We start from the raw sequence: 144,179 nt of genomic DNA, 5'->3' as shown, positions 1-144,179 counted from the left end.
CCAAATGTGATGTCGCGTTCAAGTGGGAAACGCCGCAGGCCAAGGCATTTCAAGAACTCAAACGACGCATGCAGTCGCCGCCGGTACTTGCACACTTCGACGAGGACGCCGATACCCAAATCCACACTGACGCCAGTAGCCTAGGCCTCGGTGCCGTCCTAGTCCAGAGGAAAAACGGAGTCGAACAGGTGATAGCTTATGCTAGCCGGTCGCTGTCAAAAGCGGAAAGCAATTATTCTACGACTGAAAAGGAATGCCTCGCCATCATTTGGGCTACAGCTAAATTCCGCCCTTACCTCTATGGCAGGCCATTCAAAGTCGTCAGCGACCACCACGCGTTGTGTTGGCTAGCTAACTTAAAGGACCCTTCCGGACGGCTGGCGTGGTGGAGCCTCAGACTACAAGAATATGACGTCACGGTAGTATACAAGTCCGGAAGAAAACACTCCGACGCCGACTGCTTATCACGCGCCCCAATCGATCCGCCGCCGCAAGACGACAAGGACAACGACGCCTTCCTTGGGATAATAAGCGCGGAAGACTTCACTAAACAGCAACGAACAGACCCGGAGCTAAAAGGCGTCGTCGAATATTTGCAAGGGAACACCGACGTTGTCCCTAGGGCATTTAAGCGCGGGTTGTCTTCGTTCACGCTACAGAACAACCTGCTCGTGAAGAAGAACTTCTCACCAGTCCGCGCCAGGTACCTTCTTGTTGTGCCATCAGCGCTGCTTCCAGAAATACTGCACGCCCTACACGACGATCCAACCGCTGGGCACCTCGGGTTCTCCCGGACGCTGTCGCGAATACAGGAAAGGTATTACTGGCCGCGTCTGACCGCCGACGTCGCCCGTTACGTCAAGACATGCCGAGACTGTCAACGACGCAAGACACCACCGACAAGGCCAGCAGGATTACTACAGCCGATCGAACCTCCTCGTCGACCATTCCAGCAGATTGGGATGGATTTGTTGGGGCCGTTTCCGATGTCAACATCCGGGAATAAGTGGATCGTCGTGGCGACGGACTATCTCACCCGCTTTGCTGAAACCAAAGCTCTACCGAAAGGCAGCGCAGCCGAAGTGGCGAAATTTTTCGTAGAGAACATCCTGCTGCGACATGGTGCCCCAGATGTCCTCATCACCGACAGAGGAACGGCTTTTACAGCAGAGCTCACCCAAGCCATTCTGCAGTACAGCCAGACAAGCCACAGGAGGACAACTGCCTACCATCCGCAGACGAATGGTCTCACGGAGCGCCTGAACAAGACCCTCGCCGACATGCTAGCAATGTACGTCGACGTCGAGCACAAGACGTGGGACGCGGTCCTGCCGTATGTAACCTTCGCTTACAACACGGCGGTGCAAGAAACAACACAGATCACGCCGTTTAAGCTGGTTTACGGCAGGAACCCGACGACGACGCTCGACGCCATGCTGCCGCACGTCACGGACGAAGAGAATCTTGACGTCGCGACCTTTCTCCAGCGCGCCGAAGAAGCTCGACAACTCGCCCGCCTACGGATCAAGAACCAGCAGCGTACCGACAGCCGACATTACAACCTCCGACGACGCTTCGTCGAGTACCAGCCCGGTGACCGTGTTTGGGTTTGGACCCCTATACGCCGACGAGGACTGAGCGAGAAGCTTTTGCGTCACTATTTCGGACCGTACAAGATCATCCGACGTGTTGGGGCACTGGACTATGAGGTCGTGCCAGACGGCATTTCGCTATCACAGCGGCGCCGCTCACGACCTGAAATAGTCCACGTTGTGCGACTCAAGCCGTACTACCAGCGATAATGAACTTTGGGACTTCGCGTAACTGACCTTTGGACTTACTTTCTTTTCGTTGTTTTGTTACTTGTGTTTAATAAGTGTCCTTTTGTGTTTTGCTCTCTTATATTTGTAGCATCGGGATAATGCTTTTTTAAGAGGGGGGTATTGACACGTGTACTTATCTTTATCGGGCGACCACGTTTCGCCACCTAACAAATGTAATCGCACAGCGCGGGACCTGCCTGCATGTATCCGAAGTTTCTGGAAAGTTATCGATACTTCTACCCGGCTATCTGTTGTCGCCAAACGTTGTGTTATCTGATTTCATCGTGTGAAGCGAATGGTGTAGAACTTTGTGGAAGGTACGCGGGTCCGAACGATTAGTCTGGAACATTCGACGACTGCTGTATAAAAGCCGACGCGCTTGACTCGCTGATCAGATTTCCGACGATCGCCGACCTTGTTCGCCGCTATCGTTGTGCTATAAGTGTAGCCTGTTCTTGTGGGCACAGGTTCGCCCAATAAAAGTTAGTTTTTGCCTTTCACAGTATCGCTACTGTGTTCTTAGCGTCACCACCACGTGACAATATGATTGACATTGAGTTAACGTCTTCAGCAAGAGCACTGTGAGTGCCTCGATGAGGAGCTCTTTCCAGAGATGATCGCAGTAGCCTAGTCTTACTAATACAGAACATTGCACATCACTGAATAGACGCACACAGTGCCCTCCAACAGTTGCATCACTCACAGCACTGAAGAGTGGCCGAAGGGGTGCCACTGACGTCACAGTGTGCATCTATGGAGACGAAGGTGCATGACACTTTTTGGACAACATTGCAAAGCGAGTTTGCGCCTTCAGGAGTCTCCAGCGTGGTTCTTGATGCGCAAGCAGGCTGAATAGGTGGCATCAGTGGAGCCCTCATGGCCATGTTTCATATTGCCTTGCAGGCCGAGGAGGAGATTGCAGGCCACGTGACGACTTGGCTGTCTTATAGGCCGAGAGGTTGCTCACTGTGTGGCCAGCAGTGACCCATGTTTCATCAAGATAGGGTCTTGCGCCCTTCTTCCCTGTACCGAATAATCTCGTGAAGATATTTGGGCTCCCATCGCAACGAGTCTTCGCACTCTATGGTCAAGGAGTTCAACGTTTCTTGGTCTTGAAGTCGATGTCCAAGAGGAAGCGGCGGATTGTCCATGGCTCAAGGTCCGGCAAATGTTCTGTGCTCGCGAATGCTAATTCTGCAGCGACCTTCTGCACTGTTGGGGTCTCGTTGCGGCGGAAAAAGCCGTGACCTCAGTTTCTTAGTGCGATCAGTGTGAAGCTGTCATAAGTATGTAGGCGTCTCTCACAGCCTTCATTTCTAGGCCGCTTCCCTGGATGCGTCCGTAGTTCTCCGTCCATGTTTTTGGCAGTGCGCCTGACATAAAAATTTTGCCTAAGCAAACACCGGTTAGTTCGCTCACCCTCTCGCCGATCTGCGTGATCGCAACATTCGGTTGCTCTTGTCGTAGCCTCATATACACATTCAGCAAGATTTGCTGAATGCCACTGGAGCGGGCGTTCCCACGGCTGTTTATTCTGAACATGCTGTCGGGGTAGCGTGGCACCCCTGAGGCGCACCTGATGACGGCGCAGTGGGTGAAGGCAAGCTCGATGAAGCAGGAACGGAAGATGCGTAATCGTGCTCAGCCAGAAACGCTTCCGCAGGAGAGACGTCCATGTTTGAAACCGCAGTATATATAAGCCCCGATTCGTATTGTGCAGACAATTATTTTTTTAATAACGCAGTAAACGATAATAAGAATATATGCAATCTTGTACAAAACTGTGATGAATTGTGACTTTTGCTTCTTGCAAAGATTTGTGGCGCACGCCAAGTTTTCACTTTGCAAGCATTTTATTTCAGTTCAATAAATAATTAGGCTTTCACCATTCTACTATAATGGACAAGTAAAAACGTATAAAATGATGCGCTTATAACTTTATTTTTGTGGTTACCACTTTACTTAGGTACGTAATAAATAAAGTTTGAAGTACGAATTATTTGCAGCCTCGCGGAGCAACAGTGACTGGCGGTTATGAGGGCATGGGCGGGGATTCACTACAGACTTAATTTGTGTCCGACTATAGATAGCACAAGGCCTGTTCACTCCGATCCATGACGCCATGTTACCTGGTCCGACTGTCATAGAATCTATTGGGGATGCTCCCCAGTAAGCCGTGGTGATTTTGACGTCACCGCTTTCGTCACGCCATCCTTGGCAATGAAAATTTCGGGCCAGGTAGCATGACGTCATGGATTGGAGTGAACAGGCCTCGTGCTATCTATAGCCGGATACAACTTAAATCTGAGTGTATCATTAACCAGGTGGTGTTGGCAGAACTCTCGTTCATTTCCTTTTGTTTATGAGCATCATCATCATACTTAAACTTATTGCTACATTTCATTGGTAAATTTTCATCTGTATCATGACGTCACGATAATGTCGATGACTCCGGGTCCGGCATTTCGAGCTCGACCTTAGTATAGAATTGTTGTATCCCCTAAGTGCTTCCCGTCCTTCATGCTCAGATGTGTATACTCTTGAACGTGCGACAAACTTGTGTTAAGAGTTTACAAAAAAAAATATGCGTCAGTGCTCATTTACGAAGGACGTGAGAGAATAGGAGGGTTAAAAGAAAAGAAACGCAGAGTCTAAATAAGAAATAGGCGGAAGAGGTTAGACAGGTAAGAAGGTGACGGCCGCGTACGGCAAAGCCTGTATGAGATTTCGCGAGGCACGGTGGGTTCGAAGTCAGTGTCACTGGTATGTGCCTTCAGGATGGCGGAGTTGTGCCTTGCCTTCAGGAAAGGTGTGGCGCTTTTGAGTCGAGGATGAGCATAGCCGAAATAACTTTTGCTATGTCCAATGTCATTTTTCGTTCCGTTTTGATCACAGCGCATGTACTCGCCGAAGCACAAAACGAGCCTTTCTGAAAGAACTCGTTGCGTTGGCCGAGGACAACGCGGTGGCCGTCGTTGCAGCATCTGCCAACGTGGACACAATTCGATTCGGACGGGTCCACGGCTTCCATCGGGTGCCCCGTCTTTCCTGACATTTACTACTCTGTGTTCCTTCAACAGCCACGTTATGGTCAGAACACAATGTCCTCGTTCAGTAAGAGGGTGGCTTCAGAGAGCAGAATCTAATACCCGTCGCCGCACAAAGAGTTCCGGCTGCTGAAACCGAACGCTAACTACTCGCAAATCCCTCTCGAAACACCCGACGGATACCAAAGGAAGTGAGTGGTAACAACAGTGACTGCCACTCCCACGCAGGAACTCCCGGGGGGCATTCGAGAGGGCGCTTTTGTTCGCTCTTCGTCCATCCGCGAAAAAAAAGCCGCCTCATGTCAGCGGGACAAGACCTCCGGAAAGTATGATGGACGCCGTTCTCTCGGCTCGGCCAGCTTCCTGCTCTGCACTGCGCGGCTTCGGGAAAGAGGACACTGTCGGTGGCGACAGTTGTCTCTTCTTCCACCTCTGGCTGCGCGAGTCGCAGAATGGCGATCGGAGCTGCGACGTCCTCGCTAGGAGGCAACCAGCTATTTTCGGGAGAAAAAGCCCACCGCGCCCCCTCTACGTAGTCTACAACGCCACGTTTCCCCTCCCTCCCAACATACGCACACTCGCTCACTACGCCCTCCCCCCCCCCCCCCCCCGTTCCCCCCGTCTCGAGTATACGTCGCGACGGGAAACGGGAGTTGCACGCTTGGTCAAAAGACAGCAAATGCGAGCACTGTCTCTCCCCTCGGTTTTCGCCAGGAGTCCACGCACGTTCTCGCTCGCGACCCATGCCTGGCGCTCGCGGGGGACCCGGCGGGCGGCACACGGCGACTGTTTGTTGTTGCACGGTTCCGTCGCTGCTGCTGGCTGGGGGTGCTACTGGAAGCAGACGGACCGGCCCCTCTCTGAAAGGAGGACGAACCTGACGACGCAGGGCGACAGCGGAGATCGGGGACGAGCTGACTGCGCGTCGTCCTTCGCAGTGGACGCTGGCTGCACCTCCCGGACCCCGGTTCGCGTAACCGGAGACGCGTCTTTTTCCGCCCGCGGCCCGAGCATCTGTGCTCCGCGTGGGTAGTAGCCACGGTGGGAGAGCGTTGATGGCCGCCTCGTTCAGCCGAGACGGATGGACGATTTGCGCCTCGCCGCTCCCGCCGCGCCACCGTGTCGAAGGGAAGACGGCGGCGGGCTTCGCTGGAGGAAGAGGGATCCGTGGACGTTGCGTGCTCGAGCTCATTATTATTATTATTATTATTATTATTATTATTATTATTATTATTATTATTATTATTATTTTGAGTGCCAGCACCCTGGATAATTTAGTTGAAGCTTTGCTAGTCGAAGCTTTGTATGTGGCAGCATTTTACTGCGACAGGAGCTAAGAGCTGGAAAAAGTGGGGTGTGATTTCTCCGTCGGTCTGTCCGCTTTACTGAGTTGCACTGGAGACGACCATTCTCGTCGTCAATGTTACCGTGCCGTCGTCAGGACATCTCGCAATCCTCAGCTTCATCATACGCATAACGCGTAGAAAAAATCTATTAAAAAAGGATTTTTCTTAAAGCATTTGTATATACTGCAACCCTAATCGAAGGGTTATATCGCAGTAGTGGGGTATATAAACAAACATTGTGGAATATCCATTCAACATAAAGACGATGCTGTCAATGACAAAAACATCACACCGCCAGGCAACATTCTTCAACATTCGATTGCGCGAGGCAAAAGGCAATATATGTTTAAATCTTTCGGTTCTGGCAAAAATCGGCGCAGTGTTGAGAGGGTCAAAATACCTAGGCGAAGAAGCTTTGGCAAACTTGATGTACTGTTAGGATGAGTAGCGTTAAGTAGTAACCAGAGTGTAAATAAATTTACGGCATTTAACCTCACGGCGTGCATGGAGATTCACGAGATTCAATGAAGACCGAGGAAAAGCGACAGAAGTAGCGATCGTAACGCTGGCATATGAAACGGGTGGGTTTCCTTTGAGCAGACTCTCGCTTCAAGATGTCTGACTTTAAGTAAGCATGCCAAATTACCGAGTCATGTTCAGGAAAAGGACGTACGTACTAGGTAGGCAAACTGGTGGCTTTATGAGCTGAACGAAGCGTACTTTGTAAGTAACCGAAACGAAAGAGAGCATCAGCGCAGGATCAGTCACTATGTTAGGGCCATGACATATCGTGAGTGAATAGAACACCCAGGTGCTTATCATAATCAGACACTTTTTTACCAGCCTTTATATGCAATCGTGAGCCCCACAATACACACCTGTTTTAGTTCAGCATCAGTATTTTGGCCGTAAGTACTCCTCGTGTAAACAACAACAGCAAAAAAAAAAAAAAATCTTCAGCCAATGCCTACCTCCCGAACTCTTCGCAAATTCAAATTTTGTTCTTCAATAACTGCAGAAATTTCATTCGAATTCGAGCAATGCGCCCCACGCAGACTGCGCTGCCGAACGATTAAAGCGTTTACCATTGTACGTACCGGTGCAACTCTTTTTTTATTGTTATTAACTGCGGCGAGGAAGCTGTTGGTACACTAGATACCACGACACTTCCAGCGTTTTAGTTGTTTTCCTTCGTTTCTGTATAGTTTCACTTGCAACATATAGCCGCCCTTCTGTGCGACCAGGTGCACGAGCACGTGCTCTTGAAGAGCGCGATGCTGGCAGCACAGAAAGACACAGTGTTCTCTCGATAGCGCCACTCTGGTCTGCGCGAATATTTATGCCGTCGACGAGACCGCTTCTCACGCAGAACGACTCGCGTGCGCGTTGAATTCCGCGGCTTGTGTCTCCAGCGGTCTCTGGACGTCTGGCGTGTGTGTGTGAGCCACCCGTTGCCCTTGGTTTGTTTATTTATAATTATTTTATTTATTTACTTACTTTTTGTAAAACGAGGAATACAAACAGTGAGCAAGAACGCGCACAGAAAGAGTCACGCGATCACTCGTTTTCTTTCTTTTTTTTTTCCTCCTCGCCGCTCGACTAAAGGAGCAGAAAGCTTCGCGAAAGAAAGAGAGAAGGGAGGCCTGCTCGAAGACATCACCTTTGGTCTTGGAATTTATGGGGACAGCTTTACGAGCTTCCGATAACGACGGGGGCTTCGCGGAAACTACACCACCGCTGCACCCCCCGTCTGGTGGTGAACAGGGGGCTAGCTCCGATAAACGCAAAAGAAAGAAAAAGAGAGAAATGAGAGATCGAAAACTGGGCGAGGGTGTGAGGATGTCTTCGAGAAGTTTCTTTTCTTTAAGTCCGAACTGGGAGGGTGTGTAGGTAGGTATGCGAGATAGGGAGAGAGAGTGCGTGGCCGTAGAGAACTGACGGGCAAGAAGCCTCAGAGATGGCGATCAGCGCGCAATGTTGCTAGCTGTAAACAGTGCGAGCGTTTGACCCCGGGGTGCCCCTATATAGACGGCATAGTGTGTTGTGCTGGGAGACCATTCGGCCCAAGCGACGACCCACGGCGGATTCGATATAGCGCGTGCGTATGCAGACTGGGAGAGAGGCGCATGCGGACCCTTTTCCGCCGCCAAGGCAGTCACATTTGGGCCGATGCGCTTACACGCAGAGACGCAAGGCGGAGCTGCGATCGTATCGTCCGCCGGTACCGATCGCCATGTAATGCGCCACCCTCTCGCTCGCTCGTGCGCGTGCTCTGAGCTTCGCGGGATCGCGACTCGATATCGGTTCGGCGATCGTCGCTAAATTGAGGCTTATCGCCGACCTGCTCGTAGCGTCGGGCGCGCTCGCGCGATGATCGCTCGACTTTATGGTCGACAGAGAGCGAGCAGCGTTAATTTGCCGCAATGCGCTTGCGCTCCGCCATCTTTACGACTCTTGATCGCGTCTCCGGCGGCAGCCGTCTGTCCGTCCGTCGAAGGTTTGGCGCCTTGATTTGTGCATTTTTATGCGCCCAGAGGAAACTTCTTGGGCGCCCGCGCGCGGTGCTCGGCTTAAGAGGCTCTCCGGCTGAAAGTTTGCATTGCCGATTGCGAGTTTCGATCGGGGCGCGGGGAAGGACCGATCTGCGGCGTCCGTTACTCCGGAGTGCCTTATCGGCCCGCAATAAACGACGGAGTTATTACAGCCCCGCGGACAGGTGCTGTAATCCACCCGTGGGAGCTGCACGGGAAGACATCTTAATGGTCGAGGATTTTGAGAACTCAATACCGTTGTGTGCGATTCGGAGCTTGTACCTTGTGGACCAGATCTCCTAATGCGCTGCCAGCCAGAATTTCGTGTAGGCATTAATAGGGTTACGTGGCGATAGCCGTTTTATTACATTTGTTATCTGTGGCAAAGACTTACTTGGGTTAGGGCATAGGCACGAAGAATTTGGCGCTGCATATGGCTAATGGCGCTACGGGGATGGCAGGCTTATTCCATCGCTGAAGTCACATCTCGCATACTGCGTGGTTATCGCTTCGTGAACTATACATAATAGGAGTAGATAGAACTATGGATAAAATACCGGGATATACGAGAATCTATAGTCCGTAATGGAAGCCGGATAGTCAAGTCCGGAGTTTCTGAAGGCAACTGATCACGTTACACTTAATGGTAAGTGAGAAAACGCGTCTAGAAAAGTGGGGAGCGGAATGCCGCGAAGCAAGCCTGCGTGCCGAATCTGTGGAGGCCTTTATGTCGCAAGACCCGCGTGTTCAGGCCTTTATCGGTCGAAAGCGAGCAGGCCTGTGCGAATGCCGCAATGCGCTGTCAATGCTTTGACCTTGTATAAAAGCAAAGACCAACGAGCTCATAATGCAGTCATCAGCAAAAAAGCATTCCTGGCTGTTTTACATAGCTGCGATGACGCGCGCGAGTCCAGCTTCGTTCGATAGTCGCCGCTTTGTAAAAGGCGGCAACGACGGTGGAGCATCGCATGGCTTTTTAACGTCCCTACAAAAGCAGAAGAGCGAAGTAGCCTATAGAGGAAGTCAATCACAGAAAACTGCGCACGCTGAAATATACGAAATGGAAATTTTGACAGATCGCTAAAAAAGGCATCCACGACACCGAGAGAGAGATTCTTGTTTGGGAAGTAGGAACATGGGGTAAAGTGCAGCGCAGTAACTGTGAGCTAGCCCAGTGACATCGACGATGCCGAGGACGTATACGGAATGGCGGTGACGAGGAAGGTGACGGCATGAGGTTTCTGACGCCGCGGTCCCGGATTTGTCGGCGTAAAAAAAAAACGCGCTGTGTGGGCACGGTCCACCCCTTTGTCAGCGCCACTTTTGTTACGGTATACAAGGAATGACGCCGTGTCCCACACGCGCATGTCACCGATTAGGGCTCGCTATCGGTTAAGAATGTCAGGGCAATTATCGGGAATCATTTAATGATTAATTCATCAAAAGCCGCACGGTGTAATTACAGTTGATCGTCCTCACCACATATTGAGATCGTAATTAAGAGAGAGAGAGAGAGAGAGAGAGAGAGAGGGAAACGGCCTTTTTCTCCTTCGGAAAGAGGAAAAGAAATGTTGCATCCCAGACACAATGGACGATGGTGTCAATCGTCGTCGCTGTCCGACACATAAAATGGTGGCAAACTTCCGGCGCCTGCGGTGCGGCAGTGTACGGCCTTCGGGATCTGAACGTGCTGTTCGGACACCGCCTATTGCCCTCTTTGCTTTGCACTCGACTCTAACGCGCACGTCACATCTTTGTCAGCTACTGAAAAAAAAAATGGAGTGTGCGTTAGAATCGATTACATCGAGTATTAAGCATACAAGGCTCATCGCACGCAATGCTGGTCCCTACTTGCGGAGGCAAATGAACTCGTTCACGCGTTCTCTGGCAGTTATGCATTTTATTCGCTCATCAACGCGCCAGCCAGCAGCGCTCACAAGGTGATAGCATGGCGTTCTGTTTTCCCTCCGCTCAAGGAAAGCGTAGCGCCATGGCTTGTACCGCTCACGATGTCGCCGCCTCGGTCCAGAGACGACAGATTGAAGCTGCCGTCGTTTGCCTTCGAGCGAGCGTAGCAGGGTGCCGACGTTTGCTCCATTTTGTTCAGCTGACCTCAACCGATTAATTGCGATTATAGCAACAACCGCACAATTGGAAGGCTGATCGGTCAATTACCAAGTCTTTGTTATCGATGCTCAAATGCGCATATGCGGGTTGTGTGCTCGCGCTGTGCGATCATTACGCTTTTTTTTCTCATTCTGATTTCTGTTATTAGTGCGAAAGAATTGCGTGTCCCGCGATCGCGCCAGAAAAGCCAGCGTTGTCCGCAACGAGTGGTACCAAAAATCAGTGTGACGTCGTCAGCGCCTTGTATGACGTGAGCAGTAATACAGACGATAGTAAGGGGTATAACGGCGTGATTAGTAGTAATTATGGGTTATTCATGTTAATTAAAACGAATCAAAGGTGAATTAGAGTGAAGTAAAGTGAATTAAGGTGAAGTTGAGTGAATGAAGGAGAATTAAAGTGAAGTAAAGTAGAATAAATTGGATGCAGCTTGGTACAAATTAGAGCAGGGTGGATTCAGGTGTATGGAGGTTGGTACAAAGTAGAGCAAGGCGGATTAAGGTGTGTTCAGGTGGGTCAATGTTGCTACAAATTAGGGCAAGGTGGATTACGGTAGAGTTGTGAAGGACATGTGACAATGTATGTCACATATCATGGACGTAACTAATCAATCAGAGAAGTCATTATGCTCTGGCATTCGAATCACGTCAGGATACGTAAGCGATTGTCTTGTTTTATTTTTTCTTCAGATACTTATGGCGCAAGCCACTTTTTACAACTTGTCACGTGCAAAGAGGTGCTCGAACTTCTTTATGCAATTTTTCTTCCTCTTTATTATCGGTATTGTTTTTCTTTTGTTTTTCGAAGCGCCTACCATTGTGATGTTAATCTCCTCCAAGAATGACGCAATCCACTGTGAGGAATAGGCCAAGAATCAAGCGTTAAATTCTTCATTTTAAGGTACCGAAACTCAGCCGTGAGTTGAGAGCAGCCGCAGTGGAAGGCTCCCAGTTAATCTTGCCGACCTGTGCACCCGTTGTACGGTGCAAGAGCATGTCTTTTTTTTTTTTTTTCATGCGCAATACCGCGGAAATGCAGCGGACGCTGCAGGCAATCGAACCCGAGTCCTTCGTGCTCGGCAGCACAAAGCCATAGCCACAGAGTCACCTCGGTGGCTAACCGATTGGTATAGGGAAAAAAATTACCGACGATTACGTTACATCCTAATGCGAAATTTGAGCGCAGCAAATAAGCTGTTTCACCTTTTGTCAACGCAAACGTTCACAACTGGACCCTTAATGCCATATTGGCCTCCGCCGTGCTTCAGTCGTCGCACTTGCATGAATGGGATTCGCGGAGATACGAGTCTTACACTCACCGCATTAAGTTGTGGAAGGTGCGCTGGCCTCGAGGGATATTTGTAACCGTTTGTTGTCGAAAAATGAGGAATGTCACCTTTCCGCACAGATTGCATGCATGAAGAACACAGTCTGAATTGACACAAGTCCGAGTTGGGAAACGCACACCGGAGATTCTCACGGCACGTATCCGGAAGCGGTTTCACGTCATTTTGGAACCAGAGCCGATCACACACTGAACACAAACTTCCAAACGGATTGTCTGTAAACTGTCGCCGGAAAGCATTTGTTGCACCCTGACTGTTTGCGAGCCTTTGTTTGCGTTTGGCCTCGGCCTCGGCCGCGCGAACGGTAGAGTCTTCTCTGCGACGGCGATGAGCTTCTGCTTCAGCCTCGCTTACTGCTGGTTGCTCTCGACGGCGGCGATGAGCCTCCGCTTCGGCGGTGCGAACGGCAGGGTCTTCTCGGCGGCGGCGATGAGCTTCTGCTTCAGCCTCGCTTACTGCTGGTTGCTCTCGACGGCGGCGATGAGCCTCCGCTTCGGCGGCGCGAACTGCAGGGTCTTCTCGGCGGCGGCGATGAGCTTCTGCTTCAGCCTCGCTTACTGCTGGTTGCTCTCGACGGCGGCGATGAGCCTCCGCTTCGGCGGCGCGAACGGCAGGGTCTTCTCGGCGGCGGCGATGAGCTTCTGCTTCAGCCTCGCTTACTGCTGGTTGCTCTCGACGGCGGCGATGAGCCTCCGCTTCGGCGGCGCGAACGGCAGGGTCTTCTCGGCGGCGGCGATGAGCTTCTGCTTCAGCCTCGCTTACTGCTGGTTGCTCTCGACGGCGGCGATGAGCCTCCGCTTCGGCGGCGCGAACTGCAGGGTCTTCTCGGCGGCGGCGATGAGCTTCTGCTTCAGCCTCGCTTACTGCTGGTTGCTCTCGACGGCGGCGATGAGCCTCCGCTTCGGCGGCGCGAACGGCAGGGTCTTCTCGGCGGCGGCGCTTAGCCTCTGCTTCGGCGACGCGTACTCCTGGATCATCTCGACGGCGGCGACGGTAAGCTTCTGCTTCGGCGGCACGCACCTCTGGATTCTGACGGCGACGGCGCTGGGCCTCTGCTCTGGCAGCTCGTTTAGCAGCAGCATCAGCAGCAGCAGACGGAGGACTTCCATCGGTCGTCTCGCTCATGGCTCAGAAAGAACTGGCAGATAATTTCGCAGTGGCGAACGGCAGCGGCAATTTCGGCTCGGGCGGTGCACATATACAGATCCGCCGCCACCGATCTGGCTCTCTGATTGCCACCGCACAGGGCGAACGGCAGCGGCAATTTCGGCTCGGGCGGTGCACATATACAGATCCGCCGCCACAGATCTGGCTCTCTGATTGCCACCGCACAGGGGTTGCATTGGAGGAGGAGCGAAGAAAGGAATTAAGTTCGAGCCGGCGCTTTGACAACCGGAGACTCGCAGGAAGAGGGGGGAGGGGGGCGGCGTGTACACCCAGCGGCAAACGATGGGGGCAGAAGCGCGCGCAGCAAGCGGACAACACGATAAAGGGAGGAGGGAAGAGATAGCAGCGACTGACTGATGCCGCTGACGCCGATAGTGAGTCAACCCCAGCTGCGGAGTTGGTTTCAGGGACAACGCCGCCGATGCCGACACAAACAATATGATACCCTCGCTTCCGCAGCGCTAAGAACCAGGTCTAGCCGTGGGAAGGTGGTCACGTATTCGTCGACGTGCCGGGGCCTACGCGAAATAACCGGCGCGTCGGCAACTGAAGAGCACCCTATCCGCCACACAAGAACAGGGGGGGGGGCGACGGCGACGGTGTTCTATGCAGTCACGTTATCTTGACTCTCTAGCGGCGTCAGCGGCATCCAGCGGTATCAGTCGGTCGCTGCTAGCGCTGGGGGGATGAAAGGGGGGCGGAGCTGGTTACGAGGCCGACGACAACGCCGACGACGACGCGAAACCCAGGAACGGACGCCAAAGAGCTGCGCTCTAAAAAGAAAAGACGACTAAAAATGTAAACCAAAACTGATCGTATGTGAAATAACAATATGCGTAACGTAGTAGTCAATATTCGAAAGTAAGGAAAGAAAATTTAATTAAAAGAAATCAGGGAAATCATAGAGGGAATGCAAAGTGGATCTCACTAATTTCCAAACGCGGGGTTCACTGTGTGTTATTAGAATCAGAATTTTACAATATTACGAAGGCGATGAAATCAGAGCAACTAATACGGAGAAACATTAACAAGTTTAAGTTATTCTTTTTTTTTTTTTTCATAGGTAATCCCTAGACGTCTCGGCAAACGTTCGTGGCCGAGAAGTCCGAGAAGCCGCACGACTACGTGAAGCCGCATCTCCACAAGTTGTTTTCTTTGAGTGGAAAACCGCCAGCAGGAAAGAAAAGGCACAGCAGGTTGCATTTGATACGCGTGTCACCTGCTGTACACACATGTCCAGGCAAAACGACATATCTGGGAACACTTGCTCAGGCCCTCAGGCCTCCGCAGTGACCGGTGTTAAGAACGGCCAGCTGCAGTGCAAGTTTTGCCAACCAGTTGCGACTGTGGAAGCAACATTTCGGGGGCATCGCCGCCAACCTCTAGTCACGGCGTGGCGAAGTCGACTTTGTGTCGATATCAATACGCGCATCCTCCACTCTCCGTCGGTTCAGCTAGGAGCCGTTGTGACGGAATGAGTTCGGCGGGCCAACTATTGTTACCAAACTCCCCAACGCGGACCTGATCTGCTGCGGGTGCGCGAGTTGCCGCGGGAACGCCGTTTTGCGCGCCTTCCCACGCCCCGACCAAGACGCAAGACAACGCGCTACCCGGAACGGCTCCGAGTTCTATGAAATTCGTGTGGTGTCGGTTTCGGACCGTAAACACGTGTGTGTGTGTGTGCATGTGTGTGTGTAAACTGTCCTGCGGAGAGGCGAATAGTTTGCGATGACTAAACGAACGTTCGCATCACCTTGTATCGCGGGAGGACCGAGTGTATAAAAACTGCCGTTGTGCGGATGCTCGACACACTTCTCTTAAGCAGTCATGTTGGACTGAGACTCTCTCTCATGCAGTCATGTTAGACTGGTGTACTTTCTCAAACAGTCATGTTAGACTGATATAAATACTGTAAATAAACCCATATTCCTCGTTCTCGATGAGAAGCAGTGCTTCCCTTCATCAACGTCCTCAGCGTGGATAAGTTGGACGACGGCATGGGCCAGCTACCTTCGAATTCATGCCGGACTCCAATCTTGACAACGGATCACGAGCGATGGGATTGAGCCCCCAATCCTGACACCGGCATGCTGACTTCATCACGTGGTTTCGAGATGATGTTCATTACAGAACCTTACTTTTCTAGTTCTTCTTTCTTTTTTATTTTTTTTAAGTATGCCTTATATAGAGAGAGCTTGCCTTGAGAAAAAGAGAAATGTCTAATTGCATAGTACATCACCTACTTCTTTCCGCATCGCTTAGACGCGTGCCATTACCCACTCGCCCGGTTTTTTTCGGGAATTTATTTGTAGCAGCGATGCGGGCTTGTTAACCCGTACGCCATCTGGCGGTAACTTGCGATAACGGCGGCGGCGGCGGCGTTGATAATGAGCTTACGCGTGAAACACGTACAGGTACCTGTTTTCAATCTCCTGCACGGTCGTTGCTCGCGCTCCGTCTCTGAAGCGTGGACTCCTTTATTTGCTCCTTGGAGCATCCCTGCAATAAGCGCGGCAAGAAATTGGGCTTGTCTTTTTATTTTTGGTTGCTCGTTCGCGTCTTGTTACGGCTCTGAGCACTTCCGACGAACCACTGAAAAAAAGGAGCGGCCCGCATTTCGGCAACTTTCAATTAGCAACGTCGAGAGGTGGTAGACCCTTTCATTAACGCGCGGATTTACGGCCCTTATTCGTAACTTTCTAGCCGCATTATAGCGCGGCTTTAATCGTGAACAAAATTACGCCGTAGCGCAGCAAAGACGTTTCGACTAAGAGCCTAAATGCGCATGTTAATAAAAGGGCGCATAAAGGCCACTGAAAGTTGCTGATATTCGGGCGGCATTATTAAATATATATATATATATATATATATATATATATATATATATATATAGTTACGCTCGTGAAATGCGGTGAAGTTCGACTGATATATCCCAAGGGGCAGTCAAAAATCGCCTGGACACGACCGTACAAAGAAACAGTCTACGAAGTCAGATTTCAGCGTTTGGTCAGTGCTATTAGCCGGCGAATTTTCGGATGATACTTCCTCTCCTGGGCGTTTCGAAGTACTTGTGAAATACTTGCGAAATTTTCGAAACTGGCACGGGGTCATCATCCTTGCACGCGCGCCGCTTTCGACACTACGGATCCTCCTCCCCCCCCCCCCCCTGTTATATCGGTTCCCACCGATGGAAACGCCCTCCCCCCCCCCTTCGCCCCCCACAAGCTTTCCTTCGCCGGGAGCTCGCGCGGGGCACCCAATATTTTTACTCGGAATTCGAACTAAACAAACGCAAGCTTGCGACACGCTCTAAGTGCCCGACTATGAAAGGAGCCTTATATAGCACCTCGAAACGACGACCAAAAAAAAAAAATGTCGGGGTGCCAAACGGCGAGGAATCGTTAAATGGAGCTTGTGAAAAATAAAACTAAAATAAAACCGATTAAAAAGAAAAAGGCGCCTGAGCCAATCACCGCGGACACGACAATCTTTGGCTGGTCGTAAACGAAACGCAGAACCGCTGGAATGGCGCAGATTGGGGAAGGCCTGCCGCCGGGGCCTCTACGAAACGGTGAGTAAAAACCGCCGTGATTCTCTTCTGGCAAGAATGAAACGACAGAGACCCAAGGTGTGCACGGGCAAGAAAGAAAGAAAGAAAGAAAGAAAGAAAGAAAGCAGAGCAACGACAAGCCACTCAAGTTGAGGCGTGGAAGTCCGGTCGCAGGCACGAAAAGGAAGCGCAGGGAATAGGCGAGCAAATCGGAAGATTTACGCGCGCCCTCCAAGCGGTGTTTCATCCACGTCGCTCCCCTCTCCCGCCTCCGTCACCTCCTCGTCGTCTCTCCCCCTCGCCTTTCCTCGCATCGAGAGTGTATGAGGCAATTGCTGCTGCCCTAGCTGCGGTGACTGGAGTAATGACCAGTCCGTCTTGCTCCGTGGTAATGACTTTCGATACGGGAATTTCGGCAACAGCCTGCAGCTCGCCTCGGACTCAACCGTGCGCGTGTTGTCAAACGGCCAGGTTTTTTATAAATATACAGCTGGCCGCGGGCGAAGCGAGTGTCGCCGAGAACCACGCGAGAGATGGCGCTGCTGCTGCTGCTGTTGTGAGGCGGGAGGCGTGCCCACGTCTGTCCCTAGAAGCGGAGCGTCCCCAAGAGTGGCAATGAAGAGGGCTTCCTCTTTTTGTTCTTTCATTCCTTTAACTGTTGTTCAAGGTGGTTAATGGACAATTTACCGCACGGAATTGGCGCGTTAATTAACAGCCTACGTTGCTGCGGCGCGCGCTTACAGCCATTGACACCTCGCATTTTTTAGTTGCCACGCGCGCCCCATCTGCCGATTGCAAGCGATAAAGTATCGGTAGTTGCGATCGAAGGGTCTTCCTAATGGGGGAGCGTCTCATTAATTTATGCAACAGAAAATTGCTCATTTAACGTGATTCGGTAACTACTACCCGGCTGCCTCTTGATGGCCCGGCACGATCGAGTGGGAGCACGATTAGAAACGTATTTCATTATGGCTGCCGCGAACGAAGAAACACGAGGAACGGCAACGACAACACCTAAAAGTAATATTTTCGGGCACGTGAGTCGCAGTAAGCCAGCAGCGACGACGATAGAATTATTCTGATACGCGACATCGAAGAAGGAAATCCAATCCAATCAGATCCAACAAAACCACGCACTGTGAGAATCGATGCGATTGGCGAAGCATTTTGCACGTGTAGCTGGTTATCCAGCAGTGTTGGGGTTTCTGCAAAGCGTTGCCATACAGACGAACTTGCTCGTGCAAAGGCGAGCAATTGTGCCTGTGACGCGAGCGTAGATGTCACGACAAGCAGCAAGACGACGTCAACAGTGGCAGCAATAATACGATGACGGCAACGGCATGGATTCGTTATCACATAACAGAAATGTTATGATGTTGTGCCGCCTAAGCCACAACATTAATATCAGTCAATTGTTATATTTATGCACTGGCACCGTTCCAAAGCAGTTGAATATCATGTACCATTAAAATGCACGTACGCTTTACAAATAGGCGTGTTTCGGTCCGCTACGCCCATGTTTTTTCACTCTTACTATTTGTATGGCTATTGTACAGCTACACGGCAGTGCCCTAAACGTTTTTTTTTAAAGGGCCCCTGAAACGGTTTGGACAAGTTTTGCAGAAGCGTATGGTGCAGCTTAAGTAGAACATTCGCACCACAATTTAAGTGAAGCGTTACGTATTAATGGAGCTACAAGCGATTACAAGTTACCCTCCTCCCTAGCCATGCTTTTCCTCCTCAACTCGTTCGCCGAGCGATCGGGGCTAAGCTCCGCCTTCACTGGTTCTGCGTCATGATGCGACGTTACATCATCCACTTCCGATTGTTTTGGAGACCGCCCCCGCCCGCGCGAAACCTCTCCGCTAGCCGCTTGGCCGTCGACCCCAAGCGAGAGCTGTCGAAGCAGCGTGCGTTGCGAGCATTCTGTCGCAGCGCCGAACGTGTCTGGTATTCCGGTAACCACACACTAGCTGGACGTTTCGACGGAACGGTGGAGGCATAAACCCAAGCTGATGAAGGAACTTCAGCGTAGACGTACGTGGGCTGCCTGATCGGTCTCTACGGTCCAGAGCTTAACCAGCCAAATAAAGAGCTAATATTGCTCTAACCAAGTGTAAAACGTTTTAAACATTTACAAAAACAACGTGTTAACGATTACCCTCCTGCGGAAAATTTACACCAGTAGCAAAGAATACATTTTGTTACTGCTACTGTGTCTGGTTGAGCTCTATGCCACCAGGTGACTGCACCATGCAGACCCTTCACATTTGCGCTTCTGTTCATCCCATGAAACGACACGCAAGGGGACACGGCCAGGCCCTGTCCGCTTGCGCTTGCGTTTGCCCTAATACCGGACTCGCGAAACGCTATTGCGTTAGTAATCTTCCGGTGTAAAGTGACGGCCGCAATCGCGCAAATCCTGGCGCCGATCGGATAGCGGCAGTCCGATGCGCTGCAGCCAGTCCGCTCGTCTACTGGCTTGTAGACGGACACGATGTCGCAGCTTGACATATTGCCAATCGCTACGTTTGCAGTCCACAACGCAACAAAGTCGAATCATAGCGCTCGCGAAAAGACAGACCGACACTGACGGCGGAGCTCTCGTCAAAGACGGAGCACGTTGTAACACAAGCACACGACACTTGCTGTGTGCCGGAAGTGCTTAAGTGTACTGAAAAATTGTTCTTGTGTATTCTCTTTATGTTACTTTCCTTTTATAAAAACAAATTAACTAGCATTCCAACTATTAAAAACATCATTCGTTTACCATGAAGTTGGAAAAATTATCGATCACGCGCCCTGGTCAGCCAATCGAATAGCTCGCCCCACTGACGTCATATGGGTGATTTCCGTCATATGGGTAGGGGCGGCTTAACATTCCGCCGAGCAGTGTACTGCGATCGGCAGCGATGTGCATTTTTAAAACCTTATAATAAATTGCACGCTTTACGCGGAGCACTTAGATGTGTCAATTAATGATCAGAAGGACCTATTCTAACGACTCAGTACGTTCGTAGAAAATCGTCAAAATTGTTTCAGGGTCCCTTTAACTAAAGAGCCAGCCTATAATTTCGATCTTTCAACCACTTCTTGGCACCTTAATACAGTCTGACAGGCAGCGCGTTTCAATTTGTCTGCCGGTATATTTTTTTCACGGGGCGTTCCCGGAGAAGCGACGGTGTGCGATAAGGCCTCGAAGACGAGTGTGCGAGGCCCGGCGGCCATGACAGGAGGCCCTCCCGCGGCGGCAACCGACATCGGACTCGCGTTTGCCGCGGCGCGAAACGGTGATGCCATTCCGGCCGCCGCACTTTATGGGGCTGCGTGGGAGAAGCGGAACGCATCCGTTCGGAATGGCTTCTGTGCCTCTTTGGACGGACTCGAGCAGCGGAACGCGCCCGACCACTGTTTTTTCAACGGCAGGCACGCCTTTCCGGGGGCGCGTTTCGCCGCTAGGCGAGCCATGCGCTGTATGCAGCGCTCGGCAGTTTTAGTTGAAAGTGGGATTTTTATCTTCTTGTGTTTCTTGCCTGTTTACACTGTGCGCAGACGGCCGACAGAAAGCGATATGGCCATTTAACGACGACCTTTGCAGGGGGCTGCAATTCTCCTCCTTCGCGTGCCTTTCGGGTCTCTGTCTGTTTTCTTTTCTTTTCTCATCTGCCTTGCTAATACGGTTCCAGTAGTGTCACTTCTTATATATCTATCTTGCATTGATGGGTATTACTTTCCTTCGCGTGTTTTCTTCTTTTTTTAAAATGTTGTGCAAGTATTGCTACCCTTACTGACTGATGGGATAAAAAGGGTAGCAAGATGATGACTTAACGACACCTTCCAGAAGACTGCAAATTTTGCAATTCTTACCTTATTTTTTATTCTATTTTGTTGATATAGTTCGAATACTCCGCCTCCTAATCTCAACCTGTATTCGTATGTTCCTTCCCTTCCCGTATTCTTCAACATGTGTAATCTCTACTGATTGATGAAATAAAACGGCCCAAAGCCACGCAGTAAGAGCTTGTAGCTGCTTCCTGAACATGCACCCGAAATTCGAGGCACAAGCGCACTTTCATTCCGCCCACATCCACACGCAGTCGAACCCGCTACCTCGTAGAATCGGCAGCGGAACGCCGCACCACTCGGCCACAGCACGAAATTAGAGAGTTTTAGAATAGGGGCCCGAAACGTTTTGGGGCCCCAAAGAAATAGCGTCGAAGCCACTGCGCATGCGCGAGACGCAAACTGCGTTTTGGTGTTGCGTTGGGAACGCTATTTCACCGATTTAGCGGGAGCCCCAAATAGCGGCCCCAAAAGCTTTGCGTCAGCAAACATGGCGGCACCTATCGAAGCGACGGCTCTAACCTAGCACTAAACTGGGTTCGATTCGTGGTAACGCGTGAAGTTCGCAAGCTAGGAAAAGTGACTGCGGTTATCGCTTTCTCTCAACTAGCGTGTGTTATGAAGATTGATTCATTAGACGCCGCTGATTCCGAATTCGATTGTGGAATTTATGGCTCGTAGGCCTAACACGGTTAAGCTGGCTGGTGAAGGCACGTAAAGTTGCTTTGCTCAAAACTAAGCCCAACTAATTGTTCGCTGCTTACAGAACCTCTATATTGTAATTAAACGCGTATACACGCAAGTCAAAATTACTATTCCTATCTTAAAATGGTATATGTTGTTTAATTATTTCTAATAGCTTTTCTTTGACGCCGTAGTGGCGTGGTCCAGTGCAAGACGCTATCCGCAAACGTAAAACACTCATACGTACCCCAACGCTAACACTCCCAAAGCTCTTTGGGACCCCAAACTATTGGGCCCCCTATTCTAAAACTCTATATTATTTACATTCGTTGCATACAGGGAGCCCATTCTGGTGCAGTGAATAGCCACATCGGCGCGCATCTATTGCGAAACGACGCTATCGCCGAAGGCGCTAATGAGCGGGCGTATTTGTTTACGACTGCTCTGACGTCGTATGAAGGCCCACTACAACAGAGTTACAGCTCACCTTCCGAGAAGCAACCCAGGGAACCGAAACGACTCGGAAATCCGGTGAACCAACGGCCCTTGTCGACCTCCTTCTACGATAGTCGCAATAAATCTCACAGCCACAGTGGAGCGCTCTTCGCTACGATTTATTATAATGCCACACCGACAAGCACATGCGAGATCGACAGTTCGACAATTTTATCCCCCTAAGAGCGGACCCGTGTTCTCTCGTCCAACCGCGGCCCAGCAATATGGCACGCACGCGCACACACACAAAAACAGGCACCTTAGGCCTCGTTCAAAGCTTCCTTTGTTCACGCTCGATCGGCGCCTGCTGCTTCGTCGCCCGGCTGAGGTGAGCGTCGGACTAACACCGGTGGGAGCCTGACGTGCGTCTCAGGAAGCGAACGCAGCGAGCAAGTACAGTGAAAGAAGTGTCGGGAAAAAGAAAGACCGAGAAGAAGGCTGGCAGCAACGCCGCGTGTAGGCGGGTTCACGAGGGCGCCCTGCCGAAACCGCTGGCCCACGGGCCGGCGGCACAAGCACGGCTTCGGTCCGAGCAGCTCGGAGGAGCGAAAGCTGCCGCCGCCGGCGGAAGGGCCAGCCGGCCATCTCCGAGCTGTCACCTCGCGGTGTACGTGTTATTTTTCGACGGCTGCTCGATAGCAGTTATCCCCTCGTCTCCCTAATGACAGGCCAGCCGTAATTATGGGGGGCCCTCGTTTCCTCTGAGCACCCTCCCCCTCTTCCGCCGAGATGCAGACTGCGTGGTGGTGCTTCCTTCCTTCTCGTTCGGCACCGCGATTGAGGGGCGCCGTGCGCCACCCCCTCCTCCATCTCCTTCTCCCCCCATACGCCCCGGAGATCCATCCCCCTTCTGGGTAATTCTATTGAGCCTTATTTATATCGCCCAGCTCTCTCCGGCGCTCCAGCGACAGCAGCAGTACGCAGGGGCCCCCCTTTAATTTCATCTTTTTTTCACCTGGCGTCTTTGCTTGTGCCGGCTTCCTGCTGAAGCATCGACGGCGCGGCGTTGGCAGCGCTTCATTTCCGAGCAGAGACACGTGTCGGTACTGTACGCGCTGGTGCGAGCCTCAAGTAGCGCACCTACATACAAAAAAAAAAGAAAGCTCGTGCGGTGACGTAAAGTATACGCAGGCACGATATCACGAACGAGCAGACTGGGGCGAACGCATTGTTTATATGCAGTTTCTTCTCTTTCTCTCTCTCTCTCTCTCTCTCTCTCTCTCTCTCTCCCGTTGCTTCTTGTCACGGTTGGCGATCGGGTGTCGTTGGCATTTTCTGCCTTGAATACTGTATCACCTACTTTTGTTTTTTGTATCCTGTTTAAAGCTGTAGTACGATATGTTCGCATGCCTGTACCCGCGACTGCTCGAGCCTCTGTTTAGTTTTGCGCCCTCTCTGTATGCCGGCGCCTAGTCACGCAAGAACGAACGAGCGGGTGTGTGTGTGTGTGTTTTTTTTTTTTTTGCCTATAGAGAGGAGATGTCTCACTCGCAGTCTGAGTTCCCTAGGAATGCTGCAAACGAAGCGACCGAGTGGACCACAGCGCCTGTTTCGACGCCACAAAACCTGTATTCGCATCTTACATTCGCGCTCCACGTTTATCAGACGTCGGAACTGTTGCCCCAGATGCCAGATCTACCTCGGATAATGTAGTTACGGCGGTTCAATGGTAATCGAACCAGAATTAACTGCAAGCTGTCGGCACTCCGCCTGAATAGGTAATTTGTTGTTTAGTATTTTGCCTAGTGTACCACGCACGCACACGGACACAAAAGCACACGTGTATACGCACGCGCAAGGCTTTGTCAGCGATTGTAGCAAATCTTGTAGCGGAGGTAACATGCCGTCGTCATGTGCCATCTGCATATATATATATACTTGTAGCACGGCAAACAAGACGTAACCACCATCCTTGCTGTGCGCAATCCACGTGACACAATCATCAGAGCTTGACAATCAATACTATAGAAAAAAAGGGGACATACAGCAACCGTTGTTAGATACGGGACCTTTTTCTGAGCCCCCTTCTAGTTCCCCAGACCACATCGAATCGCACCACAGCTAACTGAGAAGCGCAGAAGCACGGATGCCACATTCCAGAGGCGCGCACGGGCCAACAAGTTGAGGGCCCCCACTTCGTACGCCGCCGGTTGGGCTATTCAATGCTTGACTCTGCTAAAAAGCGAAGGGATAGCCCGGCATTGTTGCAAGTAAATTGGGTCCCGAAGCAAGACGGCTGTAATGCACCGTGACAACAAGACGGCTGTGATGTACCGGGAAGGCCTGGCAGCGTCTCACCGGCCGCTTTTGAAGAGAGCATTGCACCACAGCAAGGCAAGACCGTGGGAGCCGCCGGGTGTGACAGCACCGCACGGGTGCCTACCATTGGCCGAACGTGGCGTCATCTGAGCGGGCTCTCCCATTGGCCGAATATGACGCGCCTTCCAGAGATCGAAGGGCTTAAAAGACGCAGACCGAGGGCATTCAAGAGCATTCCAGAGCAGTCCCTGATTCACCTCTCTCGAACTTCTTGCCGCGGGCCGCAGCGCCCGAGTTGCTGCCGGCCCGTAATGACTGTACGACTGTTACTTGACGTCTGACTGTAAATAATGTAAAATAAAATCTCCCAAGTTTTTCATCTCGAAGTCCTCCTCGACTCCTTCAACTGGCGCCAGTGCTGGGATGTCCTCCAACTCCTACACCGTCAGCTTTCAAACGGCACGCGAGCTTGATTTTTGTGACCGAATACCGAATGCTCTTCATAACACGTTCGGCTCGTTATAGCTCTGCTTCGTACGCACTAACAACGCGCAACTATACGAATGGCAAAAAAAGAAAAAAAAAAACATCCGCTATGTGCAAACCGAAATGACAACTTGAAACGAAGACATTTCGACACTAACGCGGCAGCCTCGTTCCCACACAGACGAAATAGCTCCTTTTAGTCAGAGTCGTACGCATTGCCTATGTCTCATTCCTACCAGACGGACTTCCGTCATACCTTGAACTTGGACGGAAAGCACATTCTGCCGGCACGCTTCCCGCAGCTGCTGCTGCCGCTTCATCCTTGAGCTGCTTCTCTTACATTGTACAATGTCCACAGATTCTTCTTCGAGCCGAGGAGAGAGTCGTTCGCGGCGCCGCTGTTTTGCCATGCATGACTGAACGCAGCCTGACGATACATTGCCCGGGAAGCAGTCACGCCGACAGCGACGAGGGCGTTGCTGCGCCCATGCTCTTCGAGCAGGTCCGAGAGTCAGGTTCGCCTCACCGGTGACGTGGAAACAAAGGCAAGGGGAACGAGCCACTGTAAATCCCTCGGCAAAAAAAAAAAAAAAAAAAAAAAGCTTTTTCACGGGGATTCGAGCAACCCTGCCGCAGCTCCGAGAGCTCTGCCGGCGGGCGCCCTTGCAGGCTCGCACAAAGGGCCCGTTCGCCCAGGTCGCGCGCGTAGCCAACGCCCAAGGAGCGTCTCTTTCTTGCTTTCTTTCGTTGGCGTTCGCGGCGCTACTCGGGCTCCCTACAGTGTTTGTTCCCGGCTTCTTCGGGCGCGCTCGTTTAGACAAAGAGAATGCCTCGGGCGGAAAGAGACGCGTAGCTCAGTAAAAGGTGCTCCTGGCTCGACCAGAAAATAGAAAGGGAGACAAAAAAAAAAAAAAGGAACGAAGGAAGAAAGCTCGCTGCCGTCAAGTGATCATCAATCCCGGCGCGCACGACTGCTGTCCCGCGCGCGATGGCCCCAGCGTAATGTCGAAACGACACCTCCGCCAGCGCCGCCGCGAGCACAAGAGCCGCCTTTTCTTCGTGAGGCAAGGTCGGCATACCGACTCAAGGCCGCCGCCACTATGTCCGCACTAGTCAACAGCTCCTCCGGCAGCAGCGGTTCTCTTCATAGCCTCCCCTTTATTTTATTTTTTCGACGCAACTACCATCGCGTCGTCCCCACCGAAGCCATGCTTCACCATCGCCTGAGGTCTTCGGAGGGCATCGACCCAAACCTGCGCTCCGGAGGGCGAGCTACCGCCGGAAAAGGTGTCGCGGCGGCGAGCCGCGGTCAAAGAACGTCATTGCGGAGGAAGACGTGGGGCTGATAGGCCGGCTCATTGACGGATAGCGAGCGTGGAAGTCTGGGGATGAATGGAGAGGCTACATAGCCAGAAGGAGCCGCGGCTCGTAGATGAACGACGCTTTCGCCGTTTACGAGTCGGTCACACCTTTGTCGGCGGAGCGTGTGTACGAGCCGTCGCCGGAGAAACCTGCTCGCCGCACAGGCTGGTTGGTGTACACGGTGGCAACGCCGCGTGCAATGCCTCTGCACCGGAGCAGATGCGGGCGGCGCGGCACCGCCGACCCCCGAAAAGTGTCGTCGTAGCAAAGAAAGGAGCCCGCCTTTCACTGTTGCGGTCGTTGCCTAAACGCGCTCGTCTTCTCTTCCCCAGTGCCGAGCTCGTTGCCGCTTGACGAGCTTGTTTGTCTACAGCTTGCCTCCGAGCTCCTGCGCTTTCTGGTTGCTGTTGTTATCTATACACATACGGGCGCAGGCGTTGCATGTGGTCCCGCGAAAAGCAAACAACGAGGTTTCGCTTTTTCCCTCGTATAGCAGCATGCGGCTGCAGTTAGGCGAAGTGGCTTCACTGCGTCGTGTATGACAAATGGCCGTCTCTAACTGGAATCGGCTTTTGCGACCTTGAGGCGTGTGCTTCGCGTGTGTACCGGGTGAGATACGGCGCCTAGCTTCGCCGCTTCTTATATACCCGCCGTGTAAGGTGGCTCTGCTGATATACGGCGTTGCACTGCTGGGCGCGATGTCGCGAGTTCGAATCCCGGCAGTGCAGCCGCATTACGATGGGGGCGCGGGACGCATAAACACCCTCTGCAATGCTTCGGGTGCTCATTAAAGAGGTCCACGAGGTCAACGTTTATTCCGAAGCCGTCCGCTGCGCCGTCCTTCATAACCCAATGTACCGTTTCGAGAACGGTAAGCTTCATAATTTATCTCTATTTGAGTTTTCACTGTCGGCGGTTGTAAGGGAGTCCTAAAGGCTTGCTGGCGCACATTTTTCGAAGTGACACATTACCGCACGCTTCTCGCGCGTAATAAGATGACGGCTGCCAAGCATGGAGGTTTGTAAACGTCTATAAGAATTTGATAGTAAAGTCCTCTCATCATGGCAGAGCGGGCATCGTTGACGCTATAGCGTGGCCCGGAGCAATAATTCGATGCCGTCGTGTAGCAAGCCAAATTTCGCTCTCAATTTAAGCGTGTTCGCCATTTGTTCAGTGTTGTTTAGAATGCAGCCATAAAAGTACCCTGAATTAGAACATATACGAAGCACAAGCCGGCAGAGAAGGCGTTGAGGTCGGCAGTGCAACTTTTACCGCTCTTGCCACCGCTTGCGTGCGTGCGACGACCACACGGCTGAAATGCAGCGCGCGCTTTTCTCGTCACGTCGGAAGCCGCGACGCGATTGGTCGTCACCTGTTCTTATACGCGTCGCTCAGGCGTAAGAACCTCTTCGTGAATACATGCCTGGGTTCCTCGTCCTATATGTAAGATCACGGCCCAAGAAATTGGCTCGTGCCGGCAGGCTCTCTTTTTTTTTTTTTTCTGGCCGTCCCGTCCTCACGGAGAGAGTGCAAGTTCAGTGGCGGGGGCTTGCTGATAATAAATACTACACCCAGTAAACGCTAAGTGAGGGCGACAACTACTGAGAGTGACGATCCACGGAGTGATACGGGGAAGCGCCTCCGTGTGTCTCTGTCTTTTAGCGCCTACACCTAATTAAGGCAGTACTAACACGCAGCGTTCCCATTCCTCATTCCAGAACAGCAAGCCGTCACCTGGCTCGCAGGCTCTTTTTAGCACAGGAAAAAAAAAGAACGAATATAAGGCTCACCAGGTTACACGAACTGAACCCCTTCGCTCCAGCTCCGACAACCGCCCGCGCTTCATCGACGTGAGGCATTTACCGGCTTGTGGTTGGAAGTGGCCTTAACGAAGGCTTACGCGACACCGATTGGAAGGACCGACGGTGCTGCGTTCGACGCCTGTGGCAGCGAAGAGAACATCGAGCAATTATTTTGCCACTGTCGTCGATTTCAATCACAAAGACGAACGCTATCGCGTTGCGACGACTGGACGATCGGCCGTCCTCCGTACCGGCACTACTCGAGCACCGGGACCCCGTAACGCTCACCGGCCCACAGGCTATTGAAGGCACTTCTGCAGGTGTTCCTTGAGGCCGACTGACCTGTGTAAATGCCTTTGACTTTGAGCGAGTGTCACAGCGAAGTGGGCCGATTCCGGACACATTGTATGTCGTATACACTTAAGTCCAAGCGATGTAAATCTCAGACTGACCGATACAGACTGTAAATAAAGGTGTCTTGAGGAATACGGTGCGTTGCAACAGTGCTGCGAATGCTAGTCCCATTAATGCAGAGATTCGTCGTTAAATGGGCTCTGCATTATGTTTTCCTTTTCTTTTGTGAGCAATGTCAATACACCTAGCGTTACTGCTGCACGATTTCAGCATATGTTGCAATCAGTCATGCTGCCACAATACTGTCGGGTGACTTCAGGTCCGCCATTTTGACACGAATTTCGTTATCAAAATTTTTAAAATTTATTTAAGAGGATCCAACGCATTTGCGGGAGCTGGTGATAAGCGGAGCTTTCTTTGCTGTTTATTGAAATCTCTTGTCCATCTTCGCTCCTATGTAGCTCAATGCGCTTCGCTCAGAACACGCTTTGGTATACCATTTTGTTCACTTAACTTCTTTCTGAACTCTTGGCTGCTTCTGTTGCCAAATTGTTCTGCGTAGTTGACTTCATCGCTTTGTGCCTTTATAGATTTGCTTGTCTCATCGGGCATTTACTCAGTGGCACATATTGTTGGCCAATCTTGCAGGACGGGTATACAGCCATTCTGCAGGATCGGCCAAGAATGTTCATCTACGCAGTGGCACATGCCCGTGTTGCACATCTATCCAGTGATCCAAGTTGTCTATTCCTGCACATATATACCCTGCTGCACATACCCAGCGACGCAAGTTGCTGCATAATCAGCAAGGCAGCAGCAGCGCCTGCAGCAGCCAGCGTGGAATGGGCCAAGAAAGCTTCGCCTCGACATGCGCGTCACCGTGTCCCCAACCTCAGAGCTTGTTGCGCGTTATACTTTTCCCCGTGTCAGTGCTGCTTCAAAGCGCACAGGCGCGTTCAATATCGCGTTATGACCTCAGAGATCGTCGCAGCCACGCCGATAGATAGACGCATACACACACACACACCGCAGGTACTCGCGCGCTGACCTCCGTTGCTTCCACAGCAGCGGGCCGGCCGGCCTCGCACGCAAGGAGTGCAGCGGGGATGACGGCGGGGCTAGCCCTCGGCTCACGATTTCATCATCGCGCGTCCGGGCCAACGCGTGCGCAGCGTTGTGACGCAGGAATTCGGGCGAACCTGTTCGGGGTCCGGGCACAGGCGCCTCGCGCATGACGGCCTGTCAATCGGGCCATCCAACCCGGCGCGGCCGCCAAATGAAGAAGTGGCCGCCGCCGCCGCTGCATGGCGAGACCTTTGGCGAGGAGCTGGCCCCGTGGGACGCGCCGCGTCTTCTTCTTGTTGTTGTTGCGCTACTTGTTGTTTTCCGTCTATTCTCATTCTGTCCATCTCTCTTTCTACCTGCCCTCGGCGAAAGAAACCGGCCGGCGTCCTGCATTTTCCGAGGTATAGTAAACAGCCTTGTAGTTCCTACGGAGTCATGACATGGAGCATCACGACGCAGCTTGACCAGAAGGTGCGGAGGACCGCGCGCTCAACGAGCGATGGAACGAAGAAACAAAAGGCGCAACTTTTTTTCGTTCCCTTTCCCTCATGTGTAGCAATAGACAAGCCTTCATCCTTTAGCCGGCATTATTAGTACACTCTAGCCACGAGCACCATTCCCCATCGTGTCTCTTGCCCGTAGACCTATGCGACGCCTGTTAGATAGGAGAAAGAGAGTGAGACAGCTCGACATGTCTTGCGTGTAAATCTATAGAGGCAAGAAGGCTGCAGAAAAGAGCGCTTCTTCCTCTCTAAAATCCTTCCATCGTTCCCTGTAGCTAAGCGTGGATAATCTTGTGAACGAAGGAACACTAGCACCGAAGGCCCTATAGGTATGCATGAAAAAGTTACTCACGAGTTTAAATCGAAAAAGAAGTGGCCATGAATCGAAGTGTGTATTCGGGTGCTCCTTTATGGGCGGCGCCCTCCGGGACCTCCAGTAAAGAAACCCTGCAACAACAGGACGAAGAAAGAAAGAACAAGCTGAAGCTACGGAGAAACCTCCCGGATAACGCACATCAACTTTAAGACAGTCGCGTGTCACGAAGACGTACTTTTCCGTGTGAGTGTAACAATACGCATTTACTGATGCGACTCGACATGAATCGCAGCAGGCTGACCACGTGCGTGTGGAGTCAGAATACAGAATGTTTGCCTTTGTTTTTGTTTTTCCAACAAGTGTCTTGTGGGTCCTCCAGGCGAAAAGCAGCGACATGCCGCTTGAAAGTGATTGAAGGCCCTCACATGGTAGCAGTACGTCATACATGGGCACACTAGATAAACACACTTACTTTTATGTCATCATCATCAGCCTGGTTAAGCCCACTGCAGGGCAAACGCCTCTCTCTCCCTTACTTCTCCAACTACCCCGGTCACGTACTAATTGTGGCCATGTTTTCCCTGCAAACTTCTTAATCTCATCCGCCCACCTAACTTTCTGCCGCCCCCTGCTACGCTTCCCTTCCCTTGGAATCCAGTCCGTAACCCTTAATGACCATCGGTTATCTTCCCTCATTACATGTCCTGCCCATGCCCATTTCTTTTTCTTGATTTCAACAAAGATGTCATTAACTCGCGTTTGTTCCCTCACCCAATCTGCTCTTTTCTTATCCCTTAACGTTACACGCATCATTCTTCTTTCCATAGCTCGTTGCGTCGTCCTCAATTTAAGTAGAACCCTTTTCGTAAGCCTCCAGGTTTCTGCCCCGTACGTGAGTACTGGTAAGACACAGCTGTTATACACTTTTCTCCTGAAGGATAACGGCATCCTGCTGTTCATGATCCGAAAATGCCTGCCAAACGCACCCCAGCCCATTCTTATTCTTATGATTATTTCAGTCTCATGATCCGGATCCGCGGTCACTACCTGCCATAAGCAGATGTATTCCCTTACCATTTCCAGTGCCTCACTACCTATCGTAGACTGCTGTTCTCTTCCGAGAGTGTTAAACATTACTTTAATTTTCTGCAGATTAACGTTTAGACCCACACTTCTGCTTTGCCTCTCCAGGTCAGTGAGCTTGCGTTGCAATTGGTCCCCTGAGTTATTAAGCAAGGCTATAATATCATCAGCGAATCGCAAGTTACTAAGGTATTCTCTATCAACTCTTATCCCCAATTCTTCCCAATCCAGGTCTCTGAATATCTCCTGTAAACACGCTGTGAATAGGACTGGAGAGGTCGTATCTCCCTGCCCGACGCCTTTCTTTATTGGGATTTTGTTGCTTTCCTTATGGAGGACTACGGTGGCTGTGGAGCCGCTATAGATATATTTCAGTATTTTTACATACGGCTCGTCTACACCTTAATTCCGTAATGCCTCCATGACTGCTGAGGTTTCGACTGAATCAAACGCTTTCTTGTAATCATTTATTTTATATACAATCGTTTTAACATGCTGAGGGTGCACCTAATGCTTCATAATGCGTTTTTTTTTTTACCTTCCCGATTTTGTGCGGAAGATATACGTCACATAAGTGACAGAACATTTACAGAAATTCGTCGTCAGCTTCACTAGCATCTTTTGTTGTAATATAAAGAAGACCAGCCGGTGCTCAGAAGGAGTGCGCGGAAGCTTTAATCTAATAAAAGTCGAGAGACCGAAAAGCCGCTTTCAGCAACGAGAGCGAGAAATACGTGAAGGGTGACTTATTTTTTCTCTGTTTTAGTCCTCCGAAATGTCCCCAGTTCCCCAGACGGACATTACCCCAGTCAGGCGGGTAATTGTAGCTACACTTCGATATAGTGCGCATCCCTTCGCTGAGTGTCACTTTGGCGGTGTCGGCAAAACGATGTGCCATTCGAGATTGCTGACATTGCCGATATACGAAGTTACAAGGCTCGATATGAGTTCCACAGTTTGGAGTTTTGAAAACAGTTACTATCTTATTAAAAAGAAAAGTGCTCATGCATAAATACAATCTAGACGATAAAAATGGCGGACGATTTGACAGGTGCCGAAAATGAGCGTTCCAGGTGTTTTTTTGGCTTGACTGATGTGTTCTCAAGTGAGCGGAACGAACGACTTGGTGACGCTCGACATGGAAATTGAGAGGTGAAGCGGCGATCGCACGAGAAATAGAAGACCAGCTGCAGGCAAATGTGTTCATTGCAGTGGCCATCGGGACTGAAGCTTTTGCCCATGGGTTGCCGGCGTGCGAGAAGATTTTAGCGAAATGAGTGGTGGTTTGAGGAAACGCTATACCGAACCTCACCTGGTTTCGTTTTAAACATTCGCTGAGTGCGTTTCTCGTGCCACGCTTAGGTACTTAGTGGAGTCACTGGCATCTGCTGTGGATCGCATGGCTGCAAACATGGAAATTCCTCTGTCGGAGAAGAGAGACAGTCACCTGCTATGGTTATAATGCCCCCCCAGCTCGGGACCGAACCATTGTCCATCTTTTCGTGGATCGGCCGTTTCAACTGCGAATGTAATGAATCCATTTTTCACTGCCGTCATCGAACGACTCGAGAGAAAGTGGCTGCACACGAGGAGTCGAGACAAAATGACGGCAGACATGAGAAAGTTCTGTGCTGTAACCGGCTTCCCTCCGGACGTCGGCGCCATGGATGTGTGACACCTACCCATATCACCACCGCAAGAACCTGTAGCTGACTACTACTACTACTACGAAGGATTGCATAGATTTGCCTTTGAAGTATATATCTCACTGGTATCAGTGCCGATATCGTGATCTGTCTATTTTAAATTTGAGAAATTTTAAAATTTGGGAACAGCACTTCTATTACAAAGGTGCTTGCTTTTGTCTTTCAAAGTAAAGTTGAAGGGGTGGGAGGGGGAGGCAGTGAGGCCGCATTGACCCTTAGTTCCAGGTATGCTCCAGGTGTGGGTGCATGCTATACTTTAATGGGATGATAGTGTAGAAAATATTAGTGTAAACTGCTGCTGGGAATTACTACAAGAATTTTTTTTATTTGCACGCGCAGCATCAACTCTCACGGCGTGAATGGAGTGAAAAGCACAAGTGCGGGAACGTATATGTGCGGTCAGCTGAAAAAGGTAGTCAGAGCTTGTGTTTGTGCCTCCTTCCGCTAACGACACACCTATTTTGCCGCACTTTGGCGCTCTTCGCTGCATTCAGGCCATGAAACTAGACCGACTCGCCGCCCACGACGCTATCCTGTTTCAGCATCATACTGCTCACTCTTGTGGACCATCGTCATCGTTTTCGGTAAATTCATATGGGGAGCCCAGGCAGGTGCCACGAGTCCACGACGCAAGTGTTTCCGCACGTTCAGGGTTGAACACCCTTATTGAAGGCGACCACTTCAGGTCCCCTGCGTGGACGTTGTAGAGGGCAACGCTGTGCCGACCAGCCCTACTGTGTGACCAGCCCTTGACGACGCACCTCACTCATGCCCGAAGTGGGTCATCCGATGGAAAGTCCGACTACCCTCTTTCCAAAACAAGAAGGATTATCGAAACGCATTTGGTATACGACGAAAGCTCGCTTGCGCCTTGTTGAGAAGAGAATATAGTGCCGCATTCCGAATACACATGTGAAGAATTGAGCGATAGTGTTCGACAGCCGTGAGAGAACGAAGAGGGTGGTGTTGACGCTCTGTACGTTCAGCCGTCGCACCGCAGGAGAAGTGTGTGCTTGAAGAGGAGAAATGTCAGAGAATCGGTGGCAACCTATTCTTCAGAGAGGGCTAACCGCACATGACCAGCCTAGGCCACGAAACAGGAAACCTGGAGTGCTACTTTGAGGCAGTGATATTATCCAGGTTTTAAGTTAACCATAAATACCTAATTAGTGCTGTGCGATAAACTTTCTAAAAAAAATTTCCATAACCCACACACTACGAGAATGTAAGCTATGGGCGGAGCAACTTGCAGCCAACTGGTTATCCAGCATCGTTTTGGGTTCTGCAAAGCGTTACCAGGTGGACCATCGTGATCGTATAACGTCAGTGACTGTTGGGAAATGAGCATGTGTGTGACGACAAAAGTAAGATCACAACGGTGGCGATGGCCCGACGACCTATTATTTGTACTCCGGCAAAGAAACTTTAAAACGTCCGTCATTACATGACCTGGACCTATGCGGAAAGGGTGGTACAATCAATGTCGGACAGCATCCCCTTAGTTTCAGCTGCTTCGAATAAAGGACCGGGTTCGTGGGCGCCAGAGGGTATTGAGCTTGCCACACCTGTACTTTTGACAGTTAATTCCCAGATTCGTTTTTTTTACATATAACTCACCCCTGTTTTTGCGAACTGTTTCTGAAGTTAGACTGGAAGAACTATGTCAAATTCAGTAGTTCATTAGGAACGTATTCCAGGAGAGGCGTCGGCGGATACCTAACGGTGGTCTATACCTGTCTTGCCATGTTCTGCGGAATTTTTTCAGTGTACGAGATTCAAACCCCAGAGCCTGAATGGCTCCCAATAGCATCAGCATTGTTAATGGCAGCTTGCTAATGCAGTTCATGGAGAGGGCTCTGAAAGCGCGTTTTGCTGGGCGCGCATTGTTCGCTGTGGTAATAAAGCACAAGATTGCACCCGAGAGGTTCTAGCATTGGGCTGCTGTTCTGGGAAGCCAGGTGGTTAGATCTCACCATCGAAAATCGGGCAATTTTTTGCTATTGAAGAGCTCCTGAACAATAAGAAAGAGGAAGTGCGAATTGCCTGGTATGAGTAGAAGGGTGCTTCGCATTAAAATACAGGACGGGATCTCTGCAACACGCTTCGTTGTTTATTCGCTCATCATTTCTGACAGCAGCTGATCATTTGTGTTTGGCATATGCGCTGCGATTTTCACCGCATCTTCTTCTCTGTCCTTACTGTTTTGTATGAAACACCGCAACATGCCATTGTTCGACCAGAACAGCTTTCCAGCATGGTGGAGTTGGCCATGGCTGCCGCTTCCTTGTTGCAGTTTGTCGTTCTCCTTGCGTCATCTAAGGTGACTGTATAGTTCGACGTATGGCTCCTCGGCATGCTCTAACTCTACGGCTTCCATCGCAGGCACTGATGCGCCGCTGGTTCTGGGTTCTTCCGTCAGAGCAGGATAGGGCCAATAATGGGGGCTTTCATTGCAAGGGGACTGTTGCTCCTCGAAGTCTGCGACCCAGTTAATTCATGACCTGAACTATCTGAACGATAGTAATGACACTTAAATGCGGACAGAGCGAGAATATCAAATCGGGTTAAGAAGGATAGTACGCTGTTTCCGAGGTTATTAGGTGTAGTAATGATCATGCAATAAAATATACCTTGTCAAGAATCACAGCGCAGCTCCTAAGTGCTAAATATGGGCGGCTGTGTGTGTTAACAAAGCCAGAAGACTTTTCGGCCCAGACAGGAGCACTGACGCGTCTTGCGTCAGTGTAGTTGATCTTTTTCCTGACTACAGTTTATATATATAGTATCGCAGCGAGAAACATTTTAATGGAAGCTGAAATGATTTCAACATACTCTTCAATAACATACCAACTGCACAAAGTTTCAACATACCGACTGCACAAAGCACTGATGACACCTCTTCCCCTACCCCGCAATGCACTCCACACCATCCTCCCTTTCTATAAACAAAAAAGAAGCGGTAAAAAGCCAATTACAGTTTTACTAAGTACGTGCTGCTTCTCAAGCAGGCATCGAAGCAATACTGGTATACACGGCTGCATGCATAGGCCTTGCATGATACAAGTCCTCCTATGCATTGCACACGGTGCACATATTGTAAAAAGATCATTTCTTTTTGCAGAGCTCAAGTATAAGGACACACTGACTCAAACATGTCTGCGCTGTGTCGTGTTTCCTTCTGTGCGTCAGCGTTCTTGAGTGCTGCATGAGCGATTTCTCCCCAGCTAGCCCATAAGACGCATGGCCTTGAAGTAAGTGAGTGAAAGAGTACTGTGAACTTGTACTGAACTGGATTCACATGCTGAATGGAATAGCACACTAGATGAAACGGACGGCACGGCTGTTGACGTACGTACTTCCCATTGTTCGGCTACTGTAGCGACTTTCGCTTTAGGAAGTTATCTTTGCCGCTGGAAACAGCGCAGAGCTAGCCCCCTTTAAACTGAGTCACCTGAGACCACACGAAACACGCCGTGGTTCACCACCCGAAATTCCACACCATTCATTCACCACATCACACACCACACGAAGACAGGGGTACCATATTTCAAATTGCTGCACGTGCCAAACGCGTAACGTAAACATCATCGGCGGTAGACGAATGCTGATTATCCAGGCTTCGGAGTTCGGAAGCATGTTTCCTTTCGTTTCAAGCACGAAAAAATACACATACACCAAGCACAGATATTGTAGCAACCGTGATTCGGTTGGATGTTTTAGCAGACGATTGCAATGAGACCGGTGAAACCCAGTGATTAGGTTGGATTTTTCGGCGTCGTTCGAAGTCGGTTCGTATCTAGGTCGCGCTGCCACAACCCACGGTCGTCGGTCGTGTCGTTGTCGGCCTATAGTATCGCAACACTGTCTTTCGGGAATACTGTCGCGCGCGTCGTGCGTCCAACGAACTTGGACGATCGTTAGTGTCGACGTCTTCGCATCGGCGGCCATCATAGGCATAGCTAGCAGCCGGAGGCCTCGCAGCCTCTGATTGGGGGACGCCGGCGAAGCGTCGCAGCCTCTGAATGGTGCACGCTGGCGATGCATCGCCACGCGTCGCTGATTTTCTAGCATCGGCAGTCGACAAAATCTCTGCGCGTCGCCGCGCGTCACCCTGTTCGCGACCGACGCTTTTGACGCATTTGATGCATTGGCGCGTACCGAAGCATGCCGACGCGTGCCAGTAATTGGGCCTTTAGGCGCCCGTTCCTGCGTTGGGCATCCGTGTAGGCGTAACCGAGCGAACGAGCACAGCGAAGGATGAAGAAGCGAACGCGGAGAGCAGCGGGGCATGAAAGGTGGCGACAGCGAAGAGAACGCGAGCAGGGAGCAGCGGAGGAGGAGAGTACAGCGTAACCATGAGACAGATATCGAAGGAGGGGGGCATGGCGAAAGCGTGATTAGAAAAACGTAGCGCCGCGCAGGACGGGCTCTGCAGCGACGACCGCTACGAGATTGCGTCAGAGTAGCGCGCCGTCGTCTGTTCACCGTTGACACTCGGACAGCGCGTCCAGCGATACCGTACATGCAAAACAAAGCGCTGCATGAGCGGAGATCTGTCTGCGGCTGCTCCTGTGAGTCGCGCCCACGCGTCACCCAGGCGCTGCCTCTCGCGATTTCCCGATTAGCGAGGTATAGTCGCGCCACACTTCGCTCCTTTTGCAATGTGCCGCACGAGACAGGTTGTCCGCACCAGCCAATGTATCGGGAAATTAAAACACGTATATATTTTGCTTTAGGGAGCGTCGTAATCGGCAGTTGTTTTACTTCAAAAAGAAACGGTACAACCTGGGCAGAACCCGAAGGCGGTACAATGTCTCGCAGCTTCTTCGTAGCATCTTGCTACGAGGAAAAGACTGTGAAATGAGGGCCGACCCCTTCGGGGTCGGCTCTCATTGCAGTTTAGTGCAGCGTCCCAAGGCGTTAGTTGCCACGAGGCAAGAATGGGACGAACTGACACGCTCCCGCTCGTGGCCCAAGGAAGGTCATTCATTCTAGTGGCCTAACAGAAGCTGGATCGCACACAACTGCTCTAGCTCGTGCTATGTGGAACGTGACGTATACGTGCCAATCGGGTGATAGAGGTGCAATACAGTCGGACGCCTTTATAACGAAGTGCTTGGAGCGTCCGAGATCCTTCGTTATACAGATCACTTCACTGTAAAGGTAGCGCAGCGTACAGCTCGCACAAGAACAGGGACAGGGTTATTCCTTCCGTCGCGCTGTTCTAGAAGCATTCGTTGCAGAGGTGCTCGACTGTTGCTGGCGTCGGCATGAGAGAATTATGCGTACGGTTTGAATCGTAGGGTTTCATACAATGACTACCAGAGGGAACTGTTGCGCTAGTGTCTACGGGAGCTGCAATGGGGGTGGTTCAGCCAACGTGGAAACTTATGGGAAGTACATGGATTTGCCTAAACGTCGTCATTCTGGCTTCAAGCGGCTTCGTGACTTTGTGGGCTCGTTATTTTCGACAATGTACTGCGTAACGAATCATTAAATAAACATCATTGAAACTGTCCGATTGCAGGATTCGCGCGGACCTCTAGCACAGAGGCCTGATGCTGGAACCATTACGCCACAGACTCGTGCATCAATAGTGGTGCATGCAACGATCGCGCTACTGCGCCTGCGTCAGGGTTTCAATCCCACCATTTATCCGTGCCGGGCAGCAGCACACCGCCATTGGAGCCGAATAAAATAGGCATAAGCGTACGCGTTATCGCTCATAACCATCGCAGTCAATCGGGCAGTCTTTGTATTCTTCTGACAAACACTTCGACATTGTATAACTGACGAGAAAATCAAAACAGTCTTCGTGGACCACTTCGGTAGCAGCGAAAGCCTCTTAGCCTAGCAATTCCCATGCTAGCCCTTGCATAGTACAAACGTGATGTTGAAGGTCATATTTCGCAAGAATGCGCTTTTTGAGAGTCGAAAAAAAAAGAAAACAACGTCGACCCTCATTTGGAAGAAAAATCGCATTACGTGAATGTCAGCTTGTCGGTGCGATGTCGCTGTGATACTTGTATTGACGCAAGCTACCGTCAAAAAAGGTTCAATCAAGAGCGGCACATGCCCGTTGGCCCCTGAGGCACATACCAGTGCAACGCGCCCAGCGGCCGCATGGACACACATATCCAGTGGTATGTATTTTGCACATTTTTCGTACATCGTCGGTGATTTTCTTTTGTGCTCTTCCTCTATCTACATGATTACGTACGCGACAATGTTAACGTGCACAGCGAAATAACGCCCGGCATATAAATGATGCAGCTCCACGTCAAAACCTTACCGCAGTAAGCTACGTTGGCGGCGTGCATATGCATCGCAATCCGCCCTAGTTTTCCACTTCATATTTTACCTGGCGCTGAGAATATGTCCTGCCTCGTACAAGTGCTTTCGAAAAAGCAGACACACAAAATTGCGTTTTCGTGTACGTCAGGCTTTAAAACCGTGAGCGCCTTCGTACCGTCGTCTCTTTCAGATGCCAGTGCTCTGGATGATGATGATGATGATGATGATGATGATGATGATGATTACGACGACGACGACGACGACGGCTTATGCCGTTGGCGGCGCTGTTCCCCAGCACATCGCTGACGCGCCGTGGATAGGGGTTCAGAAAGTTCGGTGATATAAATTCTTTTTTTTCTCCTTTCTTTAACATAGGTGTGACATTAGGCAACATTATGACAAGAGCTTGGTGGCGCAACCCACCGCCCCGTTCCAAAGGGGACGCTCATAGCATCCATCCATCAATCTATCCATCCGGGAAACTCATGAAGTGCAAGCTAGTTGTAACAATCATGAGCCAAGACAAGACAGAACCGCATCCAAGGCAAGCAGAAGTGCGGAGAATGACAGTTTTCCGTGCAGATCGCACGCGTCGACGCTTATAGCATTTAAAAAAAAAAAAAAAAAAGACAAGCAAGGAAAAGGTGATCTTATAATTACTGCTGACTCTGAATTGAGTATTTCCCATGTATATATCTTTAAAGCGCTGCTATTGAGGCTACACACTTCAGCGCACCTTCTAGCGCACCTAGGCCTTCCCTGGCCCTTGCGCCATAGAACTCCATTGATCATCACTTCAGCGCAGCGAAGTGAGGTCCTCAAACGCACTCGCTGGCAGGTGCATTCCACGGGAAAGGTCACTAAACCTTTTCCAATGTTTATAGAAACATCGTTCAGTCGATCGGCTGTCAGTCGGTCAGTCGTATCAGTCGAGTGGCTCTCAGTCGTGAAAGTCAACGATTAGTTCCCCCTGACCGCCCGGGAATGACACCAGCGTTGAAAGGCGCTCCCTCGAAGGGTCACTAAGTTCTTCCTCTCAGAAGTCGACAACACGGGTCAGCACTGCAGTTAGTGACGGACGCGGGATAACAATGCCGCAAATTATCCACGGAGTAAAGTTCAGGAGTGCGGCCGATGGGGAATGCAGGACGGGCGCGCCTTGTGGGGCACCGGAACGTGCGACCTCTGTAGGCAGGGCCACACTCTGCCTTCTTGAACGCCTGGGCAACGGAAGCAATGGAGCTTTTTTTTTCCAATTCCGCTATGCGCATGCGCGTACCCTCGCCCCAGCTGCATTCCGAGCTGCGTCGCCGTGTACCGCTGGGCAGGTGTGTGAAGCGAATCTGGTGAACCTGGGATCCCTTGCGTGATCCGCGGCAATTGCCTGAGCTTGAGGGACTGACGAATAATTTTTCTTGTGTTCGGGGCAGGAATATTAGATAAAGCAAACACTCCAGCAGTTCGTGGGAAACACTGCAAGCAGTTTTGTCGACGAAAGCGAGTCCGCAAACTAACGCTCCAGCGATACGCGCAGCGTTAGCGACAAGTCGTCATGCCGGCTCCTTGATATGTACTGTCGATTGCACAAACCGCCTTGTATTGTATTGTATTGTATTGTACTGTACTGTACTGGTGTGGCAGGGACGGTCAATTTAAAAACAAAAACGCCATGTTACCAGTGAGTCATCACGCGATTCTTGCCGAGTGAGGCTAGCCGGCGGTCTGGTAAAAGCACGACACCAACACTGTGAACATTCGAACTGCACTGGCCGTCTCGGAAGTCTCGGCGATGTTTTAACCTACCGGTATGCATATCGCAGGGCTTTCATGATTGGCTGAAGACCGCGTTAGCGCATGCAGGCGGAACTATAGCTGCACGGCTACGTGAGGTATATGAGAGAAATGGTCGCCACACAACCCATCGGAATGCATCGTAGGCAAATTAAACTTTACGCGCTTGACAACACAACGCTTCGTGTCCACTTACCTGACTTGTACGCCGGCAATAACTGCGCGAGGGATGAAATCAACAGTGCCGTCGTTGGTTTGTCGAAAGTCTACGGAAAGTGCGCGGCACTACTAAAAAAAAAAAAAAAAAATTAGAGGACGCTTAAGCTTCGCCTTTAAGAGTGTAACGCGCGATAGCAGTCAAAGACCCCTGACTGCTTTTTTATGCTTCCCGGCAACTACAGCTTATGTAACCGTAACGTTTACCAGGAAACGCTGGTGGCGAACGCTATGAGGCAAGCTTTCTGGTAGAAGCGCGGCCTCTTGCGTAGGTTGATCCCCTGTTATTGTTTCGCACATTCATTATTTCAGTCTGAGAAGAGCTAAGGTGTTTTTTTTTTTTCTCTCTTTTGTTATTACGTTTGTTTTTGGAATGGGGGGGGGGGGGGGGGGCGTTCTCAAAATTCCGAGGAATACCTTTATAAAGAATGAAAAACAAGTTATGAGCGACATAGAAGAGTGGTTGGGTATGCGTGGTCTGGAGTTTGGTTCGAGTTTGGTACGCTGGACGCGGGACACTGACGACGGATTTTCTGGGACACGGGGCCCTTGACGCTGTCGCGTTAAAAAGCGTGAAGTATACGACGCGCTCTTAGACGGGACCACACTGTTTTCTTGCTTCGCATTCCAGTTGTTATACCGGTATCCCGCGTACACTTGTGATCGCGATCGGGGCCGATCTGGATGCGATTTCTTGATCGCGGTCAACAATGGTCGCTGCTACACACTCCACCGATCCGGATCGAGCTATATTATCGTCTGCTGATCGTCGGCAACTCTCAGAACAGCATAATATATTGGCTACAAATTCAGATTTGCAAAAGATGGTCATATTTGGACAATATTTCGATTTTACAGCTTTCTATTGCAGGCAAAAACATTTTTCAGCTTTTTTTTTATTGAGCTGCCTTCTCGTCTTGTTTATAGCGTTTTCAGAGTGCTGCGCTAGCGGGCGCAGACGACAGCCTGCGATTGCGATCAAGGGGCCCGATCGCAATTCTCGGATCGCCATCGGCCAAATCCGGATCCCATAAGATCGCGATCGCAAATGACCGTGTAGCAACACCCTATCCGGATCAAGCTCGATCCAGATCGGTCCCGATTGCGATCAGATGTGTCGCGTTGCACCGGTATTATTGTAGCACCTGTTTTGTAATGCTTGCATTTTCACGCGGGGGCCCGGCCCTATACAGATGTGCTCGTGCCGTAGTTTGGCGGCCAAGCCTGGGCTTCACGCTGCATAGCAGGACGAATTCTGCATAGCTTTGCTAATTCGGGCACGGGCCCGAATTCGCAAAGCCAGCTCGTTCAAAGTGTTCTTCGCCATCGACTCGCCGCCGTCGCTGATAGTATGTCAGGCATCAGGATCGGCTGTGTAATTCTGTCTTACGAACAATTCTAGCTCAGGAAGCTTTTTGTGAGTACTAGTACAGCTTAAAAACGAGCTCGCGGCCTCAGACTACAGGACGCCTATAAACGAAAAAATTAAATTATGGGGTTTTACGTGCCAAAACCACTTTCTGATTATGAGGCACGCCGTAGTGGAGGATTCCGGAAATTTCGACTACCTGGGGTTCTTTAACGTGCACTTAAATCTAAGTACACTGGTGTTTTCGCATTTCGCCCCCATCGAAATTCGGCCGCCGTGGCCGGGATTCGATCCCGCGACCTCGTGCTCAGCAGCCCAACACCATAGCCACTGAGCAACCACGGCGGGTGCCTATAAACGAAGGCATTCTGTTGCAACAAACTGAGCTTTCAGATTTTTTTGTTCTTTTTTTTTTTTTTTTTTGCTCTGGTGCAGTTGCATCGATCGAGTAGCTCGTGTTTCGAAACATTACACGTTCGCTAACAATAATAAGTGAGAACAAGGGGCACGGATATATTTCCTAATACTAACATACTGAAGAGCAAGCACAAGAAAGCGTCCGCAGAGAAGACGTCTCTGTTTATACTTTGCGCGCGCACCGGGCGACTGCAATCGGCCCCGTGTACGACTTCAACGGAAGTCTGTACAATTCCACCTTCGCCAGCTTCCCGGCCGGCAGTGTTCTCGTGGCCACTGTTGTGACATCTGCACACGCACCAGCAGACAGATGTTGGTTTCTTTCGCCGCGGACTAGCGTCGCTGGCCAATCTCACCCGTGTATAGGTGACGGTGAGCAGGGATCACGTATTTTCCGCCGGCACTCGCCACAGTGACGCTGCATGTCCGATTCAAAACAGCAGCCCACTGCCCAGGTGCAGTGTGCGGGGTGACTATGAGAACGTAAAATTTGCGCAGTAATTTTTGAAAATCCTTCGTGTTCGCGCTTCTTTTCCAGGAGGGGGGCACTTATAGGGAGAAATGCAATCTGTGAAGCAGAGTTCGTGATTCGAAGCCACAAAGTGGTTCTCACTATTTAGCCAATTTCCAGTTTGACGATGGGAAGTTTCTTTGTGTTAAAAAGAAAGAAAAGATAGGTTGGACATTAGGCAAAATAAGAAAAGCAGCTTGGTGGCGCAACGCACTCCCCCCTTTCAAAGGGGACGCTCATAGCATCTATACTTCGTCAGTTAGCATAGTTATAGTGCCTAGAATATACTAGCATATTCTATGCACTATAGCACAGTGTTCCTCAATATCCTCCCGTCACCAGAGATGTAACAAGACCATCTGGGCACAATGTGCGTCAGTTCTAACACGCTAGGCCGTTTCCGAGCTCACTAATCGGTTTGTATTTTATTAGTTGTAGTTTGCATACGTAATGTTCTTGGTTACGTAATCACTTGCGACCCACAGTTGTCCCGATAATGCATTCCAGCTGCCGACAAGCGGCTTAGCACTACCCCCAAGGATACTTACTTCTCTAGTTACTAATTTACATTAGTCAATCGCCCTCAGCGGCATTACAGTGTAGGTGGAAGCGTTAACAAATACAGAAATTGCGCACTAAAACAAACCCAGACTGGAAATACACGCTCTTCGGAAAAGACGGATTAGGTGTGGGAATGCGAAAGCATTACAGTCCCCTAGGTGAAATTTTTTTTTCCCGCACGTTCCTTGTCCGCGCCAGCTCTCGCCTGCGTTCTAACTGCGCCTCGGTAAGGCCAAATCAGAGCGCGCCAAGCGTCTCAATGTACTCGCTCGCCTGCGAGGAGTTCGTAACTCCAAGGACCACTCAGCGTCGTTCCGATGGAGATTGATGCTTTTTTATTTTATACACTCGTGACGTGGCGCCACCTCCTCCCCATTGGCTGCGCCGTCACGTGTGCAGTGACGCGCGCACTATAGGCCACGCCTTTAGTCAACGGGAACCGTGGACCCGCCGTGGCGTCGGGGAAGCGTGCTGTTTTCACACTCCGTAGGCCTTCCCACCCAGGCCGAAGTTTACGAAATTTGCTTTTTCAAAGCCATTAACTTAATTCGTTTACGGGAACCTCCCCGAGAATTTTGATGTCAATTCGAGAATTTTTGCGACTGTTTGCGCCGTTGGCCATTTTTTTAGCGCCGTCTTTCGGTCACGCGCCGACTACGCCGACGGTTTCTCGCGTAATTGGTCATACAGTATGCTTTAGCATTAATATACGCTGCGACTAAAGGTTTGCAAAAGAAGCTTAATTAGCAGCTAAGAAAGGCCACGAAATGCTATAAACACGAACCGCCGCGGTAACTCAGTGGCCCTGGCCTTGCGCTGCTCTACTCGAGGTCGCGGCTTCAATACCGACCGCGACGGCCGCATCCGCGGCGGCCGACGCTGGCAAAAACGCGTGAAAAGGGTCGTATATAGCGTCCATTATGAAGGACGTCGTTTCTCATAGCCAGGTCGCGGTTTTCGCACGTAAAAACTCCAGAATTTATAGGCTGAATGATAAATCCAGTCGACAGATACTATAAACGGTGTTATGATAGGGGGTTCAATCCCATCGCTCGTGATCCGTTGTCAAGATTGGAGTCGGGCATGAATTAGAAGGTAGCTGGCCCATGCCGTCGTCCAACTTATCCACGCTGAGGACGTTGATGAAGGGAAGGACTGCTTCTCATCGAGAACGAGGAATAAGGGTTTATTTACAGTATTTATATCAGTCTCACATGACTGTTTGAGAAAGTACATCAGTCACATGACTACTTGAGAGAGAGTGACCTGAGCAGCCGCACAACAGCGGTTTTTAAACACTCGGTCCTCTCCCGATACAAGGTGACGCGAACGTTCGTTCAGTCATTTTAAACAGGCCGCCTCTCTCCGGAATGGGTTACACACACGCACGCATACAGACAGGTGCGATGATCCGGAGCCGACGTCAGAGGGGCTTCGTAGAACTCGGAGCCGTCCCAGGTCGCGCGTTGTCTTGCGTCTTGGTCGGTGCGTGGGAAGGAGCCTGCGTCGGCGTTCCCGCGTCAACTCCCCCACCCGTAGCAGATCAGGTCGGCGTTGTGCTATTGTGCACAAAGCCTGCTTCGTCGAACTCCTTCAGTCACAACGGCGACGAGGCTAGAGCGCAACGGTGACGGTTTCAGCACAAAGCCTGCTTCGTCGAACGCATCCTAGCTGAAGCGACGGAGAGTGGAGGATGCGCGTATTGTTCATGACACAAAGTCGACTTAGTCACGCCGTGGCTAGAATTCCAAGATGAGGTTGCCACCACTGGCGTAAATGGTTGGCAAACTTGCACTGCAGCTGGCCGTTCTTAACAACGGTCAACACCTGAGCAGGATGACCTGAGAGAAAGTTCTGTAGTGCGACAGAAAAATGCCGTGTTGGGAGGCGAAAAACACTTCCTTTTATTTTATTTATTTATTTGTAAAATACCTTACGAATACCTTGCATGGGGATTGAGTAAGGGGGAGGGGGGCATAGAATCAAGTAAGTACATACAATCTAGTAACAATAATAGTAATAATAATAAAAAAAACACCAGCCAAGTGCACAGCCTAAAAGTTAGAGGGAGTTATTCTGGGATAACCTTTTTCGCCACGTTCTAACCATTAAGTTATTATGCATAGAGAGATAAAGCAATGAAAGTATAAAACGCAAGGTGGTCAAGCAGACGAACGCCCGGTTTGCTACCATACAATGATGGGGAAAGGGGAATAGACAGAGAGAGAGAAATGAGTTTTTCTCGGTCAGATCCCTTCTTTTTTTTTAATGGGGTGCTCAAGTGCATAACTCACCGTCCGTCTATTGTTCTCAAACCTATGCGCGCATCCGCAAGCGACAACAAATCGGGCAAAGCGTGCTGCCCGAATCCGGCGCTCGTTGTACGCGGGAATATGCGGCACTCGATCTTCCCGGCGGAGCCGCCGCGGATTGCCCATGAACCTGGCGCACAAAACCGGTATTTTTGTAACGTCTTTGTACACAAACGAGGCGACGGGGTGCAGCTCTGTACACCCTTTCCGGCACACCGATCGGGAGTCCCGTCAGCCAGCCCCGCCGAAGTGGCCCGACGTCTCTCCGATCGAAGCGGCCGCGCCTCAAACTCTGGGGGTCGCCTATGCTGCGCGCGCATATGCAGCGAGGTTTCTTTTTTTTTTTTTTATAAGCTTGGGTCATCGCTACGATACGGTTTCCGTCATCTCCAGAATTCGCTGACACAGAAATCATTCGGGTATTTTTAAAGACCAGCTCCGAATAAATTTTGGACCCCGTAAAGAAGGTCTGGTTGCAGATGGTGTAGAAACGTGTCGATGCACGGTCAACTTGCGCGACAAGTTTTACGCTCGATACACGAGTGCATGCGTAACGACGAGCAAGAAGGAAAAAAAATAGACGTTTCAAATACCAAAACTGCAAAAAACTAAAAAAAAACACGCTGCCATTACTGCCCGACAGGTGTGACACGTGATCGAGAACGCGCGCTTCCTGAGCAGGGCTTCAAGCATGGCCTCTAAGATTAAGCGGCGCGCCCGCGGTGCGATGAAGAAAAAAATTTCGGAGGCGACGCGAGCTGCAGGACTTGCGTCATATCCGCTAACCACCAGATGCATGCGTCCTCCGCGTAGGTGTCTTTCACGACCACCCAATGCACGGTACAGAGGTGTTTTTTTTTCTTTCTTTGCGTTTTTTTTGATGACGGGGGTGGGGTTGGGGGGGGGGGGGTGAGCTTAGCAACGCCACGCCAAAGCCGCTACTACGCCACCACAGCGGGCGACTGGCCGCTACACCTGGGAGCGTATTTGCGGGCATTCAAAAATGCTGGCAGAGTGGACGCATGTGCAGGTTTAGGTGAACCTCTTGAATAAGAACAATACTTCGTTCTGCTAGTCTGTGGTCGAAATTATTTCGTTGGGAAAGTATCTTTCTCGCGCATGCGCAAATGGTCAATTGCGGTATATGTGCCCCAAATGACAACAAAAAAAACATTACGCCGATAATTAGTTAAACTTTGTTAATCAGCCAACATCGCGCTGCAATTTGGGATGCAATATGTCCGCGCCTCGAAGTAATCAAGCTGATGTGACGAAGTTGCGATATCCGCTCCTGCTAAACATATATAGAAAGCTGAGTCCCCTAACAGCAACAAGAAAGTTTTTAAACGTGCCATTTTGTATAACATTTTGCGTAACCCCGAATGAAGCTGGGTAGCCAGCCATCTGCGAAATGCTTCGCCTAACATCGATCCCAAAAATGCGTGGAATCTGCATAACTTTTTTTTTTTCTCATTCATTTTTTCCCGAAAAGTTTTGTTCATTTTAGTTATATCTGAACTTATATTTCTTATTCACACCCGAATTTAGGCGAATCCTCCATAACAGGTTTACGCCATAAGTGAAGGAAAACGAGGCGATACGTGTTTTATGTTTTAATTGCCCACATGTAGTCACCTGCTTCAAATTTATTAATTATTGCATTTCTTCCTATCAGTGCGTCCAGACCCTCCGATTACTGGCCCATCCCCCGCTGTGGGTACGTGTCATATCTTAAAAGCTCATCATCAACGGACGACTAATCCAAGGTGGCGACCTGGGGTTGGCCCGCCATGCTTCAATGTGCGGCAGCTCCTTCCCACCTCGTTCAGTCATCAGTGCAAACTGCCGCTTCCATGGCAGCGTCAAAAGAATCATTAATGCGTAGCTTATCGCAATGAAACAAGCTCGCTCTATGTTCGCAAGGCACTTCGCCATGCGTTCGCAAATCTTAAATTCCAAACCGCGAGCGACTTTCGAACAAGTTCGTCTTTTTCACGCGATCAACACAACGCTTAAAAGATTAAAAACCGCGGGTTCAGAATAGACATTGGAACCTACGTGAACCGAAGCTTTAGTGAAACCATTATCTTTATAAATCCTGTACAACTAAATGCGATGGGTACAAGCGTGTTTGTTTTCATGCTATGCAACGCATAACCTCATGCAATGCTTTTTTTCTATGCACCGCACCGGTCACAACTTGAATGTCATTCAATATTTACACTTACGCTGTACACCGTTGGAAAGAAGATGTGGCGAAACGCAAGCACGAGTCCACGCGGATGCACATCGACGCAGCGTTGTCATGGCGACAATGTGTGTTAAGATACACATGCACACAGTAAGGTACACGTACGCATTCATCGTGACTGGGCCGAAAACGTCAGAGCCCCATTGTAAAGAAAATTTCGGAAAACTCGGAGAAGCTGGCAACTTTCACACAGTTTATGTTGTATGGTCTTTGAGCGGTAGAGATACGTATGTGAGCCGACTTCATGTGTAAATGTTTTATGTCGTAACTTATTGTTTTTATTAGGTTCCAGTGCACCTAACTGCTCAAGAATGTGGCAGGCCAAATGTAAGACATTCAAGAAAATCAAATGAGCTGCTGAATATCATGAGGTCTTTTAGTGGGATCGGGAAAAAGATCTCTTACTACAAAAAAAGCAAGAAGAGAGCCATAATATGCGTAATAGCAAATGTCCCTTACCACTGGGAACAACCACACTGGGAACATTCTTGCGGGCTACAACATATCTACTATATATGCCCTTTAATATTAGCCTCTGATTGATACACCGTCCCGTTTGCCCTACGTAGAACTGGCCACAGCTAAGGGGAATTTTATAAACCACACCCATACGACAGTCAGTAAAACTGTAAAGTTTTACTGACTGTAAACTGTAAAGTTTTACTGACTGTCGTATTGGTGTGGTTTATAAAATTCCCCTTAGCTGTGGCCAGTTCTACGTAGGGCAAACGGGACGGTGTATCAATCAGAGGCTAATGGAACATAAAAGGTCGTTAACCGGTGGATCGCCTTCTAATCTTTCGCTACATTGCCGAGATTGTAACTGCACGCCAGAGTTAGATGAATGCGCGATATTGTACAGGCATAAGAATGAAGATACGCGTCTTATGGTAGAGGCATGACATATCTATAATGGTGGAAGTGCGTGCGTGAGTCAGCCTTCGATTACTTTACATAAGGAAGAGATTAAGTGCCTTAACAGTTATCTCTCACGTAGACCGGCACGTGTACCCGATTGACACGTGGTGTTGCCATTCCTGAGCATGCGCAGATGAGTTTTGTGTCTTCTTTCTTTTTTCGCCTCAGTGCTCCCTTCAGTTGATAGTCGGCGTTCGTGTTGTCCACTTCTCTACTCTTGTGTCCTGTCTGCACGCCTCACTTCTATTTTGCATAATGACTCCTGCTGCTGCAATTTTGGTGGCTAAGGGCACCTCAAGCTGCGTTTATGCAGCTCTTACCTATGCCTCCTCCATTTGTAATGAGTGGAAACAAATATAAGAAATAAAGGTAGAAAGATATTCGTGTTTTAGAGATCCCACTGTGAATCGATATTAGGTACAAATTTTATTCTGTGATTTAATGTCGTACTACGTACAACACGGGTGGGCTCACTGGCACTATGCATTGCGGGTTGGTTCCGTGCGTTAGCCACCCGTATAGTGGACGAACATCGAATAAGTGACGTGATATTGCGTGGACTTGCGTATTCGCAGTAGGTATTTACGTTCGGCATATGAGGTCACTTACCACCGATCTTTGCGCAAAACATTTTAATTGAGATGTGAATCGATTCTCCGTCGTTTCATATATATTTGCACGAAATTCACGGACTGTCGGGGCATATAGTCGTTCCTAAATCTCAACTCCCGCGTAATTCGTGCAGAATGCAATATCAGGCTTTGAGATGGAAGAAAGGTCTCTATAGTGTCTTCCCGAATCAGTGAACACAGTTTGCCAGGTTTGGGCTAACTCAGCCGACATGTAGGCCTTGAACGTTATCTCGCTTGAATGTTCTACCTCACGCTCGTTGATCGACACACACTTTATAATCTCACACTCAGTAATCACACTTACTGATCAGGAGCGGGCGACGGAAGAAAATCAGTCCCCTTACAGAAATATAGGCTCCATGTTGAGGCAATCCTCGAAAGTAATTTCTGGTACATCGGGGAAGCATTGTGTTCACTATGTGTTCCATTACTATCTCGTGTTTCTTTCTTAAATTTTTTTTTCCGTTACCCAAGACGCGATCCCCTGTTCACCCCTTAAGTGATTTTGGATTCCTGCTTGAACAATCGAACACGTCTTGTGCTTTCTGCCGTGTTACGACGCCGAGCTCGACCTTCTTCGCAGTGTGTTAAACCGACTGGATCATTAGAGCATTTTTAGGTACTGAGACCTTATAATTTTAGAATTGCGGTTGTTTGGACTTCTTGGAGTGGCATCGTGAGAAATCGTAGCCCAGAAGAAACACGCAGACGGACAGAAAAAGCAAAAAGAAAAAAAGGAGACGACTTCATTCGTTGCAGGCTCACCGAGCAACGCAGGCATTGCTACGCTTTCACCCGTCGATTGTCCACAGTTTACGAATCTAGGGACGAGCCCTTCCTCTCGCGTTTGTGTCCCCTGGCGGTGCTTCTTCCCTAGATCCTTCCACTTTCTGTCTTTTTACCTTGTCGAAGCGGATCGTTACAGTTGAACAATCACTGTTTTGCCAGCACAAACCCTAACCCTCAACCGAAGAGTCGAGAAAGAGAAAAAAGAAGTTCCTATGGCGCTCTCGAACTGGTCGTTATCTCGCTCGGAGGAATCGTCTCTCATCCACGGCTATATATGATGGAACGCATGCGTCGACACAAAAGACCGCGTCGCCCCCTTTGTGTGTATGTATATACATACAACGCCAAATGACACGCCTCGGGGGCCCCGCGGGAGGGACAGCACGTGACACCTCCGCGAACGTTGCACGGGCCCGAGGAAGGCGTCGAGATCGGGGCCCCGATGCCACCGTCGTCGGAGCCCGGAGTCCCTCCCGGCATGCGGTTGAGCCGCACTCGGGAAAATCCACGCGACCACGTGGAGACGAAGTTACACAAGCGCGGCGAGGGGCTACCGGCGGCGGCGCACGTTCGGCGGGAAGGACTCTAGTGGGCGGCGTCAACCCGCATCGGAGGCTGTTCACGCCGGTGCAACGCGTGGTCAAACTCGGAGGGCCCCGCGTTCATCGCGCTCATCACGCTCGTTGCAGGCGAGAGGGGGAGGAGGGAGGGCGAATCCGTCATCATTACGGTGGCCGAACACAAAGACGGACAAGAGAAGCCGGCCTGTCCCCTCCGCATCGCCCCGAGATGATGCGTCCGGCATGCTGCCTCTATCTGTGCATCGGTCGAGGCAGCCCCAGGGGGAGGAGAGGATGCGTGCGAGAAGCGAGAGCGCGACTATCGCGCGGAAGCGCCTTTCTTGCATGTACGCACACCCTGCACCGCGTCTCACAAGTCCAGACGCGGCCGGCCGGGCCGGTCACAGTCGTCAGGGTTTCTTTCTTCTTTAGTCGCGCATTCGCCGTGTTCTCTTTGCCGAAAAACGCAGTCGCTACGAAAAATGCGGAAGACGCTGTGAACGCCCAGCCATTGCTATGGGAGAAGCGACGGAGATGCGCATTGTGCGTCGGTACGTACGCCTCAGGTCGGCGATGAGGGATCGATCGCGTGCGGTTGCGACCCGTCCCACGATTATAAAACTGGTACAGCGAAACATAGAAAGGAAGAAACAAGCCGCGCCGGTGGCCAGATATGTACCAATTTGTACGCTGTACCACTTTTGGAATGCAATACGAGCTCGCCCAATGCTCAACCCTAGTGAACCGACCGACTAGGAACTATTTTGCTTCGTATCCCGATGACAGCGTACTCGTGCGCGTCTCTATCCACGCGTTACAAGTGATGTAAGAACTTACGAAAGAGGTGTCACCGTCGGTGTTTCGGGTGCTTGTGACCTTTCGTACTGCGGATATATATAGTGTGTATGTGTGTGAACGGGGGGGGGGGGAAGAAAGGAAACCGAGAGGTCCGGTTTATTAGTCACATCATAAGAAGCCAAGAAAGACACAAAGGAGAGACAGTATAGGGAAATACCTTGTAGTTATTAATTGAATTAAAGAAATGGTAAGTTAATGGAAATGACAGTAGACGAAAAAAAAAAAAAGAAGACAACTGAAAGTAGGTGGGGCATGAACCTACGTCTTTGCATTACGCGTGCGATGCTCTTAACCAACTGAGTTAGCGCAGCGCCGTTTTCTCATCCACTTTCGGGGGAATTTTTGTTTACCTAGTAGAACTAAACCCGGGAACGTTAGCCATCGCCAGCACTCGCAAGCCCTGGCGGCGGATGTGGAACCTCCTTTCTGCCGCAGGCGTCACGTGTACGAGAACGTTCTGGGTTAAGGCAACTGGTCAATAAACCCACACATGCTACCTGAAGGCAGCAATGCTGCCGGATTCGAGACCCTTGCTATGAAGCGGCCCTTAATGTCTTTGTTTGTTGACTTCTTATGATATGACTTATGACTATATATATATGAACCTACGTTCATTACTTGGTGCTCTCTCGTTTAATGAAGACCTTGCAAAGAAAACCGAATCGTTTACCTCGGTTGGAAGTCTCACCCTGCACTAATTGATTGTGCTTTCGGTAAGGATGATGCAACGTGTGGCGGCTATGAGCTTCAGCGTGTCATTAGCGCTATCAATCGTCTTAACTTGGAATCATATACTTATTGTACTGACATACAGTACATCGTAAACCTTTCGACTTGCGTCACTCTGACGTCATTTTGTCAAACGGAAACGGAGCCAAACCATAATACACTTCTCGCACAAGCATAAAGATGAAGCCAGAGAGGCAGAAAGTCATTTGAGCGCTTCAGCGGTTCCTCAGGTCGACTGGACTGGGTGACCATTTGCGAAGCCATGCGGAAAATTTCAGATTCTCTGCGCCTCCAGCGTGCCTACATTTCCTATACATTTCCTCCTCCTTTCGTCCTCTCCCAGTGTAAAGTAGCCGACACGGAGTCACTCCTAGTTAAACCTCGCTGCTTTTATTTTGTGCGTCTCTTTCGCAAGTGGACAAAGGCCTATCCCTCCGTGCAGGCTGCTACGAAACTGTCCGCCGTTCCCTTACGGACTCAGTTCAGGTAACCCGTTCGTACATTTTAGTGATTCGACGCGCTGTTTCGGCCACAGTGGTCTGGTCTGTACGAGGTCACCTCAAGAACGCGGACGCCGAGTGCGTCCAACAGCTGGTCGGACGTCCGATGGCTCTCCGCGACGCCCTCGTGCCAAGAGGAGGCCCGCCGAGCAGACGAACACTCCCAGCGGCCGCAGAAGCATCGAGCGCTCGCACTCGGGTCGCGAATGCGCATCTCGAAGGCGAGCGGGCAGCAAGCGCACCGTGCCCCCCCTCTTGCTGCAGCCGGTCTCGCGAGAGGAGGGAAAGGGGGCCGCCCGCGGATCCTCGGTCGTGCCCGCGCCGGATTGCGCGGCGTTCAATTACAGCAGCGCAGCGGGCCCGCTCGCGCATCAACCGGCGGCGGCGAGGGGAGCCGATGGGGCAAAGGCAGTGGAAACAGGCCGGCCGGCTGCGCTCAGCGCGCCTATGTTCACAGTGCACGAGCGCGCGCGAGCGCACCAGCGGCCATCCATCGTGCGGCTGACGGCCGAGGGCTCTGCGAGCGCTGCCCCTCCTGCTCGGCTCTCCTCCACCCCACGGGGCCGATCCGCGCGCGCGCTCTTCTCGAAAACCCCGTGAAAACTTAATTACACCGCCGCGCCAGGCCACTCACCGCGATGGCCGCCTCGTCCGTCCTCGGGAGCGGCCGCGCCGATCGGCTTCTTTTTTTTTTCTCTCAATTTGTTCGAGAGCGCCAAGCTCGCGGGCAGCTGCGCCCAACAAAGTGCGACTTCGCGGACCTCTAGGTGGCGGTTCCGCGGCCCTACGGCTCCTCCGTAGGCTGTCCCCGAAGAGTTCGCTCGTTGAGGCCGAAGGCGTCTCTCGCGCTCAAATGCAGATGACACGTCACAGTCGGCGTACGCGGCGCCGGTGGACGAGTGCCTCTTGTAGCACTTGCACGTGGTGCGACTGTGAAGCCCCCCCCCTCCCCTCCCCTTCTCGGTAAGGTCGGGGAGGCAACGCTGGAAGGTCGGCCGTCACTTTTCTGACGCGCTGGGGGTGCGAACGAAGAGGGAGAAACAAATCTTGTCGGTAATGTTTGTTTGTGGGTCGCAGACCCGAATCGAATTGTACTTCTCCAGACGGAGATCCCCAGTGGCCTAGTCAGAGGGGACGCGACAGAGGCCCACAGGTCTCGGCCTTTGAGAAAGGCACTGGACGTGCTACGGTAAAAGGAGGGACACTTTCTGTATGATCCCCACCATTGACCCTCACCCCTGCTTAGGCCACTGAGCCGTCCTTTTCATTAAACTTCATCCTCTCTCTCTCTCTCTGTATAGTGCAGGCTGTGGCGCGACAGTACCGTGTTCTGTGGGTCCCTGGCGACGTTTTACACTAGCATCGGTGCACGTTTCCTTGCTGCAGTGCAGACAGGAACACAATGGTAAAACTTAAAAAAAAAAAATTTGGTTTTTTACCTGCCAATACTACGACCTCATCGGGACGCACGCCGTAGTGGGGGTGCTCAGGAATAATTTCGACCATCTGGGATTCTTTACCGTACGCCTAAATCTTATTACACAAGCGCTCTTGCACTTTACCCCCATCGAAATACGGTCGGCAATAGGACACGTGACCATGTGCTCAGTAGCGCAATGCTATTGCCACTACGCAACCGCGGCGGGTAACACGGTGCTCTGGGCTGCTTCTGACAACACTCATAGTGCTTAACTAACCTATGGTCACGAGCTGTTCCCTCCAGTACGCTGCGAAGTCTACTCCGCTACACATCTAACCACTGTCCATCTTCTTCGCTCTAGCTACAACGCTAATCCTGCGACACTGCGTAATGCTGGTCGGTTGGCGTTTGGACTCGGGAAGCCAACTTACGCTTCGTGCACAAAGACGTTAACGCTTCGTCATTCTTACGACTGAACGCCACCGATGAAGCGAAGCATCCTGTCCACGCTGCGGTCACATTCCCTGCCACCGGGACACCACGGCGCTTCTTGCAAGAGCCCGAGGAATGCATATCGCAGCTCTGCTGCTGTCTTCCCGGCAGCTCGCCCGTGAGGGAGGGTGCCCATTTCTCGCGAGTGGCGGCGTCAAAGTGCCATGACTCGACCAGCTCAGCCTGCCGCAGGTAAGTGTGTTGCTACGCTGGACCCCAACATGGCCGTCGAAGATAGAGTCATACAGGCGACGAGGGAAAGGAGCGGCCCGTGCGCCTCCTCCTCACCCTCCGGCGAAAGACATGAGGAGGAGGCCGCCCCCAACCCCCCCGCAAGAACCGAGCAGCCTCCAAGCAAAGCACGCCGGCCGAGCAGGAAAAGCATCGGTGAGGAGGCGGGCCATCGCGCGAGAGCGGCGGCGCGGAGAGGAGGAACCGCCCCGCGCTCGGCGAGAGCGAGCGAGCGCATACTCTCGTTCCCGTGGCGTGTCATCGCGGGCCGAAACGCCTTGGCGTCTTCATTTGCTCCTGCCTGTCGCTCGGTGCACGTGCGTTTTCTGCGCCGATCTCTGCCGTGTGCGCGCGGAATCGTCGCGAATACGCTTTCGCGGGGTTACGCTCGCCCCGCCGCGCGCCGTACCCGCCAACTCCACGCGCTAGCTTCAGGATACTCGCCAACGCGCCCGACAAGGATTACGGCATCGATGGAAGACGCCGGACCGGGCCTGCCGGACGGCTGCTGTCCGCCGGGGCCGCTGTTATGAGAGCGGGCCCGGCTTGCTTCTTCACCGGCGGCGCATCCCTGCTCCGACGAGCGCGCGCCCCGGCGTCCAACAACAGTGCTCGTAACAGCGTGTGCGCCGTGCTCGTTTCTTGTTGATCTCGGAGCCCTCTCTTTGACGGCGGTGTCGTGCGCGTGAGGATGCATCAGCGGCAGCAGCTGGCGACCCATGTCTGACGTGCCGCGCCTGGCGGCCGCGGGCCTGCCGCTGCAGTTCCCCAGCGCGTTCGCGGCCGTGCACGCCGCCATCCCCGTGGACCAGCGGACGCACGAAGGACGCTATGTCTGGGAGCCGCGGCTGCACGCGTTTCCACATGGCCCGGCAGCTGGGTGAGTGACGCGCTCGCGTTATTTTTTCTCGCTGGACCCACTTTTATCTCTGCGCTCTCGCCTCTCTGAGGCTGCGAACGTGCTTGTTCACGACACGCGGACGGGTTTACGGTGGCGATGATCACTTGCGGCAGTGACCACACAAGCGCGGACTCGACTGCTGGAGGCCTGAAATCTAGTCGATGTCGTACCAGTCGAACGATTCAGGAAGCCACTGAGGGCCTCTCGGCATCTTGCGCGTCTTCAAGTCGTCTGCTTGCGGGACCTCAACCGAATGCAGCCGTTGGCAAAGCGATTAAGTCATTACGAAGCCATCTGTCGCGCTTTCTTGCTGCAGTAGGCACAGGACGCGAAACATACCGATGGGATTCCAGTTAGTTACTCGTCGAGTCCTCAACCAGCGACGTCAAGCACGGCATGCTGTGCTTCTCCGTTGTCAGCGTTAAAGTAACTAACCGCGAATGTAAGCAAGCGTGCTTCCTGGAGGCGTGAGCCTTCTGAGAATGTCATTTGGGTGTCGCTTGTATTTTGTTGCAAAAGAGGATACGTACACGCCTGTACACACCCTGAGCTCAGAAGAATCGAGTAGCCGAGCAGTATGACCATTAGCTCGTGAGAAGATCAGTATTTGTGGAAGTTTAATGTACAACCTAATTCACTACCGAGAAATTGAGCGTGGATATTATGTGGTACTGTCCAGGATGAAGGGTTTTGTATATACTATCCTTAAATGGGAGAGTCTCAGTCATTTGTTTGCTGACAATAAAAATAAACTGCGTGTTGTGCCATTAAATTTTTTTCGTCGTCCGAACCAAGTGTCTGCTTTCTGACACCACTCTATCCGTCGTCGACAGGCGCAAAAACTTAGAAAGTTTGGCTGTAGCATAGCTGGTTTCTAAACTTTGTGCGTTTCCGTCAAGTAGATATCGCCATCGCAAACCCGGCACATCACATAACCTGAATCTCATGACTGCAGGTGCACCAACATACAATTTTCTCGACAACCATGACTGCGCCGCCGCGACACTTTGCTCGGGGACGACGGTTGAACTGCGGCTGCGCGAATCCGACACGCTTCGGGACGCCGGCGTATCGCGTCGAATCCACTTTCTTCTATGATACTTTCGCCCGGGCGCATATCGCTCGCTTTCGCCGAAGGTCTTGCGGAGCCATGGATACGAATACGCATGCGGCCCTCGGAGATTGCCTTTCGGCAGCAGCGCATATCTCTGGCTTGACACTAACGATGAGCACAAACCTCTGTAAAGCCAACGCCTGCACTGAGTGCCTTGTCCGCAGTGCAGTACGAGCATCGCCTCCGTTTTTGTGGTGCCTGTACCGCTTGCCGCTCCCGCATTCCAGGTTCGGCTCGCAGCCTCGGAAAAACAGCCCCTCACTCGGTATACACGTGTATGTCGCGTGCAGTTATAGTGCATAAACCGCCCTGGTTTGCATGGATTCCCCGTCGTGGGACAGAGGCGTCACCTATCGGACGTCCTCTTCGCGTAGCGCTGTTCCGCCCCGGAGCCCCACGCGGGTCCTGCTGATCATCGCCGAAACAAGCTATGCCGTCGGCGCGTCTACCTGGAAATGGTGACTGCATTTCGCGACGTCATGCCACTTCGCACTACCGGCAAAAGTCAGCACTACGAATTACAAAACGAACACGTTTCGCGCCCAAGGCATATGGACGCTTCGCAGAAGTTTGGCGGTCGGTTGCCTTGCGAACCATCCTCTTCTTTTGCGACCAAGTGCGCAGCGCTTAGTGACAAAAAGCACGGAGAAAACAGCGCCGCGCTTTCTTAAAATGTCGCGGAACCAAATGGGCAGCCGCATGGAGAGCGTGTCCGACGGTACCGAAAGGCGGGCGTGAAACGAAACGGACAACAAGAGCGCCGCCTGTCAACTGAAAGAAAGTTCGCCCTGACGAGCGGAAAAGCGGTAAGACGCACAAGTTATTTGTGCGTGCTCTAGGGTAGGCGGCGCGAACCCGTCAGATCGTGGAAACGCGAGCGAGCAATCGTGGAACATAACTGTACAGGCGCGACAGCTACGCTTTGTTCCAGATAATCGACTGCTGACTTTCACACGTGCTGCCGCCACTAATGACGTGACATACTTCGATTGCAAGGCGCACTTCTCCGTTCTTATGTCTGAGTGGAACTACTATACTGTCTGCAAGATTTTGGAGTAAACTTGCGGTCGCGACAACCTAGAGGGAGAGATGGGACACTTTATTGAAACGCGGAGGTTTGCCGGCGTTGAACTATTTGCCTACGTGCTACTTTGCAAAGGAGGGAGCGATGGGAAAAAATTTATTTTTCTTTGATTATATTGGTTTTTTTACCACTCGTTTGAGCGAGTGGCACATACTGGTGTCGTCGTGTCAGCGAATGACGAACGGCAAAAACGAAGGGAAAATAATTTTTACGACAAAAACGTGACGGTTACATTTTTTTTCGTGAAATGAAAGAAGTCCCCGATTCGACTACGGACGACTGTTCGTGACTGGAAAAAAAAAAGCTTTGCAGGGCAGTTGACTTTCATAATTTCTCCAAATCGTTAGCTCTTGCGACAACTGTCGTTGCGAATTTGAGGCACCAAGATGACACCTAGTTGTGCGAAGTGGCTTAACTGTAATGCTAAGTTTGGACTGTCGTGTAGTAAGCAGTCCGCACACTTGATTCGCACTACAAGCACAGTTCCTTCTGATGGCCACATCATAAGCGAACTTGCAGCTGCGGCTTCACGTCGAACTTGAATAACTACGCCCCCCCCCCCCCCCAAAAAAAAAAGAAGAAAAAAGATTAGATGCACAGCTTTAGCATCACAGAGTTGTACCGTCGCAGGCCTTTTAATCCAGAACTTTAGCGTAGCCGAGTCATGCTATCCTGGTTATAAAAAAGAATGCTACAATGCCGCAAGATATTGAGTCGACCAGGCAAACGCAAAAGCGATGCTAGTGACATCTCTCTTCGGTATGTTCAACGACAGCGCACATATGTTTTCTATCAGTGACCGACTGTGTTTTACTAATGCGATTGCGTAAACGTATCGACAGCGATAATCATCACAAAAATTTTTCGATACCTTTTTGATAGCCCTGCGAAACATTGTTGATAGAACGTTATCACTCGCGCTTCGTTCGCTTCTTGGTTAACCTCACCAGCTTAAACCTGTTGTCTTCTCTCTCTCTCTATGTCTGGCTACGCTCTGTCCTCGGTCATTTATTATTATCCATCTCCATTGACTCAATCGCCGCTTGTATTTCTTCAATGATTAGACAATTCGCCAATGAATCTTTCCTATACCGAGAAATAAGCAACATCATTACTTCCCGATATTATCTGTGCTCGATGGAATTACGTGTCAACATATATAATATAATAGGGATTGTCCGTAGTATTATTCGCAGACATACGTCGCCCTTCTCCTTCGTTTATTCCCTTAATAATTTTCAATTGCATTTGGCCAGTTTTTATAAATAAATATACCTTGGTGCCCATATATCGACAACAATCTGTCATGGAATACGCATATTAAATAAGTTATAAGCGCATCCTCGTTTTTTCTTTTATGCGGAATTGTTTTTTTCTACGTACACTGTTTCCTTACAACTGCTCCTTTACGAAGCGCTAGAGAGATCACAACTCGAATTATGATCCTCACTCTCTTACACTTGCATGTGCAGAAGTCATTCAGAACGATTCTGCTTGGTTCAGTGCAAATAAATAATCTCGAACTGCCAGTGTGCCTTCGATCAAATCCCCAGCTGCTGACCTTTCTGGACCCTCCTATGGGCGAAACGGTGCCCGCCTTATGCGACTTTCTCACAAGATCTGTTCTCACAAGCCACGTTTCGCCTCGCGTCGACCAATCGCCTTGAGCCATGCTCTCAATATGGGCTACGACGCGTCGCGAGGCGGTCGCGCGTTGTAGCTCTTACTATGCGTTATGTAGCTCTTGCTGTGCGTTATGGAGCTTTTACCATGCGTTACGTAGTTCTTACTATGCGTTATGGAGCTTTTATCATGCGTTACGTAGTTCTTACTATGCGTTATGTAGCTCTTGCTATGCGTTATGGAGCTTTTACCATGCGTTACGTAGTTCTTCCTATGCGTTATGTAGCTCTTGCTATGCGTTATGGAGCTTTTACCATGCGTTACGTAGTTCTTACTATGCGCTATGTAGCTCTTATTATGCGTTCGTACCGACGACGTCATCTGAATGGAATCACCTCCGCGGCTTCATCGTCAGCAATCCGCGTCGTATTTTCTTCAACGCTGCTACATCATGAACGTGAGTTGAACCTACCGTCCTCCCTTTAGTCGCACTGAGAGTGTACTTAGGTACGTAAAATAAATAGTCGATTACGTCGTGACGCTATATTGCATACAGTATGCGCCCGTAGAGTAAGGAAATATGCGTCTTGCGCCGAGCGTCGAATCGATAAGAGTGACAGTACGGTGAAAAACGGTCACCGAGAAAAAAAACTAAACAACGTACGCGTGATAATCGCGGCCCTTAGTAATTAATACCTCTGGTAATCCGCATACATTACAACTAATTTCATGGGCTTCTTTGATGGGTAACTCGAGCTTCTTTGAATGCGCTCGAAGACCAACCTGTTAATCGTTTCATTTTCTAATAGCCGGTGCGAGGCCAAACTCGTCATCTTGAACAATGCCGTTAGCTTCCGCAGTTATTCGTACGTAGCGTCCGGCGTAAAGGTAGGTGGGTCCTTGTCCGCAAACTTCTTGCTGTTTTGCGGTTTAGCGGGCCACGGGCGCTTTGGACAGCGGGGCTGGTGGCGACATCTTGTAACGCTTTGTCGAATTACATTTGAGACTTTTTTTGTGTTGCACGTGTGAGTGTTCTCGTGGAAGGACTGCGTGTTAGCGATTATGTCGCTGGCCAACGCTTTTGCACCAGCGTTGCATTAGCTTTGCGTGCTCCCTGGTTTTCAACGCCGTGTCACGAGATGTCGCTCCTACCCCAAGCGTTGTTGCTACCGCACACCTCAACGGTAGGGTAACCCGGTATCCCGGAAACGGTAACGCGTCTACTGACAAGCTAAGTCTCCCTAATATGCAGTTGACCAAAACGGCATTGTGCGTCATAGCCGCGTCAGGAGGGAAGTATATTGACGTATCAGCAGGGGCGACCAAAAGTTGTGTTTTCGAATGCCGCGTAAGGAACGCTACTATTTTTCGCTCATTAACAATAGGCACGCTGAAGACAAATTAGACGAGCACGGTACAAGAGAAAATCGGGTTTTAGCGTGCTCACGTACACTATTTCTATACTTTGCGGCAGGGGGTTCCCAAACTGCGTTCTGCGAGCGGCCAAAATAAATTCGGCTCCATGCATCCCCACTTGGGCGGATTTTTACATCAGAGTTTGAACCTCCCAATTGAAACCACCACTTCCGCACTCCGGTAGTATTCGCGATAAGGATTCATTCGTCGCAACAGCCATCGCGGGACCGTGGATCAACACATCGGTGTGGAAAAGAGGATCGGGAGGCGTGCCCCCTAGGCCAGAAAGCTTGCGAATTCCTAGTTTACGGAGTGCCGTGACACGGAAATTTAGGACGACAGCAGCAGCACTCCATGCCTGAACTTAAAAAAAAAAAAAAATACTGCACATACGGAAACACGTTTTTTTTTGCTATTTCACGTTCAGTGCCCTCAGAAAAGCTAAGCCATTTGTAAAATTCACCCGACAGTAATGATTTAAGAAAAATCCATCGACGATAATTGTCATTGTAGGCGAATAGCCGCAACGAACTAGCGCACAAACGTTTTCCTTCCCGGGTATGACCATCCAACTGTCGACCAACCACGAGAACGGTCGAAACAGGCAAAGAAAGTTATTCGCTTCTAAAAGAAAGAAAGAGCACCCACCACACGGTTACATACTAGCGTCGCGAATAAAGAAGACCCAGGTGGCTGTGTGTTGCAACTGTTTCATCCGGCACACTTGCCGCATACTAATCAACTTTGCAGCGTAGGTGCTATCAAAAACGTCTGTAGGGGCACACGAAAAGTTGTAAAACAACGTTACATCCATTTGTAGTTCTGACTTTGCGGCGTCAGCGTGCACACGGACATCGCCGGAAGGGGTTGCGCAGCGTGGGTTTACTTCCATCTCGAAGTCGCTTGTAGCGCTGCCGAAGATACGAGGCTCGTACAACTGTGAAATCCTTGCGCAGCGGAATATAGTTCCAGGCGTAACTGTCTGATTAATGGCAGGATCAGAATGTTTTTTTTTTTGTTTTTCTTGGTACAAGATACGTTACAGCGATGCGTGACGTGTTAGGGACTTTGCGCATGCACGTCGTATGCCGCGAATTGAGCCGTATGCCGCTGAGCAGACGACGCGGCGCGGATGAACACATCTCGAGGGGCATTCGGCCTTCCCATTGGCTAAGGAGTCCTGCAGCTTCCACAGTGTCGCAAACGACTTGTGAGATGGAGCACACGCTCTGCGCCGCCATTCGTGTTTGGCTCCTGGTCCACCTGGCAACTCTGCCACTGCGCACCAAGACACAGGTAGTTAGTTCCCCACGGACGCCGATATCCCCTTCAGTCACAAATTATGAAGGACTGTCCATAGATACATCAGTTACATACGTTTACTAGGGGGTGTTGCAGATATTATTAAAAAAAATCAAGGTGCTAGCGTGATCGTTTATGCAAATTGCAATGAACGCTCATAGTTTCATAAAGAGAACGTATATAAGTTTCGATTTATTCTCCAGCGAGTCGCGGGGGTAATCCCGCGTTTCTTAATCAAGTTGAATTAAATCACTGACGCAAAGCACATTCACAAGTTAAATGTTCGCTGCGGGCGTTACAAAAAAAAAAATAGTTATTCCTTCACCACAGCTCGGGAAACCGAACCAGGAAACATCCTGTCAAACATGACAGTGCCTCCGGTGTAAAGTGATCGTGTGTGACAATATTCTGCAGACTAAAGTGCAGCCACATCGGGTAAGCAGAAGATTTAGCGTACCCGCAGTTTCACGTCCGTATTTTCTCCCTTTCATTGCCACCAGGGGAGGGAACAGGCAAAAGGAGGCCGCGTATAAAAATCCGTACGCCGTGACTAAAAAAAAAAAAGATGATATCGAATGTTCGTCTGCGTGAATAAATCACGGAAAGTAGCTGACGTAATTGTCTGGCGCATCTATACAAATGCGGCGAATTCTATTTGATAGCGGTGCATTTGCCGCTGCATTATGCAGCCACGTCTATATTCGTGGACTGTCTGCGGCAATTAAGGCAAAGCTACGGAGGCAAAGCGCGCCCAAGGGAGAGCGCTTCTGAAAAGAGTCCCGTTTTTCATCCACGTTAGTTTAGGCTGGGGAAGAGAAAGCATAAACACCCTTATTAGGAACAGCGAAATAAGACGAAACACACCACTGAATGCGAAAGTTTACTTATTTTGCGGCTTTTCCCTTCCGCACCTGGGCAAACGCGAAACCGTCGCACGTGGAAGCTGCGTCGATTCAGCACATTCAGCATCTGTTCCGAGTAACTAAAAGCACTGTGAAACGCTGGCGGACTACTGGGCGCGGTAACACTTGTGCAGCAGCCACGCGCCCACAGATTTCTCTTCATTGCCACACAAAGTTGCCCGCGAGTTTATATATATATATATATATATATATATATATATATATATATATATATATAGAGAGAGAGAGAGAGAGAGAGAGAGACGCTTGTCCTTTTTTGTGCGCGTTCCCAGACTCCACGCTCCCTTGCATCGACTCCCGTGACGCCATCTGTGAACGTGTGACCGTACCACCCGTTTCTTGCAAGGAAACTGAGCTGATTTGCACGTTTGAATTTGGAGCTGGTACTTGTAACCATGTAGTCCTAAAGTGTTTCCCGATGTGGAGCATACACGGGAATAGCACGCGCTGCATTAACAGTACCGTTGCAGGGTTGCAACGTCATTGGAGGCGACGCCGCGCCAGCCGATATCAGTTACCGGTACCCGCCAACGCTGCGCGCTAGCACCACTGTGTTTGCGGGCAGCCCCCGCACCCCTTGGTGATAGCTCTGTCGTCTGTGCCACCAATCCGGCCGCTCACGTTTACCCTCCAAAAAAAGTTAATAGAGAGTTTTAGCAGTGCCAAGTTACCGGACGGTAAGTGCGGTAATACCGTACCGGTCGAGGACTGCGCATGCGCGCACTTTACCGTACGGAAAGACTTTCCGTACGGCATACTAGGCGGTAAGGAGTCGGTGAGGCTAGGCTCGCACCGTGTTTTGCGAGCCGAGCCGCACCAAGCCAAAACAGTGAGAAACTGGCGTCGGCCACAGAGTCCACGTCGTGCATGACCACGTCTCGCACGCTTTTTTTTACCATGATAAGACCAAAGCAAGAGTTCACTTTAAATCACTTTCTGCGGCGCGACGAAGTAACAAGTAAACAGTGGCATAAAAAGAATCAGGTTGGTGGCGCCATCTAGTGATGCAGAGCTTACTTAGAGGGGACGCCGAATTTTTATTGCAGTAACTATATTTTACTTGTCTGCTGGTGTAAAGTGTCAGCAGCGGTGCAATTTACAAGCAACAAACCTTTTTTTTATGTATTGATTAGATCAGAACACTTATGTATCAAGAGGTTTCACGTGTTGCAGGACGAAGTGTCACATGACGTCGCTGCTGGCCTTGTGACTGGCGTCTACGTTTGCCGTAGCTAAGAACTTTTGTAAATAATTATGCGTGTATAGACAAGCTAAAGCTTTCTAGTATTCGTCAAAATGAATATTTCGCGCTCAGCGCATAGTTATTGTATTCTGCAAAGCCCCAATGTTAGCCGCTGTCATCATTATCACATTATCGTATACGCATTGGGCGGCACACGCAGCTAAAACGTCTTCGGTCATCGCGGTAAGTTAGTAGGGAACGGTAATACCGTACCGTATACCGCACTTACCGTACCGTATTACGGCACTGTTAAAACCCTCTAATAAATAAAATGCGGGGAGAGCTAAGACGTAGACGTGAGTAGCCGCGGTGGTGGCGCCATCGTGTGACGACGCGGAGCCTAACTACAGAACGCACAAATCTCATGCTGCTGTGATTAGCCGTATCCTATTTGACTGCTGATGAAAGGCGTTGCTAGCGACATGATCGTTAACGTTTCCCTCTTTTTGATGATTTTCCTTCAGCGATAAGCCTCACGCGACAATGTTTTTTTTTTTCCGAACGCATTGTAGTTCGCATTGTAGTTGGACAAAACGTTACAAAATGTCGTCGCTACCAGCTTTGCAGTTGCCATTGAGTTTCCTGTTAAAATTACCAGAGGGAAATGTGGCGCTGCGACAGTTCAGCAACCACGGGAATTGGTTTAGCATATGGATTTGTCCGCGCTTCAAACGTTCTTGCGGCTTTATTTACTACTGCGTTGCCTGTCTTTATCGGCTTAAATTACGAATCAGTTCTGCATTCCTCAATGAAAAAGGCAACAAAAATGTGCGCATGCAGGTTTATTGTGCATGATTGCAGTTATACCGCAAAATTTCGTTAAATATAGCATTTTGCAAAGCCGTCCGAAGCCGTAAGGACGAAGCTGAGGCTAGTTCATGTACCTAATCATCATTCATGTGCCGGCTTATCCGCCATGCCTGCGTCTACCAGAGACACTCGCGCCACAGTTCCCTCCAGTAATTTTTTTTTTGAAATCCGGAGTTCCCCACCACGACGTTCCTCGTAAAAATGATAACCGGATTGAAAACATGTCTTCTACGTGTTCATTCCATCGTTGTTCTGCACCGTCTTGCACTGCCTCTCCAATTCACAGCCTGCTCCTGAAGCGTTCATCGGTTACCATTGCGTCTGCATGCAATCAGCGGCGGCAAATGACTTCGACTCTCGTGAAATAGTGAATTCGGAACACCCCGTTACTACTACTACTACTACTACTACTACTACTACTACTACTACTACTACTACTACTACTACTACTGGCGAAATTGCCGGACCTTCATCGGCAATGCCGAGAATTGTGTCCAGAGATTTCATGCCTCGCGGCAATGAAAGTCGCCGGGCGTGCGACTGGTCCTTCTAAGGACCGATTTGCGATCAAGCCGCACCGCCCGCCTACCGCGCGCGTGCGGTCGTTGCGAAAAATTGCACGTGTCGCGCACTGGTGCACAAATTTCGGTTTATACAGAGTCCGCACGTGTGGTGTAAAGGCGAAAGTTATGCGACATGTGCAGTTCTTCGCACGACCGCACGCGTGCGGTAGGCGAGCGGCTCGAGCGCAAATCGGCTGGTCGATCCGCTGGCTTCCGCCATCTTTAAGCGCCATCTAAACCTCTGCTCGGGCCTCTACAATCACCGCAGAGAATAATACGTCGGCGACTCGATCTCCTCGTCCCAGCGATCGTCGCTGTCGTCGCCAGTCGGCCGTAATGACTTAATCCAAAGCCGAGCGCGTGGTACAGAATGCCGACTGGCCTTTTGTAAGCGCGATACGGCTGGAACGCTAGACATATAATTCGATTTGTATCGACGTTTCTCGCAACGAATCACCATTAGCTACGTGACTGCGACAACCAGGCGAGGCAGGCACGCCGGCTCTGATAAAGAGTGAGAGCCCTGGCGGTGTGGCTGCGAGATTGAGTTCCGCCGTATAGTTACGTGCAGCGGAGATAACGTCACCGTTCCTAGCGTAGCTCCGCGCTCTCCTCATGCGCGTGTTGGCTTTTATGACACCAGCAGTACGTGACGTTAGAAAGCTATCATCGCTCATTGAGTTTTCTCGAGAAAAAAAAAACAAAGAGACCGAAGCAGACGGGACAAAACGAATAAAGGTGGGCAGCACAGTGGAACACTTTTTTTTATTGGCTGTTTATTTCGTCTATCCGCTGATTGGCTGGTGCCTAAGCCCTTCTGTGCACGTAACTGCGTTAAAAGCCTTCCACTGGCCGCCACCCCGTCCCGCTTCAGTTTTTTTTTTCTCCCTCGCTTTTTTACTGCTCTTGGAGCGCCGTGAACCAATCGCATTGTCGGCACTCATCGGCGGGGCCAATGGCAGCCACGATAACTCCCCTTCCCCATCCGCTCGCGCTTCTGCCGTCTGCATCGTCGGCTCAGCCTTTTCAAGGTGTCACTCCCGATATCGACGCACGTCGTCTGCTGCGGGATTTCTACTACGTGCCGGTGACGGCTTGCCTGCCAGCACGCTGCCCCGCGCGACGTTATCGCCAAAACGGCGAAAGGGCAGCATCTTTCTGGTGTCCCGAAGCCTTGGTTGCCGGTTTTTCCTAATCTCTGTCTCCGATCTCTCTTTCCCTTTCACCGACGCCTGGCGCAGCAGGAGCTTGCCCTTGCCCCGAAAATCGTCCGATCTGTAGCGTGGATAGTTCAAAGAACAGTGCATACGCGCCCTCTGGCGTTTTTCTGTCCCCGCGATCATATCCGGAAATTAAACACTGCGAGACGTATGATACGTAGACGCCTATTTATTCGTATTATCGGTGTAATCGGTAGTCTCTCTGACTCGCTTTGAAGGCGTTATTTTTCTCCGTGAAATATGGTGGACAGAAATTGCGCGCAGCGCATGTTCTGTGCTTCAGCAGTCTTCTTTTTTTTCTTTCTTTGCTTGTCTACCTGTTAAACATTCTCGTTTTGTGTCTTCTGTTTAGCCTTCACGTGGCGTCCTCAAACGCCTAGCCGAATGCGCTGTATGCAGCGAATGACTAAAGAGAGAAGTGTTAGGCGGGAACATTGGATATTCAGTTAATCCGGTCCCTGTTGCAATAAAAAAAGAGAGAAAGAAAAAGATGCGAAAGCACCAGACCAGTGGTTATACTGTGGCTCTGAACTAATTTACTACGACCGGCAGTAGGCTCTTGCAGTGGACGCCGCCATCTTGTCTTGTCTTGTACCCTAAACAGTGGCGCATGCCCACTAGGGGGTATTGGCCAAGAAGTAGGCGGTTTGCCGTAAAACGAAACTAGATTTGAATAGTGGAGCGTGGGACTATAGAAAGCAAAACTAGATTTGAATAGTGGAGCATGGGACTATAGAACTGTAGTTTAGAAGTATAATGAAAATATTGTTAAGAATTTCGATAAAATGAGTTAACGCAAAGAAATCTCTCAAGAACCCTTATGCGATGCACACATCGTCGTCATCGTCTGCTACAAAGTTGACTGTTGCGGCCTCTGAGTGCAGACCCAGAAACCACTGCTTTCAGAGACGGTGTGTGGGCCCCAAACCTCGAACAAATTGTCAAGCACTCGCAGTGGCAGTTCAGTGGTTTGGGCGTTCTGCTGCTGAACACGATGTCTCGGGTTCGACTCTTAGCCGCGGTGGCCGCATCCCCATCATCGCTGCATTTTTTTTTAAAACTGTGCTTGAATTCAGCTAACCACGGTAATCGTGTAACAGAAATTGTTTCCCTGCAACGGACGCTACCTCCCACGTGACTATAGCGTTGACGTGACGGTCGCGTTGTCTCTTGTGTACACGAAAGTGCCGGGCCGATCAACATCGGCGATGTTGTGGTGCGCTTGATTCTTCTCTGGGTTTCATAATAGGAGATACTCAAATAAGCGAGGGACCTTTGGTGCGCCGATACTTCCTTAAACTTCGAAACCGAGCAGGGCTCGCTACGTTTCTTTTTTCTTCTTCTTTTTAATGCTTAAGGGGTCATTCCTTCCTCTCCTGTTTGATTCAAGCCTCCCCGACGTCTTCCCTTACTGGTTCCACTTGCCGCACTCCGTGACGGGGCTACTCTGTTAACATTTCTTTGCCGATATCGCGGCGCGCTTTGACAGAGGGGAGCGGTTCATCGTTTCGACGCGGCAACTGGCGCGTGTCTTCTCTCATCGCGTTCATCTCGGCGTAGCCGACGGCGGTCAGTGCGGGTTAGTAAGGGGGTTGAGGGTGACGAGAGAGAGAGAGAGAGAGAGAGGTCATCCTAGAGAGATACATCGTTCGTCCACTTCGGCGAGGCGAACGCGCTGAGGCGTCCCACGGCTGTGGCCGGCGCCTCTTGACCGGACTGGACGATTGGCGGACGCTCGTGGATCGCCGGGCGATCGGTGGAGGGGGAAATAAGGCCTTCGGTCGGCGTAAGCGACGGAGGAGAGGGAGAGGTCGAAGCCATGCGTTCTTTCCGCGCGGTCGGCTGGAAAACTGGCTCGGTCGGAGGAGCGGGCGAGACGACGCGGTCTGCCTTTTCCCTCCCCTTTCCACCTTGTTCTCTTTCCCGGTCCGCGAGAACCGGGGCTGACGTCGTAATCGCGTTCGAGCACCATAGATCATACTGCATCACGATCTCCATCTTATCTCTCGGTCCCCGCGAGAGAGGCTCATAAGCACTTGCTAACATTGCGCGGCTGCCGCGTTTGCGCAACCGGCGGACGACGGACAGGCAGGCCCGCGTTCTCCCGGGCCTCTTCGCTCCCGCACCGTCGACGTCTCCGAAATCCCCCCTCCGCCCGTCCCACCTTCTTAAGGCGCCAATACACTCCGACGTAACGCGCGCGCGCGCGCGCGCGCGTCATGGCGACGTTACGTTGGCGAAAACACGACCCTCTACAGTCCGGCGGCATCCGGCGCCGACGTGACCGGCGGCATCCAGCGCGCTCGGACGTCGTCCGGCGCCGAATGCAACCGACTGCATTTCGCGCCGACCGCGCCGAGCAAGTTAGCGCCTAGCGCCCTCTCTCGTCGAGGTAGAGACTCTTTACCTCACCGGGCTGAGCCATCTCGCCGGCTGAGCCAGAACGAGATGGCCTCTTCCCAAGACAGCGTGCCCGACCTGTGCGGCTCCGAAATTGAAAGGTTTCTGGACGCCGTCCAGCAACACCCGTGCGTCTACGACACGAAAAGGATGGATTACCGGGATGCAGAGCGGAAAAACAACGCGTGGGAGCAGATACGCGTGTACTCCGGCCTCTTGACAGGTGCGTAAATGCTTCGCACGTGTGTGTATACGTCTCCGGACATGCTATACACTCAGCGCCTGTTTGTTTGTCTTGTTTTCCCTGTTTCAGTCGAAGAGTGCCTGAAATTATGGAAGCGGCTCAGGGACCGATATACCCGTGAGTTGAAAGCCATTGAAGCTACAAAAAGGAGTGGCAGCGGCTATGTGTCTCGGCGGGCCTGGGAATTCACGGAGTCCATGGCCTTTTACAAACATTGCGGCCGTCCGAGGAAGTAAGTTATGCATTTTCGAAGTGATCACATTCATACCTGCTTAGTATTGCGTTCACTTAGATTACTATGTTTTGATGACTTGGTTTGTTGCTCACGACAATTATGTCATGCAGTGAAGCAGACGGAGTTTGCTGGGCCCTTTCCGCGATCGTGATTCGTTTTGCGTTTTCCGAGTGCTCATCATTAACATCTTGTGTGCGTGTTCACTTAAGATATACAAGTTTGTTGTGCTTGCCTCCTCCTGCGGCCATTTATTTCTTCCTCCACAGACTGTTCAGGGTACTATACAACTGTCCCTTTAATCCTTGCACGAAATATCAAATGAACACTGTGTAGTTCGACTAGGTTTTCGGTCTCAATGGACTTATCCGCGTGTGGACGGCGTCTATGACTTGCACGCGACTTCTTAAACCCGCTTTCTTTTAAAAGTGAGTAGAGCGGTATTTATTGGCCCAAAAAATCCTTCGGCATTCTGAGCGAGCGATAAATCCAAATGTAAAGGGGACAGAAGCATGTCTTTAGTTTACAGTCGTGCACCTGCTTCCCCTTGCAACAATGTAGACTTTTTCTCTGCAGGACGACATGCAGCCTGGAGCCAGCCACTTGTGATGATGGCGAGACCACCGAGACCATCTTCGCATCTATGACCAATACGCCGCCATCACCCTCAGGCGTTGAAAGTTTCGAGGAATCCTCCCCACAGGAGCTGCCAATGCCAGCAACGCCGGCATTGGCAGAACGACCGTCGGTAGCCGGTAAACACGAGGCTGCAGCGAAGCACAAGAAAGTGAAAAAAAATGACCACTTTGAAGAGCAGCTGTTGTCTAGACTTGACAGCCAGATGTCAGAAAATGAGGCATTTGGAGTATCTATCGGCCTCAGCCTGGACAAGATGCCCCGTAAGGTGGCACTGAAATGCAAAGCCCAGATAATGGCACTAATTGCACAAATGGAGGACGAAGACAATGTGCAAACCATCAGCATTAATTAAACTTTGCTTGTGATAATTCTGTGATATTTTTTCTCTGTAAGTAGTGCCGCACTTTAAAAATTAGAAGTTTTCAAGAGTTGAACGCGATAGCGTAAATATGCTATGTTGGCTTCGGAAATCATGGAAGACTTGCTTGCTTGTTTGTTCGCTTGCTATTTTTGCTCATAGGCAATGCCGACACCGGATTTCCCGCGAAACGATCTCCTAAATGCGATCGCATTAAAAGGTAGCTGATGAATACAAATTCAATTTATGGCTGGCTACATTCCAAAGCCATGATGTCATCATGAGGCACACTGTAGTGTGGAGTTAATTTTGACTGCCTCTGATACACTATGAAGCCGCTAAATTAAAGTACACAGGTGTTCTGGCATTTCGCCCCTATCCAAATGCGGCCATAGGGCCTGGAATCAAACCCTCATCTTTATTCGCAGAGCGGCACTTCACCTGCTAAGCTTCCATGCCGGTTTATCAGTACAGAGAATCCAAATGTGATATGATGCAAGTGTGATATGCTGTTACCCAAAGCTGTGATAAAACATTTGGAGTGCCAGTATACGGACAATTGTTCCTATGCATATAATATTATATGTTGAGCACTACATAGTATGTTACTGTGAGCATTTCTTTCATGGTGATGTGTATTCGATCCATTACTATCCAAGATCTTATTCTTGCGTTAAGAGTGGTATTCTGTTTTTTTTTTTTTTTGTGCATTTTCAGCATGACACGCTTCAGAAAGTGCATTTGTTTTGCATTTCTTGTCGGTCTTTCTAATGTGGGAATATTTTACAATATGTGATAGATATTCTTACCTATTTTTAATGTCATTGTGCACCTTATAGAAAGTTTCATTTTTGCCACGCGCAAGGTATATTGAGCACCGTATACAGTAGTACAAAATGTTCAACATCAGTCTAATACATAGGCAACAGTTTGCATACGGCATCAAACAAAAGGCTCAATTGCACTATGACGATAAATATGTTATTCTCATGTGTTTTTCCTACACATTTCAGAAGTTTGTTCAGATTATTCCAATGCAACGTACCAGGACAAGGGAACGGAGGACACGGGCTGGCAGTTGAGATAACACACACACACGTGTGTGTGAATCTGCATTTTTGTTTACACTTGCTGCATTTTTACCTTTGTGTTGCACACAAATATATCATGTTATTGCATACGTAACTGTAACTGCTCTTGGTTTTTTGTGCACTCCATTTGAACCTTATCATTAAATATCATTTTTTCTACGTGATGCTCTCTGCGTTATCTATGCATGCAGTACATGTTTTTAAACAATTTGCTCACAGACCACTGCAATGTACACTTGATATAAAAAGACACGTGGTTCAAAAATTGGCTACAGCGTGCTTCTGGCTTATATATAACAAAATAACAGCTTGTTTCTCATTAATTTGCACTTAATTGCTGGCAAATCCTACGTAAGAAGGAGTCAGTTTGAGATTAGGGACTTGACTTTGCTGTGGCCCACTTTAGGCGACTACAGCAGCGCGCAGGACGAGTTCGCACCTGCTGTATCGGCCAATAACCAGAAACGAAGCACGCATGTGGGTTCCGCGAAGAGGGGACGCGGGAAACAGCCACGCGTGCAAAGAAAACGGATTAATGGCTTCGCCGTAGAAAAGGCACTAGATTGTTGCGTGTGCCGAGGTTTGCGTGGCCGGCAGGAGGTCTGGACCCCACTTCACGCAGAGTCAGAGACGAGGAGAGCTTTCTCGGCGAAGAATTCTTTATACAGTATGTACAAGTTGGCGTGGTTATCAGGAGAGACCAACTGAGCAGCTCCAAGCTGCTTAAATAACACATTCCCGTCCCCAGATTCCCCAGGACGAACAAGGTAGAGAGAGAGAGGGTCCGGGCAGGCTCTGTGGTCCCAACGCCGCTTCCAATGGCCGGCGCCTCCAGGCACCGCGCTGCGCCGTCAGGCCAATCTGGCGGTCGGCGGTATGGTGCGCCGGGCAAGTTCAATGGCCCGGCATAGGACAACGGAACAATCTGCAAGGCAAGGTGTCGAAACATAGTCCTTGGGTGGTCGGTAAAAGGGTTGCCCCTGGGCGCCGCCGCACAAAGGAGGGGGGGGGGGGGAGGGTGCATTGCTGCCCGCACGAGGAGGGGCCGAATAGCAGTCCGTGAGCCGGCGGCCGCTTCCGTCGTTGACGCCGTGCAGCCGCGAGGACACCCAAGCCGTGCACTTTGTCGTCATGTGCCCGAAGCGGGCACCATGTGGGGATGAATGCTGCCTCCACGGTCGACACACCACAGCACTGGCCTCCCTTCAGGCAAATCGCAAGGCACAAACATAACAAGATCTGCACGCTCGCTCGGAGCAAAAGAGTAGGCGAGCGTGAAATTGAAAGGTAGGGGCGCTTTCCAAATATCCCTTCGACCTTTTCGGTCCCGGAAATTGGGCGACGCGACACTGCCCAGCCGGTTTATGTTTGGTACCCGCGTGCGTCTTCTGAGAATGCACGTGAAAACGGCGGTAACTTGGCCGGCTACGACCGATGTATGCTTTTATGTCATGAAAACTGTTTACAGCGCAAACACATGCAACCACAAAGTATAAGGGACAGGACACAAGCGCTGACTGTCAACTAACTTTTATTAACGGAAGACGGGTGCCTTATATAAGGGGAAAGGCAGAAGTGAAGGGGGAAGGGAGTGATACAATCGGGGAAAATGACGATGCGCATCGATGAACGAACGTGCCAGCATTCAACGCATTCAGGCACGAAGAAACAAGAAAACGAAAAAAAGTAGACAAACACTAACAAAAGGCGAGGGATACTAAGATACAATGAAATCAGTAAGCAGCCGCTTCCAAAAAATTAAGCTCTGCGTATTAAGCAAGTGCGTAAGCACCCCTTCTGTATCGCTTTTTGCGGCAGAGCTTAATTTTTTGGAAGCGGCTGCTTACTGATTTCATTGTATCTTAGTATCCCTCGCCTTTTGTTAGTGTTTGTCTACTTTTTTTCGTTTTCTTTTTTTTCGTTTTCTTGTTTCTTCGTGCCTGAATGCGTTGAATGCTGGCACGTTCGTTCATCGATGCGCATCGTCATTTTCCCCGATTGTATCACTCCCTTCCCCCTTCACTTCTGCCTTTCCCCTTATATAAGGCACCCGTCTTCCGTTAATAAAAGTTAGTTGACAGTCAGCGCTTGTGTCCTGTCCCTTATACTTTGTGGTTGCATGTGTTTGCGCTGTAAACAGTTTTCATGTCAAGTATGCACCAACTCGCCCAGAAAGAAGTTTTAATGTATGCTTTTATGTGCGATCGACATGGGGTCCCAATTATGGTGTTTGGATTTCAAGCGAACCGGCACACAGCTGCATGGGAGACAGTTTTCTCAGTACTGGCAGGGCCGCCAGTACTGAGCCATGGCTTCATGGAAACATTCTCGCAGCTTGCAGGTGGGAAGAGGAGGACATGAGGGGACGATACTCGCAGCCCAACGTAGAGGAGGGGGATTGGATTAGTTCAAAGACGAAAAAAAGTGAACGCTTTACTTGTTTATTTCAAGGTACTTTAATAAGGGGAGCACCACAGAAAAAACACATAAGAGCCAAAAATGCTTGCAGTAATAACGCGCTTGAAGAAGAGTTACAAATACAACTGAATGAAGAAAAAATAACATTACTCAGAAAAAGAATGAAAAATACAATTCTTGGTAACATAAGAAGCAGTGGATTGCATGCGTATAAAACCAGCGAAATGTGCACGTAGTTAAAATACATAAACAAACAGCAATCAATAAGCTACAAAAAATCAGCTTGTAAGGCAGTGCTAAACATAAGAGAAATGCGGGAAAAATAACAAAAAATATTACATATAATACAGTCTTACAAAACACAGCACTCGAACAGTGTTCTGCTAGGAATAAAGAGAACATGTACAAACTATGCATGCATATTTACAGGATATTTTAGCATCGCCTGACAACCTTCAGCTGCCACGGCAGTGAGCCTTCTGCAGACATAAAATAGTCTGCTAATTCGTCCCTCATTGCCATGGCAGCTGAAGTGGGGCGGTTGTTTGACGGCACTGTCCTTGTGCCAATTTCAGTGACAGTGCGGCGCCATTCTCCGTCAGACACCGTCTCGCCGCACAGCGTGTCGCTGTACTGATCAGGGCAGTAGGCAGCGTCTGCCATAAGAAAATTGTGCAAACACACGGCAGCCTGAATCATGTTGTTGAGGAGCTCTGGTGCGCCTTCCACCGTTCCAAGAAACACCCGCCAACGGGAGACTAGAATGCCGAAAGCATTTTCAATGCACCTGCGTGCCCTCGACAAGCGGTAATTGAAAACCTTTTTTCTATCATCCAGCTTCCTCCCAGGGTAGGGCCGCATCAGGTAAGTCCGCAGAGGGAAGGCTGCATCGCCAACCAAACAAGGTGGCCACTTCGAAATATTTGAAGGCAGCCCCAGAGCACCCTCTTCAAATAGTGCCTGGAGGGGACTCCTCTTAAAAAAAGAGGCGTCTGAATATCGGCCTTGGGCTCCGATGTCCACCATTATAAATCTATAGTTGGCGTCTGCTATAGCCAGCATAATTAGCGAATAGAAACCCTTGTAATTGTAGAAGTCTGAGCCGCTCTTGTTAGGACATTTGATCGCAAAATGCTTGCCGTCAATGCTCCCTATTGTGTCTGGAAAATCCCATTTGTCATAGTATTCCTCTGCTATGTCGCGCCACCTCTGTGTGCTTGGGCGTGCGAGTACCAGGGGCCTCAAGCAGTCCCAGATCGCTGGTAATGTCTCCTTCAGTACGCTAGCTACAGTAGATGCATGCATTCGGTAGCTCAATGCAATGTCCTCCATGGACCCTCCTGTGGCCAAAAATCTGCAAAGATGTTGAAAGAGCAGTCCGTAAAATTATGGTTCCAATATTTCGACATATATGTTTACACTGAACCAAATTGTTATCAGCATAATTCTATTCGTTAATGCCTGCATCGCGTTTTACAGACACCATAGGGCCACGAATAGTAGCAAGAATGGCTCGTCGGTGACTCAGTATAAGCATAACCTAGCAAGCACTATTATACGCGGCGAAAATTTTCGGAAATATAAGCGATCACTTAAAAAAACAAGAAAACTTAACACGAGCCAGTATTTTCTTTAATCTCATGCATGGGGAAGTTGAGGGAGGTGAATACGTGGGTACCGTATTTCTGAAATTACGAAAAGTTGGGAACACGAACAAAAAAAAAGCATATTTTCGGGAATTAATTGTTGCGACATGTTACCAAAAATTTTCTAAAGCTACAGTACACATGGATGCACGAGGCCGCATTGGCTAAATTCTAGGAAATATGATCAACATATATTTTACCTCAATGTCACCGCGAGCCTTTCTGCCGGTGAGATGGGTCTCCTGTGAGTAGGAGGATGAACAAGCCTGCGGTAAACAAGGCTCAGCAGCTTGTCAAACGATGCCTTTGTCATCCTGCGTGCGACAAATGCATGAAAGTTACGCATACTATATTTAACCGAGCTGGAGCTACACAATTCCGAAAGAAGCAACGTTGTCATTTACCTGAAATACTTGAAATGGTATTCAGGATCACAGTTCCGCAGCTCCTGTACTAGGTGGTGGTACTCTCCACACTCTGGACGCTTGTCAAATATATCCCTTATGTAGAGAGACCTATTCCTCTTGCGACGCAGGCGACGCACCAACAAAGCGAGAATAATGTTTCGTCTTGCGAAATGTGTCTGCGTCCGTGCCATCACCGAGCAACAGTCCGGTCCGCAGTGGCGATCGCGCGAAAAGATTTGTTTGGAAGTTCCCCGACAGGCGGCACGGAGGGGCGCGTTGTTCTGCGCATGCGCTACTCCAGCTGCGGCAGCTGCGCGGCGTTGTACTGTAGGGGGACGGACATATGCCTGGCGCGGTGTAGCCGACGTGGCGTGACGTAGCGCAACCACCGCGCGCGCGCGCGTCGGGTCACGTCGAAGTGTATTGGCGCCTTTAGTGTTTCGCTATCTGCCGTGCTCTTTGCGAAATGGCCGCTCGTTAGGGACCCGCGGGTCGTCCGTCTTTCGCGAGGCCCGATCGGATCTGAAAGAGAGAGGGAGAAATGGCCGTGATCCGGCGAAGCAGCTGCCCCAATCTCTCGGGATTTTCGTACTCTCAACGCGCCCTGACCGCCGGTCCCCTTTTCATCGTCCCGTCCGCGGGGCCGTAGGCGCTCGCAATCTTTCTCGGGGGAACCGCGACACGCGACATTGACTAGGGCTCGGCCGTCTTGGAGAACGAATGCGCCGCACGGCTGCCACGGCGTTTGACTTTAGTGGCGGTCACAGCGCCTTAACGTTTTCGGCACCCCGCGCCTCGCCTTGTGCGACTTTCGGTTCGGTTAGTTATAGTTTTTCGTTTCAGTGACGCAGAAGACACGCAGAGACAGACACACACGCATAAAGTGGTCGGTGTGCCTTCGGCAGTTTGAATGTCCGGATGGGCCTAGATAAGGCCTCGTCGGTGAGCTCCTTTATTTTGCGTTTGACAGGTAAGGATGAACGTTCGGTTGTAAGGAGAGACTGATGCCGTCACTTAAGACTATACCGTGTAGGAGCGCGAAAGGTACGCAGAATTGTGTGTTATGGGGTCTTTCTTTCCTTCACGCTATCCTCCTGCTCTTTAACCTTTCGGAACGCGCCCTCGAAATGCGCCGATCGTGTGATTTGACGCTGTACACGCTTCTCGGCCGGTGATGTTTAACACGTCACTTTCTTTCGCTCAAGATTGCCTGCCCCGATAGCCGATATCGGGCCTCGCATCATTTCGCACTGTGCTTAGCGAAAGTAAAAATTTCGTTGCAGTTGCCTTAGAAAGCCAAATACAACGAAATTTTACTTTCACTCTGCTTGTTAAAAATAAAATGAGTAGCATATATACCACTGTATAAACCTCGGGAAAGCTATAGCGCTGGTAATTGTCTAATTTTTCCATTAGCAGAATTTATGAGAGCACCTAAGCAGACGACGCGGGCACGAAGTGTGACGCAAATTCCAGAACATACGGCATCCGAAATCTAAAGCGCCACTGGAACCGCGCGATCTCGGAGGCCGTGCCCAGGCGTTGCGCTTTTTTCTCGGCCTTCCGGGTTCTGCGTAATTTCTGGCGAGCAATAGTGGCGGCGTTTTTGAGAGCTTCGGCATTAAAAAAAAAGTTGCATTTCGAGAGCTTTTCCTGACGCATCAACTTGCGTTTTAAGCGTAAAAATTGTAAGCGAAGGCTCACCCTATACATATGCTGTCTAAAACTAGGCTTTCTACGTAGTTCAAGCTTTATCACCCGGCTCCACGGACGATATATGGTCACTGCGTTTTAAAGAGACACTAAACGGGAATGTTGCCTCATTCTGTACTAGTATTCTGTGCTGGCACTAGTTTTCTGTGGTAGTGCACCAGTTTTACCACGAGTGAGGCTTGTCAGGCCAAAGAAAAAACGAAAGACGACGGGGGATGACGCTGCCCGAATATTTCTGCACAAGCTTTTACAGCGTCCTCTCCGCACTAGTTAATTGTTTATCTTTGAAGAACCACGGTACATTTTGAAGTGACAAAGGAATCATTCTAGAGAACATTTCCTGCGCTAAGAAAGCTCCATTGCCACGAAAGATACTTGGAAAACGTAACGTCCCAGTGGCCTTCCTACCGGCGCTGGGGATTGGGTGCAAAATTAAAGGGAGATAAAGAGAGAGGGAGAGAAAAGAGAAGCTTGGTCTTCATTCTCTCCCGCATAAGTGAACGTTCTGCCGTTAAATTAAAGAAAGCAGGGTTCTGCAGGAACGACTTCACCGCTCCACACGGATTCGTACGTTCGTCCCCAGCGTAGTCTCCTGGCACGTTAGGTCTACAGGTTCGTGTCTTAATAATCCGGAAACGCTTCTCTCGGTTGATACGAACATTTCGATCGATCATTTCTCGATGAGCGCGGTGGCGTTTCAAAACTATGTAAGTCGGTATGGTCAGAGCCATGTCGACTCTATATCTCCGTATATTTGTTTGCAGTGAATGGACGTATTCGAACGTCCTCTTCAAAGTCGTCAGATGTATTAGCGGGGAGGACATCACGCCTACACGAGTGGGTATTCGACTTGCGGACCTTCACTTGTGGAATAAGGCAGCTCCCCCGCTAAATAAGGGGTTGCCCGGTCGAGACTGGCTTGTCCAGCGCGAACGCCCGTTCTGCTTAGCACTATACATATACTGCTAGATTGCCTGCGAGCAAGACGTGTAGGTCAGATAAAGCAAGCCACCCATCTCCTATATACTTCGCCAAATTGCTCAACTGGCACGGTCATTTCCGTCGTACTATGCTGATGGCGTTGGACGTACTTGAAAAGAGAAAGGGGTAAAGAGAAAGTTTCATATCTCTCCCTGTGAAATTCTCTTGTCCGATATTTCTGTGCACCCAAGGCTGTCAGAATAATTACGTAGTTTTGAAGTGCACCTTCTCTCATTACACGTCAAGTTAGAGCTCCGTGGTCGGCCTCTATAATTTTTTTGTAAGGCCCTACCATGCGACAACACCCTTACGGGTGTGAGCATATTTATAGTGTGGCTTCGCGTTGGCGAGGGCTGTCAAAATCGATGCGCATCGTCATGGTGCGCGGGCCGAAACACTGGCAGGAACGAAAAATACGGGAACGACCCAACTTTTCACAGGGTGATCTTACGCGCGGGAGTCAAAAAGCGACAAATGCAAAAGTGTTAATCGACAGCGGCGAGCACAGCTGGCGTTCACGGAATCGAATCGTACTGCTCCATTCCGGTCGGCGTTTAAAACACTAACACGTTCCATAAAGCAGTCGGTGGCGCTCCCGTTGGTTTCAGAACGTTTACCACAGCGTTCGCCACATCCGTACAAGCTGGTCACGATGAGCGCTCGCTGTACGAGTGACGGCAACGAAATATTCTGCGGCACCACAGGGCCCAGCTTGCGCGAAAGCGTCGTCAGCAGCTGCAGCGGCGATTGGGTAAAGGCGACCAGCGGTCAAACGTTAAAACAGCGCGCAAGCGCGCGGCGATATTTATCCTAGTGGCCTCGATATTATTTCATACCGCCTTCGTGCAGCTGAGAGCCGCCGCTAGATGAAGGCGGGGGGGGGGGGGGGGGGGGGGGGGGAGTTTCGCTAAGTTTTGCGGGCTCGTGCGGCCCCTCCGCTTCGCAGCGCGAGCCTCCGCGAAGCGCCCTCTGTGGCAGCGCTCCCTCTGCGGGCCGATGAACCCCCTCCATGGCGGGACAAGGGTTCTGCCTTGTGCGCGCATTTCGTCCGAGATTCGCACGCGGCCTTCGCCCTTTCGTTGGTTTCGTATGGCAGTGGTGGCGCGCACATTTTTTCGGCGATGATGCCTTCGGCCGCGCTAGAGACCGTGCCAACGCCTGCCTCGCTGCTTTCTAGCAGTTGGGTGTGGCCGGCGCTGGAGCTCCTCTACGTCCTTCTGTCTGGCAAAATTAGAAAAAAAAAAAATGAGTGTAGACGCTTACATGGATACTAAAGAGAGCAGTGGTTTCAGCTTGCGTAGGTAAGTTACCACTTCGCGTTATCAAAATGCCATTTCGCGTTACCGCCGCGGGAATACGCTCGGCACGCCGAAAAAGAAGCGAGAACGACGCACACGTGGCGCCGCCGCCTTGAAATTCCCGCAACAGCTAGCCGTGACGTCACGAATTTTTGCCGCCGTCTGTTCGAGCCTAGTCAAATGCTTTTATCGCTCAAAAAAAAATGGATCGAGTTGTATTCTAGATAAGCCGAGATTGAACTTAGGAAGGTGAAGGAAGGACTAGCGCAGAACCGCAATGTCGGAAATGAGAAAGAATGCCTTGCAACCCGTGTCGTTACACTGACCTGCCGGTTCGGAGGTTTTGGCGCGAAATCAAAATAAAAAGGAAAAAAGAAAAGAAAAAGAAACATTTACTGTCATTTCCTCTTCTGATAATCAGCCTATTGACGCTTCAAGAATACTTTATCGATATAGACTGATTCAGTCATTCCCTTTAGTGTCTCTTACGGTTTCGTGCAACGAGAGGCAACTCTGGAGCTACATTCGTTTAGCCACTGTTGCAATTCTGGTTAGTACATGAATTTGCGTAATCGTCGTGCTTGTGCCTTCGAACGTTCTCGGGACGGTCTTTGTAGCGCTTAACCTTCTTAAGTTTCCAAGCACTGATAATTTTCTAAACACAGCAAGGCAGTAAGTCCCTGGGCACGTGCGTAGTTATTAAGATTATTCCATTTATGACACGACACGCTGCCAAAGTCACAGAGCCGTTTGAAGCCACAAGGATGACGTTTAGGCAAATCCATGTGTACAGCCTATCATCATTTGCTTATTGGCTTAACATCCATACTTGCAGCTTCCGTAGATACTAACATCAGAGCTTCCTATAGTAATTTTTGCTTAAAACTCAATGGCTTACCTTACGAAATCGAGCGTTTCGCGAAATACCGTCTGCAGGTAAAAGCATCATCGAAAAATTGGAACGCTGACCAAGTCAAAACAAAAGCTTGTCGATGATTCGGGATCCGTACGAAGCCGTCGTTCATAATGGGCCGGTGTCAAGGGGAACTTTCTATATGTTAGTTGTGGCATTATTGTATGCATACTTTAAATAAACGCATGGTAAGGTGTTCATTCAAGCGTCCATAGGCGAATAAGTTTTGAGGATAAGACAGCATTTCGGAACGACACACACCCTTAGAGATATTGCCGGAGAAGGTCGGTGGATTTGCAGCCTGAAGCGGTCGCACTTTGTAACGATCCCCATTTCATTGCCCATTCTCTCGTTGCTCATTCTTCATCGTTGGCTCCGACGTCGTCATGCCGCAGTTATCGCTGGTGTCGGCAACTCGGCACCACGGATGATGGCAACAGAAAAAAGAAAAGAACGATAAAATATATCGCCGCACAATACAGCGCCAATGCCTTTAACTGTTTCCGTACGGCCGAGTGATGAAGAAAACGAGGGAAAGTTGCAGGCAAGTGGCAAACAGACTTGCCACATGACTATTTTAAATGGAAGAATTCGAGGAGAAAGAGCGCCTAAGCTGTTGTGTGCAGTGTAACAATATCACACAGGAATCGGTGGTGGCCTATAAAAAAATATCGCAGTCGCCAGAAGAGGAAGACTGATGAGGCACGTTCGTTTTGTCGGCGGAACAACGTCGGTCTTCGCTCTCGCTGTTGGACCAGTCAATGTCTTCACATCACTGCGCGGAACTTGTTAAGAATGAGCGAATAGTCGCCGTATAATATACAGTGTGCCACTGCGGCGCTGTGGGCGAGCTCGCAATCCGTAAACCCCCGGCGGCCACTCCCAGGTTGCGGCCCGTCCCCGTTACCCGGTTGCCGCGTCCATCGTCGCTATACCTAAACACTAACGCGCTGCTCGTCCCACCGCCAACGGTGATGGCTATGCGCACCCTCTTATCCGGGGTAAACAAGCCTTGTTGGGGGTGCACCCCGGACGAGCCAAATTGCCGTTGTTTGGGGAGGGGGGGAGGTGCGCCCTTGTTTTCAATCATTCGAGCTGCGCCCCCCCCCCCCTAAAGGGAGACGATGGGCGCCGCGGCAGCCTCCCCGCCGGTGATCCATGCTATAGCAATCACCCATGTGGTGATGAAGTCGAACGCTCTCGGTCAGTTTAGCCGTGGAGCTGGCGTGTTTGCGTGTGTGTGCGCGCGTGAGGGGAGCTGTGTAGAGCCGTGGTGGGCTTTTTTTTTTATTTTTGTCTTTGTGTCGGCTTTCCGGCTAACAGTGCGCGTTATCCGTCTGTCCGCGCAGTTTCTGTTTCTTTGTGTACTCACTAATGTGCGTCCCTGCCCGCCGTCCCCCTGGATGCGCGACGATGCGCTTCCTTTCCAAACTAGCAGGGCGGCTAAAAAAGAAGAGCGAGCTGCTCACTGAATTGACGGATGCGACGACGAAGGGAACGGTGCCTTGTTTACGATGCCCGCTTACATAACTATATACGCTATCGTTACACACGGCCTCTGTTCTCTCTCTCTCTCCTTTTTATATTTTTTTACTAGAGCGGTTATAAGGTTGTCATTAGGCTGCGAGTTGGCCGAAAGAAGCACGAAGAACGCATGGAACCGAGGCACGGCAAAGGAAACTGTGCGACCGGGTATATATATACGTATGTATATGTAACGGTGGCTGTGCCATGCCTGGCCATTTTCTAAACTCCCCTGACTCGCGTGGTCACGCACACGTTAGCGGTGTTATAGCGCGTGCTTTCTCGTTTCAAAAAAAAAAAAAAAAGAAATAAAATAAAAAATTAAGAAACACTCGTCGTTTCCGGCATCCGCGCCAGTCGTGCTGCTGTCGTTGTTGCAAACGAGAGTTTTCGCGTGGTTTAGTGGCGCTGTGAACGATGCGACTGGAAAGTGCGCTCTTGTTGTTATTTTCGGCAAACGACTCCGCGAAAGTTGTGCGTAGCCTGAGCGTTCAGCGGTTGCAAACGGTAGCGCAGCGGCAATCCAGAAGTATAGCACGCAGGACACACTACGGGCATGCAGTGTTAAGAAGCTGTAAATTACTGCAGTGTCCCGTTTTTGTTTTTTCACGTGCAATCGCAGCAGATATACACTACAGCGATGTTGCACGACACTGCAGACGTGTGTTCGAAGGGAGCTCATTAAAATCACCCCCCCCCCCCTCCCATGATATAAAGCTGTGACTACGCGGCGTGTCGCATAACCACAGTGTTGCTTTGGGGCGTTAAATTCTATGCATCAGTCATCTCAGGAACGCTTAACGTGCCCCCCCCTCGTCCCAGATCAACTTCCGGCTCGTGGTTGCTGTCCGCTCATATCTGCATACGTCCTGTACTCGGCTTGCTCTTTCGTCGAACCACGAAGTTCTTACGAACTTTCTTACGGATGTGTCGACCTCGGAAACAAGGGCAGTGCTCCTAAGCAGGGTTGGCGAACCTGTAGAGGTAGCCAGTGACTATAGTGTCTTAGGAGTCCCGCGTTTTGCTGCTGCTTCTCAGACATCTTTCTCGGCTCTTTGTGTTAGCTCATTTTATTTTCAGCGTTATATTACCGTTTCATTGCGGCTATCCTGTCGCTTATCCCCTTTCTTTCTGTTACCTTTAAGGCTCTTCACGCTAGCAGGTCATTTCAGACAAAGAGGTCTTTATTAAGGATCTTGGGGTAGTGTGGTGTGTCATCCTCTTGTTTCTGGCATCCGATCCGGAGGGCGGCTAGGTCAATATAGGGAAGTGGGGCCTTAGTGGGGGGACTGGTGTTTCAGACGTGCTTGTTCTCCAGCTGCTCGGGGAATGCGAAGTCGACGAGGGCCCGAATGATTATTCTACAATAATGAAGTGTCTATCGAAAGGTGAAGCAGTTACGATGCGTGCGGCATTTTTCATTCCCTAATTAAAACAACAAAGTTGGTACTAACTACTGCTACTACTACTACTACTACTACTACTACTACTACTACTACTACTACTACTACTACTACTACTACTACTAACTGCTGCTGCCGCCGCCACTACCATCACCACCACCTCTGTGCAACTACACTGCGACAAATCTCTCTGGCCAACGCACTGACGAAATCGTCCACTCGCAGTCCTTGTAGGTCGACCGTACGGGCCAGCTCCCCAGACGCCCTTTGCCCGAATGGGGAGAAATAAATTTCTCGTAAGTGACGACGACAGCCAACTTAAGTGTCCGGCGTAAAGAAAAAAAAAAACAGCGGCGCGTTTGAGCGAGTGGAACTCGACGGCTCCGTCGTCCCTCCTCCTCCTCTCCCCTTCCAGAAGGATGGCGCGGGCCGCTAAGCGCTCCTGTCAGCGCTCGCGGCGTCGGTCACGCCCGGCGGCTGGGAACCCTCGGGGTGCAGCGCTCGACCGTGCGGCCACGACGGGTCCGCGGGTGCGCGCGCACGTGCATCGGTGCGATGCTGTGCGCGCCGCGGTGACGGATGCTGCTCCTGCGGCGTCCCCTTACCCCCCCCTCCTCCCCCTCGCCGCCATCTCGGCAAGATTAATGGCGCGGCGCCCCGAGCAGAGAGGTCCATCGCGCGCGAGCGCGGCGTCGAGCCGGAATATGTTATGCTCGGCCCTTTCCTGCGGCTGTGTGGCTCGTTATTTTTTCCTATATATACCTGTCAGATGTTCTTTCTCTCTCTCTCTCGGCGAGGGAGCACGTGAAACAGGAGGAGGGGGAGCGAGGAATGCGGCTTTGCCGTAGTGCGTTCTCACAGCGGTACTCGAGTGGCGAGTGGGGCGCGGTGTGGGGGGAAATTTCTTCTTTCGTTACTATTCTATTTTTTTTCCGCCCCGGAAAACGCGTGATTACGACGAATCCTGTTACGTCGTTACCGTTTATACTACGCGGGCCTTTCCATTGACTAGCCGTGGTTGCTTTTTTAGCGGTCGCGGTGGCGCTTCGCTGCACGGCGCGAGGTCGAAGGTTCGGTTTCCGGCCGCGCTAAGGCAGCGCTCCCATCGGAACTAAATTCGCAGAAATGCTCGTGTTACCGAACTGTCGTTGTTCTTCAAACGGTTCTAAGCCCAAGGAAAGCATAAGCCTCTTGTCAATGCATCAGGGCTCTGCTGTACAGGGAACTGCGTGTGAGTACGCGTTAAAGAACAATGTGTTTAGTCAAAACTTCAGTGCCGGACTATTCACTGTCGTGACTCTCGTAGGCTCTCTGTTTCGTTAGGACGTTGAAATCAATCAATTAATCAATCAATACTTCAATCATTCAATCCACCAATGAACCAACGAACTTGTTATATAGCAGGATCGATGCAGGAATAAAGCTTCGTTTGGTTCGAAAACGCACGTCAAACTTGCATTCTCATTCCCTGACACCCGGCAAGCAAGCAGGCCCTCGCAACATTGCAGCGGTGTTGGCCCGCGTCAGGCCCTTCCCGATGGAGAGCCCTCTGAGCTTCCGTCGCCTGCTGGTAGAAACCAAAGCCACCCGGCGCAATCGAGTCAAAATGAGACTTTTCCGAATTAAAGTAATTTGCGGTGCCACAAGACAGCGGCTCTTGTGGTTTGTAAATTCGACATGTATCCCTTCGAAATGGTTGCTACGCTGCAGGACGCCTTTCATTCGTGCTCTTTTATTTTTTGAGTCCGTGTGAAATCGTGTGAAATCCAAGATCGTGATCGCCTATGGCGGTAGCTACGGAGCGAGCCAAATGCCTAAATGGCCCCGGACCGCTGTAGCCGCGGCTGTTCACGGTTCCCGCCTTCGCTCGAAGAAAACATGTGACCTTGCGTATCTTCGAAAAAAAAAAGCTAAGATGCAGAAAAAAAAATACGAAGAAAAGCCCCGCGTTTTGTATACATTTTGGCCACTCAGATGTACGAGGGCGAATCAGATATTGTTTGCCCCCCCCCCCTTTTTTTTTTTATAGCCAAATTACGGCTGTAAATGTGAAGTCAACATATCCACTCCCAGCGGTGGAGATTTCTTGGACCTGCGCGGCCTTATGTGCCGGTAGCTCCGCAGCATGGCGCTGCTGTCAGTTGTTGAATATAGCGCTTGTGCTTGACACGTCCACAGGGTACGAGAAATTAAGTGTGATTTGTTTTCTATGGAGCAAGGGACGAACGCCCATCGAAATCCAGATGGAAATACAGCCCACGTATGGGGAAAGGTGTCTTGCTTTGAGAAATGGGAAGTGGTGGTGTGGCGAGTTCTCAAAGCGCCTTGAATGACAATGCGCGGTCGGGGAGGCCGCGTGTGTCGCTGACCACAGGGGCACCTGAAATTTAGTGCTGCGATGGGACAAATGGGGGTCCTAACCGGTGTGGGGGACTATGTGGAAAGATTGCATAAGGTACCGTATATTTGTAATTACCTGTGTGTACCTGATTTACCTGATGTACCTGATTACCTGTGTGGCTGATAAAAAATAGGGGCGAAGACTTTCTGATTCGCCCTCGTGTTATAAGATTATTCGATGTGTACGTGATAGCAGGGACAACTGTGGGACATTTCCCGCGAGAACTTGCTTTCTTGGTTTCTTTTTTTTTTTTTTTTTTGAACCCTCACCCTTTAGTCCTTAGGAGTGGCTCAGTTGGTTGTGATGGCATTTATGCTGGTGAGCGCGATGTCTAGGGTTCGAGTCCCTCTCGCGGCCGCTGCATTTAGGCGGGGGCGCAATGCAATATACGCTCGTATGCCGTGCTTTGGTTGCGCAGTAAAGAAACCCAAGTGCTCAAAATTGATCCAGTGCTCTCTGTAGTAGCCCGTGCGTTAATCGAATCAATCACTCTCGCGATCAGTGATGAAACGGACTTGCAGCGTGCCCTGTGTCAAATCGAGTCACACGTATATATGATGGTGAAGGCGCGAGACAGCGGTAACTGCAGACTGCGGGGAAAGGCCTTCGTCTTGGAAAAGTGGACAGTAAAACGTGACGATGATCGTTGTCATTATAACGCTGATTAATGAGCAAGCGCTAAGTACTCCTACTGATTTGCGACTTCGAAGAGGAAGAGAGAGTCGCGTAATTTGGCTGCTAGCCGAAGTGACGAAGACCAGTACCGAAGCAGCACGTACAACACAGTCTCGGAGCATGGGTGCTGGACTATAGGTGCTCTGATTGATCAGCAAACTAATGTGGTGGCACTGCGCATAGGTCAATACCATTTCCAGTACTGTGGACGTTTACTCACACTAGCTCCTCCCGACAGAAAGAGAGAGAGAGAGAGGGAAGCAATCTTGCTTGCTGCCTTTTCACTCCACAGCAGGCCACGCAGGCCACACTAACAAAACGAGCTCTTCGCGATCTGTAACACTGTAACAGAAGGTCTAACTCCTTGTAAAAACAAGAGCGCAATTCCCCGAGGTGTATCAGATGGCGAGAAGCCATTGAAAACGTGTCAGATTTGCACGGCTCGCAGTAGATCCAGGTAGGCTAGATAAAGCGGGATCGGCGGCCGATGGAGGTCGTTCGCGGTAACCGGACCTGCCCCGATAAGTTCGCGCTGCAATCTTCCTGCTGTCAGCCAGCTTGAATATCACTGCTGTCGCCTTCTCACAAGAGAAGAAAGGAAAGAGGGAAGGAAGAAATAGCTGTAATCATTTGCCGCACCGACGTCTCGGTAGATTGTTTCCCGTAGTGCTAAGGAGAGTGGACCGCCTTTGCCGGCAATGTGTCTCTGCTCGCGAAGTGCGCAGTAAATGCGCGCAATAAATTTGCGCTCCTCCGCACGGGGCCTTTCTTCTCCTAGACTCGCTCGACAGCGCGAAGCTCAGTGTCTTCTTGTTCACCGAGGTTGGCGCCCGCGCTTATATATCTCAGGTCCGCAAAAAAAAAAAAAAAGGAACTCTTCCCCGTGAATGTGCAGGGTGGGTACGAATCGGCGCGTAATAGTAATTGCGGTCGGCATTCACACACCGCCCTGAAATAAACACACGCGCTCACATCGAGAGCCGGTTATCACTCGTTCGCATCTTGCGCGCGTGCCTCTTCTCTCTGCACCACGGGATAAGGGGGTGGGTGTGGGAGGAGGAGCGAGACCGGCAGTGGGCCCCAACCTGCCGTGCCCGTCCATACACACACACACACAGCAGCCGCCGATCATCGTCCCAGGCCGCCACTTGTTGTTTGGCGAATGCGCCCTGTGCTCACGAAGCGCATAAATCCTGGGGCGTAATGGCGATCACGCGCGCCCAGCGTAGCCAGCGACGCCTGTTGGCAGGAGGGCGAACAACTAGCGGGAACGAGAGTTAAGCCCCGCGTGCGTATATAGTAAGCGTCGAGGAGCGTGGTCTCCCTCGGGCCTCTGGCGGTTAGTGATAATGGACGGCCTTTCTTCTTGTGTGTGCGCGCGCGAGCCGGTGTCGTGATACCGCAGGACGACGTGAAGTTGGGTATTGCGGTTTGCCGCGTGAATGGCCGCTGCTACCAGGCACTGTGTAGCGGAGCCGTTCCTCTTTCTCGGTTTCCTAAGTGGTTTCCCGCGTGGCTGAATTTTCCTCCTGTTTTTGTTCCTCGCCAGGTGATGTTTCGGGGTTAGTCTTTTGACGCAGTTCACCCTACTGCACAACTTGTCTGAGAAAGGAGATCGCAAAAAAAAAAAGCTAAATTTTACCGCTACTTTGCTACTAAGCCTGGAAGTTTATGTAGGTAACCAGTTGGTCGCGCTCAATAAGAGGCTACGAGGAAATTCAGTTTCCCTTTTTCCTTTTTCTCGAGATCTCGCGCTTTTACTTATGCCTTCGAGGTAGCATACATGGTGTAGCTTTAGTTCAGATGGTGCCGTTTTGTGCTACAGAACATCGCGGAAATGTTGTGCCCCATCGCTTAAGTTACTACAGAGTTAAGAAACATTGAATACCTTCGTCTTTACAGCGACAGAAATGCACGCGGATTTTAGCACCTGTATAGTATATGGCGCTTGTACGGCGTCGCCTACTATCCTTACCACATCAACGAGTTATACCGGTGCTGGCAACGGCGCCGAGGATGGCGTCAAATAAGTCACCCTAGATTTATAGTCAGGTCCACGTTGAAATTAAAACTGGCTTCTTAACACCGTCACTAAGCCTCACACAGTCACTAACTCCACTGCTACATGCGACATTTCGCATGCAGCAGTGGTTCGGCGAGGGAGTCGTGCTGCAACACATCGGCACATGTAACACCTATACAGTGACAACCATTGCTCCTTGCGAGTTTGCAGTTGCTTGTGGTTACGTCACGGACATAAGAACGGAGCTGTCCCGGTGCTGAACAGCTTTCGTCAGCATGACGTCACCAATTCGGCTGCGATTGAACATATACATGAGGAAACGGAGAAGGAGACACACGGGCACGCACGCAGACAGGGAGGAAGGGAAGCTGGCGAAGTACACTGCTCCAGTAAAGCGCGTCGTCGCTCTACGTATGAACGGTGCGTGTGGGTTGTAAAGTACGCGAAACGCCAGTTCTGCCGTTCCCCTTCGCCGCCCGAAGCGGGTTGCAGAGTAAAGTGTCCGAGACACGGCGCCGCGAATGCGGCTGGAGTGTCCGCGTAAATTGATATCGACAACGAAAGCACATCCGGGTGGCGCGGTCGTGTCGGTTGCGTTGTCGTCCGATTTTCTCGTACCATTTCCTCTATATAGGGGCGGTATATTTTCGCCGGCGGTGACAACCCATTTGTTGTATTTGCATCGCTGTCGTGGCAGTTAACGACTCAACAGTAACGCGCAGTCTTCCTTTGCGGTGCCGGCAAAGCTGCGGCCTTCGCAAAAAAAAAAAAAAAAAAAAAAAAGAAAAACCTGTGCGCGTGGTTGAGAGAGCGCGATTTTGCGGGGTAGCGGTGGAAGCTTACCCGCGTGTCGCGGAGTCGAGTGGGGGGGGGGGGGAGGAGAAAACCTTCGCCTTGTGACGTCTACTACAATAGAGTGTTTTAGTTGAGCGTATTTACGCTCCGCTAAGCAGTTAAGCGGAGCGGAAGCGCGAATGCGCATGCGCCGTCCGCTTAGCCGTAAGCGGGATAGCGGAGCGAGGAACACGGTCCGCTTAGAAGTTGCCTGAGCGGAGCGTGCCGCGCAGCACTTTGGCTAGCGTTGGCGTCCGAACGGATTGGATTGGATGCCGAAAGCTAGCGCGCTGGCTAACACGTGGCGTTCCCCAAGACGGCGCTTTATTTTCCATTGGATAAAAGGGACCGGTAACGCATTACAAGCGCACGTCTAGATACTTCATGGAGAAACAAGTTATATATATACATATATACGTTTTACGGTATAAGAGTGATCATAAAGTGTTTTTATTTTCTTTCATTACCCTGAATTTAGCCAGAGGGCGCTGCAACTACGAAAGGTCCGCTCCGCTAGGCTAAACGAGCAACTAAAACGTGAAAATCGCCCGCCGCTCCGCTGTGGCTTAGCGGGGCCGCTCGGAGCGGAGCGTACCGTAAAGACGCTCAACTAAAACACTCTAATACGACAACGGTCTACCGCGAGCCCACAGCGACGACCGAAGGCGTCCTCGTGCATGGCGTGGAGGTGACATTCGTCTTTGGTGCCTCTTCGCCGAATATTTAAAACTTCAGTGGCCCCGCAGTCCTTTCTTTTCCTTTTTTCCCCCTCGCCCTGCGCTGCTTCGTCCGGCCACGCCCATTTCCCTCGGGACAGACGGCAGGCACTTATCAGCACAACTGGAGCGGGCAGACAAGGATCGAGGTTGTTGCACTGATGCCGTCGGCTCCCGGTCGTAATACGATGTCGCCTGACGACGTGTCGTAACTTTGCCTCACTGCATCGTTGCTGTATATCTCTTCGCAGGCGTTTAATCTTACCCGCAAAAAAGGCAACGCTAAATCACTTAGAACTCGCATTCATATTTAAAGCTTTCCCTTCACGTGTGTGCAGGCGCGAGGTGACATGCGACCGGCACTTTATTCTAAACTGTAGACCTTGCCACGGCCCCGACCGCCTCGAACATCGTGGCCCTAGCCGGGCGCTATTGTGACATTACCAAATTCCGCCGCGCTGTCCAATTCGCCGTCTTGTCACTTAAGCTTGCCTCGCAAGGCCGCCTCGCGTTGGCGTCGCCATTCGTCTTTCTTTTTGTTTTAGTCTTGCTGGCTCACGAGTCTTCCCCTTTATTGGTTACAGTGGCCGCTTTGCTGTTGCAGAAGTGTAGCCTACACTAACACTGATAACTTTAGCGTCCCTCTAACGAATGATAGTTAATTACTGTTAATCCACTGACGTCGGTATCAACTGGCTCGATGACTATGACGTTCCGGCGATAAGCACGTGATCGCAGGTTCGGCTTAGGGCCTCGTTTCGGTGTGAGCACAGTGTATAAAAAAAAAAAAAAAACCGCTCGTATACAATCACGTGGTTAGCTCAATTCAACCTGTAGTCCGACTCTTTGCCATTGGCCGGTCCCCCTTCGCTAATAATTTATTCAGCATCAACGTTGGCTGAAGTTTTGTCTTAGAAACAATTTTAACGCAATAGTTTTTTTTTTTTTTTTCTGAATGCAAGCCCTGGTGCGCAGCAGCGACGTCACATCCCAGGTGCCATACTCTTGAACCATTCAGATCGTCGTAGATTTACTACGACGTAATTATCGAAGCGCAAATAATCAAGACAGTCAAAAGACGACACGGCTGTGTCCCTCGCCACTGCGCATGCGCTGACGAGTATCGGGGGGTAAGCGCACGCGCGCGAGACTGCGTGAGCCGTGCTCTGCAAGCGCCGGGACCGGCCGGATTCGGCGTCGTTATGGCGATGCTCAACTCACACGTACGCGCCGAAATTTCTGGGGAACCCTCTGCTGCGCTTCGGCGCATTTTACCCCGTTTCAGAGAGGCCGAAGGCTGTAAAAGAATCGGCCGGCCGGAGTCCTACATACGGCGCGTCAATGTTCTTTTCTTTTTTTGCGAGGTCGTAAGTGGAGTCGTCGGATTGTCTCGGGCACCGTCGCTTCTCGAAGACGGGGCGAACTCACGACGGCTGCTCCGCACGGGCGCGAACTCGCCGCCATGCAGAGAGAATAATTTTTATCGCGCCAGCGAATGAAGCCAAACTGGGGCCGTTCGCGAGCTCTGCCAAGTCCCTGACGAGGGAAGGGGCCCACTGGTGCTTTTCGGGGCGCCAGTCTTCCTTTATTTTATTTTTTCGCGCACCTTCATGGGCGCGTTTTCACTCGGTTTCGGAGAATGCACCCTCCCCCGCTTCACTCGCGCGCGGCATTGTGTATCGGGGTCGGGACGCACGATCTTCGTGTCCAGCGCGCACACTTTTTTTTTTCGCGTGACCTCCCGTCCGGCTAAATCGTTGTACGCGGAAGCTCCGCGTTGAGGGCCGGCGCGTTGCCCGCGAAAAAAAGCTTTCGTAACTTCAGGCCGGCATGCGCTTGCGCATTTTGTGCTTATTCGTTCATTCATTTTATTTCTTTAAAGCGCTCGCGCCGAGCACCGCGCGGATCGCGCGTAGCCTAGCGCACGATCGCCGCTGCGCGAGCTCGCGCCTTATCGCCGACCTGGCGCCTCGCGGCCGCGTGTGAACGCGAGCCGAGTTGCGGATGTGTATGTACGCGCGTGCGTGTATGCGAGCTCGCGCACGAGCACCCGTGTGCTCGCATCGTCCACATAAACGCGCGATTATCTGTGCGCCAGCGTCGAAAGCCGCTTCTTTGTGAACGAGTAGGAGCGTTTAGGCGACCGCGTATCGCAATCGAGACGACTGCGAGGCTGCCCGAAATGTGGCGAGCGGGAAGCGAGGAATAGAGCGTTTCTATTTTTTTTTTTTTAACTCTCGCCCGAGCCGCGAGTCGCCGAAATCCCCGCGGCGTGCTTCGCGGAAGCGGCGCAGCCAGTTAACTGGACGTCGTGGCTGCGAGATCGGTTCGCGTCTTCGTACATCCACTTTTTTTGTTCTAGCGGGGGGGGGGGGGGGGGGGGGATGATATATTTCGATAAAGGGTTGGGGGATTACCGTCGCTTCAGCCCTTCGCGCGTCCCAGATAAGAGTCCCGTCGTTCCGAGAGATAAAGCCTTCCGTATGGGTTCGCCCCACTCGGCGAGGTTGTTTTAAATTGCGCTTGTCATCCGCGTGCGATACGCCCTCGTTGTTTCTCGCCGGCGTTGCTCTAATTTTTCACGTTTTGACGGTACCCCCGGTAAATGCGCTGTTACGCCGCTTTTCTATCCGATGCGCGTTTAAAAGAGCGCGCGGGTAACCTATCGGGGCGTCATCTCGCGTCGGCGCGCCGTGTGGTTAGGCGGCGACTGATCGCGGACGATCGTTGTCGCGTCGGCGGCGCGCGGCCGGACAAGCGAGGGGCCGCGATGGCCCGGCGATAGCGCACCCTGATGGCGGGCCACGTGTGCAAGTTGCACCACGACGCGCTCTAAACCGCTCGCTGGGCACAATTTGAACGCGCTAGCCTCCGGGGCAAGCCTGTTGCCGCCGCGTGTTATGCGCTACGTAGTAGTAGTACATTGCCTGCGCTTCGGCGTTTGATTTATGCGGCGCTGACAGGTTCAACGACGGGAGAGACCGATCGCGCTGTTTTGCGAAGCCGACGGCGTCCTCCGCCTTTGAAGAGGCGCCACTCGCGCACCCTGGTGGTGGTAGCCCGCCCCGCTGTGCGCCTCTCGACACGGAGCCCCGGCGAATCTTTCCCGTAGGCATCTCTACGAGCCACCACGTGTGCACCGTATGAAAGCTGCGTCCGAAAATTGCGGCACTAATCAGAGCGCTCCGACTCGTCTATTCCAAAGACTTATTGGCACGGCGGGAACCACCTTCCCACCGCCGTGGGCGAGGCGGGGAAGGCGCGTTGTAGAGTTGCGGGTGATCAAAATTAAACTAGTGTCTTCCATCGCGGCGTGCCTAATTGTCACGATGCAGGTTTGCTGTGCGTTCAGTCGCACGACTTCCTTACTTTCTCTACGTCTTTTGTCGTGCGCACGATAGCACGTGTTTCTTTTTTTCATTGTCCCAAAAGGCACCACGCGTTCGGGTCCGCAGCGGACGAGCGTCTGCACCCGATAATTTTACTACGTAAATGTTGCTTCACTGTCAGCTGTCTGCGGTTCCAGTTCCCTTCGTTCCGACGGAACCTGTTGAGCCGCTAACATTTCTAAAACAAACAAACGAGAACTCGCTCAATCGTGCGAATGAATCGAGCCGCACCTTGTCGCCGGCATTACGTGTGCATACTCCCCCCCCCCCCCTTACCCTCGTGAGACGTTCGCTCGACGCTTGTCCTGTCCAGTCGAAGCTCGCGTCTTGCCCGAACACCGGGCGGAAGCGGCTCGGACGACGTGAAGCGACAAGAGCTTGTCGCGTTGCTCGCCCGCTGCGTCCCAGTTCTTCAGCATCGGCTGAGTTGTCACGTGTCACTGGCGCTATCCGCAGTAGCGGTTATACGCGCGCTGCGTATGCGACGTCTGCCGCATTCACCGCGGGCACGCACGCGGCCTGTCGTCTCTGCCTCGTGTTTTCGACCGCGAGGTGGACTTGGTACACCAATTCAGCGTGACTTTTCTTTTCCTGGCGGTATAGGCTCTTTTAGAGTCTCTCAGCTTTGCGCGTGTCCTGCTTGAAATTCGGAACAGCTGAAGCGTTAAGAGCAGACGGCACGAAACACGATATGCGGCGTTCACTCTCTCTGATGCTGTAGAACAGAGGCAGTGTGCTTTTCAGGTGGGCGGTGCTATGTGTCCCCGAACCTGACGCCATGCCTCTGCTGGAGCTCTTTCTTTCCCTAAATGCAGCGCGCGCAACCTGCTAGTCCACGCCGCCGCTTTCTTTAGCGGCGCATTCGAGTGGTCGTTTTATTAGAGTGTTCTCGGGGTGCAAATTAAATTTGCCTTCTCGAAATATTCGAAGGAAACGGAATAGGCGCTGCTTTCCGGTATACCCTCGTGGGTGCATGGCTCAGCGCCTGGCAGGCGTCGAAATCTGCCGCTCGGGGCGCATTGGACCCGTTTCATTGAAGGCGCCACGCTCCAGCCGACGCGAGTGCTTCATTGCAGCACGCTCCAGAAAGGCCGGCCTCCTCCTCCTCTCTGGGCGCGCCTCTTCTTTAGGGAAGAGACTGAAATTTAGTGCGTGGTTTCGTCCTATGTGATCATTTAGCTTGAGAAAAAACAATAGTACCGGCATACGGAGGCCTCAGGAGAGCACCTGAGATTGTAATGTTTGATTATGCCGAAAGGCAGGCTTCTGAAAACAACACACGTCATCCGCACCGGGTCGTGACGGCTCTTCGCAGAAGCACCGCGGGCGTTCTGTTGTGCCGATTCTCTCTCTCTCTCTCTCTCTCTCTCTCTATATATATATATATATATATATATATATATATATATATATATATATATAAATATATATATATATATATATGTGTGTGTGTGTGTGTGTGTTATTGTGGAGTTTGCACAGTGGGTTATGAGGGACCTCGTAGATGTAGAATTCCAGATTAATTTTTGATACACTTGCATTTCGCCCCCATCGGGGAGCGGCCGCCGCCGCCCGCACTCGAACCGACGACCTCGTGCTGAGCAGCACCAACCACAGCCACTGAGTCACCGCCGCGGCTGGCAGACCGGTATTCTCCCGTCTGTGTGATGCCGCTGCTCCGCTGGTGGATGCGCTCCTCTAAAATGTCCAACAATCGCCTGGGAGTGGCTTGAAGGGCATCTCCGGCGTCTTTCTTCTTGTTTTCTGTTTTTTTAAACCATATTAAGATGTTGTCATTTTCAAATTGCGTTGCCAGTCCTGCCACCGGTAGGGTGGTTTAGTTTGCTTAGAAACTAAGCGATAATTTTAAATGGCCAATAAATGAAGACCGAAACGGGTAGCTGCTTCGTGTGACGTCCGCAATGGGTCCATATGACGTCAGATCCTACACTACCGTAATGTAAACACGAAGAGCTCGTGCTAAACACGCTGTACACGTGGTGCTAACGCCGAAAAAAGCGAAGCCGACGATGTCTTCTGAGCACGCGGGGAGCTTTTCCAGATCTTTGGAAACAGACAGCGGCGACTTCGGCAACGATTTCAACGATGATCTGAGCGCTGGAGGATCGCCGTTTGCTTTTCACCCGCCGCCGACGCCCGCGGCAGCTGCCCAACCCCAAGCTCAACGCATTGTGCTTGCGGCAAGACGAAGAGAAGCACCGGTCATCACGTCCGTCTAAACGATGATTGTCGATAGGCAGTCGTCTCGCAGATAGAGAAGCCAGCTTCGTCTCTCCCGGGCGAAGGGGCGGTGTAGGCGATGACGTCACAAGCACAGGGTGGCCAGTGAAAAAGTCGTTCATTTGTGGGCACGAGTCGGCAACATGAAGCCAGTCTTTAAAAATTCATTTCCAGGAATCAGAGCGCAAAAGAGAATGTAGGTTAAGAGAGAGAGAGAGAGAGCAAATGATAAATGAAAGCTAGGAAGGTTAACCAGGACTGAGCCCCGTTGACTACCCTACACTGGGGAAAGAGAACGGTGTAGGTTAAAAATTTTACTCATGTCAGAGGACATAGAAAAATTGCCGGAGTTTCCCTTTTGTATTGCTGATGGGCCACTCAGGAGGGGGATTCGTTGCACATTTCTTATATTTCTACTTGTTCTTCGCCCGCCTCGTCTGCTGCGTAAGCACTCACAAGAAGAAGACCAGCACGTATACACACACGCACAAAAGGGAGACGCAAAGCGTTTCACTCGCGAGTGCGAAGAGTCAGCACATGTCTGAGCAGGAAGCGTACCGATTCGTCGAAGGGAAGATGATTCTGCACCGGGCGGACCTGGCAGGGGGGCTTCCTCGCTTGCCTGCGGCCGGAACACCTTTAGCCCAGGAGTATAGCCCATTCCGGGAACGCGGGCCGCGGCAGGGGAACCCTATCGCGCTCCCATCTCTCTCTCTCTCTTTTTCTCACTCGGTCAGGGTCTCTTCCGACATGCTTTCTCCCTCACCAACGCGGTCGCTCCCGAATCTCCATAGGTCGGGCGTGTTCCGCTCTTGAATGCCGAAGAGACTGCTTCTGCTCGCATTTTTTTTTTCTTCGAAGCACACTTGGTGGCTTCCTTCTGCAACCGGTCACTGTCATTCGCACGCCTCTCCCCCACCCCCTGTCGTGCCCCTCTCACCCGAGTGGAAAGTGTCGCGGTCCCCTGTCGAGAGGCGCAATCACTCTTTTCTGTCTTCCGTCGCGTTTTCTTTTTTTTTTCTTCGCCTTCGCCTCGCATAGTTGTCACAGGTTGGTGCTTTTTCTGAGAAAACGGCTTTACTCAAATTCACCGTCGGTTTGCATTCTGCAAGGAGATCCCATCGAGAGCGACGTGGTTTCGTTCTTCCTGACACGGTTTGGGCACTTTGTAGCTAATGCGTGTACGGGCGCGAAGAACGCTTTTTTTGGAAGCGAAACGTTTTGCTGGACCGGTTTGTGGCGGACACCGTAGGGGTGTAAAGTGGCACGAAGCAGCAACGACGCGCGCGCGCACACACACACACACAAACACATGCGCACTCGTCCTGTCTCTCTCAGATAGATGATCGCATGACATGGCTCATCTATCACTCCCTACAAATCATGCCACCGTGTCCTGGATGTTTGTTCCAACACGTTCGTTCTGCACGTCATGGATTCGTGTCGCTTGAGGCCTCCAGATGCGATTTGGACACCGCCTATTTCGTGTTCCAGAGAAACGCAGAGGAAGCCCTCCACGGCGTTTTCGTGCAAGTACGGACTGTGCCTCGGTTTCAGGTCTTCGATCGAATGCACCGTTAGTCAAGAATAGGGGTGTCAAAAAACACGTGGCGTCCCAGCTGTAAGCTACGTTATTGCTGTGCTGTCCGAAGATTCGCCATTTGCTTCTCCGCTGTGAAACTGCCTCACGCTGCGATGAAGCCGCGTACGTTTGAAACCACATGGGGCTCATCGTGATGCTTGATGGGTGTTCGAGAATCCTGGCCTATAGGACGAGCGGCGCCTATCCAAGGTGCTTAAAGGATGTCGGTAGTATCGGTGTGGGGTAATCCTGCCTTAAAGGCAAATTTGTGATTTCATCCGTCCCTCGACGAATCGGTTCTCACCGCTCTCGACCTGCCTCATCTTTAATATCTTCGCGAGTGACGCATTTTCATACCCCCGTGACGGGTTTCAGACCCGAATGCTTCTATGCGGTGTGCTTGCGCGGATGGTGACGCCTAGATTCATGCTGCTGCAGTCAGTCTGACGTGGGAACTTCACGACGGGTATCTGCACGATATTATGCCGAAAATGATTTGAAATAAGTATAAACGAAGAAACAGCGATCCACCCTGCTACCGCATGCGCACACCTAGCGACAAGACCTTCGCAGATGTGTACGAGATTTCGCGCCGCCGTTTTTCGGGGACGTTCACCAGGCCTGGCATAGCCTTCCGGTTGCGGGGTCACGGGCTGCTCTCGCGGGGTCCGTCTCGGTGTTGGGCGTTGTTTCGCGAGCCTGCTCGCGGCGGCGCCTGTTGCCGAGCGCCTCGAAGCCAACAGCCCGCCGGCCTCGTCGCTGGCTGGCTGACAGGTTATGAAGTGGTGTCGGCGCGCAGGCCCCGAACGAGAAAGCAACGAGCGAAGGGGGCGCGGGAAGGGAAGGAGGAATCTTCTCTCTCCGCAGCGTGCTCCACAGGAAAAATAGGGTGGGGGGAAGGGAGGCAGTCAAGACGATGCGGCGTCCTGCGTGCATCACGCCGAGAAGCGAGCGATTGCGGCGGCGAGGAGGCGCGACCGGGCCCATCTTCAAGGGCGCTCGCGCGGCGGATGGAGAAGCCGGCGCTTGGTGCGTGAGTCGCGGCGGAGGTTACCCATCATCTTGTTCTCGTCCGTCGGCGGCGTCCGTCCCTTGATCCACTTGGTTGGGACGGCTGTGGTGGTGGTTGGCAGGGGGCTCAATTGTGCCGCCGCTCTTTCTTGTGTCAGCGATCCGCCGCGCGGTGATGAGGACGGACCGCGCTGTAGCCCCGGGGACTTGACTGCTCGCGAGCCTCAGCCCTTCGCCTGTGGCATAGCGAAGGGTTCGCGCGGGAGTGTTCCCAGGGGTCGTAGTAAAACTATCGAAACATTTCCATTTCGAATGGAAGCAAGCGACACTGGCGTCTCGCAGGTTCTCACTTCGCCGGTTGTCTCGTCTGCTTCCACTGTGGCACTGTCTCGTGCAAGTGCGTACATATGTTTAGCCATTGCAGTTTGAGGTGACCCGGATCATCGTCAATAAATCACGGCAACGCCAGTCGAACCAGTATCAATGTGGCGTTATACTCTGTGTAATGAAGCCTTTGCTTTTTTTGTGTGTGACGGAAACTCGTTCTCTTGGTTTTCTTTCGTGAAGACACGCGAGTGAAAAGGGTTCGCGTAGCAGGCAGGTAAACGATTGATGAGAGGACTATTTTTTCGTGACGATAATGATTACGGTAACAAGCTGGCGTTACGTCAGATTGGGACTGTACAAATCGCCAGTGCGCGGTTGTGCGCGACCCATTGCCAAACTTCTGATCACCGCTTGCAGTGCCTCGGGCGTACTGCTGTCATCTTCCTGCAGAGCTCGTACTCTACACGGGCGCGTGCCCGACTTAGCCCTGCAGCGTCGGTTTCCCAGCGTCTCGCACTGCGTGGCGGAGTCGCGTGATTGCGTCTAATGAGAGGCGACTGGCGTCGTTTTGTATCTTGCTCGTGCGCGAGGCGTTGCCGCGGAGCTGCCGTCGGCGGCGGGGGATGACCCGCAAACGGTTGCATGTTGTCGCGTCGCTCGCACAAGCGGCGAACTTTGAGATTTCCGCCGGCGCGCTCATCCTCACGCACCCCTGCTGACGCTGTTCGCCCCGTGGTTATCGTCGCCGTCGTGAGATGTTTAAGAAACGCCGCGTACGCCTCGTATTCGTCGACGCAGACAGGCGTGGGTGGATCGCCAGTCAAAATTGAGGCATTAAAGTTGAACTAAGTGCTAAAACTGCATTTCGCGGCAGCGCGGAAAGGCGTGATCACGCAAGGACGAATAAGGCGCCGCGGTATAAGCGTGAATAAAACTAAGATTTTTATCCACGCTCATTTAAAGGATTATATGTGCCGCGGCGGCCGCATTTCGATGGGGTCGCGTTAAAGATCCCCTGGTGGTCAAAATCAATCCGGAGTCCATCACTGCTGCGTGCCTCATAATCATATCATGCTTTTGGCACTTGATACTCTAGAATTGAATTCAAGAGACACACGATGCGTGCAACTGTATTTTACTTCCAACTTGCGTAACTGTTTATGCCTTCTCCTTAAATTCAAACGCAATTTCTCGTGGCATGTGGCGTCGATGTAACGATGGACTTACAGGCTAACGGGTTGTCTTGCGATTGATTAAGGAATCATTGCTGCCGGAGAGTGTGTGTACAGCGAAGTACGAAACCTAGCGGTACATGTTTGACGGTTCAACACTCCTGACGAACACGTTGATCAATCATTCACCCCGTCACGCGACCGTCGATGTCTCCCGTTGCGTCAGTTTGGTGCGATGCTTGCCAGTGTTCCTTGTCCAGAAGATCTGTTTTTGCTTTCCCTTGCTATACCAAAGCTGTGTGGGAGAACCACCGCTACAGCTGTGAGACACCGACGCCAAACCCCGAACGAAAAGGCATATCTACGTGATACACGTGAGCGGCTGTAATGCGATAGCGTTATCAGGAATTCGCCGTGTGCAGGATCGGCTCGCGTCACAAACCACGTCAGAACGACTGCGAGGACGCATATTGTGCACTGGTTCAAGGATAGGCCCACCGAGTTTGTTAGTTTGTGTAACCAACCGTTGATGACAGACTCCGGGATTGGACCAGTTCGCTATCTTTAATACACGGTCTCCGAGAACGGCCCATTCTAGACTGCATGTCAGCGAATATGCCGATACTTTGCACCAGCAGCTAAGTAGAACATGATTGGTCGCTCTACGGTAATAACTTTGCTAGCAGCGTCCAACATGCTTGCTGCGGTAAAGCTAGGGAAACGATGGAGCATGTTTTATTAGAATGTGAAAACATCTGCCCAGCGGTCGATTTAGGCACCACTGGCCTCCTTGAAGCCCTTGGGTTCAGCGAGAGCAGGGAAAAGTAAACATGTCCGCAATAGAGATTAGTAAGAGGCGATCGGAAGATTAGTGGAAGAAAAGTAGGGAAACGACAGAAAACAGACGTACAAAAGCAAAGTTCGCAATAGAGGGTCAGAAAATTTGGTTGTGGGAGTCCACATTAGTTTTTCTTTTTTAACCTAGGCATGACATTAGGCAGTGTAATGGCGAGAGCTTGGTGGCGCAACCCACCGCCCCGTTCCAAAGGGTGCGCTCATAACATCCACCCATCCATTGCCGTTCCCGTCTCCGGTAACCCGGGGTCTCGTATATGTAATACGTACGGACAAGATAAAGCCCGTATACGTAGCTGAAAGGAAGCGTTCGTCACGTAACGTCCGCAGTGAAAACTCAGGGCACTGTATCGTATATGCAATCGGTAACGCCGAGCGTAATTACTCTGCATCCTAACTGAACCACGATACACTGTGAAAGCGTTTTTTTTCTTTTTTTTTGCCCGATCGTTTTGTGCGCATTAGGGGTGGAGCCGCGAACATTGTTGGTGGGAACACCTTGCGACGTGTATGCGTACGTGCTGGAACGTTGTTATTTCCCTTGGACGCTGTAATGAAGAGGACGGGTTGAAGCTGTGATCCGCTGAACCGAAACGTCCACGCTTGCCTCTCCCATTCGTTCGCTTCGAAGCACGACTCGCGTTCCTACTGGCGGCTTTTTCGTAGTAATAGAATCGCGCCCGCATTTGAGCTCAACCGTTGCGGTTACCGTAGCTACCCCCGTGGTCGACGGCCGGTTTGTCGTGCCCCGGCATGGAAGCGATTCTCGGAGAGAGCGGTTGAGATCGGCGACACGCGCGCGCGCGCACCCCGTGACCGGTGAACCTTTGTTGCCTTTGTGGCGGCGACAGAGCTCGGCTCGCATCACAGCCGAGGGGGGGGGGGGGGGGGGGGGACGGGTGTGCCCCTATCGTCCGCTCGCATCTCCCTCCGGATCGGCGCGTGCTTTAAATACCACATGCACGCGGACGGTCCGGCGGCCTGCCGCCATCGCTCGCGGACGCATGCGGACGAGGGCGCGCGGTGCCAATTGCGCGGGCCGGCCGACAAGGACGAGAAAGCGCGGCGAGGGCGAGCGCGCTCGCAAAGGCGGCGTGCAGCTCACAATGACAGGTTAATCTCGCCGATGATGCTCGCCCAAGGGCCGGCCTGCAATTGCGGCGGCGCAGATATTTCATTATATATCGGTCAGCTTCTTTATTCCCCCCCCCCCCCCCAGTCCTCCTCGCAACTGGTTCTTCTTGCTTTAGCCACCTCTTTCTCCTGACGAAGTTGGGGGAAGATGTTTGGCGGCTCCTTTCGCCGATAACGTTCTCCCGTCTCTCTCTCTTGATTCCTCACCGCATCCGTGTACTTGCCCCCGGCGTGGTCTTTCCCGTTGCCCATTTGTTAAAGGTTGGCAGGCGGGAGGGCGTTTGGTTGGCACGGAAGGTTGGGAGGGAGCGTAACCCCCCCCCCCCCCCCCCTCCGCGAGCGTATATGAAACAACGCTGCCTCTTTGAGTTTTTCGGTGCAAGGAGGAGCTTTCTCCCTTCCCCGGCCCCTCACTCTCGTCTTCTATCTCTCCGCCAGCCGTTTTGCTGCCTCCCGCTACGCCTGGCTGCGCTGGCGCCGGCTCCATGTAGCCGGGCTGCGCGCGCGAGCGAGCGCGTCCGCGTGGCAATTTTCTCGTTCTGACTGCGCGCGGAACCCCGAGGGAGTCGCGCAGCAACGGGCGAAGTTGTTCGACTTGTGTCGCGGTGGCTCCGAACGACGACGTCGAGCGCTGTCGCCGTCGGCGTTGTTTTTTAATGTCTCGCCTCCTCCTCCCGTTTCCTCATCATCATTAATGGGGGGCGGGCGCGTCGGGTGAGATTGTTACGGGGCGTCGTGAAACCGCTTGCTGGGTCGGGAACGTGTCGTGGCAGGGCCTCCGGTCGTCCGCGTAGTCGTCTGCCTACGTTCCCGCCCGTCGGCTTCGTGTCGACGCGACACGATCGAAAAGAGCAATTTGCAGCCCTTTCGCTGCGCCACTTCGATCGCGAAGATTTCAGAGGTCGCGATTCGTCCGGTTCTGATTAGTTAAGCGTGACGAAGCGTAGGATCGTAGCGTTGTTTGCGCAATGTCGGTTATCGATGTAGCCAACATTCGGGCATCGGCGTTCAGTTGACAAACGAAGACATTCGTCTAGCTTGCGTCGGTAATTTCGGCATAACTGCTGCAGTATACTTGCATCACGTAATGCTGCGTGCGCTTGTTCGATCTCCTTTTGTTCATTAAAAAAACATTGCATATGCTTTTCGAGTATTTTCTCGAATAAATCAATTATAAAAAGAAAAGCGTGACTAGCGTTTCTTTTTAAGGAGCAACTCACGTTCGTTATAACGAAATCCGTACTTTCGAATTGCTAACTTCTTTTCCAGCTTGGCTGTCGTACGGGACTGGCGTCACACGGATCGAGGCAACGCGCGAACCCCCATGGACGCGGGCAATAATTGATCTACCGGTTGTAGCGTTGGTGATATCGCCAGTTATAACGAAGTCCACTACAATTCTGCGATGCTCGGAAACACTTTTTTCCCCCTATATCTGGGCACGAACCTTACTGCATCGATGAACTCAGTCTGCATGCTTATAAATTTCCGCTCTGTACGGTTTATACCCTTGTTACCACTACACACATGCCATGTTTTCGGGACACAGACCCAGTCGAGCCTCCTTGGGCTCCGTGTCCCAAATATGGGTAGGATGTCGAATAATTATTGATCGATTGATTGGCGTGAACCTATAGCGATCGTCGTCAACTCGTGGTTTACCATTATACCGACTTTCTTTTCTTCGTAGAGAAATGTACTCTGGAAAGCGCGCGCAGCGCTATCACATTTAAAGAGCGATAGACGACATGCAAAACCTGCAAGTGCGCTTCTCAGCACACCTTCTTTGAAACAACCAAGATGGCGGACATCGGACTATAATCGTAATTGGAGTATCAACATACTGGCCAGGGACGTGACATCGTCCCTGTCAGAGTCTGTTGTCCGCATCGTCCAATGTTTCAAAACGCGTGCCTCAGCTTTAACAGCGCTACTAGCAGGAACGCCGTCATCTTGCGTGTAAAAAGTAGCTCTGTGGGAAAGCCTGCTTGCGGGTTTTCGCATAGGTATCGTCTTTTACTTGCCCTTCGCACAATATTTCGGGACCATTTTCGCGACGTTTCATTGAGCATGGCTTTGAAAGGCGTTCGTTCCTCGCACACTGCTCAATGCTCATTAGGGTGACTCTTCGCTAGGCGCACGAAGTGTTTTTGCGGGAACCTTGCTGTTGTTGTTGCCGACACCGCGTGGATTTCGAACGTGCCTTGACAACGCCCGGCGCAGTTTCGCATTGCGCGGGTCCAGCGTGTGTGTGCGACCGAGTACCTACGTGCAGAGCCGTCTTTCTCACCGGCACTCAACTCGGGCTCGTTTACAATCCTCTCGCCATTTATCTCGGCCTCCCCGCAACGCGAGTTCGATGTTGCGCAGCGATAAACAAAGGCCCCGGTCATGGTGGGCACATATGCGCATATATTTGCCGATATTAATCTCCCCGACTGTTTCGCCTCCCGGTCACCGCACCCGGGGGCCAACTCAACGCAGCGTGAGCTCGCTACACGTGCTCCATGTACCCTTTCCCTCCCTCCCTCGTGGTTAATGAAAGGCGACCGCCCAATTCCTCACCGACTGCGTAAATGCGAGTCCTGTACGTGACTGAAGCTTGTGCCCGGTCGGTGCGGCGTAACGTCAGCAACATGGTTGCGAAATCGTCGTGCCCGGCTTTGCTCCCCTTTAATGCATTTCATTTGCATAGCTGTCCCGCAGCGGACAGCGCGAGTAACCGATTGCCTTCGCTCCTTTACGACTTAAGAGACCGGGTCCGGTGTGCAAATGAAGGCAAGCCTTTCACTCTGCGCCAGCCGTTATAATTGTAGGTTGGAAGACGCGTCCTCCTATTGTGTGTTTATTTTTTTCCCTTTCCCTCGCTTTCTCCGGCAGGCGTTGTTGTTGTTCTGCGTTGCGATTGGCGCGTTTTTGCGTTCTTTAATTGTGCGGTGAAGCATAACTAGCTGTATCGGGAATGTTGCGGTCGTTCATCGTGGCCACGTCATCGTCCGTTATTTCGCGCTGCACGTTTAGACGACGTCTCGCCGACTCGCGGAGCGGTGCGCGTTTTACTTGTGGCTTTCGTTCCGTGCTCTGGCATGGCGAGACCTCCCCGCGCGTAGCCTTCACTGCGCTTCGCGGAGCTGGTGCGACAAAGCCGCTATCTGCAAATGTTGCGATAAACATTTGCTCGATGCCCGGCGAGACTCAACGAGAGCTTTATTTATGCACTTTAGTACGGTGCTACTTTGTGTTTCCGCGTACCTGATCGCGTATTTATACTGCGTATGACTGACTACGATTGCAACCGTCCATGTAATGACCACAGATAGGGTTTGACGATATCAGTAAAATAAAGAAATAAGATATATAGGGACCTGCGAAACAAACAAACAAATAAAACACCAACTGAGAAAATGCTGCCTTTCATGGAGGTTTCAAGTGGACTGTGCGCGAAGATACATGGAAAGAGCTAAATGGTCCACGGCATCTCGTTTGCAGCCGCATCACCCGCCGCCTCTGACACACTTAGTGTGTGACAAAGTGGGAATGCTGGCGCTGAGCCGCGCTCCCTTTCGGGGCTGAAAAACATACGGACAACCGTTCCCTTTCTCATATAAGAACCGCTTCTCTGTGAATACTTGTATGTTCAGCTTGCGTCACGCTGCTGCGCGAAAGGGATTCTTCACTTTCTCGTCCGGGCTGCGCCTCTCACCAGATGTCACCCTACCGAGTTCGCAAAAAAAAAAAAAAAGGGCACGGGCCTTCTGCCGCGAGACTCCCGGTGCACCTGTCCTTGCCGTTTCCTGCGCCGCTCCGTTTGCGCGGTCCTTTGTTTCTCGCTGACTCGGGACTGCACGTCCTGAGCGTGCGGTCGCGCCCTCCGCGTACCACGACTCGCGTGGCGCCGCTGGAGTTGTGTCTGCGTGCGTGCGTGTGTGTGTGTCTTACTCTCTCCTCCTCCTCGCTGATGAATGTTCCTCGAGCACGCACGTCGTCTGCCTGCATCCTCGAATCGTGCGCTGCGTGAGACACGCAGGGGACCCGCGCCCGACCCGCGACGCGATGGCCGGCAGCTAAAGAGCTGTGACGTTTTGCTCTGCCTTTGGTTCGTGGGGGTCAACCGCACCCGTCGTGGTGCGGTTGACCCCCGAACCACGCGCGCGCGCGCGGCCCCGGCGGTTGGCGTTTCCAGTGGTGGCGCTCCGTCAACATCGAAAGTCCGCGCGTAGCGACGCGACTGTTCTCTCTCTCTCTCTCTCCACGCGCATTCTTCCGTTCTCTCTTTGTGCAGCTGCAGCAATCAGAGCCACGATGGCAAACTGTCCTATAGTGACAATGTACACTCGGCACTTCTTTCCGGTTGCTCACCCGTTTCGGCGCCGTTTGCTTAGTGCGCGATTCTCGTTCGCGAGGAAGCCGCCAGGTGACGAGTTCACACGAAGTCAGTGGAAGTGACGGGTCGTACAATTCCTTGCGTCTCCGACGACTCGAATGCCGCCCACCGTGTGCCCTTCTGTGTCCTTGGTCTCTGTCGGAAGGGCTGATGGCGCTGCATGCGGTGTCTTAGCCGCGAAAGGAAGCAAAACATCGACGACCTATTGCGCTGCGTAATGCCCTCGATTTGGCATTGGGAGACAATCCCTCTCTGACCTATACTCCACCTCACAAGTTGTTTGCAGCACAGTGGAAGCTGCAGTGCTTCTTAGCACTAGGAAGACCCAATGCCCCTGGAAATGTGTGCATCCGCGCCGCGTCCTCCTCTCACCGTCATATTAATACGTGGTATACGACGTGGATGCGCAAAGATCCTGACATGTTACCTGTCGCTGTAACGTATCGTGTACCGAGCAAAGATAAAACTGTCTAATCCCGCCTATGATCAGGCAGTTACGTCCGAAACTATATTCCGCTGCGCAAGCATGTTACCTCTGTACTCCTCGTACCTTCGACGACAGTGTTGCAAACGACTTGCGGGATGGAGCACACGGCTTACGAAGCAGCGCAGGCACTTCGTGTGAACTGTGCTCTTGCGCGAATACCTTTCAGTGCTCGACGCCGGCCGCATTTACCCTTTCCATCTCGCTAACTCGATGTTCCCTGTTCCCTTGACCCAGCGTTGGGAGGTCAGCCGGGCGGTCTTTTTGGTCCGGGATAATGTAATGATTCCATCCCGATGTTATTGCTTATCGCGCTTTGTCAGTGGGCCGAGCGGGGCTCCGCCCACGTTATCAGCGCGATCACCCGGCCGTGAACGGTGGATGAAAAACGAGGCATGGAATCGAGCATGGAGGAATGAAATGAACGAGGAGGGAGCTTTGGTGTCACGCAGTCAGCCTCGGCAGGCCAGTTCCTCGCGAGGCCGTTCCCTTCGCTGTTTCTTCTCGAGAAGTCGGCCCAACACGTGGCCTCCGAGTGTCGGCTATCGGCCGAGAATGTCTGGCTCCCGGTAGTTATTAACCGATGCGCACTCGTTCGGCTGTTCTGCCTGCGAAGCGTGGACGGACCGCGCAGCACTAAAACCCACCGCGCGCTCTGACGTGGCGATCGCGTGTTGGGCCCACTCGTTTGGCTTCATTTGTGTGACGCGATGCTCCTCCTTCCTAGTTATTTCTTTCCTGCGCGTAATCAAGCGAAAGGAATCGCTACATTACACCGGCCCTGGTTAACACCCCTGCCTTCCCTTTAAGTGTCACTTCTGTGCCGGCTGTCTTTCTGCCTAAAGCAAATGAACCTGGGAGATCTCTCTGAACGCAGTTGGTGGCACGCTTCCCTGTCTGTTGTACGCTTGCGTTCGTGCGTTTTCGTGTCAGTTACGACGTCAGATTACTGTAACGACCCACACCTGTCATTCTGCTCAACGTCGCTCGCCTTTCTTTCTTTGCCCGTTCGCAGACTGGCCGGGGCGGCCCTTCAGACTGCTGGGCTGCAGGACATGGCCTACCTGCAGCAGCAACAGCAGCAGCAGGTGCAGCAGCAGGTCCAGCAGCAACAGCAACGTCGCCAGAGCGCCGACGCGGCGGCCGTGGCGGCGGCGCTGCAGTCCCCGTACCGGCTCAGCCCGTACATGGACCAGATGTACAGCCCCTTCCAGGCGAGCCCGCCGCTGGCGATGCGGGTGCTCAGTCCGCTCGATCACCGGGGTGAGTGCTCGTTCGCTGCCGCCGAGAGTGATACGCTCACCACGCGCGGCGGCTGTACTGATTCGGTGTAGGTGTAACGAACGATGAACGGGAACGAAATGAGAGACACGGACGCGCGCAGCCCAACGTCTGTCCCTCTGGATGATTTGTCCTTGTTTGGCGTACACTACCTACGCCGAGTCATACATTATTAGATAGTTTTGCGTTACCGCACGAGAAAATAAAGCTAGTCGTACTGGAAATATTTCCCTCCGGCAAAACGGAGCTGGCCCTTTAAGGCTCAGGAATAGGGTAATACCGTACGGTCGACACAGAACCGTGGCAGAACTGAAGTTCTTCACCAACTTGCCGAAACTGCTACATTTGTCGTATTGACACATATATATTAGTTACCGCGGTACCTGTCCTCTAGGCCCTCTAAAGAAAGTTGCCCCAGATCTGCTCAACCATTTAGGCACTACATGTCTCTAGCTAGTAGCCTCTTACACAGGGTCGCATATCTGCTACAGTCGATTCTCGCTAATTCGACTTTTCGCTTAATTCGAACGCACTGAAAAATACAGGCGCGAAATCTTACGTTACCACGAAGGAAAACTCGTTTAGTTTGAACGCGAAGGCATGCCGATTCAGTTAATCCAACCCCACAGGCGCCTCATGCGCGCAGCGTTACTACGAGATTGAAAACAAAAATAAATTCAATACGTGGCGCTACTGCTTCACTACACATAAAGCTTTTTTTGTTTTGTATCTTTCAGTCGTCGACGGTCGTTCCGCCCGCGAAACCAACCGTTCTTGATTGTTTTGTGTTGTGTCACGCCGCCATATTAAAAAAAAATAGCAGTCTGTTGGCGCTTTTCGGCGCATGCTGGTTGAGTTGTGCTTCAACAAAAAGAAACAGAAAGACATTATGTGCCAAGTACTTCAGGCAACAACAACAAAAAGCTTTGAATTTGTTCGTTTTACCGCCGCTTGTTCGTTCGAACTTTCGGATAATGCGACCAAACAGTTTGGCCCCGCAATTGTCGAGATAACGGGAGTCGACTGATCGCGTCGTGGGCTCTTTTGCCGACCCGATTATCTTGCAAAAGCATTGGCGCGAGTAGACGTTGCCTTCGGTGGGCTTAGCACGATCGAGGTGCACGCCGTGGTGGCGGTCACGTTTCGGCACAGCGGCTCGCCTCCATTCCGCGACGGCCTCGCGTTCGTTGTTGCGCAGCGTTCGCCGCATTGTCTCTTTCGTCCATTCCCGTCCGCTCGTCTCTGAAGAGCCGACGCATCTTCATTCGAATGCCATCCGGCGGCCCGTGTCCGCGCGCATATCGCTACCATTCCGAGCGCACCTCTCGGCAGATGGGAGTAGCTCGACCCGGCACCCGCTTTGCACGCTGGCTGCTCTGGCATGCGCGCGTCGGCGTTGTCGTCGTCGTCGTCGTCGTGCCGACCGGGTGCTTCGGCACGGCGCCGTGCTCCCGGCGGAGAGAAAAACACGCGCGGGCCGGGCGACTCTAAAACAAGCGTTCCATTCGGGCTTCGCCGGCAGAGTGCGAGTCTATTTTCGGTGGCGAAGAAGCACCGGTGTGTGAGTGCTTGCGCGGGACGTTTGTGGCCCGCGCCGCCCACGGCTGATGACCGAGAGAAGCGCAGTTCGGTGACGCGGTTTACCATATGCACGCGTGGGCGGCCGGCGCCGTTTCCGCGTGCAGTCGGCGTCAAAAATTTGCGGACCGCGTTCATCTGAGAAGAGGTTTAATTCCCGAGCAGTTATAGTGACTGTATAGCTGGTGGAACTGTACGTCGGTGTGAACGAACGCGTTCCTTCGGATGCGTTTCGCTGTTCCACGACCGCGTTGGTTGGACATCAATGCTCACAAAACCGAATTCGTGTAACAGCCCAAGATGGCGGCTCCCATAAACTGAAAGCGGTCTGTATTGTTCGCATATACACTCTAAGAGAATCTTTCGCCGTTTTGCGGCTTATCTGTTTTCCCAAGTAGTAATCGTCATCTATCTTATTGCGTGTCTTTAGTTATCGCTGCGCGCCGGGTATAACTTCCAGGCCACGAACGGTATCAGCGTGACATAGCAGTGTTCACAGGACAATAGGGAGCGCCGCAAAGTTTTCAGGGAAAGAAACGCAGTCAATCAAGATATATGCCAAATATTGTTTAAGATTAAGGTACGCCCCAAAAGGTGTATTTCTTTATTTTTATTTTTTGTAGAGTGGGGTTGTGGAAATATTGAGCGTCTTCTTAGATGCCGCGGTCCCGTAACTTTCGACGCCAGCTGCATACCAGGCAGCCAGCGGTGTGCGGGTGACGTGGATACCCGCGTTCACTTCCAGAGATTTCTCATTTCTACGACTAGCGTGTATGAGTTAAATCTTTCAAATAGGAATGTTACGCGTTGATGTTTGATGCTCGAGTTAACCCTACTCTGCGCTCCTTTCCCACGGTGCTCACAAGTGCGTTAGCAGGAACGTCAGTGCATCCCTACGCATATTTGAGGACGTATAAACTGTTGCTAAGCGGACGATTTCTGTTTAACGGCTACCAAGTTCGTTACTACTCGGATTCAATTTCACAGTTAGGACTCGAAAGTGATTTAATACTGAGTTGATTAGTGAAATCTTGTTTAGTTAGCTAAGGTCACTGTGCAAGTGGCCCAAGTAGTGCCTCCCCTTGAAGAGAAAAACAAAATATATTTGAGCTGGTTTAGCAAATTACCCTTCCGCGACACCAAAAAAGCCACTCTTGTTGCGAGAAAACGGTTAGTATGTCACAAAAGACGGGAACACGAAAGACAGGTGGCGACACCGCCATGAAGTTCCCGAACCAGCTTGCCGTGACGTCATCGATTTTGACGCCGTATGCTCGGGCCTGGTTCAGTTTTTTTTTTATCGAGAAAGGTTAGCTACATTGTATTCTAATGGAGCTCAACACTGCATTTGGGAAGTTTTAAGAAATTTTGCTGAGCCACAGTGGCCGAAATGCTAAAGAATAGCTTTGCAATTCGTTACGTCACTCTCACGTGCCTGCCCTCGAGTGTTTTTTTTTTTTTCTTTTGGCGCGAAATAAAAGAAAACGAAACGTTGACCGCCATTTGCTCTCCTAATAAACAACCTATCACCGCGAAATACCTAATCGCCTCAAGAATACTTTGTCAATATAAACTGATTCAGTGTTTTTCTTTTTTTGTGTGTGTGTGTCCCTTCAAGTAATCTTGATGACGCGCAGAATTGCGATATATATACAAGATCTTGTAATTTATTAAGGTCTCTTTTCGTTACGGTAGATAACTTGGTGCATGTGAGCTACTTGGTGGCCGAAAAGGAACGGGAGCTCTATGGCCGGTTAAACTAAAAAAAAAAAAAATTAGGTATGCACATTTTCGAGAAAGAAAGCCGAAGCTTCGACTGAACCCTATAGTTAAGAGTGGGAGAAACATGACCATAGGTTGGTTCCTTGACGCCTGCAGCGGTAGTATATCTAGGTTATCCTTTCGTTCCTTTCTTTTTTTTCTTCTTTTTAAATATTGCGAAATACCCGCCGCGGTTGCTTAGTGGTTATGCTGTTGGGCGGCTGAGCACGAGGTCGCGGGATCGAATCCCGGCCACGGCGGCAGCATTGCGATGGAGGCGAAATGAGAGAACACCCGTGTACTTAGATTCAGGTGCACGTTAAAGAACACCACGTGATCCAAATTTCCGGAGTCCCCCCACTACGGCGTGCCTCATAATCAGACCGAGGTTTTGGCACGCAAAACCACCGCAATTTAAATTTTAAATAATGCGGAGGAATGTTCCAGGTGACCATGTCCGCGAATTTCACGTCCCCTCCTCTTTCAACCACACGCGCTTTGCCGCACACGCAGAATGTCACGGCGACACGGGCTCGTGGAATCTCGCGAGGCGGGACCACGTGACTCGTGCGATCGAGGCTACGCCCCTGCAATCTTAAAATCTGGGCTCGTACCGCCCGCGAGCCCGCTCGTTGATTAGGGGCCCGCGGGATCGCTGGCTGGTCGATGGGTGCCCAGGTTTCGTCTGGAGACCTCCTTCTGTTTTTTTTTTTCTTCGCATTTTTTTTTCTCTGAAAAGATACGGGCCCGCAAGCGGCCGTTTGCAGTCGACACACTCCAAAAAATGGCGATAAGAGGCCATCGTTGCTCTGAGATTCGCCTAGCGACCTCATTTATCACAATAGTGGTACCCTCAAACGCGTGACACTTTCTGTCCGTTTGTTCTTTGGTGGGATTGCTGGAAGGCATACATGTTTCAAAAAAAATTTAGCAAAGGCGCCAAATAAATGCATGCAGAGCTCTTTTTGGTGCAGGTACTGCAACAAATGAAATCGTGCACTTTTTTGTGTGACTGCCGCTACACAGCAAAAGAACACTTCTGCTCCAATTTTTTAATGTATGTTCATCGCGAGCACGTGTTCGTGGCGGGTGCACGTGACTGCCGGTTTGTTTCGATGTGGTTCAGTGTCCTCAAAACTCGGCAAGGGCCATGGAACATGCCGAAGTGGGATCGCCTTGTGACCATTGCGCCGCTGATATCTTAAGTTCTCACACTTCATTGTATTCTGCGCCTATCGAAATGTTGCCGTCGCGGCCCTGAATCGAACCCTCGGCCTCGTGCTCGGCATTAAAACGCCGTGGCCACTCTATAGTGTCACCATTGAGTAAGGGCAGAAAAACTATCTTTCAATGAAACAACTACGTTAAGACTATCACTACGAAAACTGTTAAAAAAAAAGAAAAAGAAAATGTCAGCTAGTAGAAAAACATACATGCAGTCGCATATGAGCATTTATTAGGTAACAGTAATAGAACTAACAAAATTAACAAGACAAAGGAGCCCGAAGGAATCAGTGCAAGACAAGGTTACTGTGGTTTAGAAATGCGATGAGGCCAAGACAAAGCTTAGCAAAGTGCAGTATTGTCTTTATATGAGCTGGCATGAACATATTGAAATTTTTTCATGGTCAGCGACGAAGGCCATTCGATCTACAGCTTTCACAAGATTCTCAGCTTTGCGAGAGCTGATGAGTTGAATACTGTATCACAATTTGTATTACTAGGCGATTGAAGCAAATAATTAATAAAACTTAACTGGATAGTTTATATGTATATACTTCATGTGAACCTAATGTGTTATCTAAGCCCCTGTTCCAAATGTGCTCGCTTCAGTATCAAGGATCACGACTTGCATACCGCTAGCCGTGCCCCTACATTCGGCGACTGGAATTTTGTTATCTGCTGTCATGGGATGCTCTGCTATCCAGAAATTTGGAATTCTGTTTTGAATCTTGAATAACCCAGGTATTGAAACTGCTGCCTTATGGTTCATTTTATAATCAAGGTAATCATTGGTTTTCTCATTGTGCGCAGTGCTTTATTAATTTGTGGTTATTAAGACTGGTCACATTGTGACGTGGATGAATGCACATGCCTACATGTGCTAGCATTGTGCAGTAAACAAAGTAAATTATTGTTGACCTGTGAACTGCTACTACCAAATTATTACGTGCCAGAGAGGGCACTCTATTGATTGAACACAATGACAAGTGTACAATTTCTGGTCTCTGTGTGTGTATTCCAGTGTGGGCGGAATGGCAAGAATTCTTGTGTGCCTGCTTACTGTACCATGTGCTACCATGCAATGAAGAAAACATGGGTGGTCAGAATATTCCTTAGTGCTCTTGTACAGTCTCTCTCATTACCTGAGTGATGATTTAAAATGTTGGAAGAAATAAATAAATCGACCAATAAACCAATCAGTTCATGTAATTTCGCTAGAATAGCAGCTTGGGCATGTTGGTTTTCCATCCTGCTGTTAACAGCGCAAAATGTGGACAAGAGACGAGACAAGAAGACACCACAAGCATTGCACCAAAGGCATTTTGCGCTGTTAACAGCAGGATGGAAAACTAACAAGCCCAAGTTGCTATTCTAGCACAGCACTTGTGGTGTCTTCTTGTCTCGTCTCTTGGCTACATTTTGCGCTGTTAACAGCAGGAGTTCATGTAATATTCTCCTCTCTACTGTATGAACATGTGTATAGTACATTGACATTGCAAGTGTTTGACCAAGCCTAATCCTTTGTTGGGCCTTTTCAGGAATTCACATGGATTACATCCAGCAGATGGCAGCCCTGGGCCAAAGAGGTCTTATGGACTTCCATGCAGCCAGTGCAGCGGTCACACCGGACATCGCATTCTCAGCCGAAGGTATTATGTGAAATGACTCTGAAAGGCATGCATTTTTGTTTGGTCACAGCCAACTCTGATGGCTTCATTACCAGTTTCACAACAATGACAGCTTTGCAAATTGCAAAAAACAGCTTTCGTTATAAAGAAGACACCTCTGCAATACAGTGTCGTACGCAGCCTCACCCCCTCCACATGAAAAACTAAAGCAAGTCCTTTTGAAACTATTTTTAAACCTAGACTTGAAAACAAGTTACAGTGTAACATAGTAGTAAAGATCTGCAAAGGCATGGTCACATATATAAAGCTATCGCTCGTTCCATGAGTTGTCTAAGCTTGTGGAAGTTCTGCAAGGAAACTTGTTGCCATTCCGAGTGTTGTTGCATGTGCATACAAGAATCTGCTCTTGTGCCAAATTTTTTTTGCTTATGTTTAGCCAACAGTGAATTGACTGACTTTGTAAAAGAGTATTTTGATTCTTGCAAAGCACAGCGTATTGATTTTGTGGTTGTGCTTCTAGTTGAGTAACATTCTTGGCCAAATCTCTTCTCCTTGCAGGATCTCGGCTGGCTAGTCCCAGAGCTGGAGCGCGTGGACGCAAGCGGGCACTCTCCAGCTCACCTTACTCGGAAGGCTTTGACATTGGTTCCATGATCCGCCTCTCTCCCAACTCCTTGGTTTCCTTCATGAATGGATCCCGGAGTTCCAGTGCCAGTGGCTCGTATGGCCACCTTTCAGCAGGTACGATATTCCGTGTTAGCGTTGCACACAGTGTCGTACGTTCATGCGCACGTGCATCTCAGGTACAAAGGCTCTCAGTGCAGAACACCGTGCCGTCACGAATACGGCACAACAACTGTGTTTGTAAAACACTGCCAGAGTGAATGTCTGGTGTAACCTCATGCATATGCTATGTTAGCATTGCAGTGCAGTCTATCATGTATTTATTTGCACATGCTTCTCAAGTACAAAGGCTCTCGAGTGCAGAAATTCATGGCATCACGAATAGGGAAGAATAGTTGGTAGTAAACTGCATTCTGGAACATAAATGGTGGATTACCGATGTCCTTGAGATGGAACTTATGTAATCGTTCTGTTGTGCTCGTGCCTATCCTTTGGAGCCCAAACTTTGGAGCATTATTGAGAAACTTGAAAGTAGGCCATAGACCGCACAACTAGCAAAGTAACAGGGAACAATATGTGCAATGAGCAGATGGAAAGACGGCGGTGTGGATTAGAGAGAAAAAACAATTTAAATTATGTTCTGGTTTATGTCAAAATGATGACATGGCATTGGGCAGGTCAGGTAATGTGTAGAACAGATGGGTGATAGGTGCGAATGGAAGGCATACGCATTGAAGGGTGGAAGTGTGTTCAGTGGAATGACAGGCTTAGGAGGTTTACGGGCATAATGGTTTCGCCTTATGCAGGACTAGGGTAAATTCAAATCTGTGGCACAGGCCGTCATGACGATACCAAAATCAGTACTTTGCAGCTCTTGTGTTTCGGTACAATGCATACTTACCGGGATGGCTCAGTGTCTACGCTTGCTGAAATGTGCATCAGTGTACCAGTTAAGCTCGTCCTGAACTGCTAGAGCAGCGCTTTCAGGAAGCTGTTCACTGGAACCCCAGTGTACCTTATAGAATATTCTAAGAATGGACACCCTGAAAATGGTGCTAGTCTTAATAGTATTTCTCCTAAGCAGATGTGACTTCATTGCTTTTTGGCTTTTATTTTGCAATTGCAGCATGGCCCTCAAGTAAATATAATAATAATAATAATAATAATAAACTATCTGCAAATGAGCCAAAGCAGTGGCTAACATTTATTTGCTACTAACATCCACTTAGCCACATAACCTAACTGTAAAAATGGCAGGGGCTGATAAATGTTAAAAGAAAGTGTTTCACATAAGAAAGATAAAAAATTAAAAGAGCATGTTGTCACAATAAAAGAGTGTTCATCAAATGTACAAGCAAAAATGAAGCAACAATTATATTCAGAGATGTCGCACAAGAAAGCTCAAATTTTAAAAATATTAATCTTGATTGCTCTACCTTATGTCTATGATGTAGATTCGTAAGAACTTCTCGTGCTTTTATTTCTTTAATGCACAATAATTATGTGCATACGAAATACTGCCTACATGTGATGACATTCAGTGATTGCACAATTTTCAAATTATTGCTTGTGTATCCTCTTTTCCTGCAACCAGTAATTGTTATGACTTGTATCTCAGGGATGGCTTCAACATGCTTCGCTCACTTTTGACAGAAATGTCTCTTGATAAATACAATGTGTGCACAGGTTTTTCAAACTGCAATACCACATTTGAAAAGTAATTTGAATGTCACTGCTTATATGTAATTATTTTTCTCTCTACTTGTTGTGCATTCATATTGGGAAGGCCAAAATTGGTGAGTTGTCAAAGTTCTATAGTATGTGGCAACACAAGTTGAGAATTCCTTCACTGGAATAAAAAAATGCAATGGACTTTTGTATTTGCTGCAACAATTAGTTCCGGTGAAATGTATGTAATGTCCATGTCTGATGCATGCCTGTGGCCTTTCGAAATGCCATATCTGTGATATAAGCGGCAACTACTGTGAGTGTGTTATTGATATATTTTTAGCATAGCCTGCCATCAGCATGTTTATTTTGCACTATGTGATAGCCACATGGCTGATCAGGCAGCTTAAGGTATTTGCATTGATCAACTACATGGAACACATGTCAGTAGGAATTGCCCTGTGGCTATTATCCACAGTATTGAATGGGAATGCCCCATGCAAAAAAGAAAAATGAAAGAAAAAAAGGAAGTGGAAACAAATTTTGTATGAATGCAGTTTGATTAATGTGAGAAGCTCTTGATCCACTTCTCTGGACTTACTGCCATACACATGCCGTTAATTTTTCATAAACTATGCACCTACCTTTTCTGATCCACAGATAAATACTGTTCTTACAAGGCCTGGGGCCTCAGGCTGGTATAAAGTATTCTGCTGTATACACATGATGCATGGCTCCATGCAGTTCTCATACTGATACATTATGATTATGAAGCAGGGGAGGCAATACAAGGGTTTAACCATACTTCGTGCAGGACAATTCGTAATAATGCACGCTTCTTTTTTGCGTCTGTGAACTTAACAATCTCATACTTATTAGTTTGTCCTCCCATGATTCTCCCGCAGGCACACTTAGTCCAGCAATGAATATGGGCACCCCTACCGTGGCAAGCCACCTGCAGCAACTTCATCAGCTAAACCAGTTAATGAGGCCACTGCTGTTGCCCGGGGCTGGTGCCTTCGCACCTCAGACCATCCTACCTGCGCCAGTTGTCCTGGGTGCTCCGCAAGGCAAGGTTGACACGAAGGTGAGCACGCATCTCCTTTTCTTGCTCCCAGCCGACAGGGTATGTCTGTGTTGGTTCTCTGCAGCGAACTGAGAGACTCCGAGCCTAACTAAAAAGCCCACCCAATGCCTTCATGTGGCATGCTATCATCTTTGCCTCCATCATTATCTTCTTTTATTTTCACTTAAGGGCAAACGCCTCTCCCAACAATCTCCAATTGCTTGCTGTGTGTGGACTGACTTCTCCAATGCCTACAAATTTTCAAATCTAATCTCATCATGCAACCTAATTATTTGCCTCCCTGAATTGCATTTCTTTTCTATTGGTGCCCATACTTCCAGTCTAGTTATCTGCTCTGTGCATTGCATGACTGGCCTAACTCCTTGTCTCCCGGTCTTCCCTTTTCGTACTCTTGCAGTTGTAATTCTTCATTCATTTGCACGCTTCTATCATTTGATCCTGCATCTTTTACAAGCAAAGCAATCTGTTCTTTCTCAATGCAGTTCAGAGTAGAATGAACGAGCAAGGCTCGTTATACCTCCTGCTTTTCTCTTTCGGTTATGCAGATTTCTTGAAGGTCACACGTGGCAGATAGCACAATGGTGCCACTTCAGTCAGATTATTTGAGATGCACACATTAATTGCATGACGTATCACAATGTCTTGCAAGTCCTTCTTGCCAGCAGTTCAGAGAAAAACATTGTGTTCAAGACATCTAAGCTGAATATGTGTGGCAGGATACATAGGCATTTTTCATGAAACGCTTTCCGTACACACACCTTATGAAGCTTACCAATAGTGAAGCCAAGGAACACATAGAATCAGTTTGATATAAACTTGATATATATTTATTTCTAGTGAGCAAAACGAAATGAAAGAGGGTATTTTCCAAACCCATGGCCTCAGCATGAAGCATGATGTGGTGTACCAATTATGCTATGGTAACAGCTGCCTGTGTGTTCACTGTTTTGTGTACTGCATGTGTTTGTAAACAGTCCCGGCTGGGAGTAGTAGCCAGCACCACTCAATTATTGTGGTGGTAGTGGAACATTAAGGTAATCATAGGGGTCATGTATTACATGATCTAGGAGCAGGCAGCCGGCCAATAAATCCTAAAGGTATTAAGGTTTCTGAGTAACCATGCATATGCAGTGGAATTGCATTATTATGATGTCGCAGCTGACACGGACATATTTTCGCTATATTGGACGTTCATTATAAGCATATATTCTTTACATGCTGATATTGGTGAGCAACACCCTTGCTTTGCTTCGTTGTATATGTTAATTCCTTAGATCCGTGTTCCTTGTATATTGGGGTTTGATTATTATGAGTGTCGGCAATGCATAATGTCGTATCCTGTCTTCTGGTGACACAGGATGTTGCCAGTGGCCGGGAGACAGCCAGCAACATTGTGAGCAGCACGGTGGACACAGAAGAGGCCCGGCGACGAGTCAAGAAGGAAATCGACGGTGCATCGGTAGACGATGACCGGGACGGCTCGGGGGACATGAAGGACGAACCGGGCGACTTCATCGAGACCAACTGCCACTGGAAGGAATGCACGCGCGAGTTCCCCACGCAAGACGATCTGGTCAAGGTGAGCACCTCCCCCCGGCCACACTTCACGTCAGGCATTGTGCAGTGCCGGATGCAATGGCATTGTGCGCATACTTCGGTGCCATACTGTTACTGTAAGCGCCTTGTAAAGGAATATGTTATGATTACAAGTAAGAACAGGGGACCATTCTTTCCAAAAACATCTTGCTTGAAGAAAACTTACTTGTAGCTTTTGTTTTTACCTTTACTCTTCTGTGGAGTTTTCCCACTTTCCCAATGTTTGGTGTTGAAAGAGAATGTCAATGCGCTGATTGCTCCCAAATGCAAAGGTGCACTTCTTGACACATGTTAATGTGATTGCTGGTATTTGTTGACAGTGAAGGTATGAGAAGAGGTCTTGCCCTTACGCCACAATTGAAAGTAGGCAACAACGATGATTTGGGATTGTATTAGTTCTAAGTGTGGCCAGCATAATGTTTCTTGCCTAACTGACAATCTTTGTGTCCTAATCATCCATTTCATTTTGTGATCGGTGATATTTCATCTGTATTGTAGTTTACAATTTTCTTTCCTTTAAATGATGACAAGCTTTTCTTGTTCTTGCATTTGCTGATTTGCATTCCTTGCTTTACATCCATTGTGCTTCATATTTATGCTTTTGATTCTTTTCAGTGTGACTGGCAGAATATACCTTTGTATGACTGTGAGCTATATTTTTGTTCGTTTTTTTTTTCATTGCCAGTAAGGATGACTGGTTATTTCTCGAATTTCACTCTCGTTTTACAAGTTATGCAGCTGCCATGCTTTCTTTTATTCTACTTTTACATAGCCCTCTCCCTCACCCCCTACTTCTACAAGCAAAGCCTCGTAATAGGTGCTGTAGGAATATTTTTAATCAAATGAATATGAAAATAATGAGCACATAAATAAGAAAGCAGAGAGGACTTCCCCTTCATCAGCTGTTTGGCTGTGGTGGTCTTGCATCAGAAGATGTCAAAGTACTCAAAAAAGCTTACTTTCTTACAGCACATCAACAACGACCACATTCACGGCAACAAGAAGTCGTTCGTGTGCCACTGGAAGGATTGCTCGCGAGAGGAAAAGCCATTCAAGGCACAGTACATGCTAGTTGTCCACATGCGTCGCCACACAGGAGAAAAACCTCACAAGTGTACTGTAAGTGTGCCAATCTTTCGAAAACCTTTGTTATTACTAGAGTGAGACCTCGTTAAACTGGCACGCGCCAGCGTGAACGTGTGGATAAATTTGTACACATAAAATGTCCTCGCCAACGTTGAAAGAGAAGCATATCGAAACATACTCATAAATTCGATAAAAATTTGGTGTGCAGTGGTGAATTCTACATTGGATGCACACTGCATGCAATGTGTGGCATTTTTCCGATCAAGACAGTGTAGGGGGTTCACAGGTGCATATTGGTGTCACAGTTGACAGCATTGTGACGTTACTGACACACAGAAGGTGGCATTACCTGTGCAATTCTAAACAATACAGTCATGTACGTTTCATATCGCAAAGTAGAATTCGTGAAGGAATTGAAGCAGGGGAAAAAGGCTTTAAGAGGTGTGGATTGCAGCTTTTGCGAAGAGTGTCTCCACTATGGACACATGTACTCATGGATGATACAATACTACTTGCGAGCTGTCTGTGCTGACAGCTGCATCAGTTAGTTCCCACAGCTCGTGTTTGAGTCACCGCAAGCAAAAGCTGCTATTCGCTCAACAAGCACCAGGTTTTCCGTGTATACGCTTGAGCTTGCCTGCGCCTCTAGCATTGGTAATTATCAGTGCACAGCAGGCAGATGCTACTTTTGTCCACTCATTTACATGTTGCTGCAGATCTGAGCTCTGTACCAAACATTGCCTCACTTCGTTTTCTTTGAATGTTCAATCGTTCAACATGTTTTGCTGGTTGCATAAAATACTCCTTCACATGCTTTTAACGAATGTAGTGTTGTGCAAATATTCGGATTTTCAAATGGTAGTTTCGAATATTATGCAATTCGATATTTGCTTCGAGAGCAGCTGCAATATTCATGCTTTTCGAAGTGTTCACAAACTCACAGTCGCGAGTTTGCTGACTAATACAGCCAATGACCCATTTTCCGGACGCCAGATTTTTTGGACATGCTTGATAAATCGGAAGCCTTTGTGGCATCACCATGGTACCCCATAGAGTCAACGTACAAGATGGTCTGAAATGTCACACACAAAAACTTGTCGCTGTCCAATTTTTCGGACTTGTTGCCATGACCGCAGGTCCCAAATGGCATTGAATGAAGCCACCACCGCCATCATTTTGATTATCTCGTCCACCTTGAACAGACAGCTGTAGCCACTGCCGCCGGAATGCTAGGCCTAGCTACTTCAACGTTTGCTACCAAGCTTCTAGCTGTTCGGTGCGGTGTTTTCCATTGAACCATTTCGCTGTTAGCAGTGGCGCGGACTCCGTCTTTGTAATCCTCATCAATGTCTTGGCAGCTCGGGGAGCATGGCGCGTTGCGTAATACCGGTTCCCGAAAGTCAGCATCGCTTCAGTACAGCATTGTTGCGCGGTGAAGCATACGCGAAGTATTGCGGTGAAGCATACCAAGAGCAGGAAGAGGCAGTTGTCGTGGGACACAGTATGTATTCCTTAATTTAATTATACACGTGCGTAATCACAGTCTCCTGTCACACTATGAGCACCGATATGCCTAATGCGTGTACTGGCAGGCCTTCAGGGCTATTTTGGATGTGCCTGTGACGATTTGAGCCCTTGGGGGCAGTAAAAGGCATGCATTCGTTTTTTCGAACTGCCCGATTTTCCCGATGTTTTCGCGGCCCCTAGGGAGTCTGAAAAATCGGATGGTGACTTTCATCAGTAAAGCAGAATTTTTAAAATGAAAAGTCTGACACGTTCGACAATATTGTATAAATATGTTGGTGGGAGCTTGCAAATATAATAATTGTTGCCATTTCATAAAGCTTGTTAAACAATGGGCGTAAGAAACTGAGCAACGAGCTCCAGATACGCCTATATATGCCGGCGCCACCTTTGACATTTTTGGCACCCTGGTTGCTCACACTCTTTTCTCACCACCACCATGTCCAGACACCAAGTTAGTAAAACATGTTTCGTTAAAACATGTATAAAAATAAATACCTTTAAAAATTTCTTATAACCTTCATAATTTCTCAGAAACATTTGTTCGGGAAAAAAATCATAACCATTTCAAAAAACGTAAACTATAATATTCCAAAAGAAAGTGATAAGACGAGCGAATGACATCACCATTGTCAAAATGGCAGAAGCTTGGTTGGTCAGCAAGATTGACTCGGAACGACAGCGTCAAAAATCCAGTTTGGAAGGATATCTCAAACTTCCTGCTAAAAACAAAGCCCAGTATTTCAATAAATAAGTCATACTTGAATAATTGTGTTATCATTCTCACAAATTAGTCGGCTTAATAATTCCATATATCCAATAATTATCTTGCCATTTTGCGGCCGACTTTGTTGAACGGCAACTATTCGATTAGAAAATATTCAGGCAGAATGACTATTTGTTTTTAATTCAAGTTGAACTCGAAATATGCTATTCACACAACCCTAAACGAATTGTTTCTCTGGTTTTGGTTTTGATGGAATTGTCACTAAACAAAAATTTTGTGGTTAATACTTGATATTTTTGTTGGGCTCAAAAGCTTTATGGTTTAATTTTTTTATGAAAGGCTAATCGCCTGAGGCGCCGTGCTGGAAGGAAGCCGGATACTTTTCATTGATCAATGTACTGCCATATGATCAGAGATCTTACATGGATAGTTGGTACTTTAGTTGAGAGTGGGCATGTACTGTGCACTTTTGTTGGTAATCTTGAGCAGTTGGGCCCAAGGTGGGCAGTTGGAGATTTAGAAGGTTGGGCAGAGTATTCACAAATGGAAGGAAAATGCATTTGAAGTTGGCAAAGGATAAGATTGTGTGATCGAGCCTGGAAATTTGGAAGTATAAGTATGATGGAGGACAGTGGTAATTAAATATCGCATCGGAAAGCCCTCGTCCAGCAGAGGGTATTAACGTACTAAAATGATAATTACCGTGGACCCTCTTTAAACGGAACTTTAAGGGACCAGGGAAATTGATTCTGTTTATCAGGAGTTGCACTTACTCCGAGACATTGCAGAGAGGATTGCATGAACACAACGCCAACCAACCATGAGAAGGATGTTCCGTTTGAGTGGCAGTTCCATTTAAGAGATTTCCATTTATTGAGATTCTGCTGTAACTGAACAAAACAAAATCTGAAGTTATTCAAAACTTCAAATATTAATCGTATAGTGCTTACGATTCAATTAATGCTATTCCATTTGAGAGGTCACAATTCAAATGTAGGGGATAACTACATATATTAGACTCTACAGGGAAAAAGCCAGATGCAAGGAGTGATGACTGTTCCAAACGATTTTGCTGCAGGGAAGTCGCATTGCTGTAGAGTCTTACTATGTAGTTGCCGAGAGAATGCAAGAAGTAGCTAGCTTACACCAAAATATTTCCAGCCATTCAGGAAGGGTGCTACACCTCTAGGTAGCCTATGAATTAGCTTTCTTTTTATAATTATCGATTTATCATTTTATCAATTTATCATTTTAACAGTGTCACGATGTTTGCATACCTTCAAACAATGTGCGGTGCTGTATTATAGTTTTACTGTGCTCTTTCAGCTTCGGGTCACATGTTGTTCCTGTGCTTCATTACTATCACTGTCATAGCGTGTCAGATATGATAACCTTTTAGTTGTTTGTTATTTCGAAGTACTTCAGTTTACTGGAAGTTCAGTTGTGATCTGTATTATACATGTATCAAAAATGTAAATAAGCATTCACTCTCTTTATTTATTGGCAAATTCGCTCCACACAACCTCTATATTTCACTTTGGTTACAAATAAGAAAATATTCGGTTTGATAGGATCTTTGCATATTTCTCTTAAATTAATCAATTAATAAATTTCATTATTCAAGGACCCCTATTTAATGTAGGACAATGATGGTGATGTATTACCACATGTCCTCAACGTTGATGATGCTTGCCTGCTATCTAGCACAGTAATTTCGAAATGCTGTAGGATCTGCATCTGTGACACTCTGCAAGTTGAAGGCTTCCTTATTCTCTCAGTCAAAAAGCTTTTATTGCAAGGCCATCTGGAAAGTGGAGGCGACTGACTGAATTAATCTGCTGTAAGTTGTCCTCTCCGCATTTCACTTTTTTGGTGGCACCCGTTCAAGTAACGCTCTTTCCTGTTTCTCTCAAACAGTTTGAAGGTTGCTCGAAAGCCTACTCTCGCCTGGAGAACCTCAAGACACACCTGAGGTCACATACCGGTGAAAAGCCATACATGTGCGAATTTCCCGGATGCACCAAGGCCTTCAGCAATGCTTCGGACAGGGCCAAGCACCAGAACCGTACCCATTCCAATGAGGTGTGCATCCTTTCCATTGTTTTTTTTTTTCTTTTTCTAAACAGTAAAGTTGTCAAGGGGAGTTCCAGGGCAGTTCTTTTGCGGCAACACTGGCACGTGGCAGTGTGGTCATTGTATCCATTACGAGAGAGTAAACAACCAGCAACACGCACACAGCCTGTGTCGGGTAAACGAAGTGTTCATCTGACCAGGGCATCATTAAAAATGCACAGCCAGGCATCGGCAATGAACAGTCACTAAGAACAGTGAGTAATGCAGCCTGCATCACAGTCCCCCAACATGGCCACAGGGCCGAAACATGCAGCTGAGCGCTTGAATTGGTAGAGCTGGTGCAGGTACCGGAACACCCTCAGAACAAGCCTCAGATTCTTAATGTGTAATGGTACTAAGTTCAGATGTAGTGTTTGCAAATTTTTGTATTTGGCCGGCTGCAAACCAGACCCCTGAGGCTTTTAAAGGAGTTGAGAAATACTTTACACGCAGTGTTTCATGTACAATTTGGTTGTAGAGTAATGAGTTAGTTGATGTACAAATGTGTTTACATACATCTATGATGTTTTTTTTTAATGTTTCTGTGCTGTGGATTCTCCCTTTTCGCACCCCTATTCGAGATGCTGGTAGTATTTTGTTGACAGAGTAAAGTGCCAAATTCTATGACTGTCACTTTCAGTGCCTCTATAACCTAGTGAAATTGTGGCTGCTGGGATTGAAAGTAAGGTAACTGATAGTATGTCACACTGGAATATAATGCAAACCCTGGGAAAGAAAGTACTAGAAGGTTCATTGCCTTTACAGATTTGTGTGTGACGCTGTTATGACTCATTCATATATAGTTCTGGTGCTAAAGCCATTTACGTCACCTGGTTATGTGACATTAGGCAAGAGATCATGAAATTAATTTCTTCCTTTTCATGTTTCATTCTGCTCTAATAATACAGAAAGGTACTACAGCTCAAAAGAGAACATGCTTGAAATGCGATGCCTGTTTTTCATTCTCTATCCTGTTAGCCTCTCAGGAACATGTATTACACATGTTGAAATGTTCAAAGTGGGCAAAAATTTACACCCACATGGAGACAGCATTAAGGCAACAATTGTCACTTTCAAGAAGATCGAAATTCTTGCACTGCTGCAAGTGGGCCAACAATAGTAAGGGAATTGTGCACGATTTTATGGCTAGCCACGATGCTGGAGTCAAACGTGATGATCTGTCGAGTGGTGTACTGACGTTGTTCTTGCACTCTTAATCTTTATCAAACCCCACTGTCATTATACGATATTGCTGTTAGAGAGCAAGCCTGCATTGGAGTACGTGGAAGAACATAATTTGCATTCGCTATCGGGTGAACAATACGCCACCGTAAGCTCAGCAGGCATTAAATGTATTTTATTTGTAAGGAGTCCAGTTGGGGGTTCAGCTCAACCATTCTAAATGTGAAATTGTGGTGCAAGTATCCTTACAGGGCAAGGCTTCACGTGGGCAGAAGAAGAGACTAGGACACACAGTTCTAGCCTCTTCGTTCTAGTCTCTTCTTTCAGCCACATGAAGCCTTGCACTGTAACCATAGTTTTAAGGATGACCCACCAACTAGCTCAGTGGTGTAAGCTACTATCAACAAGCTTACGCTGTATTGCTCCAGCTAAAAGTGTATTGAACTACCTGCTGGCATGTGAAGTCACACATTGATATAGTCGATATTAAATACCTGTTTCTGGTTATTTAAATGTTCTAAAATGAAGTTTTGGATGTTACATTGCATACGTGTTTATTGGATATGAGCAAAGAGTGCAGAATCCGAAAGTCTAAAGGGACATGTTGACTGATGTGTGCTGTGGTCTGTAACCTAGGTAACAGCAACGTTTCTCAACATTCTTTCAGAAACCTTACGTGTGCAAGGCTCCTGGCTGCACCAAGCGGTACACGGACCCGAGCTCGTTGCGAAAGCACGTGAAGACGGTGCATGGGGCGGAGTTCTACGCCAACAAGAAGCACAAGGGATCTGAAGGTGGCTCTGGAGACGGCAGCGGGGCACTCAGAGACGGCATGGACCCGGCCGCTAGCAGCGAGGGCAGTCCCCGCTCTGATGATGGTGCCAGCAAACTTGCCAGTGTATCCAGTCCCAGCGTCAAGTCGGAGGTGAGTACAGTTGCTTCGAATGGTGGCGTGCCCTGGCCTTGTGCGTGCAGTAGTATCGAATTGTGACTACTTTATATGCGTGGCGAGCTGAGACCTCATTCTTATTTAATTCTTTAATGAAGCAACTGCCCACTTCCTTCTTGCACCTGGCCACACTAATCTGTCTTTAAGAAGCCGGAGTGCAGCTACTCCTGCAAGAAATAAAATCCAGAGAGGTTCAGGCCTGCAGGCTGCCTTTCTTGCCTTGGAAGAAGTAAAACCTTGGTAATTCGACCCTTGTTAATGGACAGCTCACCGGCAAAAAAAAATATAATGGGATGTGCGTGCGGTAGTAAAAAGCCTGTCTCAGATGAAGTCGCAAGACCTTCTTCACTGCGAGCTCTAGTAAGCGATGAGATTATGAGAAGTGCAGCTTTTGCTTATATTTTTCTTGATACCTTTGATAATTCGACATACGGTTAATTCGGACATTACTTTCGGTCCTGTAAAATCCGAATTGACAAGGTTTTACTGTAGTAGATGGTGCTGAAGTGCAATAAGTTGCATCAATAACTTTGTTAGGGCACTGAGAAGACAAAACACTGTTCCAAAAAAAAATAAAAAAGGCTACATGAGCTTTACAACAAATAGCTGTCTTAGTCGCCCTTGACACTGATCGTGTTCTTGTTTGTGCCTTCAAATCCCTTGACAGTCACGTCTTACAGGAACCTGACGACTTTTGCAAGGCCATCATTTTATTCACTAAAAGCATCTCCTCTTTCACGAACACTGAACCATATTTTCATACTTGCTCAAATTACTGAAATAACATCTATTTCTTGCATCTCAAAGTATGAGACTTAGCAAGTGTAAAGGTTGAGAAACATATTTTAATTTAATCGTAAAGTTGGTCTGGAAATGGCACCCTGGCGCCATTGGCATTATCGGGACATAGTATAGTATAGTACTTATTTTGCCAGGACGAAAACAGTGCCTACAAACCCCCAAGCAAAAAAAGGGGTACCTTGTAAATCTGCTAACCCTATTAAATGTGCATCTTAAGAGATGTGTACTTTGGCAATGCAAGACAAAACTACAAGCTGTTTAGCCTCACACACAATGTAGCCAACAAAGCTCGTGTCAAAGGAAGTCTGATGTTTACATTTAGAAAACGGCGACTCAATTTTTTCGTGGCCATACTGTACAGGCATATGCAACAGCCAACTCTTGCGTCGTGCTTTAACAAAAGTTCAAGCCGAAAATACTTGTACATTTTACTTCTGTTTATGTTGCATCCCTAACATTGTAGGACACAAGTTGTGCCACAGCAGCGGTTGGGTAAAGTCAAAGCCATTGTAGTAAATCATTTCACTTTGTAAAATGCTGCTGTCTTCTATTGAAGCTTGAATGGGCATCCAACCATTTAGTTTAGGGAAGACAGTCATGCCAATATTTAAGAAAGCCTCAGCTAATAAGGAAAAAAAAATATTTAATTTTCTGCAGTTGCCACGTCCCAACATTCTGCTCGTGATCACATTGCTGTGTATTATTTTAACGAAAGCACACTCTGTGTGTCATCCCCTGTAGTGTCTGCGAGGCAATTTGTCTTTGCTTTTGCAGGACCAGGGCTCCCCACAAAATGACAGCAGCCCCTGTGAAGAAAGCACCACGGATGGCCTTGGGTCATTCGATCAAGGCTCACTGGATGCTCCGATTAGTGACAACAGTGTTTCCACCACCTGTGGCCAGCTGGAAGCCCTTGACACTAATGACAATGCTTGGGATGTCATGGACCCTGCAGATCTCGAGGTAAGGGTCAAAGGTTTATTACAGTTTACTTGCAATATCTGCATATCGCTACAGGCCTTTCTAAGTCAGTGGCAAACATAACCATATGTGTAGCACGTAAGGCAATGATCTATGCCTCTCTTTATAAATAAAATCTGCAGATAGCCCTACAATTATGTGTGCTTCCACTTCAGGATGTTCCTAAGTATATATGCATGACAATGGCAAGTTGCTTGTTGCAAAAAGGTATCGGCACTAACAATTTATTGTAGTAACGAATGATGCTCCTCCATACTGCCGCATCGGAAGCACAAGGGTTTCGTTATATGCTGAATTATAATAAAATTAGGGCCTATAGAGCACAGAGATTGTATTTGAAGTTCAGCTATGGAATTGTGAAACTCAACTCAATAAAATGCTTTAAATGGTTCCCGGTCTTTATAGCTGTGTGACTGAAAATGGCGCTCAGTTATGCAATAAGGAAATTTTAGTCATAGTAATGCTTAACAAGCTTTTCATACTTTTGAGCTCTTCACTGTATACTTGTGTATTAATCCTCTCTCTGCTCTGTTTGTGCATAAGGGGCATGTTGTGTTGAAGGATGTCGACCCTTGTTGCAATTTCTTTTACTCCTACATTATTAAGGCCATGTAAAACATAATCGGCGCTCATGTTCTTTCAGGTTGACGAGTTTGCAGCTGCGATCACCTGTGCAGTAACATCATCCGGCAACCACACAGAAGCTGAGAGGAATGCCCACAACCGGCTGAGAGGGAAGCTGCATGCCCCGTTCAAGAATATAGGAGGTGGCTCATATGTACCTGGGCCACACATCAGTGAAATAGGCAAGTGCTCACATCTAAGCGTAGTAGTAGGCAGCTTCAGTAGAACTTCGTTGATACATTCTGCCATGGTCAGAAAAAGAAGAAATGCAAGGACTGTACTTGGAGCAGTGTTGTGCAAGATGGTTGGTGTAATCTTAAACACAGAACACATTTAAACACCGAAACATGAAAAATGCTTTTGTGTTAAGTAGGCACAGGTTAGTTAAGTCTCCCAGTCCTGATTGTTCTCCAGAGAATTTTCCAAGCTAACGAATGTTGAAAATGGACAAAGTGAAACCCAGCCAAAGGGCCATATTTTGTAAATATTCTTTTCCTTCAGATTCTATTCATTTCTGCTCGTTCATTGTGCTGTGTAGCCAATTTTGGCAATAATGAAAGTGTGTTAGTGGGCAGGCCCATGGCATGTGGTAAGACGAAACTAACTTTTGCTACTGTCTTTGCCCCAGGTGGACACCTGCATCGGCATGGCGGGAGCAGGCAGCCATATGGAGGCGACAACCAGAAAAGTGTGGCCAGCTTTTGCAACTCGGCAAACACAATTCAGGCTCCAGGTAACACATAATTTAGGCTGTGTGTCATTGCGTCCACAATATGCTCACCACTTTGTGGTGGCAGTCTTGTGGTCTTTATTTGTTTTGGGGCTACTTGTTTAACACTCTAGCACTTTCTTCCTGAGCAATTCACTTGTGCTGCCAAGCACTCCTCCACAGTGACCGGTGATCAGAAGACATTAGGGCCACCCTTGCACAGTTTTCACCTTTTGCTGTCTGCATCATTTTGTGCGGTCATATTGAATTGGCTTTATTCCGTGTTCCAGTGACGTGAGGGTGTAAAAGAATAGCTGCGCTGAGGGCAACTTGACAGGCTCTTACACCCGGTACATAACGGACGCTTTGGAAAGACACAGGTGTCTTGCCAAAGACAGATATAGTAATGCAGCCGCATGCTACAGTGCTAGCATGCTGCATGTTTTTTGTTGCATTCCCACCATATTGTACCTTCACCCAGTATTTTTTTACCAGAGGTAGTGTGGACCTTGGAAATTACTTTTGGATGTAATACTAATGTTGTAGCAGCAACTTACTTTATTTCAAGTGATGATATGGAGGTGTTATATAATTTTGATATTATGGAACATTGTAAGGAAGGGACAATGACTGTAGCAAGGATAAGTGACTAGGTACTGTCAGCATTCAGCAATTCTTGTTCCCTGAGCTTGTATTAGCTGAACCATGCACAGTGACAACGCAATCATTGTACTTCCAAAGTACTCAGTTCACTTTTGTGAAGGACATTGAGTGATGCATGCAACAGACTTGGGCACTTGTTCTGCCAAAGTGTTAAGAATCCACTGTACTTATCTGCAATCCTTAAGCATTCAATGTTTTGACACTTTCTTTATCAGCGAATGTTTCACCTTTTAAGGTATAAGACCATGAAACTTTTGTTCAAGTTGCAATGGCACTTTTGTGAAGAGAGAACTATTTTTTTTTTTGCAGGTTGTACTCCTCGTCAGACCACCCTACTGATAAGTCGCAGAGGCAGCAGTACAAGTACAGTGAGCTCCTTCTACAGCAGCATGTGCTCTGATGCAAGCCCCCAGGCTTCAACTGGAAGCGAAGCCTCACGCAGTCTGGCAACCAATTCGTCATGCGACCCAATAGCCAGCGGTTGCTCTTCGAGAAGGGCGCATGATCCAATCTCCAGTCTCTCTACTCACTTCCGAAGGGTCCATATACCAACCTTGGCAAACACCTCCAACCTTGTTGTTCAACCACAAAATGCAGCTATGACGGCCAGCTTGATGCTACCACCCGCAACACCACAGAGCATGGAAGTGCTACATGAGCAGGAAGATTCTTCTAGTATGCAGTCGCAGTTGGGCTCACCTGGCTCACAGAACACACAGGTTGGCGCTTGTGCTCAAGGTACTACGAGTGGTACAAGTGGTGCGCCGCCCGGAGCCCTGGAGTACGGTGGTGACCAGCAACACCCCAATGAGGGAGCAGTGCTCAGCTGTGGAACTGACAAAGCAGTGGAGGAGCTGGATGACCTGGTGCTGCCAGACGAGCTCATCAACTACCTCGCACAGAGGGAGCGCCCGGGCTCTGCCATGAGCCAAGCTGTATCCAGCGTGAGCCAGTACGATGAGATCCGTAACAAGAACTGTGGAGCAACCACTGCGAGTGGCTCTCTGAGCAATGGTCACTCGTGTTATTCTAACTCCTCTTTTGCCAAGAACAGTCATCAGCCTCATGCAAGCAACCTGCAACCGAACGCCGCATGTTCCATGGGCTCCCAGCCTAAGAGCTGTGGCAGCGGCACATGTCCACAGTCAGCAGGCTCCTCCGTTGCCACGGGGGGCAACCAAACATTCTATCAAGCTAGTCAGGAAGCTCTTCCGGGCTGCCAACCTGCCGGCAGCTGGCATATGCAGCAGCAGCACCAAAACATCACGCAGCAACCTCACGCAGTTCCAATGGGTCACGTGCCACATGTTCCACCGCCACACCAAGTTCCTCACCAGCCTGCTCACCATTCAGGCATGCATCAAGCACTCCACGCGCAGCATGCTAATGTGCCACACCAAGGTCCACATTCTCCAGGCCATCATAACCATCAGAACTCGCATCACATGCACCAACAAGCGCCTAGCTTTGGCCCCCAGCAGCAGCCTTACAGGCAAGCTCCACAGCCAGGCCACGTCCGCCAATCAGGATATTCAGCCTCAGTACCTTATCATCATCAGCAGCAGCAGCAATCAAGCTTCCATCCTACTTACAACATGCCTCCTCCTAGTTACTGTGATAGAAACCAATTCGGGCATGGTGGCAGCAGCCAGCAGAGATTTGCAGCTAGTGGACAAATGGACAGTCATAGTTGTGCAGGCAGTTATAACCATGTTCAAAACCAGCCAGTGAACTGCTGTCACCAGCCACAGACAAGTCACCCACTACCACAGGATTGCCACTCACACCAGGTAAATGGTCATGCGCCAGCCCCAGTGTATGCTCAAATGCAACCACCACCACCGCCACCCTACCAGCCAAACCACTGTCAGCAGCAACATGGCAATGTGCCACACCAAGGCCCACGTTCTCCTGGCCACCATCAGAGCAGTAGCTGGTACTGCCAGTGCGGTGCAACTAGCTGCAAAAATGTGCCGCATCATCAACAGCCACCCACGCATGGCACTTACCAAACGAACCATGCGCAAACATATCAAGAAAATGGAAATGCCTACAGGCCCATACCAAACAGTGCTGTCCATATGCCTCAACCGAATCTTGTTGTACAGCCGCAGCAGGTCTGCCACCCACCCGCATCGCCCATGAGTGCTCCACTTCCTCCGTCACCAGCTCCCCAGACGCCCTCTGTGCAGTCCGCCGTGGCCACGTATGGAACGTCTCAATCCAGCAGCTGCCAGGGAGCTTGCATGCACAGATCTCAAAGCAACCAGTGCAGCAGCTACCCGCCCTCTGCTAGAAACAGCTGTTTGGAGAAACATGCTCAATACAGCCAAGCTAGCCAGAGCCTCAGCAACCACAAATGCTCAAGGTGCAGCAACTGCTCAAGGTCACAGCCCGAGATCCAGTGCCGTAGCGTTAGCCAGTCCTCACGTGCCGCCATGCCTCCGGACACATATCGGCGCACGTTAGAATACGTGCAGCAGTGTCAGCAACTCGCTGCCACAAATGCCATCGAAGGACCTGCAGTTCAGGAGTTCCCGCCAGTGCCTGTTCAGCCTGCAGCAGCAGCAGTTTCGCAGCCTCAGTCTGTGCAGCCGGCCGTTCCTGCTGCCCAGCCAGTGGGTGGAGTGCCAGCAAGTGCCGTGCTGCAGCCGTCGGACGCACCAGCTCAGGCGGGTATGGTCCTCTCTCCTGGTTGCAACAAAGTGACCAGCACCACAGATAAGTCGGAGGTACAGCAGTGTCACTTGGTAGAAGGACTGCAGCAACACCAGCAGCAGCAGTCGCAGCAGAGTGCAACAGAAAACAGCAACACGGTGCCATCACCTAAGGTTTCACCAAACAAAGCAACTGTCCAAAAGAACTCTGTGAACCCTGCCAGGGCCTTGAGTGCGAGAGAGAACAGACCACATCCACATTCCCCTCTCCTGTGCACCAGCAACATGGTGATCAATGACATGAGTGCGACATTGTCATCCCTGATGCAAGAGACCAAGTGCCTGCACCTGCTACAGTGAAGCGGCAGTGAGCTACAATGTTCACTGTTTGGTTGTGGTGCGCGAGGAAGGACAGGTGTTCAAAGAGCTGTTCCACGTGAATGTAGAGAGCAACTTTGATGCGAAGACTGAATCTTGTGGTTTTTTACAAACTCAGGAATAACTTTTGCACTTGTAAATAGCTGTACAAAAGAGTCTGCATGTGCGTTTGTTGTATCATTCAATCATGTTTCATTGCTGCCTTTATCCTTTGACACCTTGTTGCAACTTTGTCACCAGCGTTGCCTTATCAAAGTGCAATTTTTATGTACACATACTTCCAACAGCAGCTCATAAATTATTTGTTTTTTGTCCTGATGATGAAGTAGCTTTATTAAAGCTGTGCTGTTTGTCTCACTTGCTTTGGCTTTGTTTCCTTTAACTGTGAGGACCATCTCTGCGGTCGACCCCCGGAGCACAGTGCACAGGTCACGTTCAAGTCGTTTCTTATTACAACCTACCTCAATCCTGGCGCAACGCTTGTGAGTTGGAGTGCATTGCATATATATATTTGGCACACTTATACTTGCTTTGAAAAGTGGGCACAGAGAAGACTCATGCCAGTCTATTACAGTTGAACCTCGACATATTGAAAATGGCTATAATGACTTATTGGATATAATGAAGAAAATTGAAATTGCTTTGCCATGCTTTATTTGAATGAGTGTTGTACTGCATAACAAGACCTAAAATACCACGAAACCAAGGAAATAACGGCAACAGCGAAGTGAATATTTGTTTGGTCGGCCACTCAAAATACATATTCTGGTAGCAAAAATATCAAACATGTGGCCAGTGCAAGTTAAAAGGACACATTCTGGCCATGTGTGCACATTGTTGCCAATGGCTTTGTCTGGCTAGTGTGCACGACTTGCCAAGCCATGTGCCACTACCATGTGATCACTTGTATCACACAATTTCATATTAATGGTGCAAGACACATCTGCAATTCATTGTTCACAATACAAATATTGACACGGCAAGTCACAAGTCAAAATCAATTGTAGACCCTTTGTCGGCTCATCATCGATATAATGCATGCGATTCTTTCTCGTGGACTTGGTCACAATTTTTTTTTATTAAGCTTATGAATATCATATACAGTATGTTCTCAGTAAATGGAAATCGCTTACATGGGATTGCCACTTCAATAGAACAACCGCCTTTCTAAATGTTTTGTGCTTGGGTAATGCAAGATAACTTTCATTAATAGTAATGAAAATTTTTGCAAGTTTGTGAATGGAACCACAGAACAAGCTCTAAAGGACATTTTCAGAAAGTTCCGGGAGCTTTATTTTCAGCAACACATGCTATCAAGAAAGCCATCCTTAAAAAGTGCTGCCAAAGACTTAATCAGGTAAGTATTTGATAGCTTTTTAATGTGCAACCAGGTTTAATGCGACTACATTTTCGAAATATTAGTTGTCAGTGTCCGACGAATTGCGTTGGCATTTCAGGCACTTTTGTGCTTCAATGTGTAAAGCAGCGTTTTCTTAAACAAGTAAGCGGAACAACTAGGTATTTCTTACCGCAAGTTTGACGGCACATATATCGAAACCGGTGCCATTCTTAGAATTTGTTCCAAGTCTATATGCCTTGCGAAGTTGCTATACTCATTCAATAGTACCGTGCAGCACTGTGGAAACTACAGGCTTCTTCGACCAATCAGGGGGGCACATCTAAAATCACGAAACACGTCTAAAAGTGCCCTTCCACGTACTGTCGTATGCTAGCGGCGACCGTTGCAGCATCTACTACGACTGCAACTGCGCAGCGAGATCAGCTGTCGTGATAGCAAAGATAGAAAATTCGTTCCATATTCGCTCTGATACCAGAAAGGCGTGCTTATTCAAGATACTGAGATACAGAGGAGAAGGAGGGTTGCAGAGTCGGCGCAAGCGGAGGATTCAGAAGGAGCACTCGGCCAGCGTGTCGTACTAAGTTGCAAGAAAAGACGCAGGGAGCATACGAAAAAAATTTGGAGGATACTTAAGCTTCGCCTTTAAGAGTGGAACGCTATAGCATTCAAAGACGCCCGATTGCTTTTCATGCTTCCCGGCAGCTGCAGCTTACGTAACCGTAACGTTTAGTGGGAAACACTGGCAGCGAATGCTACGCACGAAGGGCCAAGCTTTCTGGTAGAAACGCGGCCTTTTGCGTGGGTCGATCTCCTGTTAATATTTCAGTACGAGAATAAAAAATAGGTGCTGCCCTTTTTATTTCCATTCCATTTGTTTGTGGGCTGCCGTTCTCAAAATTCCGAGGAATAACTTTCTAAAGAATAAAAGACAAGTATGAGTAACTTTGGTGGTAGAGGAACTGTTGGGTATGCGTGGTCCGGAATTTGGTTCGAAATCCTTTTTGTCAAAGCGACGTTCGACCCGGGACGCCGACGCTGGATTTTCTGCGACACGGTGCCCCTAACTCGATATCGCGTTAAAACCTTACGCTAGAGTTAGTTCTCGAAGACGCTAAAGCCTACAGACGATGCATACGAATACGTCTCGTGCCTACATGCTCTGATCATTTTGCATATTCACTGCAAGAAATTGTAGTAGCACCGACAGGGCAACGCACTGAAAGATGACAAACTCGAGTTACTGCAGACGCCGTCCGCCTTTGCCTGCGTTCACTCCGAATGCGCACAGTGCCAGCTGACGCATACTGGCCATCGTGCATTTCAACTGAAGCATGTTTCCATTCATTTTGAGCGCGATTAAGCATTTATACAAGCGTAGCTGCTTCGGCAATCGCGTTGTCAGTGCGAAGTTTTCCCTCTGCAACTGATGTCACGACGACTTGCCGCGGGCGACGGTCGGCAGACTTGTTTTGTCGGCGTCACGAAAGCCTGTCCCACTGCGACCACACGCTGTCGTCAGTCGCGTCGGCGGCGTTATCGGCCTAGTGTGACAGTCGAGAGTGCTTCTCAGCGACCCAGTCTGTCTAGTCGGTCGATGGTCGGCGTCTAGTCATCTGCTCGAGATCGGCGTCGTGTCGTGTTGGCCTTGTGTGAATGAGCCTTAAAAGAACAAGCGACTACGCCAGCAAGGCGACCATCGCTGTTTGCTTGCTTGCTTCGTATACCATGGCGCGTACCCACTAGGGGGGATTGGCCAAAAAGCAGGAGGTTAAACGGAAAGCGGTTATAGGAAAACGGGTGGTTTTGAAAGGAGAGCAAGCTAGAAGGTAATAAATTTTCAACAATTTAATTTGAATTTTGTACATTAATAAATAAGCCAATTAACGTAAATAGGAATTTCGCAAAATAATACAAAATAAATAATTTAAAAGGCTCTTTGTGTCACCGACAAAATCGCATACGGCCCTGCATACATTCCTTTGGCTGAAAGCCAATGTAGTTGTCTCAAAGGAGAGAATGTTTTTAATGTCTATCGCAATGCCTAATTGGTTTTCAAAAAGCCCCACACTTCTTCGTCTTCAGGGGCACCTTCCTCGCTTCTTCTTCACCTAGGTTACATGTGCGCGATACCTCTTTCTTGCGAGAAACGTATGGTAGGTTTTCTACAATGCACGTGTTCGTGAAAGGACGTCTTTGAACGAGCATTTGGCAATGACCTAAATTGCACCCGAATCAATCTCGCGATGACTGTCGACGGCAATGCGTTTAGCATTGAATCAACATAGTGGCACAACATACTGCCACTGTCGAAACGAGGTATGTATGAGGCGTGCACTGCATCGAGACACCCGTTTCGCATTTCTCTGAGAACACTTGGTGCCATCTAGTGCCACCACCGCGAAGCCTGTGCGTATATGATGCGAAATGGATGGCGCAGCGATGCGTGCGAATGCACCTAAGCGCGTCATGCGGCAGCCGGACTCCTCTGTCGATCTTCTTTCGAGACACGTTGCGCCATCTGGTAGCGCTGCCGCGAAGTCCTCGCGTGGCCTCCGAGATAGAAGAGTGGCACGCCGGTGTCTGTGAACGCTTAGAATTGCCCCCTTGCCCAATGGCGCACACCCAGTTGAACATACACAGTGACCCAAGTTGGCGAAAGGTTGATTAAAGAGATAGAGAGAGAGAGAAATGGAAGACAGGAAAGGCAGGGAGGTTAACCAGACGCACGTCCGGTTTGCTACCCTGCACTGGGGAAAGGAGGTATTGGGATGAAGAGAGATAGAGGAGAGAGAGCACAGTTTCGCACGCAATGGAAGGTTCGCACCAAGTCTACACACGGTTACCAAGACCTGTCGACTTTAGGTATTTCAAGAGCGCTTTCGTGGCTTTCTGTGCCATCGACGGGTACGGCCAGGGTTCAAGGAGGATCTTCATTACGGGAAATCGTCTGGAGTCCAGCCGGTTCAGTGCTGTCCGAAGAACTTCGCGCCCGACGTCGTATTGGGGAGATAGGACGTGTCCAATCGTTGCTGTGGTTCCGCAAAAGTCGCACATGGGCGTATCCCCCATTCCAATGCGGAACGAGTAGGCTTTCGTAAATGCCACCCCGAGCCAGAGGCGGCACATTATACTGTCGCCTCAGAGCGGGAAATTTTCGATGGCACTTGTAGCTTTAAGGATGGATCCAGCCTGTGAAGATGACACTTCTGGAGGTTGGGAGCAGACCAGTATTTGTGTGTCATAGCTTTAGCCACAATATGAAGCTGTCTTGCGGCGTCGGTTCTTGATGAGGGGATTGGAACTGGTCGGGCATCCAGATGGGCAGACCGGGCGGCTTCGTCAGTGAGGTCATTACCAGCCAAGCCGGTATGTACAGGTAACCACTGGAATATAATTTCATGCCCTTTAGCGATAGCTTCATGATGATCTTCTCTTATTTCATATGTCAGCTGCTCATGGGTCCTATGATATATATGGCAAAATGCAGACTCTGAAGTGCTGCCTTAGAGTGGCAAAAAATGACCCATTTCTGAGGTGTCTCTTGCAGGAAACATTTGACAGCAGCCCGCAGGGCAGCAAGCTCTGCCGCTGTTGATGTTGTCGTGTGAGACAGTTTGAATTTGATTGTGGTTTTCGTAGCCGGAATGACAACAGCGCACTGTCACTTTTACTCACGCACGCAAAAAAAGGAGTGAGATATCTAGCAGGTGTGAACGATAGTGTAGGGTGAGTGGCGTGCCTGGCACGACGTGTAATGACTTTATTTTGTATAACCTCTTTCCTACGTCTTCATGGCATATAGTAATGCACTTTCTGTATTAAATTTCACTTGAATTTAGTGCTTGTGGTGTTTGGTTCTTTGTTTAGTGTCGCTGCAAGCCTTTGCACTGCCTACGTCCATGATGAAAAACGTCCATGATGGACGTTTTTCGTCATTGTAAAGCGGCGAATTCGCAGCGGCACGTACCTAATTGGCCATGTTGGCGTCACAGACGTTCATTGAAGGGCGGAACACAGCTACTGACAAAGACCCGGTGATCCATACTGACATCAAGGACGTTCATTGAAAACCAGCACAGACTGACTGGCACATAGTGCTCGAAGTCGGCATCAAAGAGTTTTATTGAAGAGCGCTACATATAGTCCCGCATCTACAGTGACACCTGTCGACGTTGAATAGTTTCGTTGAAGAGCAAAGCATATACACATTGCCACGTGCTCAACGACTCAAGTTGTGCAAACGGTTTGGTCTCGAACCCTGTTCCCTTAGCACAGCCGCCCGATGCGCTAACCATTCGACCATGAACCACGCAGTGACATAGGTTGGCGGGAAAACGGTTAGGTTGACAGATATAACCCAGAAAGTACGTGAGGTACCCGAAGAAGGGCAAGGTAGTAAAATATAAGTAATTTTTTGGGTATCACAGCTCAATAATTAAAATTATGCTATTGACCACAGCCTACCTTATTAGAAAAGTCTGTATGGTAAAAAACAAACCGAGGTAAGTATATAAGTACCATTATAGCCTCGTTAGGCTACCAAAGCGTGGCCGAGTAATTTGACTTCGACTGTGGCAATTGGGAGGCGGTGAGCTCCTTTACTGCCGATGAACATTGTGCCCGGGTTGGCCTGGTTACCCGCGAGGAAACGGCCAGGGATGCGATCTGTTGAACGGAAGGATGTGACGGCAAAGTAAACATATGCAGGAGTTTTCGCGGGAACTCCGATAGCCATCTTCGCCGAGTTTCTCCGTCGCTGCGATTCAGGTTTACTTTCACTGGTGGTATACTGCAAGCCGCCTGTAACCCTAAACGCAGCTGAATTCTATGCTGGTATAAAAAGTTCACGCTCTGTCATTCTCGTTCCCGCAATGACCGCGTCGGTCGAACGAGAGCTCTCACGTCATTTTAATGGCGGTGTCCAATGGCGGGAATGTGGTTTTTGAAGAAATGCCGGCACTGAAGGCGTCCGAAACACAGGCCCATTAACACTAACGCACTTTGCAGTAGAAGCTATAGGTTCCTTTACTGCGATTGGAAGCTGAATTAGCACAGACATGACATATTCTTCTTGCATTTTTTGGGTAAAGCGAAGTTCAGAAATAAATACTAAACGATCTAGTAGAAGAAAAAAACTAGCAAATGTTACAGCACCCTAAATAGTTCTTTGTAGTACTATACGCGTCTTCGAATTAGTTCTGGACACATAACGACGCACTGGCTCGCTGAGATCCTTTTGAGAGGTGCGGCTGCAAAACGCAATGGTTTCGCCTAGGAAACAACGTCAACATGGCTACAAAACATGACAAAAATTTTGTCCCTGCCATGATGTACCGAAAATGTCGCTGACGCAATGTCAACATCTCGAGGCTAACCTATAGCATCAAATTTGGTGCTTGCCAGCTTTTATACTTCAGTGCGTGATACCTCTTCGGGTGAGAAATGTATGGTAGGGTTTCTAGAATAATACAATTCTGCGCGGAAGAACTTCCAACGGCCATCTGGCAATGACAAAATTTGCGGAAGAAACCACCCCTCGATGATCGTCAAAGGTATGCTTTGGCGTTGAAGTTGCAGCTCGGCCTCCTCCTTAAAAGGAAGCTTTAGCTGGGGTGCTCCAATCTAAATACATGTAGAAGGAGAATTCGTTTTTCTCGGCAACCACTTCATCAAATTTGACGAGGTTTGTAGAATTAAAAAAAAAAAACTTATATTCTAGTGACCGTTTATTTCGAATTTTTCATTTAGGTTGTCAATTCGATATTGAAAATTGGCGAAAATCGCAATTTCAGAAAACGAAACTATCAAGTTTAGAACTCTGGAACTCAACAATGAAAAACGATATCACAATTCGGTGAATTGCATCTAACAGTGCATCTACAGCGGACAAAATTGATATGTTACACATGAATGTCAAAAAATTTAGTATGTAAATAGGCTTTTGCAGAACCCTTGTACACAACGTAACCAATTTACGTAAGATACAAATTGACACATCAAATTTGTCCGCTTTGACTGTTATAGTAGATGCCGTTTACACAACCGCGATAAGTTTTCTTGATGCAGAGCTATTAGCTTGTAAACGTCGTTCTATCTTTATCGAACTTTCGATTTTTTCAAAATATTTTAAACAAAATTTAGGCCCTATATCGAAATTCCGCTTTCAACAGACACTAAAATTCAAATTTCCCTCTCAAATGCAACAAATTTCATTAAAAGCGATCCAGGGGTTATCTTAGAAAAATGTTTCCGCGTTTTACACGTACTTGAATAGGCCGCGTTGGAGTTGGGCCCGAGCTAAAGCTCCCTCTTAAACAATTTGCCGAACGATCAAATACCTGAATAATAACTACATTGCCATTGCCAAAGATGCTGCAAACGAATTCTTGAACGCTACGCACTGTCAAAACGTCAATTATCTGCTTTTTAATAAGAGAATATACTCGTATGTGCCAAAAGTTGCGCCCAAAATAACTGATATCAATGCTTCCATGTTTTTTGTCTATTTAATAAGTAAAAAAAATCACACGAACTTTAGAACTATATCAGTTCGAAACCAGCAAAGCAGTGGATGCCGCTGATATGAAAAATGTAAAGGCCATGAAATGAACAAGTTGAGGACAAACATGTTAATGAAACTCTGTCGTTCAAGAACCTTGTTTACATTTTTGTACACATACAACGACCAGTGAAAAATCTCAAGGACGCTGTCATTTGTTCCAATGTATTATGCAGGAGCAGCTGTCATCAGTCGTGTATCGTGAGTAATTGCACCGAAATTCTAGTCGTAACAGAGAGCACTGTTAAGAACGGCCAGCTGCAGTGCAAGTTTTGCCAACCAGTTGCGACTGTGGAGGCAACATTCCGAGAGCGTCGCCGCACACCTCTAGCCACGGCGTGACTAAGTCGACTGTGTGTGAACAACAATACGTGCGTCCTCGACTCTCCGTCGCTGGAGCCGAGTTTGACGAAGTCGCCATTATAACTAAACGGGCTCGGCGGACCAACTATTGTTACTGAGCCGCGGGAACGTCTACTGACACCCCTTCCCTCGCGCCGACCAAGACGCCAGACAATGGGCGGCCGGTGGGCGCGTTGCAGTTCGGGGAATGAATGCCCCTACGGTGCCGGGTCGTCTCCCCTACGGTGCTTCGTCTTCCCTACGGCGCCTGGTCAACTCGCCTACGGTGCTTGGACGGCCGTTTCCGTCACCTGGGTATCGTGGGAGGACCGAGTGTTTAAAAACCGCTGTTGTGCGGCTGCTCAGGACACTCTCTCTCAAGAAGTCATGTTAGACTGATGTACTTTCTCAAACAGTCATGTAAGACTGATATAAATACTGTAAATAAACCCATATTCCTCGTTCTCGATGAGAAGCAGTCCTTCCCTTCATCAACGTCCTCAGCGTGGATAAGTTGGACGACGGCATGGGCCAGCTACCTTCTAATTCATGCCCGACTCCAATCTTGACAACGAATCACGAGCGATGGGATTGAACCCCCAATCATAACAACTGGCTGACAGCGGTGAGATGGACTTT

The 144,179-nt window shown here is 49.8% G+C and overlaps 2 protein-coding genes across 2 annotated transcripts; one reads left to right on the top strand and one right to left on the bottom strand.

Moving 5' to 3' along the window:
* Nucleotides 1-56,034: 56,034 nt before the first annotated feature.
* On the top strand, nucleotides 56,035-135,636 carry ci (transcriptional activator cubitus interruptus). Its single transcript, XM_050177591.3, has 13 exons — nucleotides 56,035-56,625; nucleotides 109,455-109,702; nucleotides 115,822-115,932; nucleotides 116,470-116,652; nucleotides 119,109-119,290; nucleotides 120,648-120,869; nucleotides 121,856-122,005; nucleotides 126,141-126,305; nucleotides 128,185-128,442; nucleotides 130,042-130,230; nucleotides 130,892-131,054; nucleotides 131,501-131,605; nucleotides 132,554-135,636. The coding sequence occupies exons 1-13, from the start codon at nucleotides 56,465-56,467 to the stop codon at nucleotides 135,259-135,261; spliced, it is 4,845 nt and encodes a 1,614-aa protein (XP_050033548.1). The 5' UTR covers nucleotides 56,035-56,464; the 3' UTR covers nucleotides 135,262-135,636.
* On the bottom strand, nucleotides 75,354-77,807 carry LOC126530269 (putative nuclease HARBI1). Its single transcript, XM_055070269.2, has 3 exons — nucleotides 77,377-77,807; nucleotides 77,173-77,286; nucleotides 75,354-76,680 (listed from the first exon to the last, which is right to left on the bottom strand). The coding sequence occupies exons 1-3, from the start codon at nucleotides 77,568-77,570 to the stop codon at nucleotides 75,762-75,764; spliced, it is 1,227 nt and encodes a 408-aa protein (XP_054926244.1). The 5' UTR covers nucleotides 77,571-77,807; the 3' UTR covers nucleotides 75,354-75,761.
* Nucleotides 135,637-144,179: the final 8,543 nt, after the last annotated feature.

Source organism: Dermacentor andersoni, chromosome 5 (assembly GCF_023375885.2).
Source record: "Dermacentor andersoni chromosome 5, qqDerAnde1_hic_scaffold, whole genome shotgun sequence".
Taxonomy (NCBI): domain Eukaryota; kingdom Metazoa; phylum Arthropoda; class Arachnida; order Ixodida; family Ixodidae; genus Dermacentor; species Dermacentor andersoni.
Note: the sequence above shows the minus strand (reverse complement) of the source record. Positions and strands in the feature narration are given on the sequence as shown.

Coding starts and splice junctions, on each gene's coding strand:
- ci (XM_050177591.3), top strand. CDS start 56,465: ATGTCTGACGTGCCGCGCCTGGCGGCCGCGGGCCTGCCGCTGCAGTTC. Junction 109,703..115,821: donor CAGTCCGCTCGATCACCGGG/GTGAGTGCTCGT, acceptor GGGCCTTTTCAG/GAATTCACATGGATTACATC. Junction 115,933..116,469: donor CATCGCATTCTCAGCCGAAG/GTATTATGTGAA, acceptor TTCTCCTTGCAG/GATCTCGGCTGGCTAGTCCC.
- LOC126530269 (XM_055070269.2), bottom strand. CDS start 77,570: ATGGCACGGACGCAGACACATTTCGCAAGACGAAACATTATTCTCGCT. Junction 77,287..77,376: donor TACCATTTCAAGTATTTCAG/GTAAATGACAAC, acceptor TGTCGCACGCAG/GATGACAAAGGCATCGTTTG. Junction 76,681..77,172: donor AGGCTCGCGGTGACATTGAG/GTAAAATATATG, acceptor ACATCTTTGCAG/ATTTTTGGCCACAGGAGGGT.